Source organism: Micrasema longulum, unplaced genomic scaffold (genome assembly GCF_059751315.1).
Source record: "Micrasema longulum isolate JH-2025_06_02 unplaced genomic scaffold, ASM5975131v1 h1tg002328l, whole genome shotgun sequence".
NCBI classification, from domain to species: Eukaryota; Metazoa; Arthropoda; class Insecta; order Trichoptera; family Brachycentridae; genus Micrasema; species Micrasema longulum.
In genome coordinates, this window is record NW_028279478.1 from 1 (window position 1) to 133725 (window position 133725).

The 133725-nt window shown below is 32.5% G+C and overlaps 7 protein-coding genes and 1 long non-coding RNA gene across 10 annotated transcripts; 5 read left to right on the forward strand and 3 right to left on the reverse strand.

Moving 5' to 3' along the window:
• Positions 1-4851: 4851 nt before the first annotated feature.
• Positions 4852-9033, reverse strand: LOC148272453 (uncharacterized). Of its 2 annotated transcripts, none has more exons than XR_015824834.1 (2): positions 8797-9033; positions 4852-5305 (listed from the first exon to the last, which is right to left on the reverse strand). XR_015824834.1 is itself a non-coding variant. In XM_088240020.1 (2 exons), the coding sequence occupies exons 1-2, from the start codon at positions 6993-6995 to the stop codon at positions 4967-4969; spliced, it is 345 nt and encodes a 114-aa protein (XP_088096146.1). In that variant the 5' UTR covers positions 6996-7068; the 3' UTR covers positions 4852-4966. The 2 variants fall into 2 exon arrangements, 1 of the variants encoding a protein (XP_088096146.1); XM_088240020.1 differs by lacking the exon at positions 8797-9033 and adding an exon at positions 6990-7068.
• Positions 9034-24065: 15032 nt separating this feature from the next.
• Positions 24066-28413, forward strand: LOC148272454 (nucleolar protein 56-like). The gene is made up of 4 exons (XM_088240019.1): positions 24066-24092; positions 26773-26980; positions 28080-28190; positions 28331-28413. The coding sequence occupies exons 1-4, from the start codon at positions 24066-24068 to the stop codon at positions 28411-28413; spliced, it is 429 nt and encodes a 142-aa protein (XP_088096145.1).
• LOC148272455 (nucleolar protein 56-like) lies at positions 24106-34522 on the forward strand. Its single transcript, XM_088240022.1, has 9 exons — positions 24106-24181; positions 26773-26980; positions 28080-28249; positions 28596-28794; positions 29332-29595; positions 30652-30806; positions 31627-31797; positions 33425-33606; positions 34055-34522. Exons 4-9 carry the CDS (start codon positions 28724-28726, stop codon positions 34208-34210), a joined length of 999 nt encoding a protein of 332 aa, XP_088096148.1. The 5' UTR covers positions 24106-24181; positions 26773-26980; positions 28080-28249; positions 28596-28723; the 3' UTR covers positions 34211-34522.
• Positions 34519-66556, reverse strand: alphaCOP (coatomer subunit alpha). The gene is made up of 18 exons (XM_088240021.1): positions 66261-66556; positions 63932-64048; positions 62353-62589; positions 61392-61529; positions 58994-59157; positions 56795-57016; positions 55117-55324; positions 54195-54347; positions 52319-52533; positions 51231-51460; positions 49374-49540; positions 47786-47983; positions 46027-46208; positions 44981-45152; positions 41542-41762; positions 38208-38383; positions 37218-37433; positions 34519-35804 (listed from the first exon to the last, which is right to left on the reverse strand). Exons 1-18 carry the CDS (start codon positions 66486-66488, stop codon positions 35338-35340), a joined length of 3711 nt encoding a protein of 1236 aa, XP_088096147.1. The 5' UTR covers positions 66489-66556; the 3' UTR covers positions 34519-35337.
• A 3085-nt stretch (positions 66557-69641) lies between these two features.
• On the forward strand, positions 69642-75633 carry LOC148272457 (uncharacterized). Its single transcript, XM_088240017.1, has 3 exons — positions 69642-69827; positions 72922-73310; positions 74736-75633. Exons 1-3 carry the CDS (start codon positions 69752-69754, stop codon positions 74919-74921), a joined length of 651 nt encoding a protein of 216 aa, XP_088096143.1. The 5' UTR covers positions 69642-69751; the 3' UTR covers positions 74922-75633.
• On the forward strand, positions 69863-71555 carry GatA (glutamyl-tRNA(Gln) amidotransferase subunit A, mitochondrial). Its single transcript, XM_088240016.1, has one exon. The coding sequence runs from the start codon at positions 69984-69986 to the stop codon at positions 71502-71504; it is 1521 nt and encodes a 506-aa protein (XP_088096142.1). The 5' UTR covers positions 69863-69983; the 3' UTR covers positions 71505-71555.
• Positions 75634-79764: 4131 nt separating the features above from the next.
• On the reverse strand, positions 79765-83396 carry LOC148272459 (uncharacterized). Of its 2 annotated transcripts, none has more exons than XR_015824832.1 (2): positions 83218-83396; positions 79765-80501 (listed from the first exon to the last, which is right to left on the reverse strand). It is a non-coding gene; the product is annotated as an uncharacterized LOC148272459 (long non-coding RNA). The 2 variants fall into 2 exon arrangements; XR_015824831.1 differs by having other exon boundaries at positions 83077-83396.
• A 4529-nt stretch (positions 83397-87925) lies between these two features.
• On the forward strand, positions 87926-106067 carry LOC148272460 (serine/threonine-protein kinase pelle-like). The gene is made up of 10 exons (XM_088240018.1): positions 87926-88249; positions 96440-96629; positions 98160-98263; positions 98735-98803; positions 99559-99715; positions 100352-100501; positions 100824-100950; positions 102102-102266; positions 104634-104830; positions 105832-106067. Exons 1-10 carry the CDS (start codon positions 88025-88027, stop codon positions 106011-106013), a joined length of 1566 nt encoding a protein of 521 aa, XP_088096144.1. The 5' UTR covers positions 87926-88024; the 3' UTR covers positions 106014-106067.
• Positions 106068-133725: the final 27658 nt, after the last annotated feature.

Genomic DNA, 133725 nt, shown 5'->3' on the forward strand with positions numbered 1-133725 from the left:
TTACGACGACAGTATATGTTAGTACTTTTAATGAATTTAACTTCAAATAGATCATCTTTTTTTAATAATTCTTGAGTCTTTTTTTGTAATATGGTTAGTTTGTTTAAATTTTCTTGGTTTGATACAAACAACATGCTGTTCTTTAATCCATAGTTTATTTACTTACTGTGAATTTTATTTATTTATTGAATATATTACATAAATTACAGTTTTTGTTACATCATACAGGGTGTTCTTTAAACCCTGTCACATCCGAAACCACGATGATAAGTATGAGCAAGAAGACACATTGGCACATTAAAATATTTTTTAGAACGAATATTTTTTTAAAAAATAAAACACCAAAAAAAGCAAATGGTTGCTTACTTCTGCAGGGTGAAACGAGGAAGGGAGAGGGGGGAATCTGACACTGCGCTGCGCTCCCCTCACTTCTCCCCTGCAGAAGTAAGCAACCATTTGTTTTTTTGAACATTTTTTTTTTTTTTTTCTTTGTTCTAAATATTTTTTTAAATATGCTAATATGTCTTCTTGTACATACTGATTATCGTGGTTTCGGATGTGACAGGGTTTAAAGAACACCTGTATATAAGTTTAAGTTTTTTTTTTTGCTGTTAATTTTGTTACTTTAATGCTGTTGCTATCCCTTTTATGTCTACATTAATGATAAAATGTAAATGGTATAATATATAACCATAATATAAAGTATAATAAAATAAAATAAAATAACTTTGTTTTTATGTACCACTTATATTTTTATAATTTGACAACCAACTAGTTTCGGCAATACTTTGCCTTCTTCAGGACTAATTACAAACTAACATTACATATATAAATTTTTCACAGTGAGGGTAGAGTGGGCGTGGCTACGAGAATAGAGAAGAGAGGGGGTTTGTGTGTGGATTTAGGGAGAGGGAAAATATTTAAAATAGGACTATTACTAAGATTTATTTGATTATTTATAATATGTATATATATTTTTTATTTACAGCCTTTCTAATATCTAATATTTCAAAATAATCCAGTGCATATCCTTTTTTGTTTGTATATAAAATTTCGATATCACCTTCAAAGTTGACAAAAAATATATATAATATAAAGTCAACATCATTATTTCCATTTCGCAACTAATGTTACAAAGGGCACTGCATATTGGTACTCCAGCCGCAGCGTATCTTGATCATTTTTGTTACATAAGGGTAAGATGACTATGGTAACTGACACCTAATGGTGCATAGGAAACTGCATTGGTACACCAATCGCAGCGTATCTTAATCATTTTGACTTTGTTTGATGAAGGTAAGATGCTCAGTCTTACGCTTCAGGTACCAGTCCAGGGACTATGAAATATTCTAGTGTGTAAACACCCTTTTTAATAAATATTTAATATCAACCATGTCGGGAATCGAACCCGAGACCTCTTGAATTGCACCAAGAAGCCGACAAAACCATACATTATTTTTATTTATTTTATTTTATTTATTTGGATAACCAACAGCTATATTATATCATATTTATATAACAAAACAAATAACAAATAAGCCAATTACAGGTTTTCACAAGTAGCATCACAGTAAGTTAAAAAAGATTCTCGAACATAAAATGAATAGTAATTAAATGTAAATTTAAAAGAAAAGAAAAAAAATACTACTAGTTATTTTGAAAGCAAACGCCGCACGTTATTAAGATTATTTTCAAATAAATCTATGTTAAATGATTTATTTAGTACATTAAAATTATTAAAAGTTCGCCATAAATATGAATTTTGCCTATAATTAGATGAAACAAGAGGTATGTGAAGAAGAGGGTTATTTCTTAAAACTTTGGAAGGAACATTGATAGAAAGTTTGCAAAGTAGTTCAGGACAGTCAATTGAACCAGAGGCAATTTTAAGTAAATAAATTATATCCGCTATTTCACGACGTTTTTGCAGAGGCAGTAGATGATGTTTTTTACATATATGAATATACTGGTCAGATTTAAACTCAAGTTTCAACCGGAAACACATGAACTTTACGAATTTTTTTGAATATTTTCAATGCGTGATATCTGCACATTGTACATAGGATTCCATATTTGTGATGCATATTCTAAGTTGCTTCGCACTAATGTACAGTAAAGGATTTTAAGTGTCTTTGCCATAGTGAACGACGTAGAGCTACGCATAAGAAAGCCAAGCGCACGCGATGACTTTTTTATGATGCTGTCAACATGGGCGTCAAAAAGTAATTTACTATCATGGAAGACACCTAGATCCTTTACACATAATGAGCGTTGGAGGTTTTGACCCTTAAGCACATAGTTAGTACGTAAAAATTTTACTTTGCGACTAAATGTAATAACTGAACACTTAGAAGGATTAAGGTCCAAGCAGTTGGAGTTGCAGTAACCCTCTAGACTCTAGACGGTCGAGATCTGACTGCAGATCAAAGACGTCAGCTGGGGTCTTGAAACTTATAAACATATAACTTGCGGTATGCATTTAAATCACATTGTAATATTTATTTTCCTGGCCCGTTTTTTTTCAAATACATCACTCCCTTATCCATTTTTTTTTTTAAATGATAGCACATTTGGTTAAAATTTAAAACGGCTTTTTTTAAATCATCATCCTGTAGATTTTAAATACGTTTATGCGAGTTTTGGGAACGCGCCCCAGCTGTAGTTAATAAATCTGTACATATTATGTAGACCATTGCAGGAGACTGCTGCGAGATATTACACAGATTACTATCAAGTGTGTTGTCCAGATGTTTATTGAAATATATGTTTGTGTAATTTTTTTTTTTTTTAATTTTTGCTATTATTTAATAATGTACATGCTTCCACTTTCCATTATGTTGTATCCTAACTCAACACAGGGTTCTTGGCCTCATGGAGTTAGGGATACTTTATTTTTTGGTAATATATATGAAATACTTGAATCAGTACACCATATAAAATATTTGAGAAAAAATATTGATAAATATTTTAAATGAATGGAACACATAGAATATATAACACAAAAAATTAAAAAAACTTTCCCATATCTTTAAGTCGATACGTAACATTTTATCCCTAATTAAACTCGAACAACTGTATTTTGGTTTATGTAACATATTTATAACTTATGACATAATAGGATGGGGAGGCATTAATAAATCAATAATAAAACCTCTCGAATCTGCTCAAAAATCAATAATTAAAGTAATTTTTAAAAGGGCCTTCAGGTACCCCAGCGTCAAGTTATTTGAGATCTTAGATTTATTTTTTTAGGCAATTATGTATATATTTTTAGAATAATAATGTTTGTGAAAGCAAATTATTCTACCAAGTCCCAAAAGAACCACTTCCACACTACCAGAAGTCAAACTAGAGGATGGGTCATGGGGTTTACCACAAATTCTGAATTCGGACAAAGAAGTTTCAGGTTTCTGGGCTCCAAAATATTCAATATGTTACCCAAACTTTGCAAAACCATGACCCGGATTCAATTAAATAAATTTGTTAAAAATTGGTTACTGGTTTTAGGTCGAGAAAAATCGGAAAATTTACTCAAAAATAAATGGGATAAATAATATTGTATAACTGTATATTTGTATAATAAATTAACTAGTAGGTAGTAATGTAATTGTTTATTTTGCATAAAAATGTCGGCTTTAAAACAGGTTTTTTTATTTTATTTTATTTTAATAGTAAAATTATACATTTTTACAATTAAAAAAAAATCACCTGTTATATTTTTACAAAAACAAAAATCCCACCAAGCCACTTTTTGTAGCTTGTTGGTGAAGATTATATTCATACTAACTTAATAATATTATTTACATTTATAAAAACAATGAATAACAGATAAAACTTAACAGCCGGAAAGATTAGAATAAACATGTTTATACAAATAATAATATATAAATTAATTTTTAAAATACAAGAAAATATATGAAAAATTAAAATATTTACACCTAAGCTACTATTTATATATAAACTCTTGATCGAGTAGCCACTCTCTTATTTTGCTCTTGTTACAATGTGAGTTAAATTTAAGTTCTTTTGGTAATAAATGAAAAATTCTAGGTACTAAATATTTGAGAGTTCTATTTCCATATTTATTACATACTTTTGGTACTACCAAGCCATCATTAGACGTGAAGCGTGTATTATGGTTATGTTTGAGAGGAAACTTGAATGTATTACTATTAAATGGTTCCAAAATGATACAAAGCCACAGTAGTCCTCGAACAGGCGGAGTTTTGATTGTTTTGTACAGGAGATCTAATGATTTTATTTACTTCTTTGTTCGTAAATCTCTGCAGGTACAATTCGCTTAACTATAGAATACTGTAGACCCTGGATCATTTTAATATTAGTTTTAGTCGAATGTCCCCACGACTTTATACCATATCTTATTATTGATTCTACTAAAGAAAAATAAATAATTTTAAGAGTGATTTTAGGCAAAATAAAAGATAACTTATAAAAATTACTCACAAGAGTCCGCAATCGATTACAAAGTTTAAATATATGACGATCCCATTTAAAATTATGATCAATAAAAATACCCAAATACTTATACTCCTCCACAAATTCTATGAGTTCACAATTACATGTGTTAGAAATACCATCATGCAAGCAATTTGTGCAATGAGCAATAATATTAGGCAAAACATATTTTTGGCATGAGGAGATTTTATGTATAAGTTGTACCTAGTTAGGAAAACTAGACATGATCCAGAGAAATCTATTACCTAAATGTGCATGTAGTAGATAAAGTAATTGACCATGATGATTATTATTATCATTATTTGTATGAATAAATAAAACAACAAAATAAATATGTAAGTTATCTCTACATTGTTATATCAAAATAAAATGCAATTTTACTGGAATAAAAAATATTTTTATTATTATTGTACAGAAAACATTTTGTTTAATGTACAGGAATCAATTTTGGTCTGAAAAGGCTAAAACTATATTATGAATCTAATAATAGCTAAGTTTCTTCGAAAAACTTAGTCATTCTATACTCATGTTCCCTCCTGTCCCACTCATGCCGTTCTAATTCCCTCTTTTCCTTGCAAACCTCTCTCTCCTCCCTTTTCTTGACTATGTCTTCTTGATCTAAATAATATTTGGTTTTAACTTCCAAGTATCTCTTCTGCAGCGCGTGCATCTCCAACTTCAGCTGGTATTCAACCCTCGACTGCATTTCACAGGTTTCGGGAAACTGAAAGTCTTCGTTGAATACTTGCCGTTTGAACATCTCTTCTAGAATTGCAATCTTTCGTTTCAAGTCATCTTGGTTTTCCATTGTTGCAATAATATCTCCAACCTGAAAATTTGAGACATTCAATTAAATATTTATTTGTCTTTTTCATTCAGAGTAGGTACTAATCAGTTGTGTAGATACGTTCAGTTCTTTAGACATTACAAGAGTTGTTATTTGAAAATAGTTTTTTATATTTTGCGTTTAATTTGATTTTATTTAACCAACAATGTTTTAAATGTGTCCTAACGTTTGTAGACAGGCTGGATTTCCTCCATACGAAGTTATTAAGATCTGATTTATTTGCAACAGAGAGAGAAAACTTTTTGAGAAGGCAATATGTACATGTCTAGGCATTTACAGGGCTTATGACCTGTCATTGGCTCGTTTATGTGGCCACTTTACTTAAATTGATTTTTAATTATTTTATTTTATTTTATTTTGTTTACTTTTATTTTATTTTGACCTATTTTATTTTACTTTTATTTATTTTATTTTATATTATTTTATTACGTTTTACTTCATTTTATTTCATCTTATTTCGTTTTATTTCGTTTTATTTATTTTTATTTTGTTTCATTTAATTTTATTTCATTTTACGTCGTTTTATTTTAATCTATTTTATTCTATTTAATTATATTTAATTCTATTTTATTATTTTTTTTAAATTTAATTTTATTTTATTTTATTTTATTTTATTTCACATATACGGAGTGGCTTTTTACAGGTACACTTTTTTTTCATTATATTAACTTAAATATAGAAAACAATAATTTGCCTATAATTTTAGTTTATTGGTAAAAATGTTTTTTTTTTAGAATGGCTTTTGTTTTCTTTTAAAAAATTAAATATAAAATATATATTAGTTTCTAAAGCGTAATACTCATCATTCTCCATCTCAAATAGATCTCAGATGGATCTCAGATAGAAAAAAAAACAAAATGATATCAAGACACGCTTATCTGCGGGAATGCTTTCAACAATTTCAATACATCTTGCTAAAAAATACATAAATAGTATTTTCATTTTCGCAACGCTCACGTGTGAACTGCGGTCAAATTGTTGTATTGTCCCAGCGCAGCGTTCTGTCCTGCGCGGTCGAGGCTGTTCACGGAGCTGGGACAAGACACTATTGTCATATCTATTGTATTGACCACAACATGTAAACTAACCAGCGACAGTTTAGGGATCATGAAAAATTTGTGAAAACGCATTTTTAAATAAATGAAAAAACAATAAATGAATCATTTATAAAATAAATTTAAAAAATGTACTTGACATGGAATTGGTACATTAATCGCATCATGCTTCGATAAAAAAAAAATTGTTACTTATAAAAGTTACATGATCGGACTTACACTTCAAGTACCAGTCCAGGGAATTTAAATATTTTATTGTAAAAACACATTTTTAAATTAATATTTTATGTCGGGAATTGAACCCGAGACCTCTTACGTTGTAAAAAAACCCACTGACCATTAGACCACGAGGTCAAAATTAACGTAATAACGGTAATTATATTTTTTGTAATGTGTATATTTATATGAATATACAAAAAATAAAAAAAAAGCAAAATTTAAGAAATGTTTTGAGTTTGGTTAAATGTTTGTAGCCAGGCTGAATTTTGTTACAGCAGAGGAAAAAAATGATTAGGCAATAAAATATAGATTAAACTAATTGGTATAAAAATTTAAAAAATGTTTTCAGGCGTTGCCTAGTAGGTGAATTGGTTCAGCCTGATGAATCTTACCCACATGATAAAGGTTTTAGCTCTTTTCCTTCCCAAAAGTCAACAGACTGAAGAGTTGAGGAAATGTCGATGTTTAAACGAATGAATGTTACACGGTGTGTAAAATGGCCACATAAACATTAAACCGGGTTGTAGTCCCGTGACTAGTATCGCGGACTCACGGATCATAGGTCCGAGGTTCGCACCCCGCTCTACCACAACTTGGTTCCGATTTTCCAATGAAATATTTTAAATGAAGTATAAGAACGCAAATATTTCTTTTTTTCCTCTAAAAAAATAAAAAAACTAGCCAATGACTCGTCATCATTTCATTGTCATTATTGTTGGTACACCAATCGCAGCGTATCTTGATCATTTTTGTTGCATGAATGTAAGGTGATCAGTCTTACGCTTCAGGTACCAGTCCAGGGACTGAAATATACTGGTGTGAAAACACCCTTTTAAATTATTATTTCATATCATCCATGTCGGGAACTGAAACCGAAACCTCTTTCACGGTAGGCATTACACCACGAGGCCTACGATGACTTGTCATAAGCCCCGTAAATGCCTAGACTTTGTTGCAACAAATTTAGATCTAAATATGAACACTTTACGCTAATAAATAAACATATTACAACAGAGATAAAGAACATTATAGATAAGTCTAGGCATCTACAGGGCTTATGACCTGTCACTAGCTGATTTGAGTGGCCACTTTACACACTATGTAATTTTCACCATTTTGCCCATATTTGAACAGCTATATTCCTTCAATTCTTTCATCTGTTGATGTTTGTGAAGTTAAAGAGCTGAAACCTTTACTTATGCGGGAGATTCATCTAACTGAATTATTTCACCTACATAATAGGTAACGTCTGAAAATTTTAATTTTTTGACCTCACAAACATCAACAGATGAAAGAATTGAAGGAATATAAATGTTTAAATATGGGCAGAATGGTGAATGTTACACAGTGTGTAAAGTGACCACTTAAATACCACATTGTAAGACGAGGCTCGCACAGAGACATCCATATTTTATAGGCCCAATTTTTTTTAATTCTTATTTTACTGATAATATTTCATTGATTCCAAATTTTCAAAATTTTCCTTTTTTTAAAAAACACGCACTCTTCTGGATTCAAACTAAAGATATGAACTCTTTTTTTTTATGATATATTTTGTTGCCCTTTATTAATAAGGAATATTTTTATGTTTTTTTATATTTTTAATTTCCTTTTTTATTTACTTTAAAAAAATACCATGTAATCTTTTACAGAATATTAAATTTTCTTTTTCTTATGTTACACAAAAATATTATACCTGTCTATATATTATAGGAGCAAAAAATCATTAACATTTTCTTGTATACTCACGAACAGGCCGTGCCTTTGTGGGATTTTTGTTTCCTTTTTTACTATTAATATGTATTACATTGCTATGTAATTATCCTTTATTTTTTTAATACTCTGTTTACCTCTTATGTATATTGAAAAAAAAAATTGAAAAAAAAAAACAGCCAGTGACAGTTCATAAGCCCTGGGCGGCGAGTTCAGTTTTACTAACCGGTTTTCGTCTATACGCCTTTTTCTCTCTGTTTAAATGTACCATTAGCATTGGACAGAAAAGTTCATTTTAAGTTTGACGTTTCATTTTAGAGAAGGTGATGTAGATGCCTAGACTTCTATATTACCTTCTCTAAAATGTTCTTCATCTCTGTTGTAATACGTTAATGTTAACAGCTCCCCAGGAAGTTGAATCCAGTCCTTGTCTACGAAATTCGGACAAACTCAAAATATTGCTTATAAATCAATTTTAATATTTACCTTAACGCCTATAATTCACTTAAATACTTAGAAAAAACAAAAAATATTATATTTGTTTACTGGATATTCTTTGCTACACCCAAAAATGATTCATTTATACGTTAGTTGAGTCAAACTTCCGTGTGCAATATGATTTATTTTAATAAAAATGTTATCTCTTTATATTTGTAATCTATTTTTAAATATGCTCTGTGAAGATATCCTCAATAAGGTGGCTCAATTGGAAAAGATAAGGCGAAAAACCCATTTTCTCAGAACAGTTAAGTATGCAGATAGGTACAATCGGACCTGGTCGGGGGGTATTCTGAATCATATCTATCCCCTAGAGCAGTGGTCGGCAAACTCATTAGTAAAACGTGCCAAATATCAGCGGTACACGAATTAAAATTTATTTGGCGAGCCAAATTTATTTTCGTATAAAAAAACAACGGGCCTTATTATGTGGTAGAAGGTTTGCGTATTCACTCTCTATTTCAACTAAAAATTCTTTGAATGAGGAACTTCAGCCCTACTGGAAATTGGATAAAAAAAATGTTTTCTTACGCGGGGTAAAAATTAGAGCATTAAATTGTACTGCCAAGTTTCTTGAAAATGTACAGAAAAAATAATAATAAATATTTTGATAAAAACGCACTACTTTAAATGACGTCACTGGTTCATGTGAATCAACCTATAATCTAAGAGCTATGAAAGATTTCCGGTCTGCTTGTCGCTTCTGGACCAATGGGAAGAACTGAATGAGAATAAGCGGAAATGAACCTCTGACGTTACACGCGGAGTTATTTCAGAAATACAACACTTTGAAAAATCGTAGCGCCGATAATACGATATATAAAAATTTTAAAAAAATAATTTTGACTTAGTTTAACAGTCTATTAACAAATAAAAAAATTTAAAAAAACCACTGAACTTCCTCATTGGCGATAATTGACTTATTAGTCAATAGTGTTGACAATCTTGATTACCAGTTCCAAAATATTGACTAAATGTTAGTAAATGCTTGTTTATAACCACTTACCGAATTTTTTATGCATACCGGTTTCGAGACGTACCCGTCTCTTCGTCAGGACACCAATTAAAATAAGATGCAAACCAACATCAACATGCAAAACCCACTATTCACCTTCACCATAGTTGTTGTACAAAAATGTAAAACCAACACGACATGCATTTTAATAAGCACATGCACTGATTAGGACAAAACATGCACTGCTTAAATTAAGAAAATATTCTATGTTGTTTGAGAAATAAAAGAAAAAAGTAGAGGAGATTGTGGGAAGGGGTATGCTTAATAGGTTTAATAGGGTGACCATTACAGTGGAACATCGTATAAAGGACTATATTGAAAGTTTGTTTGATTATTGATCAAAGGAACATTATTTTTTAAAGCTTTTCTAATATGAAATTGGCGACCTCCGTGGTGTAGGTCAAGACGCTTGACTCACGCGCGGAAGGTTCCGGGTTCGATTCCCGGTGAGAACACAAAAATTTAAAATGTGATTTTTCTCAAGCCTGGTTGTTCTGTAATGTAATTCACCACTGTAATTGGGCATCCTGGCCTGTTGTGGTGCAAAAAAAAAAATAAATGAAAAAAAAAATGAAAAAATTCTTAAATAAAAAACAAGGTAGACATTTCTTAAATGAAATATGTCCATATTATTTACTTTTAACCCTTCAATTTTTGTATGTAAGACGGTAGACCGGTAGACATAGCCAGGTAGGCTGTTATTCCATAGGTAGGCTGGTATTCTGTTATTAGAGAATGTACCCCTGGATGTCCCCTGTCGGCGATTGAGATCGTACACAACATTTTATCTTCAAACCTTCAATAATATATGGTGCACTTTAATGCATTATCACGTATGTTAAGATTGTAAAATAATGTAGAAAGTGATGCTGATATTGATATCTTTAACGATACATTAAATAATTATAGGAAAACTGTAACGCAATTTATAAAATCAAATAGTCACTTATGTTAGTTAGGTAAAATAATTTGTAATAACTTGTTAGTAATAATTTATTGTAATAACTTTTATAACAACCATAGAACTCAATTAAGCTAGCCATTTAAAGAAAATCTATGATAAACTTTTTTTTCTTTATTTGTGCATGCTGGGTTCACGTGTACATATTTTGATGTAAATATATCTATTTTATTTTTTTACAATATACATAAGAAATAAAACAGAGTATTAAAAAATAAAGGATAATTATATAGCAATGAAATACATATTAACAGTAAAATAGTAAACAAAAAATTCCACAAAGGCATGGCATGTTCGTGGGTATCCAAGAAATATTTGTTAATTTTTGCTCCTATAATAAATAGACAGGCTGATGAACAATATCTAAAATAACAAATTGTGATTATTATACCAATGTCATATGTATTGTTTATTGTTTTTGAACCATAATAAATAAAATAAAATAAAAGCACAATATGCATGCATTTTTTGATCCTGACCTGTTTTAAAGCGGATGAGAAAAAAAATTGTGCCTCTTTTTTCCGCGCAGTCCCCTGGGCTTGCGAGAGCATTTGGAATAGCAGCGCTGGACTTGTATGCACTTCTTCCAGCGATGCTCCAACATGTCTATAGCCTCCTGGCAGAACATCTGTCCGACCCCTGCAAACCACCCGTCTACACAGCACATGGCCTCATTGTCGTCTAAAAAAATACTTCCACGCAAATGATCCTTGAGTTTTGGGAACAGCCAAAGGCGGATTTACCCTGAGGCCATGCCTTCATGGCCCGGGGCGGCAGGCTGCGAGGGACGGCATGCGCCCCTCGCGACCAGCTTTGGGCGTCTTTCATAATTGTTACCTACCTTTTGTCGTCGTCTTTTTGATAGCAGAAAAAGTTCACTTGCTTCCAAACAAGGCTTCAATGATTGGAAACATGAATATGAAAGACTTCTTGTACATTAATATTTAAGACTGTTTGTACATGAAAATAGTTGGGACCACACAAATAGTGTTTTGAAAATGAAAATACGAGGAAAAGCCGATGCCAGAATTGATTTCAAATTATTTGAGCAGTTAGAAGATGAAAGAAAATACTGGCGCTATGTGTTACAAGCTACGCGTGGTCTTTCGTCCCGTGGCAAGACGGATAAATTTGGATCTACAAAAAGGGGAAATTTTATTATGCTTTCAGAAGCAATTTCTAAATTTGATCCCTTTCTGGCAAAACATGTGCAAAGCTTCGGCAATCCTGGAAAAAGCGACACGTCATATTTTTTGTATTTAGCAACGTATGAATAAATAATAAAAATTATGGCAGCAACAATAATGGAACAACTAGAAAACGACAAATACTTTTCTTTCGGTATAGATTCAATTTCTGGGCTGGTATTCCAAACGCTCTCGAGACCGTATTATCGTGTATTTACCTACAAAATACACGAGAAAAACTGTTTTCCCGTGCCGTGAGAGTGGTTCAGAACAGCCCCTAAATATTACAAATGTATGTAGATTAGCTTTTTGTATTTGAAAATTTTTTGAGATATACTAGCAATATGTCTGAGCAGGATAATCGCCTACAAGCTTAGGTAAAACAAATGTCCGTACGCAACCTACAACCGTTAAACCTGAACGACTCATCGGCAGATGAATTTTGCCCAGAGGTCACAAAAATTTTCAGATTGCTGCAAAATCTATACGTATTTTTTACATTATCAAAGAAACGTACGAAATTACTGCAATCATTTTTGACTAAGCCTGAAAATGTAATTGCGAAAATTTTGTCTCATACCCTATAGTCAGTCAGGGAGTGGTTAGTGACAATGCTTGTGCCAGCCTTAAAAGAGAAAGTTATTCAAAATAAATTGGTAAAATGTAATCTGAATTATCTCCAAGATATCTATTATCTGCATATACGTTTTAATCATTGCGGGACTGTGATGTCACTTAAGTCAACACACCTAAATATAATACAATACGTAATATCATAGCGTAATATATTATATCTCTCTTTTTAAAAAAAAATAATAAAGGCTTATTTTGCTATACCTAAACAGCTTAAATGATATGATTATTTTTCTAAATTATGAAAAATAGATTATTAAACAGTATATAATATTATCTGCAACCATTTTGTTTATTTATTACTTGAAATTTGTATGTCAAAATATGTTGTCTTTTGCAAATGTCACAGCACCGTTGGCAGAGACATAAAGCACGGTCTACAAGTAGACAATCCAATATTGTTTTGTACCAGGACTCGACCATTGTCCGCGTGTAAACAGTAATTTGCAGGACAAAAAAATTGCCTCTAGACATCTCCACAGCCATCGAGATAAACGAGCGGGCTGGGGCATAAAAAACGCAGAAAACTTTGTATTGTAACGTCACACTTTTCATGCTTGGCCTAAACAGCTTTGCCAACTGCTAGAAACTAAACCAATCTGTCAAATGTCAAAATTGTGATCAAAATGTCGCTAATCGGTTCATTGATTCACAACATTATTTAACTTCCGAATTTCCTTTCCGAATGTATTGTGTAATACCGTAGTATATGAATATAATTTTATTCTAATTTCATTCCGTTCGTCGAGTAAATTTTGCATTCTCAAAAGTTTCCGGCTTATTAAAAATAGTAAGTAAAGTGCCGCAAACCAATTACATTTTCTTCAGCATTTTGCTATTGTTAAGGAGTTCTGAGTAAATAAATATGTTTTATTTATTTTCCTTTGGCTTGTATTTACAATCTGCACGATGTTTTTATTCCTACTGTTATTTTATTATAGAATAGGATACTTACCGAAAACTCGATGGAGGGGGAAGATAAAACAAATATTCCTGCAAAAGAAGAAGTGTGTAGCGACGAAGATGAAAATAATTCAAATTCAGAACCCTCTACAAGCGCGCAAACTGACGATAATTCTCAGACCACTGAAAGTATATATGGAAACAATGACTTGGTTATTATCAGAAAGCCTAAAGGTAAATTTCAGATTGAGCCTTAAATATAATCGTTTTAATAAGTAATCACTCAGAATAGTGGATGATTTGAACAGTTGAGATTACAAAAATTTACTAAGTTACTGATGTAATTGAATTCAAACCATTGATATATTAATACACATAAGACATTGAAAGCCCCACCCACTTCCCCGGATCTGTTTTAAAGGTCTTGTAGCCTCAAAATCTTTTTTTTGTTTTAAGCTTTTGAACGGTAAATTATTTTTATTTTCAAAAAATCTTTCTACACTAAAAATTATTTACATTTACTGCTTTCAATGCCCCTATCGCTGTCAGAGGAACCTAAGTATATCAGTCAATTTGTCTATCACCCTCAATCTAACTTTCCTAAGTCTGACGGTGATAGGGTATGTTAGTTCATTAGCTAGTTAGTAAACCGGAAGAAACAAGTCCGATTGCGAGAACCAGAACTGTCACCACCCCTCCACCAGCCAAATAATTCAAACCTATTAAGCCCAAAAGAAAATCAATGCTCACCAATTTGTTCTATTCAAGACGAAAACCTAGCATCAACCTGTTTAAATCCTGGCATTGTTCTAGTCAAGACTTATTAACCAACCTTATTAAAACTTGTAATATTAGAAATTTTTTTTTTTTTTTTTTTTTTTTTTTTTTTTTTTTTTTTTTTTAGAGTCTTTATTCAATAAAATATACATATTATTACATTATAATACATTATGAAGAAAACAAAGTATTAAGATATATTTTGTCCCGATAAACTATTCAATAATAGTTTGTCATCGGGTGCTCAGACATTAGTTTTAATTAATAATCAAATAAGAAGAGTACAGACATAATACTGTATACGTATAAAATAATAAACATAAAAATAGTTTAAAGATTTTTTTTATTTTTTTTAAGTAAGAAAATAGAGTAAAATAATACAATTAAAATTAAAGAATAGTAATTTACTTAAATATATTTTAAATATAAGAAAGAAAAAAAAATAATAGACACATATATAAATAGTGTGTGCTCATAAATGTAATCAAAACAAGATAAGAAAATAAATTAAATAAGGTAAAGTAAATCTAGAATTTCAATTCATATCTACAGAAAAAAAATATAAAAAAATAGTAAGAAAATTAAAAGTACATATTAAAATTAAGATCTAACATTTTACATTTGTAAATGAAATAAGAAAGTAAGAAAGTAATAAAAGAAAAGAAAAGGTTAACCCAAGAAAATAACAAAAATGTAATTAATGAGGGATAAAATTTTTTTTTTTTTCAAAAAATGTATATATGTAAAAAAAATAATAATAAGTAAAGAATATTAAAAAATGTATTACATAAATACTACATAAATAATAAATCAATATAGGAACGTTTTATCTACTAACCACTTACGTAATAGAAACTTAATTTTATTTTTACTATGACATGTTTTCATGTCAAGTGGCAACAAATTAAATACTTTTGGAACAATATAATCCAACGTACGTTGTCCATATTTATTTTTAAATTTTGGTACTACTAGGCCATCAACAGATGTAAATCTTGTTAGATAGCTGTGTTCTAATTTATTTTTATATATCGAGCTGAACATCTGTTGAATAATAATTTTGCTCCATAAAATACCCTTAACTGGTAAAACATTTAATTTATCATACATAAATGGGGTATTATTCCTCTGATTGTATACATAATTGGGTGCAATCAATTTGACAAGTGCATTTTGAACATTTTGTACATATTTAATGTTTGTTGAACAAGAATGTCCCCAAGCAGTGATCCCATATCTTATTATAGATTCTCCCAGAGACAAATATACTAATCTTAGTGTGGAGAGAGGAACTAAAAACTTTAATTTGTGTAGTTGACTAACTACAGATCTTAACCGTTTGCATGTTTTCATAACATGAATATTCCACTTAAAAAAGTTATCAATAGTTAAACCTAAATAAACATATTCATTCACAATTTTTAATTTATCGCATAAGCAAGCTCTATCAAAGGTAGAGTTATGAAGGCATTCAAAATTATGAGTTTTTACAATAGGTAACATATTTGTTTTGGCGTGTGGCGATCTAACATGCATTAATTGACTTTTTTTGGCATTTATTAAAAGACCCGCATCATGACACCAAATTTGTAAAATATTAAAGTCATCCTGCAACATTTCAGTACATTTATTAATATCCCTATGCGAAACAACTAGAGCAGTATCGTCTGCATAAACAAAGTGTTTAACACGTGAAAAAATATTTTTAATGAATGATACATATATTATATACAATATGGGTCCTAATATGGAACCCTGGGGGACACCTGCTTTGATATTTCTATTACTGCTTTGTGCACTATCGATACTTACGGACATTGTTCTATTAGTTAGGTAGTTTTTGAAGAGGTTAAGTAATGGTCCTCTTATTCCGATTATATTTAAACATTTTAATAGTTTACAATGATCTATAGTATCAAAAGCCTTAGAAAAATCAATAAATAATATTAATACATGTTTTCTATTATTTAGTTCATTATTAACATGATTTGAGTCTACTGAACACTTTATTTTATTTTTACAAATATAAAAACAAAAATTTCGTGACAATTGTTTCGCCTTGTTAGGGCATTTTCAAACGAATGCCCTAACAAGGCGAAACAATTGTCACAAAATTTTTGTTTTTATGTTTTTTTTTTATATTTGTAAAAATAAAATAAAGTGTTCAGTAGACTCAATTCAGTGTTTGATTTCTAATATTATAAGTTTAAATATGGAGTTCTACAAAATAAACACTAAATCAATCAACCTTATTAACCCCATGCAATATAAAACCCATAGACGTGCCCTGAGCCTTTAAAAATTATGACACTTAACTCATGCCCAAACGCTCAGTCATGTCCAACGCATATTTAGTCTTGCATCGTCCGCCAGCCAGGCGTGACGTTTAGAATCGAAAACAAATTGCCTGCTTGGGTCATGAAAGTGTGTAAAAACCCTTCTGATAAACATTGCAAAAATGATTATGTAAGTTTTCATTGGTAAATATTTGTTAATTCATTTTTACAAAAGCTTAAAACAATTGGTATTCAAAATATTATTTTTGGTAAACGTCAAGCTACGCCTAACGTCGCAATTGCGAAGCTCTTCTTACTTGCAAGGCTGCACTGATAGGAATATGCTAAATTATGTCAATTATTTTTAAGCCAATATTTATACATGTATGAAAACATCACTGGGTATATGGACTCAATAGTTCAATGACAAAACGTATTTGAAAAACCAATTCTTCGATTTTCATGTTAGAAAATTGAACTGTAAATTTTTTTGTGCAAAGTCACTAAAGTAAATTTTAAATGCTCACCAGTTACTGTTCCTTGTTCCATAAAAAATAATAAAACTCAATAAAATGTAATAAGCTTCACACCAAATTATAAGTACGAGGGTGGATCATTAAGTGTGTGATTTCCCGCATTGTAACTTGAAAAGCAACACTGCCCTCGTCAATTGCCATCTGTCGATAGACTGCTGCGGAATTTCGAGCAATCTGCGTCATTTAGTTTGTGTTTCCAAGCCATTGAAATTTTTGCAAAAATGAAAAAAGGTTTTAAAATAACCATCACTTGAACCATGGATAGGCTTGACAAATATTATGGGAACACTGCACCATAAATTTCAATGGTAAAGAACCGACTTACTGAATTTTTATTCTGGTCCCACAAAGATTGGCATTTGAAATTTCATTTAGTGAATTTACAAAAAAAAATATGTATGTAGTTAAATTAATTATTAGTGGTAATTTGTTGTTTTTTGCATTTTAGATGTACATTTCTGTCAGATATGCGACAAGTCGTTTAAAGGAACCGCCAATATGCGACAACATAAAAAAACCTGCAACAGAAAGAGCCTCCAAAACACCAGAAAAAAAGTCAAAGAAATGATAAACTGCGAAGCATGTTCGTACACTTGTAATCTAAAGAGCAAAATGAAAGTTCATATGAGGGTCCATTCTGGAGAGAAACCTTACGCTTGTTACCTCTGCGATTTCGCATGTTCCCACTCGGGAAATCTAAAAATCCACATTCGAACGCATACTGGCGAGAAGCCTTTTGCCTGTCCAGAGTGCAAATATACAAGCCCGCAGATCAATAGATTAAAAACGCACATGCGAACGCATACGGGGGAAAAACCATATGCCTGCAATATGTGTCCATTCGCATGCACACTAGCCACCAACCTAAAAATCCACAAAAGAACTCATACAAACGAGAAACCATTCGTATGCGAATTGTGTACTTATTCTTGCAAACATTTGAGCAACTTAAAAAAACACTTGACTATACATATTGCCAAAGAATTTTCTTGCGGAAGTTGTAAATTCCAATCTGTGAGTAGCGAATCATATATGAAACATATTGAATCGCATAAACTTAAGTCAGAAACATTAAAAACTGAATCTTGGATGTCCCTGACAACTAATTAATTGTATAACATTATCTGCAGTACGAAGCAGAGAAAGCATGTTTGTGTATTTGGATTTTAAGCAATTATTTGAACTCTCTTTACACTCACAATTTAAGCTAGCTCAGAGTTGAATTCTCACAAAAAGATAGAAAAATTATCGACGTACAAAAAGAAACGCAGGCAATTTATTTACCAATGGATTTATTTATAACAATAAACCTATTATATGTAATTTTATGGCTTGAATTTTTTTCTGCATGTGGTATTTTTTAAAACATAATAGGGATCACATACTACGAATACCGATAAAAATATGTGAAATGGATTAAGAAAAAATAATTGTAGATTCGAAATATGGATATTATGTAGAAATGTTTTCATACATAACTTTTAAAATAAAATTCTTAAAAAATGTATTTCCACAAAAATGCAACTTGTTTGGCATTGACAATTGTGATTTCAAGATTCGTTACGGTGTTCTATTTTAATTTAAACAATCAAATCGTGACATATTAGAGGCGTAGCCAATGCAATGAACCGTTTTTGTGGGAATTTTAAATTATAAAATTAAAAATGTTTTTATGCGACTAATAATAACAAAAAAAAAAATGAACATGTTTCGCAAAAACACACGGTTTCTTTTCCTCTTTGTGTTTTTTTCGGTCACTGCACACAGCACAGTCCTTGGATCCACTTTCCTCTCTCTTGGCTAAAAAGTGTTACTTTCCATCTTATTTTTCATCATCAAAAGATTACGCTACAGAGCGGCAATTTTTCAAACATTGACAGTTGAAAAATTTAATTTATTTGGTTTTACATGACAATTCGCTAGGGCGGATTAATCCGCGATAGGAGATGCAGCTTATTTTTATTTTGGGGGGGTTGCTCCCGCCAAAGGAGTTCTAAGGATTAAGGAGATTAGAGTATAATGTACATTGCGAAGATTGTAAATTTGACTCTATAAGCAGATAGAGAAGTGTAAATAGAAATAAAAATATATAATGTCTGTAATAGAAATATTTTTCAGTCTACACTCACTAAGAAGGTTACACAAATTGTTACTCGTACAAGCATTACTACTACCCATTCTAGATTACGCTGATGTTTGCATGACTAATTTAAGTCGTAAGCAAATTGATAAACTTGAACGACTTCAGAATGACCGAATTTCTGATTTTCGTAGGCAACTGAAATGGCTCAAAATTAGACAGCGGAGAGACTATCACTTCTGTTCACTGTACTTTATAATCCTAATGCACCTATGTATATACCTCTGTGAAAATTTTCAATGCTTATCAGTTCATGGTTTATCTCTTCATTCTAATTCTCAAAGCACCCTCTAAATACCCATACACAATTCCTCATTCTTTTCTAACTCATATAGTGTCCATGTGGCTCGACTGTGGAATCATCTCCCATCCACTATCAAAGATGTTTCTTTAATATCTCCATTCAAATCACATCTGAATTAACATCTCCTTTCTCTTTCTTAATCTATCCTCCTTTCCTCTTTATTCCTTTTTCCCATTGAGTAATAGTATTGAATTAAGATAATTTAAATCTGAGGGGGTGAAATCCAGTCTTTTGTCTACGAACATTTGGACAAACTCAAATATTGTAACAAATACAGTTATTTCTATTTTTGCATATCTTTAGCTTTTTATTTTATTTTTCATTGAATATGTTTTGTAACTTGAATTATATAAATAAAACTTTTATTTATTGGCCGGTTGAAAGAAATTGCCATTTGGCAATAAGCCCGTCAAAGTACAATTTACATTATCCATAAAAAGTTAAATAAATAGATGAAAAACATTGACAAACTTAAGTCAGAAATAAAATAAAAAAACAATTGTATAAGGACGTCTAATTCATTGATAATATAATTTATTCTGCGATTCTAAGCAGAGAATGCATGTTAGTATATTTGAATTTTAAGGAATTGAGTTAGAGGATCCAAGCTTAACTTACATTGCTCATCTTTTTACTATTAAAGAAAAAACATTATATCAAGGGCTTTAAACCTGAATGACTTCTCAAAGTTTTATTTAGAGAAAAGGCAAATTTCAATAAAAATCTTGTCGATTGTGGTTTTCTTTCGAAATAAATTAGACCACAAAAAAAAGCTTAACACTTTTTTTTAAATGAATACATATATCTCGTTATAGCTCTGAAAATAGAGGTGATAAATGTGTTTTGATATTCTAACATCTTTTTAGACATTTTTTAATACTTCATTATTTTTTCAAGTCCTTGGAAGAACTACAAAATATAATTTATGGGATGGGGTCATTTTAAGTGTTTTTTATTTCAGATATCATTTTATTATCTAATTATTTACTATCAAATTCATAAGTATTTAGTAATATAATAATAAAAAATACATTATTTTTAGTTAAAAACTAAATTAAAATGCCTCTATGTCATAAATTAAATTTTGTCGGTTGTGTAGGCGACTTATTTCGAGGGGGATTATGTAGTCTATAATATTTACAGGTACAAGCAGTACCGGTTTCGCTTAAGTCGTTATAATGTACCTTAGTATAATTATGATTAAATTGATAAGTACTCTGACATATTACATATTATAATTACATGTAAATAGTATATTGATATGCATTTGGAAGAGTTAGAACAGAGTTCCGTTTAAACATAGATATAGTTTTAATGTAAGTTTCGTCACACAATTTTAAAAAATATATTTTTTAGTATTTTTATAATTAACACCACCCTTTCCTGGTCACTGTCTTAATAAATGTAATTTTTATTTTAGTTTACAGCGGCTTTACTAAAATTTCATCTCAATTTTATTCTTAATCAATATTGGTTGTCATTTAAAAATATTTGTAAATATTATTATTGTAATATGGTTGCGAATAATCACAGCCTCAAATATTATTTGCTTTCAGTCTAGTTAAATGTAAAAAATAACGTAAAATAAGATCATCAAATAGAAAATAATTCCTGTATTATTATTATTATTATTCGATATAGACAGGCAACCTTTGCTGATGATTATACATTTATGTGTCTTTATAAATTGAACATTATATAATATCACAAAATAACACAATTTTTACAATTCTTTGAACAATTTCAATGATTATGTATAAGTATTTATAATATATTTGGTTTATAAATCAATAAATAAATAGCAATAATGAGTAATATTTTATTTTAATCCTGCATCCTGTGTAAGTTAAATTACCACAAAATGAAAAGTAAGCAAAATCAGTGTTCAAAAACTGGTTTTTCAAAAAAATAAAAAGGAATATAAATAATATTTGCCTTTTCAAAATTCTTCTTCTTCCTTGTTGTAACGGAGCTCTGTATCCGCATCTGCAGAATGCCCGTTTTAGAAGATACGCATCCCGTTCCGCATGTATTATTGCGGATGTTTAAGCGATGTGTACCTTTTTTTACTACATGCATGGTTTTTAGTTGTTATTTGCCCAAATTTGGATCCCATGTTCAAGCTTAAACAAGATGCTCGTCGTCGAGGCCCCAGTCTTGGACTGGATTCAATCTAAATCTACGGAAGCATTTCTTGAGCAATAGGGTTTTTGATGGTTGGAATAAGATCCCACTAGAGCTGATCTTCAATGGGTTCAAAAATGAACTAGATTTGTTTCGGAAAAGTTAAAGTGCGCCAACAGCTAACTTTCACTAAAATAGATTTAAGCATACCAGCTTTAAGCTACTCGCTTAGAATTAACATAATAATATTAATATTTTTGGTAATACTGTCGTTCGAAATGTTACAAACAGTTATATAAACATTAATTATTAAAAACATTTTAGTTTGTAAGTGAAAATTCTTAATGGAAGTTTATTGTAATTTATTATACAAATAAAAGACGAGTGATACTCAAATCCACAAATTTGGAATATCCAGTGACCGGTTTCATCGCTTTCGCGACACTTTACCCATTGTAATATATTTTTACTAATGACCTTTTACCCTTTGTTTTTCAGAAATCATAATCAACAAAAATCACAGTCACGAAGGATGGGACACTAAAATTGAAATAAAATACTTAAACTTATTAAAATAGCATTATATCAACTCATTAGTAAACCCGAAAAAATGTTGATAATTATCCTTAAGATAAAAATAATTTTATTTAATTTACTTTCATATAACTTTAAATTATCTATCCTTACCTCTGTTTTGTATAAATACATTGGAGTACTTACATATTTTTAGTTTGGTCAATACAGTGAAAGACACTAAGCAAAAATGTTACAGACTGATGCAATATAACATTCTACCTTTCATTGCATGTTACACCGTAAGTCTGAACGCATCACGCACATGAGCCACGCATTCACTACAAACCTGCGCTCATCAATTTACCCCGACCTCTCGCCACTCCACTCGCCATCATCCATGTTCATGTTTTTGGGTGTCACTTCACACAACCTCGCTCGGTGATTTCCCGCGTACACTGCGCCCCCTTTTTGTGTTTGTTTGGAAAACCGACGTTGATGGATCGCTCCGCGCGCGAATTGTAATGTTTGCGATTTGTGCACTCAAGACGTCCAGCTATTGGAATTTGTTTCAACTTGTTTTACATTGCACCATCTCTACAAAATATCAAGAACTAGAAAAATAACTTTTAATTATAGAACAAATTATACTTCATTGAAAACTCATATGGAGATTATGGAGATCATAACATTGTGACGATTCATACCTATGAACTTGCTACTACTCTCTAGAAAATAACTTAACATATAGTAATAAAATATTTTTGTATCTATTTATTTCAGTGGTTTAATAAACTTTTTACAAAATTTTAGTAAAAATTAGAAAAAAAGGGAAAAAAAAGTATTCATTACTCTAGTACCAATAAAAAATAAATAAAACATTTGTGGAAAAAAATATCATAATAATGTGTGCGATTTGTGCACTCAAGATGTCCGTCCAGCTATTGGAATTTGTTTTTACTTGTTTTACATTGCACCATCTCTACAAAATATCAAGAACTAGAAAAATAACATTTAATTTTTGTGATCTCACTGGGAATAGAAAAACAAATTTTAATAATAAATAAAAAATATGGAAAAAAAATATATTTCTGTATCATAAAAATCTAAATTCTACAAAAAATAACAGTTAAGAGGAAAAAAATTAACATTGAAAATAAAGTTTTACTATAAAATAACCTTTAAGGTCAGAACTGCACTACAGTGTCGCTGCACTACAGCGGTGCTGCGAGAGATTTTTTTTACGGAGTGCTGTAAAGTGTAGCGGTAGTGCTATTTGTTTCATCCAAAATAGTGAAAATAAAAATTTGTGTTGTCGCGATGCGCCGCACAACGCCGTTTTAGTTTAGTTTGACTTTTATTAAAAACGTGGGTTTGAAAATATAAATATATGTGTATATAAATTGTTTCAAATAAGAAAGTTAAAAAAAATAAATCAATAAAATTTAAGAACGAAATCAGTACCTACCAATTATGTAGTAATAACTAGTAAATACATGAAAGGGATCAAAAAAAATATATGGGAAACAATAAAGTTACTTATTTTCATAGGTAAATCATTATTATAATTCTTTTATCATGGTTAACCCAATGATAGTATAAATATGTACAAATTTAAATTACACAAAAAAAAAACACAAGACGGAAGATGAAATTATTTGTTGAATTCGCAATTATAAATTATTTTTCGAAAAAAATTATCAGCAGTGAGGTTTAAAATAAATCTTAAAAATCACTTTATTTAGTATTGACTCGCAAATTGCAAGCACCTGTATTATAGTTATAAAATAACATAATATGTTGATTTTTTGCCAAATAATGACAAAAATCTCTTAAGTAGGTGTCGTTGACATTTTTTAATCCCGTTGAGTTGGTGTAAACAAAATAAATGTCAGAAATAGTCATAGTAGACACGGTAAACTTATTCTATGGAAATTAAAATTTAGCACGTGCGGACGCTTCGTGTTTATTTCACATGGATACTTGAGTAATATTTTTAAAATGGTAAGATTATATATTTATTATTAACTTTTTTTAAAACTTTTATTTTCATATCTTCAATGTTTTATTTCAATTTTTATGGTTACCGTACTTTTCTTTTGCATAGAATTGAACTACTTTTAGGTTAAGCCGCATGTTTTATTTCACAGACGGATTTTATATTTTGTTTTCGATTATCAATTGTAATACTAAACATTGGTAATATGAACACTTTGCCTTAGTTCCATTATTATAAGTAAAGTTTTCAATAATACCGAAAAATAATAATAAATGCTCTTCCAGCGCGTTTTTTTCCTTCATTATTTATCCAACAAAAGAATGACACGTTGTAAAATTATCCGACTACTTAAGATTATTTTACTTGTAACCTTTTTGATTTTATCAGACGTTTAAATACACAATGAATACTATTATGTGCATCTGTATTTATCTAGTTTTTTTCCTAACGGAGCAATATTCGTATTCGGACTTTTAGTATCATCCCTGTGCCAATGATTTTCAGATTTAACCCTAGATTCACAAACTATATTTAGGGTTAAATTGTTCATAAACATATGTCTCTGATACACATCACTTTTATGGTGACCTAATTTAATAATTACGGGAGATATTAAAAAAAATCTACATTGATTAATTAGAAAGAACTTTTATTTGGAATTAAAACATAAAAAAATAATCAGAGCATTCTAGGCACAAAGTACCGCGATGTTCCATGCACATTGCACACCGCGCGCTGTGAAAGTACAAATTGCATCTCAATGGTAGCCAAAGACAAGTCTCCATTCTAAATTTTTCAAACATTCCTACTTTAGTAATTGACAACAATGGGATTGCTCTCTTTGCGCTGTTTTTACAGTAAAAAAATCTTCGTATTATCATGAACAGATCACTGAGGTCGGGAAAAAGTTTTGCCATGCCCTCCAGTCGCTGAAGACTTCAGTGTTTTTTTTTCCAACCACAGCAAAAAAAACTTTCTCAATGTATTATTTTGTCTTTGTTCTATGCCATAGTCCTTAAAATGTAACACAATTAGAATGACAGTTGTCAGAAAAAGTAACGACATAACTTTGTAGTAACGTCAAAGGAGTTATTTATATTGAAAAATCATTTGTATCCGGCGTGTTAATTAATTTTTTTAATACAATGCTTGAAACATAAATCAACATTAATATATAAAATCAGCTTGAAAACTAAAAAAAAACTAAAATAAACCCAATTATTAACGACATTCTTACAAAGTTACATCATTTTGCAAAAACGTTAGAGATGGGACAAGTTGATCAATGTAAATTGATCGAATAAAAAAATAATTTATTTGATGTTGTTCATGAAAAAAATATAAATGTCTAATTTTTTGTGAATAATTGTGTTAAACACACTATAATAGGCTTTTGTTTTTGCGTTTTTTATATCAATTTTCGGAAACAGAGTTTCATGATTGCATGAAATAACTGATAAAATTGATTTGATCAGTGATCAGTAATTTCCCATCACTAATGAAATGAGTTTGACAGCTGTCATTCTAATCAAGCTATATTTTAAGGAATATAATATTTGTTTAAAGAAGATTTGTTGGTAAAGATTCGTGCAAAATTATTTATAACACAATTATTGAACCACACATTGACTACTGTAGCAGCATATTATTTTTATCGAACCAAGAAAATTTAAACAAATTAACCATTTTTATCAAACAAAGCTTTAAGAATCATTTTGAAAAAAAAACCGATACCCAAGTGTAAATTTAATGTTAACAGAATTAAAAGTACTAACAAATAAGATTCTTTTTTTCAATAGCGTGATGTTTGTGTTTAATAAATACTATAAATTTAAAAAAACACAGTTTTGTAAAAGAAATTATCAAAGCCGACATGAACATAATCACAATACCTGAGAAAAGGTAAAAATCAGACTCCCATTCAGAAAAATACGAAGTCACAAAAATTCTATTTTATATAAAGCAGTAAATGTTTTTTTTTTTTTACAATATACATAAGAGGTAAAACAGAGTATTAAAAAATGCAGGATAATTACATAGCAATGAAATACATCTTAATAGTAAATAAAAAAATCCCACAAAGGCTTGACCTGTTCGTGGGTATACAGGAAAATGTTAATGAATTTTTGCTGCTATAATAAATAGACAGTTATAATATTTTTGTGTAACATAAGAGAAAATATTCTGTAAAAGATTATATGATTTTTTTATAGTAATTAAAAAAGGAAATAAAAAATATTAAAAAAACATTAAAATATTCCTTATTATTAAAGGGCAACAAAATATATCATAAAAAAAAAAGAGTTCATATCTTTAGTTTGAATCCAGGATAGTGCGTGTTTTTCAAAAGAAGGAAAATTTTGGGCATATAAAATATGCATTATGAAACGGGAAAAAACATATATGACCAAAAAAAAACAATTTCAAATAGAAGGTTAAGTGTTAAACGACTTATAAATTAAATATATGTACATTTTTATTATTAGAGCACACGTAAGAATAGAATATGTTTATGTGCGCCCTATTCAAGATTAAAAATAAAATAAATAAAAAATAATATCGGTATGGTTGGAATAATCGGTGTTTCTTTCTTTAGCCGGTCAAGTTGATGGTGCTCTATGAGCACGCAGCAGGCTATGCCCTGTTCAACGTGCTGGAATTCGAGGAAGTGGCAACACTCCTTCCGCAGCTGGAAGCTTCCGTGTCTTCCCTGGATCGCTTCAACTCCATCGTGAAGCTGGTCGGCTTCCAGCCCTTCAAAACGGCTGTCACAGCTCTTGAGAATATCAACAGTGTCTCGGAAGGTGAAAAATCAAAACTTTATATAAGAAATTACATAAAATGGGCTATTCTTGGTCAAATCAAAACACTATTTTCACCTAGCCTTTTCATATTTAGATAATTACAGCAAATCCCTATCATCTGATGGTGCGTGACACTGCATTGGTGCCCTATTCACCGTTAGATTAGATAAGTTTAGGAGATGGTGTCATGAAAGTGGTCGCCCGTCAGTCCTTTACTAATTACAGTTCTTCCTAGAACTGAGAAGAAATTTTGTTGTCCAACCGAAATGTGAAGTGGTTCACATAACTATTAACACTTTCCTGATACTTGGATTAACCATTAAACTAAGCCAATGTTGTGAAATAAAATGCAAAACTTACTCTAAGATCACTTTTTTATTGCTTCTGGAATAATAAAGCAAATTGAAATCAAATCAAAAACTTACTAAAACATGTCTAGCAATTTATAAGTCTCGTGGTGTAATGGTCAGCGCGTTTGCATACCATGCGAGAGGTCTCGGGTTCGATTCCCGACATGGTTGAAATATTTATTTTAAAGGTGTTTTCACACCAGAATATTTCATAGTCCCTGAACTGGTACATGAAGCGTAAGACTGATCATCTTACCTTCATGTAACAAAATTATCAAGATACGCGGCGATTGGTGTACCGATGCAGTGCCCTATGCACCATTAGGTGTGGAAAGGGAATGATGATGATGAAAATATTTGGTTTTATTGATAATGATTTGTATATTTGGCAATCCGGGTGGCTGGAGTTCCGATAAACGGATTTCTACTGTACATTTACTTGTAATTAAAAAGCAATACATAGTTTTAATATTGAATTTATCTCTTTTTTTTATTACATGAAATATTTAGCTACCTATTATATTTTAATGTTTAATTTTTTAATTCGTTAAATAGGTATTAAAGTACCTATATTGTAAGGTGCGGATAAGGGAATGAATGAACTAGAATATTTTGTTTAAATGTTTTAGCTGTTTTATTTATCTTGGGTGCATGTCACAATATATCTAATTTTGAAAATAAAATCACCAATATGATTTTTTTTCCTCTGTGCTAACCAGAATATCTTACTCTAATATTGTGGATTGCAGGTGTGGTCCCCGAGGACCTGCAACTGTTCCTTGATGGAGCACTTCCTAAGCCGAGTAAGAGAGCGAAGACCACTCTGGGAGTTTTGGACGCTAAGCTCGGAGCGGCCATCAGTGAGGTGTGTTAGGCATCCCTTGCACTCACATTGGTGCAGTACCAGAGATAGTCAGAGGTAAGCTTCTAATATTTTTTACTAAATTACTTACTTACTTCTAATTATATTCTTATCGATCATGGACAATGAACCCCACAGATTTAGCAATAGACATAGAAGCACTCACCCTCCATTCAGTATCCCGTCTCTTGAAAGATCTAGGCTTGGAGGATGAGAATTAATCTACGGGGACCAGTCACAATAGATCTACTCAGGTCACAGTGAAGTCAGAGCTTGCTTGGCTGACCCCCAACTACTAGAATAAGCTTCTAATTATTATTTTGTATTTTTTTTTGCATCGCAACAAGTCGAGAGTTGCCGAAAGACAAATCGCTGTCACAAATCATATTAACTTATCTTCCAGGTATCCGTCACCACTTCCCCAAGTTGGTCAAGGGTTTCACTAGCAAGACGGCCGCAGTAGCACAACTGGGCTTGGGCCACTCCTACTCCCGCGCCAAGGTGAAGTTTAACGTACACCGAGCCGACAACATGATCATACAATCCATCGCCCTTCTGGACCAACTGGACAAGGATATCAACACCTTTTCTATGCGGATAAGGTTTGTGACTCTTTTTAAAAACGTTTGCTGAATCACATCTTAACCTTGTTTAATAAATGTTTATCTTTCTTACATCTGCTCTTACTTCCACTATAATGTAATGTTTCAAAATTTGTTTTTCAATTTATGCACTCTGGATGCATAACTTGGAAAAACGAAATTCCATATATTTTTATTTAAAAAAAAAACATATTCTCAATGTATACATAATTCTTCCTTCTTTTAAACTCACATACTGTCCATGCACCTCTACCGTGGAATCATACCCCCCTCCATGCTGGGATTGTCAGTTTTAGACTCTTCATCTCTAACCATGTACCATAATAACTGTATGTTGTACCTTAATAATCTATTGTGCTTTTTTTTAAAACATATTTTTTTAATTACCTAATCATATAATATTTGTACATTGTAATCGGCTGTAGTGCTGTATTGTACATTTAAATAAAAATATGTAAATAATTCATTGTCATGTGTAATTTTGTGTAATATTATATCCAACTCTTACCTCACTAATAGAAATGTTACTTTCTTCAGAGAATGGTACTCTTACCACTTCCCAGAGCTGATCAAGATTGTTCCCGACAATTATCTGTACGCCAAGGCGGCTGAACACATTAAGAACAGGAAGGACCTCAACGATGAATCACTCGAGGCCCTCACCGAGATCCTCATGGATGGAGACAAGGCGCAAGCCATTATAGACGCCTCCAAGATGTCTATGGGGATGGACATCTCACCCGTTGATCTCATCAATATAGAAATGTTCGCGGGGCGGCTAGTCAAACTGAGTGAATACAGGTAATGAAAACGTGCCACCTTTTAGCATTAACTCCTTTTTGTTTGCAAACATTTAGACCTTTCCTTGCTCATTGTCATTCTTGTGATTGTCAAACCTAGTACTAAGAATCCTTTCACCACAGTAAACTAGTCACAACTAGATTAAATTGAAGTATTTATTTGACACTTTATATACATATACAATATATATACATATAAGGGCGGGTATATTGCCTTAAGGCAATTTCTTCCTACCTACCCAAACCGTTCAGTTTGAGAAAATTATAAACACATGGATATATTGAATCTTACAATTTTATACAAAAATAAACATACACTACTATAAATAGTACATAGTTTATAACCTTGAAATGCGGTGTTAATTGCACGATTATGACTATTAATATTTTGATAATGCTGGAAGACGTTGGAGTTAAGGAATTCTCAAAATAATGGTATCAATAATCTGAATTGACGTTATTAAATTTATAAAAAATACCTTAGTGGAAATAGATTGTTGTAACTAAATTGAATACAAGTAAACACAGTTTTTGCTACTATTATCTGACAAAAGCCCTCCATATAATTTACCAAACTCACAGTGAAAGTGAAAGTTAAATTCAATTGAAATCGCGACTTATAAAATTGAAACTTTATCGAGTAACTTGTTTATCAATAAAAAAAAATTGTTTGAGGAAAATCGATATGAAAATTGTAACTTTGGCTAAAATTGGTAAAATGGCAGCACTGTGCAGAACTGTCATTCAGTACTTTTTAACTATGATAAATTATGAGTCAATTCAAAACGCATAGAATGTTCTGTTTCCATTGGAATTTCCGAACAAAAAATATATAGAAACACTTTTCTGCTAAAATGCAGTGTTCTATAAAAAAATTGAGTCACTCCATCGATCACTTTCCGAGATTTGCGGCCACAAACATGGAACCTAAATTTTTATTTTCATGTATTCACGAAATTGCACCATTGTTTTATTTGATTCAAATATAGATTCAATGGCATTTATTTTTATTCTTAAAGTGTGTGGAAGCTTGTTTGACTCCAGTTTGAATTTCCAGAAAACAGATATCCGAGTACCTCCACAAGAAGATGAACGGTGTCGCCCCCAATCTCGCCTGCCTTATCGGAGACCAGGTGGGAGCTCGCCTTATCTCCAAGGCCGGTAGCCTCACCAATCTGGCCAAGTTCCCGGCCTCCACTGTTCAGATTTTGGGTATGAAGCTTTATAATTTTATAATTTCCATTCAAGAACGACTTCATTTTCAAGCACACTACTGTATACATTCATTTACCACATGTTTGTATTTTACACTATTGTTTCCCTTCAACAAAAAGATGGTTATGATAAAAATAGCCTTTCAGTTATCTGCTAGTTAAAAATTATTTATCTAAATTACTAAAATCATGAAACTAATTAAATGCTGGTTGTTTTTGGAAAACAAACTGAATGTTCTCCATATATACCAAAAAGAACCCTGAATCATAATGTGTTTTCTTTAAAATTTATTTAACAACTCGTGTGTGTGTAAATATTATATTGAAACGGGTTGTGGTCCTGTGGCTAGTGTCGCAGACTCACGGATCAGAGGTCCTAGGTTTGAAATTCACTCTACCTCAACTTAATTTCCATGTTCTAATATTGAGTTATTTACAATTCGAAAATGGCCCCCAAAATTGTAATATGAGTACTTATACCTAATTTACCAATTATAAGAATGCAAATATTTATAGTAATATAGAATATTTCATAGTCCCTGGACTGGTACCTGAAGCGTAAGACTGAGCATCTTACCTTCATCTAACAAAAAGATTAAGATACGCTGCGATTGGTGTACTAATGCAGTTCCCTATGCACCATTAGGTGTCAGTTACCATAGTAAAATATTTTACTAAAAGCATTGAAGTATATCATATAAGCGATTTTGCAGGAAAATAATGGTATTCGTAACTCTATTTGGCAGAGCAAGATTTCTTTAAATAAGTATGTAGCTGTTATGTGCCATTTATAATATGTATGTATCTTGCATTACCAGGCGCCGAGAAAGCTCTATTCCGAGCTCTGAAGACGAAAGGCAACACTCCGAAGTACGGGCTCCTGTACCATTCCTCCTTCATAGGAAGAGCTGGACTGAAGAACAAAGGGCGCATATCACGCTACCTCGCCAACAAGTGCTCTATAGCGTCCAGAATAGACTGCTTCGCTGGTGAGTTATCATTTCCTTATCTGCACCTGGGCCCCGGTTACAATGGGAAGTTAACATGTATCTATAAAGTAAAATTAAGTTTTCTGTATGAAAAGCAGAATATGCATACAATTTTTTCTTCCAAACATGTTCAATTATAGGTTACCGACGAAGATACTTTAAACGTTCACGCAAATATACTCATTTTCGTACACAAATATCGGTTTTTATTTATAGACAGTCGAAGATAACTCTATTAACTTCCCATTGTAATCGAGGCCCAGATGTGTGCTGCATTGGTACATGCATTGCAGGGTATCAGCGTTACCCTCCAGGTGCCTGTAGGAATTACAATATACCCTTTTAAATCAATATTTCGCATCAACCATGTGGAAATTGAACTTCCCATTCATAATACAGTAAAACCCCTTTTTATGTTTTTCAAGGAAGCAACTAAAAAAGTTCTAAAATTAGGAAATTAAAAATGTATGGAATAATAAACTAAAATAAAATTAATGTTCTGGACTACAGTGTAAATAAAGTAAAACTACAATTACCCGGATTAATGAGTGCCAGATGTTATCTTTAGTTATCGTTTGCCAGACGTAATTGGATTACCATTCAATCAAAACAATGTTTTAAAAGAAAATGCAAAATTGACTTTAAGATCACTTTTCTATTGCTTTTGAAATTATTCGGCGAATTGGAATTACATTAAAAATTACCTAAACATGTCCAGCAAAGTTGATAATTGCTTTGACGAAGAAACTCGTTTACGAGCAGCGGGGTCCTTGTTTTGAGATTTTATCAATAGTCTGGATATTTGGCAATCAAGAAGACTAGTTCGGATAAACGGAGTCTTACTGTAAATGTACCTATTTTTAATGATTTCATCAAAAGTATTTGAATATTTCTTTTTTTTTTCAAACTGTATTTAGGAAATTTATTTTAAAAACACGTTTATATACAGAAGTATATACGGAAATTTTACATAAAAACAAAAATTCATATTTTTGTAAAATATGTACATTGGTTTTTCCTCTAAAGTGAAAAAACTTTATTTATATAGTATCAATTTATTTATATGGTATCACTTTATTTATTGTGGGAAACTCTGTTGAAAAAGCCATAATAAAAATAAGTAAAATTGCTGAAAGCTGGAATTTTAAATGCCATTTAGATCTCGGAAAATCACTTTTTAAACTGTCTCCTTTCCACATTTTTTGTTCATAACTTTTAATATTTCTATTGCTTCATTTTTAAACATTCTGCATCGCATATATATTGTTCCTAAACATGTGTCAAATGGTCAAATGTGTGTCGTGAGTTGTAAAATGTCAATATGGCGTTTTTAATCAAATGAAAACTAATCCTGAAGGAAGATAGTTAAACAAAAGGGTCAATTACAGTGCACCTGCTTTGAATTTAGTTTAAAATAATAATTTACACTTTTTTGTTGTTTGCTTGCTTTTATTTTTCAGTTCAGTTTGGGCACACGTACCGTTTTTATGTCATAACAATTTTAGCTGGTTTGACTATGAACCAAATGAATTTGAAATTTTTTAAACATAACATAACGCCGGTTGGGGTGATGAAAAATGTTCATCGGAGAGAATTTTGCTTATTATTTTTTTCCTTGTATTTGCAGAAGTCCAATCATCGGTGTTTGGGGACAAGCTAAAACAACAAGTGGAGGATCGCCTGAAGTTCTACGAGTGCGGAGACGTTCCACGGAAGAATGTGGATGTGATGAAGGAGGCCATGGAGGAGGCGGCAGCCATGACTGTCACCAACGGGGACCAGGAAGGAGAGAAGAAGAAAAAGAAAAAGGTAAGTGCCCCTTGCTTTCTCATTTTTTTCTCACTTCATTTTCATTTCCTTTTATTGTTACTACTAGGGTTTATTTATTCATTTCTGATAATTTATTTAGCGCCCTTTTTATGAAAATCACCTCAAGGGCACTGTACAATAAGCATCCCAACACGCCTTGCAGCCAAATAGCGCATGGACGTTTAGAAATCCAGCCCCCATTTACACTTTAATTTATAAATAATTGTTTACAAATAGAATCTAGATTACATGTCCTGCAGCTACAGAGCGCATGGGTGGCTAAAAATCTAAACCCCATTAACATTTGAAGTTTAATTTCGATGCACAATGAAACCCCGAAATTAGTCTACAAAAAATTGGACAAACTCAAAATGTTGTTGGAATCGTATATGTCCAAATTTCATTTGAATTTACTAATTTGCATATTTTTTTTTTACTTTGGTTACAGAATAAGAAGAGAAAACATTCAGAGGTGGACCAAGCCGATGCAGATGTGTCTGTTCAGAATGGGAGCACTACGCTAAATGGCGATAATCTAGACGACACAGTCGGAGAACCCAAGAAGAAGAAGAAAAAGAAGAATAAAGATAAAAATGGAGAATGATAACTTACCTCACAATTCTTTAGGCTGTTAAATACATTATTTTTTTAATATTACATCAGTGACAACTTATCTTAGACTCAATTGTGCGAGTGATTCTTTGAATGGTGAAGTCTGTGATGACATGATCTTTTGTTCAAATTCTCTAAATTTTTTTTTTTTGCCGATATCACTTTTTTATAGTTTTGATTTTCCAGAAAGTATGTGCTAGGAAATGAAATATCTTTATTGTGAATAAATTGTGTAATGTTTTGGATTGTTATATTATCATACTGTTACATTATTTTAATGTAAAATAAAACATATAATTACTTAGTTTGGTTTTTATTTTCTGATATACTGCTCTTCCTGCCAGTTACTGTTCATTATGTATATTTCGCACCCAAGGAATAATAGTGGCACAACTCAAAAAACATTTTCACGGGAGACCAGTCAGTACCCACACCCGTGTGCTATCAGTAAAGTGAACATTCATTAGCAAAAACAAAGGCACAACCCAAAGTTTACTCACTAGACGCGTTACTGATCATTGTGTCATTATTTCTTAAATAGTAAAAAAACAAAAAGTACAAAATCATTATTTTTGCTTTTACATAAATATTTTAATGAGTAAATAGGAACAGTTCCGCATCCTTCATTAAAAAACGATAATTTGGGATGTGTGCCATTATTGTTGCTCAAGTGCTACTTATGTAAATATAATATTACAAAATGACTGATCAAACTCATGGTAAAATAGTGAAAAATATAAAAATTCTACAACTTTTAATTATTTTATTCAATATGTATGTATACAAGATAATAATAGATTTAAACATAAATTGCCACTCTGATAATTAATATAATAATAAACCATTGGATTGCAAATTGCATGGCATAAAATAACAAAATGCCTTTTTAAAATGCAGTCCATCTTTACCAACAAATATATAACTCAATGGAATCACAAAAAAGGCTTAGGAATTTTCTCAATGCTACAAAAATATCTTATGCATTAAATGGCGCCTGATTAATACTTAATCGATACGAAGACCACTTAGAATAACAGAAATGCTCTTAGAAAAATACTCCGCGTATTAATTTTCAATTTTCGTTCCGAGAATATTAAACTACGGTTGACATGCGTGCATTTATCTCGAATGAAATTGGATTAAGGAGATTCTAAGCCCGATGCAATCTTTGCCGATTTCGGCAACATTACAAACGGAACAAATTGTTCCCTTATATTCTGGAAGGAAGCTGGCTCCGCAGAGACTGCATTTTTCTTCCGGTTTTCCTCTATAAATTGGCTTGTAGCTAATGCCGCAGATACTGAATGGATTGTGTTCATCATACGCCAGTTTGTACTCATCAACGGGGTTCTTATCGCAGGCTTGCAGGACCTTCCTGGCTTGCTGGGCCACTTCCGGCTTGGGGCCGAGTTCCAATAGTCTTCTAGCGAACGATGCGGCCGTTTTAAAGTTCTTCAGCTTGAAGAACATGTTGAGGGCTGTTCGTAGAGTGAGAATTTGGTGGACCGGTTGAAGGCGACAGTGGGTGAAATATGCGGCTAATTCGCAGTTACGCTTCTGTTCGTCCAGAGAAGCTTTAGGTAATCCTGAAAAAAAAAAAATTATATTTGTCAAATTAGATATTTAATAAATTTATTTTCTTAATTTTAATGGTTCGCAACAATATTTTGAGTATGTATATCCGAATGGTTTGTAGACAGACTGAATTTACTCCCAAGGGAGTTATTAACATCTAAATTTGTTGCAACAGAGAGCGAAAACATTTTTGAAAAGGAATATGAAATTCTAGGCATTTATAAAGCTTATGACCTGTCATTGGTTGGTTTAAGTGGCCTAGTGTATTCATATATATCAATGAGTAACATGGCAAAACTAAGACAAATTGACACAACGAGGAACTTAAGCCCTACGGGAAATTGGATACAAAAAATGTTTTCTTGTGCGCGGTAAAAATTAGAGCATTAAATTGTGTGGCAAAGTTTCTTGAACATTTACAAAAGAAATAATAAAAACGCACTACTTTGACCATATGAACCAACCGATGATGTGAGAGCTGTGAAGGATATCCGGTTGGCTTACGAACCAATCGGAAGAAATAACAGAGAACAACCTCTGACGCGGAGTTATTTCAGAAATACAAAACTTCATAGCAAAAAAATCATAGCACTGATAATACAATATATAAAAATGAAAAAAAATGTTTTTGGCTTAGTTTAATAGTCTATTAACAAATAAAAAAAAAGACACTGAATTTCCTCATTGTTTTGTCAGCTGTCTAAGCAACAAAAAAGAAAAAAAAACCATGGCATACAGAATCCGGAAATTCGAGACGGGACGGGAAATATTGATGCGAATCAACCTTTCCCTTACTGTCCTAAATACACCCGCACGTTACAATGCTGTGTAGTCACTACACATTAAAAAAATAAGAGATTTAAAAAGGGAAAAATGGAATACTTATAGAGAATGGCTGTAATTAACCATAATTTAATTTAAAGATGATAATATTTCAAATCTAACTGCTGAAAACATGAAAAAACTATTGGGTATCGCTAACGGCTCGGGCGAAACGTGCACCCGCGCCAACTTCGTGAGAGCTACTTATACTAGTACTGCTAGTAGGCTAGTACTGGACTACGTGACTGTTTCTTCATACGCAACACTGTGAAACATTGGTATACTGTGAGTATAATTTATTCCCGATATCCGATAAAATGCTTTTTTTGTGCCTAATAAGTACTTATTATTTAATAACAAATTATTTCAGTCGATACGTAACTGTGTAATGGAGGAATACTGAAAATCTAAACCCAATATTTATAAAGATATTATAGTTATTAGACGCAATGTGTACTGGCTACACATCACCGGGGAGGGACGGTTAAGTAAACCACTTTGGTATATCCACTGTCAGCTCGGTGATGAAGCCCAACATGTGCATCGATCTTCATTATGTGTATCCCTATTTAAGTTTGTATCCGGCAGGAAAAATGTCTCACCTTTCCTAAACGTCTCCATCTGCAGGCCGAGAACATACTCTCTGCAGATCTGCAACAGCTGCTGTGCCTCGGCGACGTCCTGTTTAGTGTCCACAACCAGCAGCGGTACGGCGAGCAGCGTGGACTGTAATTTCTCCACGGCTTCTGTGAACTTCCCGGCGGTGGTCAGTTGGTAGCACTGCTGTAGTTTGGCGACCAGGTTACTCAACTTAATAGCTAAACAAAGAAATACATTTATAGACGTTATCGTTAACCCTTCTCTTACTGAGCCAAAAAAACACGCTTTTTACAGTGCTGAGTACGGTGTTGCTTACACATGCAAAAAATGAGAAATTTTAAATTTAAAAATGAAATATTCACATTCAATTATTTATAGTTGAAGTCTAAAGTAATAATATTTTTAATATAATGAGAAACTTTAGCCTTACGGGAAATTGGATACAAAAATTATTTTTTTTGTACGGCAAAGTTTCTGAAAATGTACGAAAAAAATAATGAAAAATATTTTAATAAAAATGAACTATCAACAATGTTTTGAGTTTGTCCAAATTTTCGTAGACGAGGACTGGATTCAACCCCTAGGGAGCTGTTAATATTAGCATATTACAACAGAGATGAAGAACACTTTTTATGTATTTTGTCTAGGTACATATATTAATATTTATTAAATCCAAGAGTTCGCAACAATCGAATTAGAATGAATGATTTTATATAAAAATATTAAGTTCATACTTTTAGAAGTAATGTGGTTGATGTGGCTTTGATATGTATTAATTATGTAATATTTAGTTAACACTGTAAAAATAAAATAGATTAGAATTCATTAGTGAAATTTACCCTAATAAAGAAGCTTGTTTAGCTTTAAAACCAGTCAGGAGAAAAAAAATAAAATTGTAGTTCAAAACAAAATTGAATTATATTTATTTTATTACAAAAATATAGATTTTAAAGTTATCTAGTTGTCGTAATAGAATGAAGGAAGCTACTTACAGAAACAGGGAAGGCCGTTCTTGGGCGTGGCCTCCTTCCAGTTCCGCTGGGGATAGTGGGCCAGGGGCGGCAGGCAGGGGAGGGCGGGGAAGGTGAGACCCGCCCCCGAGAATATCTGCATAAAGAGGGCCTCGTACGGAGCGAGGTTGACCACACCCACTTGCTCATTCAGTAACCTGGACGCATATGAAATACACAAAATCAATATTTGAAGCACAAACTCATCATCGCAACACTCTCCACATCATATTATATTATTATTATATTTTATTTGGGAAATCAACAGTTCTACATACATATTTTTAGTAAACAAACAGATATAGTGTATAAACTCAGAACTAACAACAGATTTCCACATAGTATACAAAGTTAGTAAAGAAAATATATTACATATCAAATAAATACATACAATTTATACATATAAAAATGTTATTTTCATGTACTCAATAATCAAAGATTTTTTTATATTTATTTTAAGAACATTAAATTACTGTAAATTGGGAGGGATAAGGACAAAAATGCTTGAAGAGAGGATAAGGAGATGAAGGGAGATGTACATATTTATATGGTGCATAAGGCACTGCATTGGTACTGTATCGTCTTAATGGTACTGGAACTTGGCAGTCTTGTTAATCGAAATGTAGAAAAACATTTCCTTTATTTCTCTCACAATTTTAAAATTCAACAGTAACAAACAGGTAAATGTCGACTGCGAAGATAAGGGGTAAGAAAGTAGAGGAAGCGAGATCCGTATGCACGGATAGAGTAATACGGCATTCTATCCTCTCGCGAGCGGCGTGAGTAACACTCTCCACTGGTCTAACTAACTGTTTGACTGTCCCTTAATTCTGCTTGATTTCAATGCGTTTTCCTTTATATAGGAGAACATTTAGTTTTATTATAAAGCAAATGACTGGCGCCAAGACGCGCCAGTTAAAATTAAAGTCGCCTAAACAAATGACATAATTCCAAAGCATGAAATAACTATAGTCCTTTAAATATAGCTTGATTAGAATGACAGTTGTCAGCGAAAGTGAGGATATATTTATATTAATTTAGAAAAATCATTCGTATCTGGAATGTTAATTTATTTTTTTAATACAATGCTTGACATATAAATCAACATCATTATATAAAATCAGCTTTAAAACTAAAAATAACTCAAATAAACCTAATTATTAACGACGTTCTTACAAGGTTACGCCATTTTGCAAAAATGTTAGAGATGAGACAAATTTATCAACGTAAATCAATCAATTAAAAAAAAATCATTTGTTGTTATTCATGAAAAAAGTATTTAATGTCTTTTTTTTTAGTAAATAATTGTCTTAAACACACTATAGTAGGTTTGTTTTTGCGTTTTTACATCAATTTTCGGAAACCGAGTCTCATATTTGCAAGAAAAAACTGATGAAATCGATTTTATCAGTACATGGTCAGTGATCAATAATTTCCCATCACTAGTGGCATTAGTTTGACAGCTATATTTTAAGGACTATAGGTGTTTCCTTTTATGAAATATTACTGCACAGCAAATCTAAATATTTAAGTGCTTTCTTATTCCTTACACAACAGTCTAAAAATAATAATTAGATAAAAGTACATCTTTACAACTTACAAATTAATTATATAATACAAAAAATATCCACGTGCATACGCGATAAGACTTTATCAGAATATTCTAGTTGGCCAAATACAAAAATTATATATGTCTAGAAATCTACACATAAAAGGTCTAAACAGGTACTGTTTCGGATTTGTGAGTACTTAATTCAAGTGTAAATCTGTCTTGTATCTGTCTGGTGTCTGTGTATTTCAAATTAGATATACAAATTAGAGCATTTAATTGTATAGCGAAGTTTCTCAAGCATGTATGAAAAACTCATGAAAATACGTTTTGATAAAAATGAACTACTTTAACTCTTGTGCGGCTGTGATGTCTCACTAGTCCACATACGATACAAGACTTGATATGAGGGCATTGGAAGCAAAGATAGCAACCTTCGAAAAAATACTTTTTTTGGTTATGATGTCATTCTGTAGTTTATCAACTTTATTTTTGTAAAAATCATGAGTTGAGTTTTGCAAATGTAGTTTAAAATCATACTTCTGATGGTTTGAAAATAGTGTTTGTAAGCAAACAGCAATATCCATCAGCCATTTTATTCGATCAATGACAGGCTTGAGATTTAAATTTTCAAAATGGCCGTGCCATACAAATATTAAGAAATTTTTATGAATTTGTGTTTCTATTAAAGCTAATTTTTTAGTATCTTAAAGTTTAAGTTCAGTGAAAATAACATTTCTAACATAAAGACTCTTTGGCATTGGTGTAGCAGTTTTTGTTCTTTTTCTCGAAAACACCAAAACGGGAGTTTGCTATCTTTGCTTCCAATGCCCTTATCTCTCTTTTTTTTTAATGATGAAGTTGTCTTTTTTGTAATCTTCATATGGACATTTTCGCACTGGATTTGGATAGTAAAATTTGTACAACTATGCTGGATTTTAGTACAAAAATATTTATCCTTGCTACGTGAAGAATAAATGTCCGTCGATACAGCAATAAATCTGTATTAGAGAGAGCACAAAGATAGAACTCATAACGAGGAAGGCAGAGATGGTGATCTGTATTAGAGAGAGCACGAAGATAGAACTCATATCAAGGAAGGCAGAGATGCTGTTCTGTAGCCAGTGTTTGCGTGAAACAGATTCAGTCGGTTATTGACAGTGATGAGGGACGCAAGCATGTAAAATGAGCGGCGTATTTATGATTTTTAATTTATTTTTCAATAACAGAGCCAAATTTATTTTTATATGAATTATTAAACAGTATGTTTCCATGTTTTTTTTCAAATGTCTAAACTTTAGAATATTCCGTCTTTTGCTTGTGGTAACACAATGTTACATAACCGCACGCAAAGGAATTATTTAGCACAGTCTTTTAAGAGTTAAAACATAATAGGTTCTGGTCAACAGCAACAGCAACCAATCAATTATGTGTTGTGATTCCTGGTTTCCGGAAGTCATGTTTAGCGTGTTTTCATGTTCTTTTTAAATTCAGCTCGACTCACCGACGACAACTCGTGATGTCACAAGTGAAGTCATTACAGAATTACAATGCTTTAAAAAAATCATAGCGATGATAATACGATACATAAAAATAAATCTTTTTTTTTTTGCTTAGTTCGATGTCTACAGACAAATAATTTTCCTGGACTAAAGTTCCTGAATGAATCTAGCTTCCACAGGATCACCCAAAACAGACGATGAATATTGATAAAGTGACTGAAGTGACAAATCTATTTAATTTGTTATTGTCCAAAAAAGTGCATACCTCGCGGCGGTTTCAAATGACCCAGCCGCCACATGGTCGGCGGGCAGCTGTGAGCTGTCGGGCCAGAGGTCCCGGGCGCTGCGACCTCTCGGGGGCGGGGAGAAGTAGCCCTCCGCCCCGCCAGCGCCCCCGGCAGCCGGCCCCGCTAGCTCCTCGGGAAGGTCCAGTTCCTCGTCCACCTCCCAGCCGGCGCCCTCCGACCCTGCCCCAGCCTCCGCACCCTGGGAAAGAGAAATAATTTAAAACTTCATAATTTCTTTACACACTCGCACCTTTTTTAATGCAATTTTGAAGTTGTGCAATTTTTCAATAATGTAATTACATCCAGTATATGTCCAAAATCCAGTGTTTCACTTATTTATTGCAAGGTGACATTGGCATGTATGGCAATGTTTTGGTATGATACGAATTTCGAACTTCGACTTTAAGTTTCTTTTCCGTTTAAAATATGTATATTTGTAATTACTTGAAAAAGAGATGTTTCACGCCCTGTAGAACAGGCATGTATTAATTATCATGCCATACTTGCATGCAATGTTAGAAGCGCTTTCAGCAGGCACGACAATGATAGTTATAAATTTATAATTGTAAAAAGCTGCTTTTAATACATCATTCTTTTTGCACCACAACAGGCCAGGAGGCTTAATGACAGTACAGAATACCCAGGCTTGAGAAAAATCACATATAATGTTTATGTTTTCACCGGGAATCGAACTCGGAACCTTCTGAGTCAAGCGCCTTAACCCCTACAACACAGAGGCCGTCCATTGAACGCTTTTTTAAAGTTATTCCCCGTTTGTGAAAATACCCTATTATCACGAGGTTAGGGTGATATACATATTAGTCTAAGTGATTTCTAAGGTTGATTTAAAATTTGTACCAGATATTCAAATAGTCAGGTAAATCATTGTAACAAATATTTTGTGTTGCAAACCAAATAAATTATGTTATTTTTAAGATAATAAACATGTGGCATTTGAAAACGCTGAGTGGTAGACTGATCTACCAGAGTATGTTATTACGATACTTTTGTAACATGAATGAATACGAAATATTAGAAAATAAATATGTATGTCAATTCTGGTGATATATTTATATACCAATTCATTCTAGGTGTTCTATAAAAGGTTAAGACCTATGATATTAGTAGGTTAAACCAGGGTATTGTCGGCACCCCCTCCCCGGTTATTGGCACTCTCTTATTCAAACTAAAAAAAAATGGATAGTAATTTTAATATTGAAAACGGAGTACTTAAAATTATCAAGTTTAATTATATTAAATACAAATACACTCAAACTTCTTTAGTATACTTATGTGCGTAGTCAACTCGAATTCGCTTCATTAGTATGGTCCCCTCAATATAATGTGTATATTAATCAAATTGGTTTCCGTTGTCCTCTTCGCTATACCAGATTAAATTCCCTTTTTTATATACCAACTTATAAAAACAATTATACCTCGAATTCATTCATTAGACGTACCTGTAGAAATTATAATGGACTCGGTATTGATGTAGACATTTTTAACTGCACGTTGCATTTATACGCAAAATTTCTTCATGGGGTCGATTATTTGGGATAGTTGCTGAATGTGCATCTTGAGTGGTTTATGCTATGTATATGTTTGTGTATGTTTTATATGTGTGTTCATCAGTGGCGAGCCGTGATTTATTTTATAGGTAATCTATTAAAAATGTTCATTAATTTGTACTACATATAAGTACTAACATAACATGTAAGTAATGTAATTATAAATGACTATTTTTTTGTAATTCTGTGAAAATCAACTCAAACAACAATTATTATTAACCACGCGATAAACGTAGTTTTATTCTACACTATTTAATACAATACTTGCACAAAAGTTTATTAACAAATACCACAATGACATTCCGCAGATATTTCCATTATGATCTGTCATTGACAGTACTGTCAAGACTTAAGCACTGGCCGATTTCTTTTAAAATGAATAATGCCTAAAACGGCCACTGCGAACGCCACCTGTCCTATGTGATACATAATATGTCAACAGTATCCCATCAAAGAAAAATAGTCCTTCGGAAATAATGTTCAAAATACTAGTTTCCAAATCGAGAATCTTCTAAAAATATTTGTAATCTGCAAGTTTGTTTTAGTACTAAAAAAGCCGACTCGGGTTAAAGACGAAAAATACAGTGTACTTTTTTGTATGGAAGAATAAGCTGAGGTAATCGGCTAGTTTCATCGCTCAGTAAGAATGGGCTGGGCGCGCTTCATAGATATTTTTTTGTAGAAAGATATAAACGGTGATTTATAATAAATGACAATTACTTTTTTTTTTTCCCATAAACATGGTTACCATAATTTATTATTATTTAAAGTCAAATATAATGGTAAGCTGTGCATAATCGCTTACTTTGACGATTCGCCCCTGGTGTTCATGTGTGCGTGGATGGCTCGGAGTGTGCATTCGGTATTTTGATTTATTTTAATGTATTGTTTATTTATTTTATATTTATTTTCATTTTTTTGTCACATTTAATGTTTTACATCTTTTGCATTAATTTATGAAAACTTAATTGGTATTTTTATGATAGAAAATTGTATTTTTTAATACTTATTATGTATGACTGTATGTTTTCTGAATAAAATAAAATAAAATAAATAAATATTCTTGAATACAGGTCACAATTAATCGTTGTTATTATATTGGTATTCCTATTTAAAACCATCTGTCAATGTGCTCTACTAAAACTTGTGAGAAATCGAGAGTTACTTAAGATTTTTTTAAGGATAGAGCTGTGTTGAACTTTAATTTTCAGCAAGGTTAGTACAAAACTTAACTATATTATGTTTACCAGTGATTGAATACATGTTTATTAAGCTAGTTTTGTATCAAATGTGATTATTTTACTCAGAAATTATCTTTTTTAATGGGTGCCAACTATCAACTATACAAAGAAAAAAATGTACAAAATCGGAGATTGGCACTGTGCCAATAGCTAACATGTTGTAGTGTCATTCGTAATAATATTTGAATTATTGACACATGCCAATCAGTATTTTACATGCATTATTGATATTTTGTTTGTTTATTACTTGCGACAAATAAAGTAAATTATTTTAGCATTTAGTACAAAAGGGATTGGCTTATATATAAAAAGAAATACTCGGAAGAATTTTTTTTTAAGACAATTTTTTAAATAGAAAGAGCGTTGATTTCTCCATCTGATTCATATTGAGCTATACTTTGTCTTTTTGTAATAATATTAAATCCATTTAATAATTATAAAAAATACCATTTCTTAATATGCTTAAAGTACCAATCATTGGTGGTTTTACCCTATATAGCTGTTTTTTTTTTTTTAAATACAACAAACAAAATAGGAAGATAGTTGTTATTTACTATATTTCCTAGATATGTAATACAATTTAAAATGTTACGGTGTCTAAAACATACCTCTGGTTTTTCATCTCCATCCAAAATATCATCATCGTCATCTCCCCAAGCGGCTCCAACTTCCCCGTGGGTACTGGCGTCAGCTCCCAGCAGGTCAGATCCCTCTGTGGCCGCCAGCGCCGACTGGACCCCAGCAGGACCCCTGGCCATCATTTGACCTTCGAAAAAGCCCCTGGAAAGAAAGAACACACGGATTTTTATTTTATTTATTCAAGAGCCCTGTGTTGAGTCGGGATACAAAGAAATAGAAAGTGAAAGCATGCGTATTATTAAAGAATATTACAAATAAAAATTATTACAGAAACATGAATTTTAATTAATAAATATTCGGACAACACGCTTAATAGTACGATATATAAATATATGGAATGTCTCACAGCAGTCTCCTACAATGGTCTCTTCCCTTAGACATAATCCAAACTTGTACACTTCTCATGAAAATGGCTTTCGTTTTGGAGAACTTAATATGTTCATCCAGGAGAATGAACATCCACACACAATCCAATTCAATTTAATTACTGTGATATAATTTTAAATTTTGTTCATTCTAATTGAATTTAAACATGTTAAATTTTATAGTTAAGATACCAGTATCGAATATGTCATAAAGTCATAACCGTTATTCCAAATTTGTTGATGACTTGTCTTTTACTTCTATAAATGGATTTCTAAATTTTTTGCACACATCAATTTTCGTGAGAGATTTCATTTTCACAGCATCCAGCCTACTTTCATTCCTTTAACAGATCTGCGTAGCAAAAAGTTTAAATTTACCTCGACACAGTAAGCAGTGGCCAGTTGGCTTGTGCTTTGTGCACTGGCAAAGGCGGACGGATGAATTTGGCTCCGAGTAAAGATACCAGTATCGAAGATGTCATAAAATCATAACCGTTATTCCAAATTTGTTGATGACTTGTCTTTTACTTCTATAAATGGATTTCTAAATTTTTTGCACACATCAATTTTCGTGAGAGATCTCATTTTCACAGCATCCAGCCTACTTTCATTCCTTTAACAGATCTGCGTAGCAAAAAGTTTAAATTTACCTCGACACAGTAAGCAGTGGCCAGTTGGCTTGTGCTTTGTGGACTGGCAAAGGCGGACGGATGAATTTGGCTCCGGGAATAACTCTGGGCAATCTGTCTTCCTCTACTTCCATAGAAGAGCGGATCTGTTGAGACTCCTCATCGTAACTGTGCGTGATGGCCGTCATGTACGCCAGAGTTTTCTAGAAAAAGAAATACAAACTTAGTATACAAGGTTTGATAAAAAAATACATAAAATATTATAAATTCTAATTTAAATGTGTAATTGTGAGAGTCTAGTTTTTAATCCTAGATTAAGAAAAAAATTTTTGACCCTTTTGGAGGCGTAGTTGGTTTATGACAAATAAATTAGTGATATGCATTTTATGTTGTATTTATTGGTTTTCATATATATATACCATATGATAAAAAAAAACAGGAAAATGCCCATGCTGAACCAATGGGATTATTTTTGTCAGATTACATGGTAAAATATTGGATTGCTGAATTTAAACGCGGCCGAACAAGCACTGCAACAATACCATCAACAGAAAGGCCAAAAGAGGTGGTTACTGAAGAAAATATCAAGAAAATCCTCGATATAGTTATGAGTGATCGCCGATAGAAGTTACGTGAGATTGTTGAAGTGGTAAACATCACATATGAAAGTGTGTTCAACATTTTGCATGAACATTTGCACATGAAAAAGCTATCGACAAGATGGGTGCCGCGTTGGCTCAGTGTCGAACAAAAACGAGTTCGAGAGACCACTTCACAGCAGTGTTTGGACATGATAAAGCGTAATCCTGTTGATTTTTGGCGACGATTAATAACTGTTGATGAAACGTGGGTGCACCACTATACACCTGAAACCAAAAATCAATCGAAACAATGGGTGGAAGCTGGTGGAAGTGCTCCGAAGAAGGCAAAGGCAGTAAATTGGCTGGCAAGGTTATGGCCACTGTATTTTGGGATGCGCTCGAAATATTGCACATCGATCATCTTAAAAAAGGATCCACAATCACAGGAAAGTATTATCGTGCATTATTGGATCAATTGAATGATGCAATCGAGGAAAAACGACCACATTTAAAGAAGAAAAAAGTGCTCTTTCTTCAAGACAACGCACCAGTTCACACAGCATTAGATACGATGCTAAAATTACGTGAAATACACTTCGAATTGGTTGATCATCCACCTTATAGTCCAGATTTAGATCCTAGTGACTTTTTCCTGTTTCCAAACTTGAACAAATGGCTCGCAGAAAAAGATTCAGCTTAAACGAAGAAGTGATTACCGAAACTAACGCGTATTTTGAGAGGTTCCCGAAATCGTATTATTCAGATGGTATTAAAAAGTTGGAATATCGTCTTACTAAGTGTGTCACAGTAAAAGGAGACTATGTTGAGAAATAAATGGTTTTTGAAAACAAAAAATGTTTTTTTTCCTACTTAGGTAGCTTTATTTTCAGTCCACCCTCTACAAAACGAGGGCAAATATGAAATCTGACATTGGCCCTTCTAGATCCAAGCTACAGACCTGTCAGCTCTTTGGCTATTTCTATACAAAAAATCACATCAATCAGTCGCTCCGTTTAGACATGAACACAAATAAACATAATTTCGCAATTGTAATATTAATATGGATTGTGTTTTTAGCTAGTAACATAATATATTTTTGACTGTCCTAAAACAGGGTTACTTACCCTAGTTAGACAGTTAAAGCAACTTTATATTACTGCAATATATTTATGTCAATATAATAAAAATAAATGTATTACCTGTCCACAATTGTTAAGGATCCTGACTCTCTCCTTGGGGTCCCCAAGCTGCAGCGCAGTCTGGAAGTGTGCGGAGTTATCTTTTCGTATCTCTGCAATCTTCATCATCTTCTTCAGCTTTTCCAGGTTTCCGGTGACCAGGTATAAGAAGGACAGCTTTTCGAAGTTCTTGGTGCGTTGGTAGCACATCTCTACTATCTGTGGGATTGAGAAAGGGCATTACATTGACAGCAATATTGTGAATGCACATGTCTGAATTTGAGTACATAAACAATGAAGTTTTAGGATCTATTTATCATTGTCATCTAATCTGCGACTGATAGTGCAAAATCACTTTGTACCAAAGGCGGTTTCTTTGTATGTGCATTCCCAAGTAAAAGTATGTGTAAATAAATACTTGAAATAAATAATATATATTACAAAGACGGAGATTCATTGCAACATTATACAGTAAAACCTCATTTTTACATTCCTCAATTTTACGTTTTCCCAGTTTTCACGACCAAATATTTAGGTCCCATTTTTTTCGATACATTTTCATTTAAATATTCAACCAATAAACGTTATTTACGTTTTTCATAACCCCGGTTTTAAATTGAAAAATTTTCTAAACTCATTCGATCCGTCAAAAGGCGCCGATCCACATGCCGCCGCATTTGCCCAAAATGGTGAATAAAATCAAGGTAAATAAAAATGTGTAAATTATTGTCTCAAACTAAATTCAAAGTAGGTGCAGTGTAATTGACCATTTCGTTTAAGTGTCTATTTTGACATTTTACTAAATTGTGACATGCAGTTGACGCATGTTTAGGAAGAATAATGTATTTACAACAATAAATTACGATGCAGAAAGTTAAAAAATTTGGCAATAGAAATATTATTTGAAGTTATAAACATAATACGAAAAAAAATAGTTATACATATAAATAAAATTTCCCAATTTTTAGGGAAAAAATCATTGTAAGCATTTTATGCAAATTAAAAATTTTATTTTCATTTTTTTTAAGTTAAGTACCTACGTAAAATTGTTTTAACATGTTTTTTTCAAAATTCAATTTGAAAAACACATTATAGTATTGATTTAAAAAAATACAAAATACTTTTAATGAAATCATAGGTAAATATTAATAATCCCTAATTATGACAGTTTTTACAATTTTTCTGCAGTATATTTAGTATAAGTCTATTACAATAATATTTTTATGTAATTATTTTTTTCCATGCATTTTTCTTTTCCTCGGTTTTACACTTTTTTGTTGCTCCCTATAAAAACATAAAACAGGGGTTTTACTGTATGTATATTTTATTCAATACTAGTAACAAAAAATCTAGCGATATGGACTCTAACAGATGACCTTCCCATCTTGTCATCTCATACATGCGCTTATTTAGTAACACGAGATTTAACCCTAAATTTGCATGATAATACCAGATCTGGTGAAACTGTGGCTAGAGCGAGAAAAACTATACTTCATAGCGGTGAATCATGAGTTGGAGGGAGAAGACAATATACATGATCCATGCAGTGCCAGCGCATGCGCAGATGTGTGGACTTGTTTACACATATCATTTGTCATAAACACAATACCTGGTGATTTCCTTGGGCAAGAGCGGCCTTGGCTAACTTCTCCCAACAGGCAGGACTGTCGATGGACTTGGCAGCTTCCAAAGCAGCCTCGATGTTGCCGCACTCCAGGGCCAAGGAGAATCTGGTCTTCTCATCCTTGACAAAGTGCAGAGCGACCTCAGGATAACCTGAAAATAAAAATATACATTCATATTTATATTACAAAAGAACATTGTAACATTTTACAGGGCTTATTACCTGGGATGGTATTCCAAATGCTCTCGCGGCCATATTATCTAATAAAATACACGAGAAAAACTGTTTTCTCGTGTCGCGAGAGTGGTTCAAAATAGCACCCTTGGCATTTTGAAGTATTTAGTTCCAAAAACTGACTCCAGGGGATCAGTTTTATGTAGAGCTGTCGTCGTAGGTTGTGTAAAATTAAAACTTAAATAATGAATGCAAGAGGTCTCGGGTCGATAACTGACATGGTTGACATAAAAATAGTTATTTGAAAATATGTTTTCCTACCAGAATATTTCATAGCTCCTGGACTGGCACCTGAAGCGTAATACTGATCATCTTAATTTAAACAAGAAATAATTTTTATTGAATTTTTTTTTATTATTTTTTTTTTCTATATGAATGGGCATAACCCGTGTTGAGGCATTCCTTTACATTATTTTTATATTATGTTCTAGTACATAATAAATAAATATAATATAATAATTATCACTGTATGGATATAAACATAAAATATAAATAGCAGACATGCAACAATAATTCCGAGTTCAAATTGACTACTGTTTTGGCGGGGTGACCATCTCAAGGCAGTTCTCTGAACCCAAATCCACAAGCCATTTTTTATTTACTTATATTTAATTTTTAATCAAGAGGTATAGTGTTATAAATTTTGGGACCAAGGTACATATGACTCCTCTGACCAAACGATGTTGCCATTTTAGGTGGCACGAATAGTTGTCTCTTTTTCGATCTTGTTTCGTTATTATATTTACTCCCGCCATTTTTATGTGAGTGAACGCGAAGTGCCCTAGCGTACAGTTGCCTGACATCCAGAACACTTACTTGTTCAAACACCTCCGTTGTGGGGTGTTCTGATAGGGACCCCGATAATTAAGATACGCTGCGATTGGTGTACCAATGCAGTGCCCTATGCACCATTTGGTGCAGAAAGGGAATGATGACGATGATAAACTTCAATATTATGAATTATGATGGCAGGTAAGTTTTTTATTTTATTTTTAAATTGTTGTTTGATTATATTGGTGTTTAATTTATTTTATTAAATAAATGGTACTGAACAAATAACAACTTTTTTATATATACCTGACGGTAGCAATTTGTTGTATAATCGATTTTTTTATGGAGTTAAAAAAAATAAATAATATATGGTAGTTTTCAAGCTATAAATAACATAATTGAAAAATAAAAAGTTCAAAAGCTCTAAATCTATGTTCAGGTATCAAAGGGTTTAACCAGCCAATGACAAGTCATAAACCCTATAAATGCTAAGACTTCCGTATTTCCTTCTTAAACCCGTTTGTCATTCCCGTTACAATACCTAACAATCATAATAAATTAATGAATAAAACAGATGAATCTTACCCACATCAACAAAGGTTTCAGTTCTTTCACTTTCAAAAGTCAATAGATGTGGATGTTTAAACGTACGCAGTATGGTGAAAGTTAAGCAGTGTAAGGTATCCACTTAAACCAGACAATGACAAATCATAAGCTCTGTGAATGCCTAGTTTTCCCCTAGTTGCAATAAATTTAAATCATAATAAACTCAATATTTAGAGAAATATAATGATTTAGACATACTCAAAATACCATTTAATAACTGAATTAACTAACCTTTTTGCTGCAAATAGGCTATGATGGACTGTCCAACAAGGTTAGCGGTGCGTACCATGTTAAGCACCACATCGTACTTGCGGCTTATAAGTGCCAGCTTAAATTTGTACTCCGTGGGGTCGATCTTCAGTACGCGCGGTCGACACTCACGGTCTAGACAGAAGGCTTGGGAGCCCTTTACTAAGGTCACGTAGACGGGAAGATTAAGTGTACGGATTATACCATGGTCCCTGAAAAGATATTGAGTTTACATAATATTATTAGACATTGTTGAAGTGTTGATATGTTGTCTTTGAAAATGTTATGCATTGTTCAAATGTTGAGGTTTTGAAATTTCATACATTGTTGAAATACTGATATGTTGAATTGGAAAATGTCATGCAATGTTGAAATTTTTGAGATACAGAGTTTGAAAATCTTATGGATAGTTGAAATTTTGCGGTTAAAAATGTTACGCATTGCTGAAAGTTGATCTTGAAAATGTTATGCATTGTTGAAATATTGAAATGTTGTGTTTGAAAACGATATGTTGATATGTTGTGTTTGAAAACGATATGTTGATATGTTGTGTTTGAAACTTTTATGCATTGTTAAATTTTGTGTATAAAAATGTTACCCATTGTTGAAAAGTTAATATATTGTGTTGAAATATGTTAAACATTATTGAAATGTTATGCTTTGTTAAAATGTCGAGCTTGAAAATGTTATGCATTGTTGAAATGTTGATATGTTATTTTGAAAAATCTTATGCATTGTTGAATTCTGAGATACAGAATTTTAAAATCTTATGGATAGTTGAAATGTTGTGGTTGAAAACAAGGTGGAATTTTTTAAATTAATGATATGAAATTTATGTTTATGTGAGCATTTTTATTTGTAGTATTCTTTAATATGCAAGCTTCCACTTTCTATTTTGTTGTATCCAAACTCAACACAGAGCTCCTGGCCTCATAGAGTTAGATATACATTGTATATTTTTTTGTGATATGTATTTTGTACTCCGACATTTTGTATAATGCTACATTAAATTGTGTAGAAAAAGACAGTGTATAAAAAAAAACAGATATATGTATATTAAACAAACTTACCCATTAGAACAAGTGTACTTGATGTGGTTACTCGTGGTGTAAATAAACACAAGTCCCGAGTCGTCCCATGCGCCCGACTTGACCCGGGTGTTCTCGTGGATGGAGCAGAGCGTCTCCAGCTTCCTATTGCAGATGGTCACCGTATTCTTGGCGAGGAGAGCGACTAGGGACATGTCGCTGGACCAAATCACATATCGGCACTTGGCTATCTTCACCTGCAAGTGAGAGAGAGCGGGATAATCGTGACTGACCAAACTGGGCATGTGCCCGAACGTTGCGCGAGATGCGAGACCGGTCAACAGAGGGCGCTGTCAAAACGAGAACAGAGAGATCACTCTCTATTCCACGCGGACAGCCTCCGAACGAATACACGCTGTTTAATCTCTAAAGCTCTTGTTCATAAATTATTCTACAATATTTTGAGTATGTCCAAATGCTTGCAGACTGGCTGGATTTTCTCCCTAGGGAGTTGTTCATATTTAAATTTGTTGCAACAGAGAGGGAAAACATTTTTGAGAAGGGAATATTGTTTTCAGGCGTTGCCTAGTAGGTGAATTGGTTCAGCCGGATGAATCTTACCCACATGATAAAGATTTCAGCTTTTTTACCTCACAAAAGTCAACAAATGGAGGAGTTGAGGAAATGTGGAAGTTCAAACATAGGCAGAATGGTGAATGTTACACAGTGTGTAAAGTGGCCAATTAAACCAGCCAATGACAAGTTATACGTCCTGTAAATGCCTAGACTCCCATATTCTCTTCACAAAAATGTTTTCCCTCTCTGTTGCAACAAATTTTAATAAATTATTCTTACAGGTGAAAAATAAATCTATAGTAAGTATATTGCGACAGAGAGGGAAAATAGTTTTGAGAAGGGAATATGGAAGTCTAGGCATTTACATGGATTATGAATACAAACTCTGTTGGCTTATGTATAAGTCACTGCACAACTCGGCTCCGGAATATCTAAGGGAACTATGCATCCCAGATGAACTAGCTGACAGGCGTCTCACGCTTAGATCAGCTACGTCTACGGAGAGAGGAAAAGTTATTATACCTCTACGCAAACAGCGCACTAAATTTGGTGAACGCGCATTTGCGGTCTCAGGCCCTATGGCATGGAATGCTCTCCCAGCAGAGGTGCGAGGCTGTGAAAGTGAAGTGATGTTTCGGAAAAAACTTAAAACCCACTTGTTCTCTAAATCATTTGAATAAATCCGTAGCACGTGACAACAAAATAAATTATTTTAATTAAATTACAAATTTAAAAGCTTCAATTAAATTAACTTAACAATAGAATCACCATGTAAAGCGCCCTTGAGGTATTTTATTACGAAAATGGCGCTATATAAGTTATCCATAATTAATTAATTAATTATGACATGTTATTGGCTGTTTTAAATGGCCATTTTCACTCTGTTTGAAATCCACCGTTCTGCCTATTTAAATATCCACATTTCATTAACTCTATTAATTAATCTCTCGACTTTAGTGAAGAAAAAGAGACAAAAAAAAAGTTAACAGATGGAAGAGTTGAGGAAACGTGGATGTTTAAACATAGGCCTTCCGTTGTTCTTCCAATGATGTAAGTCCTAGCGCTTTTAATCTACAGTAGTAGGGCATTTATTTAAGTAATTTTGAGATTTTCGTAGCATATATTTGGAATTTTCCCAGTAGCTCGATGTCTTTAGTGAAATAAGGACTCCATACTCCAATAAAAGTCTATTTGAATCGTAATTACTAATAACTGCATACTAAAGCACCAAAGCCATACTGTCGATAAAGCGCAATACAGATTCATGTTCCGATAGGTTCAGTTCTTATCTAAATTTTCGATGGAATCTCATTATTTTATAAGATGAGTAAATTTTGTATACCTGAGCCATCGTGCGTTTCTGTTGAACATCGAAAAGCGTCAAATTCTCCGGGTCTCGAAGCAGCAACATTCCGGTGCCTGCGTAGAATATTTCGTCACATACCGGAGTCTGGACCTTCTTTGTGACCTCGTTCTTCAAATTCTTAATAACGAGCTGAAAGAAAATAAAACATTATGGCTACAACATAATATAATATGAACAGTGGCAGTCACAGAATTCGCATGGGATTAGAAATTCCGTGTTCTTGTAACTAGAAGGTATAATTCCAAGAAACATGAAGGTCTTTATATTAATTGACACGGTTAGGGGTAACATTTTACTTAGTTGTTAATTGGATTTTGTGTTTACTAGTGTTTGTCAAAAGTATAGTTGATATAGACAAGCCTTTTTAAATACGCGACCTCTCTATAAGTTGAACAAAATCTGGCGACCCCCAGGACCTTAATTTTATCATACAACTTGTATGTAAGTTATTTCAACAAAGATGTATTAAATTTTCTTTCTATTGAGACCATACTATCATTAATCAAAAACTCAAGCACACAGTAGAAGCAGGCGCAGTGGGCATCAGCAGCAATGTCTACAAATCTTACAGATTTTCCTACTGACAGCATGCTTAAAATTTAATTTAATTAAAATACGACTGACGTCTTACTGTCTCTATAATCCGAGAACTGGGCATTGAACAGCGTCTTTCTTCCACTGTACAAATCCATGTTCTGAGGTACTTTGGCCACGTTACGAGACGAAACAATATGGAAAAATTAGCGGAACAAGGAGTAGAGGGAACTAGATCTTGCGGAAGAAATCCTACCAGGTGGGCAGATTTGGTGTCAGAAGTGACTGACATCCCTCTCCAGGAGGCCTCAGAAGGAGAGCAAACGACTAAGAAAAAGTATGTATGTTTATTAATAATAGCTACCTGGTTGTTCCTGTCAAGGGTGGCGAACCTATTACGCGCCACCCACAGCGCCGTTACAGCCCCTCCTCTCTTGGGTTCCTCGGGGGGTGGGGGAGGGCCGTCCGTCTCAGGGGGGACCGTGTAAAGCTCATATGTGCATTTGTCTGGCCCGCTGCCCTGCGGACGGTGGGTTAGCAACACGCAGGACTCCGCCTGATTGTATGACAGGCTGGAAATCACAAAACAGAGATACAAACACGGAAAATATGGCCAATGTCGCACAGTGCGTAAACATCATCTAAACCAATGATGGGTACGTAATCTTTTTAGCTTTCTAAATAAACCAAAACATAATAAATTGATAACAACATACCTTACATACCAAACCACAAAAATCCTTAATTGCTCAAAAGGATGCCTTACCATGGTAGATTAAAAGTACCAGGACTTACATCATTGGAAAAATAACAGAATAGAGGGGACTTGATAAAAACTTATAAGATACTCAATAATTACTATGACTGCCCCCTGCATGAGATGTATCAATTAAACCCCAACACAAATTTACGCGGTCATAACTGAAAGCTCTATAGTTCCCAATTCCACCTCAATTCCAAGAAAAACTTCCTTTCCAGTCGGGAAGTTTCAGGCTGGAATAAATTGCCAAGCCTAGTTTTTCATTCCATTTCGGTGAACCAGTTTAAAAACTGTGTGGATGCTTTTTTGAAGGAAGAAGAAGGCAGACAAATTTACTGGAGTCAATTAAAAGTCCTTAGCAATTTCAGTGGAACTGAAAAATAATTGTTCACACGTTCAAACGCCAAATAATCCCTGATCAATAAATTTAAGTCGATGTTTCATTGAATCGCTAAAACAATAAGCAATCGCAGTGAGAAACTTTTATCGAGTCGATTATTACTGACAGTAGCATCCATTGTGATTAAACTACTGGTTGTTCCCTGAATTAGAAATTACGAGGCATATCCAGAAAGTAAGAGAACTGTTTGGCTCTCGTGCTGTAAAAACTTTTTTTCCAAAAGATTGGTAGTGGGGGGTCTGCTGAACACAAAGAGCACCGGCGACCCTCGTTAATACCAAAACTTGCCTAGTGTTCGTTTCTGTGAAAAATGTTGATAAGAAATTCCGCCATGTGCAAGGTTCAAATTGAATCGGGTCACAAGCGCTCGGGAGTTCTTTGAGCGATTTGAATTGGAGGGTGAGGATTTTCTGAGTTCCGTTGTATGAAACATAGGTGGCTCATTACACCCCTGAGACAAAAAGACAGTCATCACAGTGGCGGCACACTAGTTCTCCATCTGCCAAAAAATTCAAAACCTCAATTTCGGCCAAAAAAATCATGGCATCTGATAATTTTGATTGATTTTTGCCAAGGGGAGACGATTACTGCAGTACTGTGAGACCCTACAAAAGCTCAAAAGAGCAATTTAAAACAAACGCAGGGGAATGTTGACAAAGGGAGGGATTTGGCATAGCCTTCAGATTTTTATCTTTTCACCTTCCTGAAGACTCACATAGGTAGGATAAAAAAGTTAACCGAGAACGAACATGAAGTTGCGTTATTCCAAGATTGTTCAAGAATCTTTCAAAAACCATAATTTACATTGAAGATCTTCAAATGAAAAAAAAATGAAAAAATATTGCCTTGGTACCTTATAGTAAGGAAGAAAAATTACAATACCTATATGGTGGAGTTCTACCGGCAGCCTTGATCTGCATCACTGCCGTGTCAACCTGCGTCCCGAGGTGAAGGCGTCGCAGCGTCCTCTCCTTGATGTAATACAGGACACCGTTGTGTACGGCGTGCGCGGGGCGTTCTCTCTCCAGCTTGAACAGGACCATTCCTGTATCGTGGCCGGCCGCAAAGAGGTTGAGGCTAGGGTGAGCCGTTAGCACCCAGAATCTAAAAAAGAACAATATTGTATAAAATTAAGTGCTTTCAATATCAGTTACTCTAGCTACAAAAATAATAATTACAATTGCAATTTAAAATACAAAAATCTCCATCTTGGAACATGCTGAGCCATGATAGATGGAGACTAAACTAACCAGAGAAGACTCCATATTCATGTTTAAATGCTCTAGTGTTTTATAGATTTCTTGGCAATAAACATGCATGGATGTATATGGAATAAATTTATAAATAAACAAATTGAAGTAAGTAAGCGGCTTTTACTGGTAGTCTAGTAAATCTAGTGAAGTTTTTTTCTTCATTGCGCGCTTTTAAAGGCTGAATATTATTACTAGAATACGGGAACACATGAGTTTTTACAAGCAATTTTTTAATTTTATATTTTATTAACATTTACGCTTTGGGGCAATTTAAAATAGTTACATAAGTTTATTTTTACGCTTTAACAAAGGAACTGTCAGGTCAGCGATCTAAGTTTCATTTAGTTATTTTACATAAAATAAATGTGCACGTGGCTAAAATATGTTACTGTTATGCATAAACTGTTTAGCAATTAGACTAAATGCTCCCGAAAAGCAATCTGTTCTAAAACAAACTGCAGAAAATGAACAAATGTATGAACTTCTACACACAAACTTGAATTGTTTGCTTGATGAAATTCTACACACAAACTTGAACTGGGAGGAAATCAGCCAGTCTGCAAACATTTGGACATACTCACACATTGTTGAATTAACTACCTGGTAAAAGGAGAAGTATGAAAATTGGAAAATTGTTTTCAGGCGTTGCCTAGTAGGTGATTTGGTTCAGCCGGATGAATCTCACCCACGTGATAAAGGCTTCAGCTCTTTTTTTTAATTTTATTTATTTACAATTTTAAAAAACCCGTCAGGGTTACATTAGAAATTTAATATTGTCTAGTCATTTTATGTCTCGTCTAGTCTAGTTAGTTCAGTCATCATGTGCTTTTTCAGATTGATTTTAAATTTGTCTCCAGTAAAAGTTTTCAAGTAGTAAGGTAAGTCGTTGTAGTGTTTAAGTCCATTATGTAGTATTTTTGACTGTCCTGTGTTTGTCTTTGCTTTTTCAATATGATAGTGTTGTTGTTGTCTGGTGTTATATTTGTGTATGTCACCATTTTTGACTAATATTATGTCGTCGTCTTGTATGTTTCCCAGTGTTATTTTGTGCACAATTTTTAGAGTCTCAATTTTAGTCAAGAAGTTTATGTCAAACTGGTGTGTTTTTTTGTACAGTTCAGTCGTAGAGGTCAGGTAGGGTAGGTTGTATGTAAGTTTAAGAATTTTATTTTGTTGTCTTTGTATTCTTGTTATGTCTGTCTTGTTACCAGTTCCCCAGAAGGCGATCATGTAACTCAATTTACTTTTGACATAGGCTTAGTACATCATAATTTTTTCCTTTCTTGGTATAAAATCTTTAATTTTGTAGAAGAGGCTATGTAGTGATGCTTCACAAAAGTCAACAGATGGAAGATTTGAGGAAGTGTGGATGTTCAAACATGGGAAGAATAGTGAATGTTACACAGTGTGTAAAGTGGCCACTTAAACCAGCCAATGACAGGTCATAAGCCCTGTAAATGCCTAAACTTCCATATTCCCTTCTCAAAAATGTTTTCCCTTTCTGTTGAAATAAATTTTAATTGAACTGTTTGCTTACGGGTGACTGCTTTTGCTTAATGCACTTTTTTTTCTGATGTTATTATACATTTTTTCAACCTTTTAAAAACATTTCCTCGTCACCTATCGTCCTTATGGACATAGAAGTAGAATGAGAGAACAAGCCATGGGACCACAACCTGATTCAACAATATGATAGTTTATGCTTTAGAATAATGAATAAGCTGACTTACATCAGATCCACTTTTATTAGAACCAACTGTAGTCATTAGTCGACAACTACCCATATTTTGAAACTAAAATAAAACTTAAGTTTTTCATTATTTTTTACCTGTCATTTTCCCTGCGGAAAGTATTGAGACAGAGGCGTTTAGTCATGTCCCAAACACGAATGGAACGGTCCTCAGCGTCGGAGATCATCAACTCTTGCCGAGCATGGAATAGGACGCACGACACATTGTTGTAATGTCCTCTGCATGTGTCCACCTCCCAAGCCTGTTTAAAAATTTAACAAAATATCAAAATAAATTCACTATGGTTTACAGATTAATTTATTATCAAATTGGATTTATAAATTTTTTCTCTTTTTCCTATTCATGTCTCTCACTAGGCAACCCTATATCGAAAATGACTATTTTACATATGATTTGCCAATTTCCAAAGTCATCTTGCCAATATTTCTTTGTATTGAGATATTCACTAAAAATGGGAATAGACTTTTGTATTAAAAGAAAAAAAAGGTCAATTTAAATTTAATTAAACATAGCATTTCTAAAATATGATAGATAGTTTTTTAAACATTTGAACCTTCCCTTACTGTGTCAAAGACATCCATGCGTTACGGTGTTGTGTAGTCAATACACATGTAAAAAATTAGAGATTTTAAATCGGAAAAATGGAATATACATAGGCTATTCGTCACGTTGGGGAAACAAGGTTCTATCAGACAAAATATGTTTTTTTACATTGAACTTTTATTATATTTATATTTAAACATCGGTTCTGTCTGCATTAAAATTTTAAAGAAAAACGAAATCAATCCTTAATAATTATTAAGTTTATTAAGACAAAATTAATAAAAAATAATAGCTTGATTTTAAACTTTCATGTCTCAAAAAAATTATGAATCCACATGGAACCTTGTTTCCCCAACGCGACGAATTGCTTTAATCATTAATAGTTGGAGTCAAAAGCAATAATATTTTTAACCTAACTGCTAAAATCATGAAAAAACCATTGGCCGACGTTTGCAGGTCTAACAAAGAGTCCGCCCCTAACATAGGCTCGAAAGCAACTGCGCACATATGGCGTACTGTGGCAATGATAGAGATTACTTTGCTACTGGCCTGCGTGACGTGTGAATTTGTCTTTTATACACAACATACGAAACAATGGTAAATTTTTTAATGTATTAGTGATTCATCTCCGATTTGTTCGAATTACTTTTTCTGTGACCAATAATAATTTATTATTCAATAATAAATTATTTAAATCGATACATAAACGCATAACTGAAGAATACAAAAATTTTAACCCCGTATTTATTATATTTATAAAGATATCAAAGTTATTAGATGCAATGTGTACTGGCTACACATTACCAGGAACGAAGAGTTAAAGTTATATCACAAATGAAGATGACTTTGGTAGCTGTTTTATGGACATAATCCACTTTAGAAATGTTTTACATACATCACATTCACATATAATATGTATAATAGGAGTTTCATTATCTGCAATGCAGAATTTACACCTAGAACAGGTGCCTAGATTTCCACAGTCAATCATATTATAAATATGTATCATCTTTTTTGGGTGATTCTGTGTACGTTAGATTTTTTTTATTTATTCATATTTTTTCTCTTACAAACTATAATTAATAATAAAAATAACGTGACCTCACTGGGGTTACCCATGCCGAGGACACTTAACAATATACTTTTTACATTTGAGAATAAACAAAGAAGACTAACTTAATAAACAGAGAAAAGTAACAAAATGTTCAGACAGTTTTTAACACTACGTATTTATGTACATCTATATTATTTATATTACAAAACGCGCAGTGAAATAACAAAAACCTAACATAAGCTATATTATTTATATAAGCTATATATACTTGTGGAGCAGTTGATTCAATATTGGTTTCGGCGAATGAGACAATCCATTTTACTTCTACCTAGCTTCACTATCCATTTTTTTATAGCCTTTTTAAACATTTTCTTATTAGTAATTGTTTTAATAGATAGTGGAAGTAGGTTATAAATTTTAATTGAATAATACTCAAAATCCCTTAGTCTGAAAGTGGTATTTGTTTGTATTTGTTTAAGTTGTCTTTGTGTTGAGGATCTGGTGATTATATTATTTGTATGTGATGTATTGTAGGGGTTATGTCTTTCATTCGAGTAGGAGAATTTTTTGAATCTGCATGTGCATTTCTATTGATTTGTAATATTCTAGTGATTTGTTCTGAAGTTTCAGCTACCGTTACAGGAGTCATCTTCAGGGTAAACTATGTGTTGTGTAGAAAAATTGTGTCTATGTGTGCGTCGGAACGAATTCAACTTACATGGGACCATCCAAAAAAAATTTACAATACATATTGACTACATCTAGAATTTTCAGAAAGGTTCATTCTAATGAGGTGTTTATTCAAAAGTATAGACTGTCAAGTGATAGCTCTCACTTGACAGTCTATACTTGCAGTCTAATCAGATTATAATGCCTACCTTGGAATCATTCATCCTCCACAGTTTGACCTGCCTGTCATCAGCAGCGGAAGCGATGAGGGGAATCGTGGGGTGGAAAGTCGCCCAATTCACTCCTCGGTCGTGCCCTTCTAGAACATGCTTCACAACGGCATCAGCCTGAAAGTAACATAAGGTTATAGAAATATGGACAAATGAAAGATCGTAAAAATTTTTATTATAATGAGAAAATACTATTTTTAAAAATTGATTTATTCATACAAATACATACATATTACAAAAAAAAAAGTAATAACGTATCTCGAACTCTATGAGACCAAGAAGCCCTGTGTAGAGTTAGGATACAACGTAATGGAAAGTGGAAGCATGTACATTATTAAATAGCAAAATTTAAAATTATTACATAAACATATATTTCAATGAACATTTGGACAACACGCTTAGTAGTATATAAATCTATGCAATATCTCGCAGCAGTCTTCTGCAATGGTCTCTTCCCTTGGACAAAATCTAAACTTGTACACTCTTTCTGAAAATGGCTTTCCTTTTGGAGTGAGTGACCTGACGAAGAGACAGGTACGTCTCGAAACTGGTAGACATAAAGAGTCGGTAAATGGTTAAATATACTAACATCAAATAAAACTTTTGACCACAAAGTTAATGCTTTAAACAAAAATAATGGTTTTAATACATTTAGAGTATTTTTTTACTTATTTTATTTGGGATTATGAAAGGATTTTTTAATAAAATGTATTACGGGCACTCAGAGCACGACAAAAAAAGCATTTTTGTGAGTTTTTACGTAAGTGCCTGCATTTATGTCTCATGGGATTTATATTTGATATATCAATCACTGCATACATTAGATATTAAACTATCTATCCGTATACAATTAACAGTTTAATCATCAGTAATATAGCGTCTGTTGAAATAACAAAAATTCCAATTTCCGACCATTAAGCTTAAATAATAATTTCCCAACCTGCCCAAACAGGTCCGTGGTCTGCGGATTCCTCAGGTGGTGATGCAGCCCCTGAGGGCCGGGAGCGACGTTCTTTTTCCTCAGGCCGCCCACGTCCCACACCCGCACACTCTGGTCCAGGGAGGCGGATACCACCAGGTCCTCGGTCGGATGGAACTGGGCGCACATCACGTAATGGTTGTGGCCCGTCAGCACGCAGATGCATTGCCGCGACTGCCAGTTCCAGATGCGGATTGTCTGGAAGGAGGGATTCAAAAACAAAACTCGTTTAAATAACATATAAAATGTAATATGTTATTTTTCCAACTGCCTACCCTGTTTGAAAACTCCATTCACGCGATTCAAATTAATAATTATCATTTTTATTCCAACTCCATTGGGCAGGTAGTGTAATACCAATCCACCATTACACCACTACAAAGTATAAAGTAATCAGAAAAAAGATAAAGAATAACATAATTTGTATAAAAATCAAACAGATCAAAAAATTGTAATATTTAAAATTAATTTGAAAAAATATGTAATTGAGAAATTTTGACTAAAAAATTGTATTATTATTAAAAAATTATATTAGTTCTTAAGATGTTATGAACTAACTTAATAAAGCATAAATAAAATAAACAGATATAAATATTAACATATTACAACAGAGATGAAGAACATTTCATAGAAGGTAATTCTAACTCTAACTCTGTTGTAATACATTAATGTTATCAGCTCCCCAGGGAGTTGAATCCAGTCCTTGTCTACTTGTGGACAATCTCAAAATATTGTAGATATAAATATCACAAAATAAATTAAAAACATTGAAGAGAAAATCAAAAATGATTTTAAACAAAAAAAAATCAAGTAGAATAAGGTAATCTATATTTACCACCCTGCCCATACGAACGTACGTGATACGTCAGCGATATTATCGCCCGAACGCAACAAGTCTTATTCGGTACGTCTAGGTACAAAAAAAATACCCGCAACCACAAAAACGTTTGTGATACGTCAGAGTCCTACTCGCCCTACGCATACGAATACGTTATACAGCAAGTTTAGTATTTCGAGGTCAGTCGAAGTTAACGGGTGTGTTTGTGTTTTGTTTGTATGAGGAAGGAATTGGTAAAAAGTCATAATCCACAAGCCTCTTCGTGTTTAGCAGTTCACCTTGAAAGTGTAATGGAAAAATGGCCCAACGAAAGGTGTAGGTGTTCATTTTGAACACCAACAATCGCTGGTTACCTAATTTGAATTACATTCAATCCAAAATATACTTGAAAAAATATTCAATAGCAAATTATTTTAAAGAATTATCCAATGACATCTTACGTTGAGAACCTCTGACTTTGCAAAGGATATAAAAAGGGGTAATTAATTGGTCTATTATTTTTAAATGTTGTCTGGTGGAAAAAAAAACCCGACGATTTTTTATTTACTTTTTGAATAATAGCCCAAAGGTAGGGCGATTTTTTATTTACTTTTTGAATAATAGCCCAAAGGTAGGGCGGTTAAAAATAATAAATACTACAATATATTACAGATTTACAAAATGTAATGAAATGCACTGGAGCCACTTGTGCTTGCAACATACCTGGTCATCAGAAGCGCTGAGTATCCAGGGATACTCGTGGTGGAAAACGGTAGTTCTGATGTAATCCAAATGTCCCAAGAGTGTGAAAATACATCTTCTCAGCTTGTAGTTCCACACCTGCAAAAACAGTTCCAAATTATACTCCTCAAATACAGAAAATTATAAACCCCTATCTCACATATGTAGACAGTATAATAAATTAGATAGATATATTTGGAGACTTGTTAAGCGTTTTCAAAACTAGCGATTTACAATGAGGAAGTTCAGGCTACGGGAAATTAGATATAAAAATGTTTTTTTACACGTGGTAAAAATTAGAGCATTTAATTGTAAGGCAAAGTTTCTCAAAAATATATTAAAAATTGAACGTAGCTATGCAGAAGGTAGCCAGCCTTTGAAAAGTGAAACTGAGATAGCACCTTTGTGAAAAGAGTGAATAATGAAATCTACACAACAGTTGGAATGTTTTTGACTTTAACAAATGATAAACAGTGAATACATTAGTTTTTTTTATATATCACAAACAAGACCCTTTTTATATAATTGACCAGTTTTAATGATTTTTAAAGTGCCTTTTCTAGTTCTGTGGATGTTTTCTGCAAATTGAGAAATGCCGTTTTAGTAATCGACACAATTTTCAGATGGTGACTAATACAGTTTTTTGTATGAAAGCGGTCTGGCTGTTTTTAGCAAAACATAGAATTAACCTTACTGCACCTGATAACATCAATATCTCATTTTTTCAAAATTGCGGACTGGCTGCTTCTTGAGTTTAATTTTAGCATTTTTATGTGTTGTGATAGTTCAAGTGTATTTTGACAGCTACGAGGTTCTACTTTTAAATGTCGGCACAATTCACCGACGACAACTCGTGACATCACAGCGGAGTAGTAATAACGATGATAATACAATACATAAAAAAAAAAAGAATTAGTTTAATAGTCTATTAACAAATAAAAAAATAATTAAAAACCACTTAACTTCATTATTGCCCTAGCTCATATTTTTTAATTACGTGCCTTATGCTTTCATAATTTTAATTTTATTTATTATACATACAATTAAGCCGTACGCGAAATTGGATAAAAAAAAATATTTCTTATACACTTAAAGCATTTAATTGTACAGCAAAGTTTCGGAAAAATGACAAAAAATAATAATAAAAACTAACTACTTAGAACTACATCACAAGTTCTTCTGAATCAACCTAATCAAATTCAAATCGGGGTGTGGTCCCGTGGCTAGTGTTGCAGACTCACGGATCAAAAGTCCGAGGTTCAAACACCCCTCTACCCCATTTTGATTTCCATTTTTTAATAGTGAGTTATTTACGGCCTATTTTGTCGGCCTCGTGGTGTAATGGTCAGCGCGTTTGCGTACCATGCAAGAGGTCCCGGTTCGATTCCTGTCAGGTTGATTTGAAATATTTATTTAAAAGGGTGTTTTCACATAAGAATAATTCATAGTCCCTGGACTGGTATCTGAAGCGTAAGACTGATCAACTCCTTCATGTAACAAAATAATGATCAAGATACGCTGCAATTGGTTTACCAATCCAGTGCCCTATGCGCCATTAGGTGCGGAAAGGGAATGATGTTAATGATGAGCTATTTACAACTCGTTGAATATGGCCACCATGAATTAAATATTTGGGTAAATTATAAGAAGATATTTTTTTAATAAATAAAAAACAATGATAGAGTGCTGTGATAGATAACCAGTTTCCGGAAAGCCAACTCACCAATCAGCCGAACTCACCGACTAGAACTTGTGACATGACAGGCAGAGTAATTTCAAAATTACAAAACTGGAAGTGCTGATACATAAAAATAATTTAAACAAATTTGGGCTTAGATTGATTCTAATAAATAAAACAAAAAACAAATGAACTTCCTCATCAAACTTCTAAATTACTAGGACCAAATTTATTGTGGAGGGAATACATTTTCTGGGAGGAATATGGAAGTCTAGGCATTTACAGGGCTTATGACTTGACATTGGATGGTTTAAGTGGCCACTCAAACACATAAAATAAAGTATAGTTGCATCGTAAATTGCATCATACTTTTTATTATTATATTTTAGTTTAAAAAATTAAACAATACACCATTATTGTGAAAAAAATAACTTTACAAAGCATTTTATAAATTTTTTTTTTTTTTCAATGCTACATAAGTTGCTGATGCGAAATTTTATAAGGCATTTTACACTGAATGATAACGGATAGTAACTGCAAAGTGGCTAAATGTTTAGATTATGATAGTTTGCGCAAACACAAGTATTTTTAATATCTCTTTCGTACGTTTAGTAGTGAAACAAAGCGACATACCTTTATCTTGTAATCGTCTCCGCCCGAAACGAACAGCGGCTGCTGGCTATGGAAACATATTCCCCTGACAGGCCCGTCGTGTTCATCAAACTTCTCCAAAAGTGTGCACATGCGATAATCCCACAACTGGATGACGCCATTATGTAAACTGGCCAAAATCCAAGGCCTTTTCGAATGGAAAGACAGTCCCTTTACCCGTGCAGACTTTGTCTCGAATTTAGTCAACATTTTTTAATTAATCAATGCATTAGCTGACACGAAAATATCGGCGAAATGACAGCTCACAAATAATAGACAAATCAGGAGACACGTCAAATGTTTAGGTCATAGATAAAATATGTTTTTTCTAACCAGCTAAACGGCAACCATAAACGTAAAATTCAAAATTCCTAATTTATTGCCAAAGATTGCCAAACTGTTGGTAGTGACGTTTTCCTCGTCAATATTTTTATATTTGTTATAATCAATAATATTTTTTTTTTTATGGCACCCACGCCAGAATACTAAAACGAATAAGTTGGTTAATTTAAAAGACACGAAACACACACTGTGTTATCTTAAACATGTCTTAAAAACTATATACTTTCTATTATTAAAACAATATTGTTTACCAGACGACGTTTTCATCTTTCTTTTATTCCTGCTCCCACTAACGGACGAAATACGTAGTTTTTCAATTAATTATTCAAACATTGCTTTAAATTGTTTTTTGTTTACCTCCTTTTATATTATATTAATTAAAAAATATGTTGGTTGGAAGAAATGATTGCTGTATAAAAAACGTGTTCTTAACATAGAAAAAAATGGAGAAGGTATTTTTTGTATGTATTTGGAACCAAAAATGCACTTTATGAGTTTTTTCGTTATTGATATCTTTTTCATTTTGGTCTAAGTCGTATGACTTGTTTTTGACGTTGGACTGATCCAATTATCTTTTAATATTTTCGGTGGCCTTCCTAGTAGTCTTCTGCTACAAAGTAATCAGAATTCATGATTTTTACAAGCCTCGTATTTTCCATGTGGTTCAGATGGTCCCTCTTTTATCATAAACCCTGTTTTTGTTATGTTAAAAATACGTTCAGATAGAAAATAAAGATAAATTAATAAAATGTACACCTGTAAATCGTCATGTTCGCAGAATAACGATGGATGTGCGAAAAATGTGACATTGATTTTAGTTGATCTTGAAAAAGTTTTATAAAGGCTTTATATTCCAGGTTTGAAAAATAAATTGTAAAACTAACCGAAGTATCAAAAGACACTTTGCACTTATAGTAAAAATAAAATATGCGTATGGTCAAATTAAGACTTGTGATTTTGGAATACCTCAGGGTACGGTGATACGTCCGCTTTTATTTATTCTCTATGTAAATGATATATTTTGTCAAAATTTAAATAAAAAAATAATATCATAAGCCGATGATACGGTTGTTTTAGTTGAGGGTGTTAACTGGAACCATGTAAATTTAGTAGCTAATGACGTAATAAATAAATTGAAATTATGGTTTTGCCAAAATATATTATCTTTAAATACGGAAAAGACAAAAATCATCCGATTTTTTATTAACAAAACAAATTTAGATTCACTAGTAAAAATAATTATTCACCAAATCAATTGTAACAAAACTAACTACGATCTTACATGTTCAGTACTTGATGCAACAGATAAAATTAAATATCTTGGTGTATACATAGACCAAAACTTAAAATGAAACACCGTATTAGTTAACTAGTTAAACGAATTAGAAAATGTAATTACATATTAGATTAAGGAATATATTAAAAATCAATCATTTAAAAATAGCTTTTAACTCAATCGTATAATCTTTGTTACAATATGGTATTGTAGGATGTGGTGGTGCATATGCCTATATATTAAACCCTTTTAAAATAGTAAAAAGATTAATTATTAAAGTAATTTCAAAGAAACCCTCAACATTCAATACGGAAAGTCTACATAAAATATTTAAAGCTCATACAGTAGACACTCTTTATAAAATAAATTCAGTTAAACAAATTTATAAAGAAGAAAAAATAAAAGAATTTGAGATGAAGAAGTCACTCTGATACTAACATAATATTAAAATTCCTAAATTCTATACAAGTCATAGTCAAAATAGCTTTGTCTTCAAGGGTGTAAAAAAATATAATAATCTTCCCGATGAACTAAAAACTATTAAAAATAACATATCAATAAATAAATTTAAAGTTGATCTAAAAAAAATTTTTGAACACCTGTAAAAACAACATTAAATTTTAATGAGCATGAATGTATCATTGTTTTATGTTTTTTCTTTTTAAATATCTTATGTTTTTATTTTTCTTTCTAATGTACTCGTATTTAAAGTTATATAAACTCCTATAAATAAACGACTAAAACAGTGTAAGTCACTTTCCAAGCACAAGAGTTGGTCTCTTTTTTTTGGATAGTTACAGTGATAACATTTACTAGATGTGTAAAAGAAGATGTGTTTAGAATTTTACAAAAATATGTACCCTTTATGAAATTTATTAATATTTTTTTTATTTTTTTTTATTTTACTTATTACATGAAGTGTATTTAAAAAAAAAAAAAATCCGTTAAATTGAAGAAAATCGCAGGCATCGTTGTTCTACAATCATGACGAAACATGACCGCTTTTGCGTTAAATTTGCCAATTAAATTATTATGTCAATGTTTAGGCCTCACACTCAGAGAATAAAATAAATGTAAAATTATTGTTTGACAGTGGTGTCAAAATTCCTTACTCTAGGAAGCTGTTACCCCCCCTCCCTCCTTTTTTTATAAGGATATTTATTCAAGTGCATGATAAGCAATTGATAATCAGTATCAGTTTAAATGTAGTAGAAGTAACAGCACTTGTAAACAGTACTGTGTAGTGTGTCTTCGCCATTCAATTACTAATGTAATTAAAGATATCATTTTGTAATAATGATTTTGTGTCTAATTATCCAAGACTAGTTTACAATATCCCATGCACAAAAAAGCACGAGCATTATAGTAAAGGAAAGAAAAAAACAATACCGGGAAAGTTTTGATTTCGACTTTTGTTCGTCTCTTTACTTATTTCATGTTTTAATAATTTAGGCTTTTATTTTGGAACATTCTAACAAACGATTGAATTTTATAACAGATAGTGTTTTTTGCGTTTTAAATAAACAATGCTGAATTAAAGAAATCAACTTATTACTTTGTTTTCCATTTTACAAAATACTCTTTTTTAGAAATAGCGTTTGAATATTTGAACTCAATATTAAAATTAGTTTGATGATTGGTAATAATCAATAATGTCTTGATAAAGTGCGTGAAGGTTTTAGAACCACTGTAAACATTTTTCTGAAGTTTGTTGCTGATTTCGGTTAAGTTTGTTCAACATTGTTCAGTTTGTCTATGGATTCAGTTTGATGTTGAAGTTTGAATGTTTTATATTTTTGTTGAATAAATGTTATCATTGGAGATTTTTGTTTCTGATATTTTCGCTCCTTAAAACATGGATAACAATACGGGGTTTCAAGAAATTGCAGACTTTATTCGTAAAAGAAATATAGACGAAACAAGAGCTTTGAGTAAGTTATAGTTTTGTGAAGATTCCTACATTGCCGACATTTTTGAATTTCTTTAACCCTATTTGTCTTTCTGTCAAACTCAAAATGAACTAGCTCGTATTATCGGATAGGTTTTAAATATATCGTTGTAACTTATGGCATATTTTGACAATAAACATGGATAGATTAATTTCTTTAACTATCAGACAAGTTCAAAAGCGATATAAAGATGCTACCACGAAACCTTCAGAAATAATTTTGGAATCTTTAAATAGAGCTGAGAAAATAAAGCCGCTCAACGCTTTTATTACTCTAACATCTTCTAAGGCGACGGAAACTGCTAAAAACTGTGATAAAGATGTAAAAACTAAATTAAGAAAACCGCTATTAGGCATACCGGTAGTTGTTAAGGATAATTTCTGCACGGACGGTGTGCGAACAACTTGTGCTTCTAAGATGCTGGAAAACTTCGTTCCTACATATGATGCGACTGTTGTTTCGAAATTAAAGGACGCCGGTGCGGTATTGATAGGCAAAAGTAATTTGGATCAGTTTGCCATGGGCTCAGGAACTGTAGACTCGGTGTTTGGCGCTACAAAGAATATTTGGGGTTCTGAATTTGACGGCCATCGAAAGGAAAGTGACGAATGGCGGATAGCAGGCGGAAGTTCCGGCGGGTCCGCTGTTGCGGTCGCTTCCGGAAGCTGCATGGCCGCCATCGGCTCAGATACGGGTGGTTCAACGCGTAATCCCGCCGCTTTATGCGGCCTGGTTGGCTTAAAACCTACCTACGGAACCGTATCCAGGCACGGCCTCATTCCTCTAGTCAACTCTCTCGACGTCCCGGGAATATTAGCTAGAAATGTCGACGACTGCTTAGCTCTTTACAACTGCATCGCTGGGCCAGACGATCTCGATTCCACGACAATTAAAGAAGAATTTAAACATATAGACATACCCGACAACTCTGCACAAATTAGTTTGAAAAGTATTCGAATCGGTATACCGCAGGAATATCATTGTAAAAATATGTCACCAGAAGTGCTAGACACTTGGATGATGGTGGCAGAATTGCTAGAAAACGAAGGCGCTCGAGCTAAACAAGTTACTATGCCTTATACAAATGCTTCCATAGCGGTTTACCATATCTTGAACCAGTGTGAAGTCGCGAGCAATATGGCTCGCTATGACGGGCTAGAATACGGCTTACGACCGATGGATTGTAAATCCACGAATGAACTGTATGCAACTGCGCGAGTGCGAGGATTCAACGAAGTCGTTCGCAATAGAATCTTAGCCGGAAATTACTTTCTTTTAACTAAGAACTATGAAAAATACTTTGTAAAAGCAATGAAAATTCGAAGACTGATTAGCGACGACTTCAAAAAGGTGTTCAACCCGGAATCATCTGATTCTGTTGATATTTTACTGACGCCTACGACGATTGGCGATGCCCCAACCTACGGAGAATTCATGAAGAAGAATAATCGCGATCAATGTGCATTGCATGACTATTGCACGCAACCAGCCAATATGGCGGGAGTTCCAGCATTATCAATTCCAATTAAACTTTCCAAAAATAATTTACCCCTCTCTCTTCAAATAATGGGCCCAAATTTATCAGAAAGAACCCTTTTCTTAGTCGCTAAGAAAATTGAAGGATTAGTTAATTTTCCAATGATAAAATTAAATATGTGAAAATGTTCTATTGTTTTTTAAAATTTATTGTTGAAATAAAAGAGTGATTGTTATTTTGCGCTTTTATTTTTTATTAATAATTTTGTGTCATCGATGGCAAACTAGTACCCTATTTCAAATGAAGCGTCACTCACTAATGCCCTTATTATTTTCTTTGCTCATAAAACAAAATGTTAGTTGACAAACAAAAACAATAATATTTTGTTTTTTCACGTAACAAAAGAAGATGTATGAATGTAAAGGAAGCGAGATCTGTATGCAAAGATACAGTGATGTGGCATTTTATCCTCTCTGCCTACCCTTACGGGGAAACAGCGTGATGGTTTGTTTGTTTGATATTTATTTAATTAGCGACCAGTTTCAAAGCTACACAAGCTTCCTATCTTCTTAGTTTTTTTTGGCCTTTTTCACCCCTAACTGGGGTTTTCTAGCCAGTGTCGAGTTTGATATTTGACTTATTCAAATATTTACACATGTGTTAGCATTTAATATTACATACGCTTTACATAATATGTAACTTATTACCATTACAACTTAATACCATTTATAACTACATATTGAATACAATTTTGAATATGTGTTTATTGGGTGGGGACAAGAGAGTTAAAATATGAGTAGGAAATGGGACACTGATATCGGAGAGGTCGGATAGGAACTCAGGATAACAATCATTTATGGGGCATCTAAAAAAACATGATTTAGATCTTCCTCCTCAAGCTGACATTCGCACATGGCTTCTGAACAAATGAAAACTATTACAACAATGCCCAATGTGCATTCTGCATATGTGTCTCAAATTTGTTCAGAATCACTTGGAAAACCAAGGTTTTTCTGTTACATTTGGTTTCAATTGGAAAAGGTCTCTTCCCTTGGCTTGGGAGGAGGCTACCCAATATTCTTGCCATGTGCGAAGTTGCTTATCTTTTGTCATAATGAGGAGATCACCTAATGGTAGGAAATTACTGTAAGCAGGATCCCCGGGAGAGTAATTCTTATATAATTTAAAATATGAGATTCTTTTAAAAAAAACACTTTAACAGGCTCTTCTGTAAAGTTGCCATATGTCAATTGGTAGCCTTTTCCTTTCCAGTGTCGATATGGAGGTAATAAATCAAGTCATTAGTTTATTTTATTTATTTATTCATATACATGTAGTTTATTACACATTATTTGAGACATAAGTCCCAACTCCATGGGACTTAAAGTCCTGTGGAAGTTAAGTGGTATTTTTTGTTTGTGAAGATATGAAGTAAGGAGTGAGAGGGGTTGAAATTCAACCATATGCACTTAGAATTAGACAGGAATGGACCAGAGGAAATATTGTTATTTTATTTTTTTTGTTTTTATTTGTAGCTCTTTTAATTTCAAAGTTGTCTACTTTTACTGTTTTATTTTTAATCGAGCTTTTTTGTTATAGGTAAAGAGCACAATGCGATATCTGAAAAGATGCCATTTGTTTTCGAGGGGATGTCGTCAGAAGTGAAAAAAATCCTAGACGACATGGCCATGTACCAAAAAAACATAAACGTAACGAATCTCAATAAGGAAAGTGTGTTCACAAGTAGCGCAAATCAAATGTTGGACAATTTAAAATACCAGCGACATAGTTTACACCTGACTCAATTGATAAAAAGCAGAGAGCAGCAGAACGACAGGGATAGAAAAGAATTAAATAGATTTAAGGAGGAATTACAAGAAATGAAAGAAGATATTGCAAAATTGCCAACCAGAGAAGACAATCAAAAGGAGGTTGCTGTGGTCAAAGGAAAAGTGGCAAACTATGAGAAGTTTATCAAAGATGCTAAGGTTAGTACATGATTATTTTACAAACAAAACAGCCAATAAACCATCACACCGTTCTACCGTGAAGATAGGCAGAGAGGATAGAATGACATATTACTTTGTCTTTGCATACAGACCTCGCTTCCTCTGCATTCATACATCTTCTTGGTCTTCCTCGTTTTCTGCAGTCATCAAATTTCGTATCGTAGATCTATTTTGGCTGTTCATCATTCGTTTTTCTTGTCCGAACAAATGCAGAACTCCTATCTTGATTTTGTCAATAATGCTATTTCAGCCAGCAAGGCACGGATTTCGACATGTGTGCATCTATCGTACACCTTTTCCACACATACACCCGAGATATTGCATTTTGACGGCATTCAGCCTACTTTTTTCCTCGATTTTCCAATACCATACATAAGGATCGGCACAGGATTCCATTGTGAGTGGCAAATTTCGCCTCCTGCGTCTAACATTTATTTGCCAAGGTTGATTTGAGTACTCCGTGATTTGAGTACTCCGTGATTCACCTTATTTCTCTTTATCTAAACTGCATGCCCACTATGTATATATCTTTTTATTTATTCACTAAAAATTACACTCGTTTACATATTCGATTATTTATTTAATACATTTACCTTTTTTTCTAGATTGTGATTCTATGTCATTATAATTTGATCTAATTAATTTTACTAAGTATTTTTATTGTTATTTATTGTGGCTTGACACGGGCATAGCCTAAAAAGCCTTAATAAGTTCATAAATATTTAATTTTGTAATTTTAAATGAATAAATAAATAAATATTCATGAACCTATTAAGGCTTTTGATAATAATTAACAATAAGAAATACGTAGTAAAAATTTAATTATAATAACATGTGATGCGATAGAATAACAATCCAGAAAAACAAAGTATAAATAATAAATAATCAAATTCCAAAAAAGATAACATAAATAATGATCAGATATAAATTATACAAATTTAGTTACATACATAATCAAATATACAAATTAATAGTATCATTGTAATATAAATGTATAGTTTATGTTATGTTTTTGTTCTTTTATTGTGCATTTTATAATTTAAAGAATATAGGTGTAGATAAATGAAATATTAACTTAAATACGTAGTGTTTAAAACTGTTTGAACATTTTGTTAATTATCTCTGTTTATTAAGTCTTTGTTTATTCTCAAATGTAAAAATATTTAAAAAAAAGTATACTGTAAAGTATAATCCTCGGCACGGGTAGACCCAGTGAGGTCTCATTATTTTTTTTATTGAACACTGACATATTGAAACCATTGTATAAATTCTATAATGTGTTTTGTTTTTATGAGAAAAATAAAACTCAATTATTAATTTTTCTTTATAATGGAAAAAAAAAACTAGGTTATTTTATACAGCAAATTCAGTGCCGTCTTAAAATGTTTTTTCTCTTGTTTACAGAAAAAAGAAGAAAAATTATACATCACACCGGAAATATCGCGAGATTCCTTTGAACAATTACTTAAAGAGATGGATCAATTGCTTCATGAGAGAGAGCAGTTAAAATCAATTTCTGATAATATAACATTAGCTAGGAGTTCTAAGAAAGATCTTCTGAAATTGAAGAATTCAACCAAACACATGTGATTATAAACATCGTTATATTTATACTATTGTTTATAATCACATGACAATCACATAATAATTTCGTACTAACATATGGTGGTACAAAATTATTGTACATAGAAATATTAACCATGATCTCAGATGTATCTCTTATGCTGCAGAATTCTATGTATCAAGTGAACTGAAAAAAGGCCATGTATATAACAAACACATTATCCGTCAATTATACTATAACTACATATTTCGTTTATGTAAAATCACTAAAACGACCACTTTCAGAACATGATTGTTCGTTTGTCAATGGTTAAAAATAAACTATCACTAAATATTTTAAATCTTACCAAATAACAAAGAGATTCCTATAATTCAACATCTGCTAACATATGTTCAGTTTTACGCCCAGGCTACAGTTTCTCAGAAAAGAATCAGGTTGTGGTCTCGTGGTTAGTGTTGTGGACTCACGGATCAGAGGTCCGAGGTTCAAATCTCACTCTTCTCCAACTAAATTCCCATTTTCTAATAGTGAGTTATTTACAGCTCGTTGAAAAAATTGAAACATTTGACTAAATCAGAACTAAAAAAATAGTTATATTATGGTGTGATTTCACTCCCTTATGGGCTGGAATCCAGTTTTTGTCCACAAACATTTGGACAAATATTGTAAAAATAATTTTCAAGTTAAAGTCGGTGAGGTTTTCTGTCATTTAAAAGTAGAACCTCGTACTTATTAAAACGTAGAAAAACATGGCTACCGAAGAGTCTAAAACCGGTAATCCCAGCACGGGAAAGATCCACCTCTCTCGGTAGGCTGACCAACAGACCAATCATCCTCCCCACAAGGCTTTTACATACATGAAAGTTATATAAAATAAGAGTATATAAACAGCATAAAAATTAAAAAATACAATATAAAGAAACAAAAGATAGAAAAGTGTTTAGAAGTTGGTATAAAAAAGAAGATGAGTATATAAACAACATAAATAAAAAAAACAATATAAAGAAATAAAAGATAGGAACAGTGTTAAGAAGTATAGTTGGTATAAAAATAAAAAGATGAGTGTATTAACAACATAAATTAAAAAAAAAAACAAACAATATAAAGTATTAAAGTGTAGAACTGTGTTAAAGAGGTTTAGTTGGTTTAAAAAAATATATATATAAATATTTTTTAAATAAGCTAAAGAAATGCAGTTAAAGGTTTAAAGCAGCTAGGTACATAATGTTATAAAATACAATATGAACAGAATATTAAGTTCAATTTGATATGGAACATATACATTGATATTTAAAATTTACAAGACTCACGTTAAAGACATCAATGTTGTTAGCATATTGGTTCGCGAGTACATGCAACCGCATTACTGGTGAATTCGCTCTGCAATTGGTCGATGATATACCGCAGTAGAACAGATATACTGAAAGAGATCAGTTTGTATGTTCGCAATAATTATACTAGAGCGAGATCTCACGCACTGTTCTATACACTCAGAAGCCGTACAAATGCAGTCAGAATTCACCCATTAATAGGGCTATTTGCTTGCTGAATATGGCTTCTGCGGATAATATGGATATATTTTTCTGTACTTATTGGTAGTTTAGCAGCTATCTGCTTTCTTTTCATTAACTTCTCACTTATATTTACAGTCTGAATTACATAATAGGTTAAACAGCCCGTAAAGTAATGCAGACTACAATTTGTCAAATAAATGAAATCTTCATTAAAATTGTAAAAAAGTACATTAAAAAATTGTGACATAACGCCTTCATCCACTCGTGTCTTCAATTCATACATAAATAGGTGCTTTGTATTCCTATACAATTATTATTATTATTGCCAAATCTTTTTTATTAATAAAATTTTTAATATCAATTATGGTGTTCAATTATTTATTACAGTGCAAAAAATATGGTAACAGTTCTCTACTATAAATGTTGATTTGAAAATTAGTGACATTGGGTATTTTTAATATACACAGGAAGTGCCAGTCAATGAAAAAGTATGGGTTTTTTAACTTCATAGATTTTCATTTTGCATTCTGGATGTTATGCCATGTGCAAATAGATTTTCTTGTCGACGTTTCCGACAGCATTGCAGCATCCATCATCTGGATTGATATTATGTGTATAATTTTACTATTGATTAGCACAAATTACGACTAAAATGACGTAGAAAAAAGTGCTATTGACACAGCAAATAACCTAGAAAAATGGCACTAGCACTCTAGTCTATACCTGGTCAAATCAAAATGCTGTTTATTCAACTCTTGTATAATGCCAGTACTCTTATGTGGATGCGAATCCTGGTACCTCACCAAAACACCAAACTTCTGAGTTTTGAGATTAAGTGCCTGAGGAGAATATTAGGTATAGAGTGGCAGAGAAAATATGAAATCAGAACGAAAGCGGTTGAAATGTGATGTCTTAGACGAATGTGTGAGAAATCAATGTATATCAGGGTTACGAATGATAAAATCAGGCGAGAGTGCAAATCTGAGATGGGTATAATTGATAAGATGAAAGGGTCGCTGAGATGGTTTGGTCATGTAGAACGAATGGATGACGACAGAAAACAGGTATATATGGCGAGAATGAATGGTAACATAGGACGAATGAAAACGTCGGTATGCCGATTGCCATACTGAAAATAGATAATTCTGCTCAATATAATTAACGAGTATTAGAAACTATATTTTCTAGTATTTTCGATACGATGGGAAGATTTGAAATAGGACGAAAACTGGAAAGGTCTTCTACATCCAGTTGTAATTTTTTTTAAAGTGGAGTTACATTAGCTTTCTTTATGGCTCTTGGAACAATTCTGTGCTCTATGGAGGTATTAAATAAGTCTGTTAAAAATTGAGCTAATACGTTAATGCATTTTTTCAAAAGTCATGTTGGAATCGGATCTAATATAGATTGATTGTTGGGTAATGCCACAACGACACATGTGAGGCGGTCCATCTTCTCTGTCAACCTCTATGAGGAAACGGCATGACGGTAGTAGTAGTAGGTGGTTTGATTTCATAACAAACATGGAAGTCCGAAATCGGATGCTGCAGACTTTTATAATCATCATTTTGAGGGGGCCTGACTTGGATATAATATGCTGCAGATGCCTCAGGAGATTTTCAACCCAAGTTGCCTCTTCTTCGCACCTGTGGGCTCCTGCCGTCCTGGAAAGCCGTTGATGACGATCTTTCGGCGGAACTAAGGGACGTAGGAGGAGGCAAAAGTGCTAAATCTCAGATATATCCGACACCTCTAAAAGATACGGTCTCCTGAAGGCATCTGGCAATGCCCGCATGCTCTACAATATAATTTATAAAAAGGTCCATTCCAGCAAGGTGTTTTAATTTTTGCTGTACATCAATATTATTTTTAATATATAATTAATTAATTATTAATAACAGATTTTGCTCATAAAATGAGACTATTACTTGATGACGTACCTATTTATTTATTTATTTTATGAACGCCTAGAGGGTTCTTACAATATATAGTTAAAAAGTATATAAGGTATTATAGCAAATGACATAAAATAGAATCATAATTATTTCACTTAATATGTTAATGATCTTTTAAAAAGAAAATAAAGTAAAGATGCATAGAAATGAAAAACACATTGAAAAGAGGAGAGTTGAGGGGATGGCCATTTAATGGATAGGATAGCTCATTCAATTGCAGCAGTGGTGTGGAGCAAGTCCAACAGCTCAGCATAATTTTTAGCAGTTCGGTGAATGCGTGCCAGGGGAGAATGGTGGGTGAAGTTTGTCCTGTTGTACTCACCGGCGTCCGTCTACTCCCAACTGAAGGAATGTCTCAATCGAATATAAAAAAAATGACTTTAAATGCTCTTCTTAATGCTTGGCAATCGCGATGGGAATCTTCCCCTTCAAGAAGGGTTAACTTTCTTTTTTTTCTTCAATCCGTCAGCGCTTAGAATCTTCTTGGGTTATCCCCGATCACTGGACTACGCAGTTTTTATCAGGTCATGGTAAATTTAATAAAAAAATATTTGTTTTTAATATTGTTGACTCCCCTTCATGCTGCTGCGGATATCCCAACCAATCTTCTGAACACATCCTGTGGTCTTGTCCCTTTCTCCTTCTCTATGATTACCGAATGGAGCTTCTCGCTACTATCCGCGGCCCTGTTATAGGTCCTGTCGGATATACAGATCTGGTGGCTTCCAAAAAGAATTTCAAGGCTTTTAAAAAGTTTTGTAATCATTTCGGCGAATTGATCATGTCCAATCAATTTAATCCCAGTCAGTGAAGAATTCACTTCCCTCTCTTCTCGATCCAATGAAGTACATATTATGTAATTCTGGATTACTTTCTTTCAGCACAAAGATGCTAAGGTTACCGGGCAGCTTTTTTCGTTTGACAACGAGCAAATTTTCCGTGTATGTGGGCACCGCCAAGGAGACTTATGTCCTCAGATGTGGTGTGCGGTATGTGGTGGGCAAGCTGTTGTACTCACATTGGAACATGTGTCTGGTGGTCCTTGTGGGTACACAAAAGTTTATCAGGGACAGTCATTTTGGGCAATCTATTAGGTGCATATCACTTTGTGCATTAGAGTGACGTCAGCAATTGTCCCCCTGGTGGAGAGCAATGGTAACCTCAGCTCATTTGATTTTTTTGCAGTTTTTTGACTACACAAAAAATGTTCATTGGAATATAATCAAATATAAATACCTAAGTCATAGAAAAAATCTGAATAATTCACCATAATGTCATCTATTTATGTATGCCTGGTGAAGTGCTTACATAAATTAGTATCTGTTGAATAACATATACTTCTGTTTTTATTATATAATGGAGATTTTAAAATTATTCACCACTTTAATTAAAGAGTCATAGTATTTAAGAATTGTAAATTTATTCATAATTTCATTTAAATCACAGACATAAATAATAAAGACAAAATCGGCTTGTGCAAAGCCAAAAAAATATATTAAACAAACCACAAACCCTGTAAATGAAAAGTCGCACTGATTGGATGTTACCTTAAATTAAATTTCATTTTACTACACTCACAAAATTTCTGACCGAAACCTGCCAAATACAGAAGGATAATTTTCTTCTATGCGAGGTGAATTTACAAAATAAGCAGATGTAGCATCCATATTGTTGTCAAGTAAATCAAAATCCTCATCTTTGATTGTCACACTTTCTGAACTTTGAACTACAACATTTCTGCTGTTCACATTTTTAACATGTTCACATTTAGTTGAAACATAATCAAATAATTTGACATCTCTATCAACGAGAGCATTCGGTACTGAGAATTTACTCTTGGGTCGAAATGAATTATTTTCGTGGGGATCTGTGCTGCAGTACGTAACTTTTTTATTTAATAAACTCTCGAATACATCTACAAAGCATTCAGAATTAGGACTATTTGCTTGATCTAATTCCCTTTTCAAAGCCTTGTTTAAATACGAATCCTTAGGTTTTGAAGTTAAGTTTGTTTTTTGTTCTGGGACAGCTAACAAACTTGATAGAGATTTGACACGTATTTTTACGGGCTGTTGATTATGGATCAAATCCTCATTTTTATTTGTTGCGATGGTATTATCTGTGGACATTGTTGATTCTGAAAGAAATAAAAATTAACAATCTAATCTGTATTGTTTTTATAAGTGATAATATACATGAATTTTGGGAAACAGTAATTACCTTGAAGATAGATAAAATGATAAGAGTTAAGACATGGCATGTATTAGACAGAAAAATGTATTTACTAAGTATTTACAATTTGCGCAAAGATATTTAATTTCAGTACACAGATACTGCATTTTTGTAGTAAACAGTGGTTGGCTTTTGTACTATTATATATTTATGAGGTCACGGATTCAAACTCCGAATGCATCAACTGAAATATTATTCTTTGTAGTATTTGACTTGTCTCGACGAGTGATCACATTTTCTACATTTGATGAACTTGATTGATAGCATTAATTTGTGATACATTGGCCTATGAATAACCTAATGATCTTTTATAATTTTTTCAATAGAACACCATATCACTATGTCTTAGCGTACAGATCTCGATTCCTCTACATTCATACATCTTCTCATGCACACGCACTGATTATTCTGACTTTTGACAAGTCCATTTTGACTTAGCCGTTCTTTTGCTGTCCATTCGCTCTACATGTTAAAACCAGCGCAGAGCTCCTTTCTTGATTTTGTCAATAATGCGTATCTCAGCCTTACATAATGTACGGATCTTGACATTATTTGTGTATTTACCGTACATAGTTTTACCACACGTTTGCCTGAAAGATCACATTTTGACAGCATTCAGCCTACTTTCATCCCCGTTTTTCCAAGTCCATACTTCGCTCCCATATATCAGGGACAGCACCGGGACTCCATTGTGAACTGCTAATTTTACCTAAATATCATTTGACTACTGAACTATTAGCTTAATTTCCACCTGGTGTCCAAAAATATATATCTGGGTCTAGGCGGATGAAGAATACAGTTCTGTCTGTGAAGCAGAACCAGAACCCTGGATCAATGTTTGACTCGATGGCTACTTTCAGGTAAAAATCCTAAAAAAGGAAACCGAGTGAGATTAGGTCCTGGGTTTGATTCCTGGCAGAGTCGACATAAAATTGGTTAAAACAGATGATCAACATACGCTGCATTAATTTGGCGATACAATTTAGAAACTAGGGCTTTCATTCGAGACTGAAGACTCGAAATTTCAAGTCTCGAGACAATTTCAATGTCGAGACTCTCAAAATGCTTGTATTGAAATTTCGAGCCCATCAGTACCATTCTAACGCTCTCTATGGGGTAGAGAATACATTACCAGCATGTAATTTACATACTAATAAAAAAATACAATGATGACAGCATCCTATAATGTAATATAATAATGAAAATGAAGGTAGAATTTTACAATTTCAGTTTTAGTGCAGGCAACACTAAGAATTTAAAGCAAGAAACAACTGACATTTTTTCATCAGATTGAGGCTGGATCAGTTCTAAATAAGTATGCTAAAGCTGCACACATTTTCTCTTGGCTCTGTCTGGAGCATGATGGCTGCTGGTTGCTAGCCGACTTCACCTTTAACTAGTTGTTCTGTTATATTATTTTGTTAGGCTATTGTGATCTATGTTTCTATGTTTGTATAGGGAAAAGTGTCAAAACTTAATATTTTTGGTCATCATTTTCGCTCCTGGGTGATATTCCAAACGCTCTCGCGGCCGCAGAAAACACTTTTAAACAAGTATTTTCTACGGCTGCGAGAACAGTTCAGAATAGCATCGTTAATAGTGCATAGGGTTACTACTTGAAAATAATAGTAATACAAATTTAAGTCTCGAGACTAAGAGGAGATTCGGAGACCAAGCGAAATTTCGAAACTTATCGAGACAGACAAAGCAGCTTCATGTAGCGAGCGTCTTAAGGATGCGGCAGTGGACCTGGCTTGGACAAGTGTTGAAAACCTAAGCCTAAGTTGCCTCTTCTTTAAACCTGCGAGCTCACGTCGTCCTGGAAGGCCGTCGATGACGATCTTTAGATGTTATTCAGCGGAACTAAGGGACTCTGGATCGCCGTAGGAGGAGGCGAAAGTGCTGGCTGGCATTAGGGTCTCCTGGAGGCATCTTTACTTAAAAGCGGATGTAGAAAAAAAGAAAAAAATATATCAAATATTTTTTTTGCAATATTCGTTTTTTTTTTTTTTAATCCACATAATGAAATTTGGTGCCCTTGAGGTTGATTTTCACAAAAATAGCGCTGTATAAATGATCCAAATATAATAAAACATTTAAATTTCATTGATATTTTTGTTAAAGATGTGATCAATCTTGCACTAGTCTAACTGTAAATATATTTATTTAAAAAATGTTTTTGTGTTGACCCAGCTGGAAATCGAACAGTGACCTCAAATAAGTACCTATGTTAGCGCAGAGGGCTAACCATTATTCTATACACGCTGATATGTAAATTATGACCATGGTAACGCTGCAGAATTCAGTTCCCTATGTACCATTAGGTAAATATTAATAAAAAATAAGGAAAATGTAGAGAAATCATCAACACAACTGTGTGATTTTTACGAGTAATAAAAAGTAGGTACCGAAATAATTAAATTACATAGGATTATGAATATTGGTACAAATTTATGCAGGAATTAAAATATTTATTTTACCTATAGTATTTAAGGAACTCCAGTGCCTCAGAAAAATAGTGAACCACAATGTAATAGTTGATAATAAATACACAGAATAAATAGTTCCCACTTTGACTTTAGGTTTAAACTTTTTCGAACCGCGATTTTCTCAATATTTACCTTGACACGAACTCAGTCATGGAACACGCGGAGGAGCTTTGACAGTGAATGGACCAATGAGCGTAGATGCGAAATACCAGCAGCCACTAGCAAACACAATATTTGGCAACAATGTCAGCTGTCACCAAATGTATAGCGCGGTATGACGTCATTCACAAACGTCATTTTTTATCATTCGAATTTTATTCATAGATGTATGTTCAGTTTCCATTTTTTAAAGAAATTATAGCGTTATAAAAGGGGCAAAAACACAGGTACCTAGGAAGTTAGATAAAGATTGGCGGCCTCCGTGGTGTAGTGGTCAAGACGCTAGACTCACGGACGGAAGGTTCCGGGTTCGATTCGCGGTGAGAACACATTTTTTATTAAAAATGTGATTTTTCTCAAGCCTGGGTGCTCTGTGATGTAATTCACCACTGTAATTAGGCCTCCTGGCCTGTTGTGGTGCAAAAAAATGTAAATGTAAAAAAAAATAAAAAAATGTAAAGCCAATAAGATAGGTAGTGTATTTTTCTAGTACCTGTTAAGATTGAATTGTTAGGTATTCCATAATAATTGTAATATAATTAGGTAGGTACCAAGGTATTAGTTATATAAATATATTTATAGGTATTGTTTTCTTTATTGCTAGGAGATCTTTTAAAGCAGGAATTGTTTGGCGCCAGCTGTGTCAGTTCATTTAGCGAAATCCAGGGTGCTCAAAGAGTCAAACTAACATTCAATGGCATACATAAAATAGACGCGTTGCAAGCGCGCAGTATATGGCATTTCAATTCGTGGGTAATTGCCTTCCTTGATTTCATTCTCCGATGCTGTGTTTGACGAAAAAAATATTTAAATACACTCATCAACCTACTGATACACATAATAGGTTGATAAATCGACTGCGACGTTGAAAAACAGAACAGATATACAGTCTTATTCGTAATTACAATAAAATTTGTAGAATAAGTAGATAATTAGTAATATTGTAAAATTATGTTTTCACCATTTTAAAGTACATAAATACTACACCGACAGCTAGTGTTGTTGGTAGGTATTGTTAATTTTTAGAGTTTCGCAGATATATAAACTAAGGAAATAATATGTATAAAAAATATTGCAAATTTCATAAATCAAGACGTCAATTTATTAAAAACGTTATGACGCCATTCGATTATGTTTATGTAAGAAACGTATTAAAATAAAACGCCCCATTTTTCCTGGTTATCGTAAACTTTTTTTTAGTCAATATCTTAAATATTACCGCCATATTTACAAGTGTAGGTTTCTGTTTGATCGCACTAAACGTAAAATCAAACGTCAGTTCACGTCGTCACGTGTCATACCTTTACCACAGCGATGGCCGAGATCTGATAACCGATTGTGCTAAGAACAGACTGACATTCGAATAGTTATTTATATATTTATTTATGCTTTATTAAGTTAGTTCATTACATCTTACGAACTAGAACTAAGAACTATTTCTATAATTCGATATTTTATATTTCTTTATTTCTTCGGGTTACTCGCTGCACAGCTTCAATCCCTTGTACAGTGAGTTTTGAAACTCAGTTTTTCTCCTCATTGGTAATCTTTTCTTTTTTTTATCCCTTAATTTATGTATATGACATTGTTGGTAAATTTTGATTATGCCTAAAAATTGCTACATTATATTTTATTTGTTGCTTTACTGTGAGCAAGCAAATTTCTTTGTGTATGCTTTCTAGTTAATTGGGAAAATAGAAACATTTTATAGATATTTTTAGTGATCGACTAAAAAACTGTGCCCAGCTTTCTTATTTCTGAATCGGGTGGTGGTCCCGTGGCTAGTGTCTCGGACTCACGGATCGAAGGTCCGTGGTTCGAATCCCACTCTACCCCAACTTGATTCCCATTTTCTAATAGTGAGTTATTTACAACTCGTTAAAAAGGGCCCCTCAAAATAAAATATTTGCATAAATTATAAGAACGCAAGTATTTCTTAAAAAAAATAATCTCCACCTCTTTTAAAATATCAATAACTATAAATCTTGATAAATTACCTTGAAGGTTAAATCCAATAAGTATTTGTCTACAAACACAAAGATTTTTGCGCACTTAAAATATTGTTGATATACATGGTTTTGGCAAATTCATTTATGATGGTAATTCTTTATTAATAAAGAAATAAAGTCAATCAGATTTATTAAGTATTTTCGTCATTGCAATGATGTTGATTCCTTTTAAGAAATTCCTTTCTGACCCCGTCATATTTTCAAAAGGGTTAGCAGAAGAGATTGATTCCCATGTGCCACTTAATTATGTATTCAGGTTATACGGTTTCAATAATCTGAATGAAAAAAAAACGAATTTCTGATGCCGATATTTATTGATAATGCTGTTTGACTAATACCCGTATGCAGAGACAAACCTTAAGGTGAGGAGAGTACATTCTATTGTCTTCATCTTCGGGTTATTCTCTGCATTTGAAATTAGAATGTACTTTCCTCACCTTAAGTTTTGTCTCTGCATACGGGTATAAATCTAAAAAATAGTTTTTGCCATTCAGTTGAGTTGAATAGTTGAATGACACTGAAGAATAATATTTAGAGCGTATCCACATAATGGGTGATTCAAATAATAAATTATGATTAAATAAATAGATCTTCTTCTTCTTTCTTTGAAGCTCCTACCGGAGGTTGGCAACCATCATCCTAAACTCGTCCCGATCCTGGGCCAGTCTAATATCTGTTATTTAGGAGTCTAATCACCACAGCTTCGTATGGCGCACCAAACCACTGTCTAATATTTCTGAGCCATGGTGTTCTTTTTCGTCCTATACCTCACCTGCTCTCTATTTTTCCTTTCACAATAAGTTGGAGAAGGGCAAATATCTCATTGCGAAATATGTGCCCAACGTATGAGGGCTCTTTTTCTTTTGACGGTAGTCAGTAACTCCCTCACTTTATCATGATGCTTAAAGCTGCTTCGTTGGAGATTTAAAGTCGATCAATCTATAAGATTTGAAGCATCCTTCTGCACAACCATAGTTCGATGGCCTCAACTTTGTTTATCGTTGAGAATTTGAGAGTCTTGGGCCTCAATTATGAACGCTATCTTCATCTGTATATTTCGAGACGGTGTACTTAACTTCTGTTTTATCTATATCTACCTCGGTATGTTCTATTAACTTGTCATATCGACATAATATGATCGAAACGAACCAATGAATGATCGCAAAATTAGTCCGCGTTCCTTACTTCATTAACATTTAAAAGAGTTCTCATAAATATTTTGAATAGGCTTCTGTGACACTTCAAAATGCACACTTCAAAGCGATATTAAACTCCAATAAATCTTAATTCAAGCAAAACATCGCTTGAACATGATGTTTAAAAGACTTTTGACACTTGCCAAGACAATATGCTTTATAACATCTGTATTTATCTACCAAGCAAAGGTGGCTTCTTTAACGTCTTGATACGTATACACTGAAAGATAGTAAAACAGACGGAAAAAAAAAAATATAGTGGCAACTTTCTTACTCCTAGATACTCTTATATATTGATAAGGCAGAATCTAGCGACATTATTTTTTGCATCAAGCCACTCGTTTTGGAAACTGACAGTTATGTCAGAATTTAATTCTTTTTCAAAATTAACTTATTTCTCTCTTAAATTTTGAATAGGCTTTTGAAAAAAAGTGCCAACCTAAAAACGATAAAAGATTTAAGTAAATCGTAATTGAATGAAAAATTGCGGGGTGGAACAAAATTTTTGACACTTTTAATGGGTAGGTAAACGTATTGAAGGGTTCTAGACCCGTCGGTATAAACTGATGTACTTACATCATAACTCGATGGCGGGGGGGGTTGATAGTGTATCTTAGTAGTCAGTCGGGAGATTTTTATCTTCAACTATGACGCCATACTGAAGTTATGTCATTTCAGGGCGTGTATATGTGTACCGTGACGTACGCTTCCCCTTGTTCCATATAGATGTACCTACCCAAGACTTGAAGGTGAGGGGTCGGTAGTATATCTTTGTAATCGTTAGACAGAATTTATCTTCAACTGCAGCCCAACTATTCCATACAGCACTTGAGCTTAGACTCAGATCTCAGTTGCACAAGAGTTTCGGCATTTTTTTGTTGATCTTGTAATCTGAATTCTGGTCTTTATCTCCGAATCCAGATCCTAAATACCAATTGATATAAAAGATAGCAATGAAACCTACAATGAGGAAGTTCAGGGTTTTTTTTTGAATTTTTTATTTGTTAATAGACTGTTAAACTAAGTCAAATATTTTTTTAAAAAATTTTTCTATATCGTATTGTCGGCGCTACGATTTTTCAAAGTTTTGTATTTCTGAAATAACTCCGCGTGTAACGTCAGAGGTTCATTTCCGCTTATTCTCATTTAGTTCTTCCTATTGGTCCAGAAGCGACAAGCAGACCGGAAATCTTCCATAGCTCTCAGATCATAGGATGATTCACATGAACCAGTGACGTCATTTAAAGTAGTGCGTTTTTATCAAAGTATTTTTTACTATTTTTTCTGTACATTTTCAAGAAACTTAGCTCTACAATTTAATGCTCTAATTTTTACCCCGCGTAAGAAAACATTTTTTGTATTCAATTTCCCGTAGGGCTGAAGTTCCTCATTGTAATAATCGAATAGTCAGTTATTGAAATGATCATAATCGATTATCTACTCTACTACCGTCAGCCGTCAGCTATTCACTAGTTTGTGTTTGTCAAACTTTGTTGTGGGCGGTCCGGAAGTTTTGCTCGATTCTTAATTTCGGTTTTCATATATTTCTGTTTTGGTGACATTTGGTTTTTGTATATGTGTGTCAAGTGTTCTGTGCATAAGTTTTTTTGGACGCATTCAATATTAAGAGATCGTTTCTCTGCCTGCATTAAAATGGCTCGCGAAAACAATAACAACTCAATTTACGTGTACGAAATACCTTACATGGAAAGAAAACAATTGTGTCGTATTTTGGATTTAAATGGTGATTGGAAAGATTTAGGAGGATTGCATATGGGATATCAAGTGTTTGACATACAGGTTAGTCCTAATTGCTATATACCACTATAATATGATCAAAATACCGTATGAAATTATTACTTATTTGAGTATTGACAGATTACACACGGGTTTTTCCTTATTTTCGTTTCACAACTATTTTGTTTTCTGGGTGTTTTTGGCAACTTACAAACATTAAAGTACACTTTATTTATAATGTAATCGATGTACATGGTCGAACTTGGTTATTACGAGGAAGATGGGACCGACTGAATTTTGTAATAAACATTAATCGTTATACCAGAGAAAGGTTTTTTTAAAATCCAATCGCCAGTGCACATTGTCATTAAGTAAACAAATTAATATACGTTTAGTTCATACAGATAATTAAAAATATAATAATATCAAGAAAAATTATAATGAATGCTTACAAACACACTACTGCGAAACCGTCCAATTTTGCCCTGGTTGGATATTTTGCCCAAACAGTCTAATCTATGATCAACCTTTAAAAAAACATATTTCCATTTGATTTCGGTAAATTTGGTACAATTTGGTACCAAATTTGGTACCAAATTTACCGAAATCAAATGGAAATATGTTTTTTTAAAGGTTGATCATAGATTAGACTGTTCGGGCAAAATATCCATCCAGGGCAAAATTGGATGATTTCACGGTACCTACTTTCTAAATTTAATATGCAGACAAATAAGCATTCTTATTTATCTAAACATTTTTCATGCCACATTCTATTTCACAATTAATTGCCACTTTTTCTCGAATTGAGAGACACTTCATCTTGTTAGTGAACACGTTTATAATTTAAGGGTTAGTTTATAACTGATCTGACATCAACAACAATACAATTATGTATCCTATTTTATTGTTTAAAAAAGTTATCAGAAAAAAAAGGGTTTTAAAAAAAAAATGTGTGTCATATCAGCACTAAGTTTTTGCCTTAGAATTAAGAATAGTCCAGAAACCACATACGCACATCAAACAGAAGGTGACTCAACTTCTCATAAATGAGTAGGTTTATGTTTTGACCCATTGGTTTCATTGTAGACGTCGCTCAGTACGCAACCCCTGATTCTAATTTAACCATGCCATGTTGTGTCCTTTTAAAGTGTAGAAATACTGCTAGGATCTTAATGAAACAGGATGCAATCACATTTCATGTGTAATAAGCAAATGAATGTGTATGTAACAAATGCATTAATTAAAAATTGAATTATTTTCCATCTGTCAGATTGTGGAAGAAACAAAATGGAAATTTCGTTAGTGTTGCCAGAGGTAATAATTTTTTTTACCCTACTTTGCTCATATAACAAGAGAAATAATGAAAATTGAACCTCGGATTAAACAACGCCGTGGTGGACATTTGGCCGACATTATCTTTAAAACATAAAATATTATTTAACATGATATAAAAATATCCGTTTTATATAAAATAAAATTGGTTTTATATTTTAAGTTCAAAGTTCAAAGTTCATTAATTCAATTACGCTTATTAAATGGCCCTTTACTTATTTACTCTGTTGTGTCAATCAATGTTTCCGAGTGCACAATAAAATTTTAGAAAAATTAACAAATTGTTTTTTTTACCTTACATTTGTGTTATGGTTATATTCTTCGCGATCTGGCAATATTACACAGTCTGCTGTATTCACATATGATTCTACGCTCCTTATGGACTATTCTTAATTCTATGGTTTTTGCTTATGAATCTCTTGATGTTGTGTTATTCCTTAAAAACTTAAAAAAGAACATAATTTTTCGTACTCAAAAATTTTTTTTACTGCTCATTGCTATATATCAAATGGTTCGAAATTTCTTGTAGAACATAACCCCACATTTAACTTATTTTGTGATTTTTATCAAGAAGCTGGCTTTTAGATAATGACGGCAGTATAGTCCACTTCTGGCTAATTTTAGAACCAGTAAAAATGGTTGAATTTCAACCCCCTTGATCCCTTACTCCATACCTCCCCACAAACACAAAATATTACTTGCCATAAAGATTTGATATATTACTTCCATAAATTATTATATAGGTAACCGGTCCGTAATAAATGATTATCGGTTAAAAACAATGTGTTATTAAGATTAACAAATCCAACAGGGATGGAGAACACTTTAGAGAAGTAAATATAGAAGTCTAGACATTTACAGGGCTTATGATCTGTCATTGGCCGGTTTAAGTGGCCACTTTAGTTACCACTAGTGTTATTATTTTAACAGCCAGAGACTAATATGCGTATAATGAGTTAGAATCTAGCTTAAATATATCTTCTCTTCAAGACCGTCGAAATAATTCCGACCTTCTTGTTCTATTTAAAATTCTCAACTCACCCTTTGATGCGCCTGAACTACTGAGCTCAACAAAATTAAATATCCCAACTAGAAACCTCAGACAAAACTTAATCTTTCATACCGATAACCATAGAACTAACCATGGTTTTCATTACCCCATGCCCAGAATTCTTAGGTCTACCAACAAACATATCAGCCTTGATTTCTTTGATAAAGGGTTGTCATCTTTCATACTATCACTGAATCAAATTCAATTGTAAACACCTCTCTCCCGCTTCCACTCCCACCAAGTCTATAATATACCATTGTGTCTTTCTACTTTCTTTTATAATAATCTTCTATGTATTCATATGTCCTTAAAATGACCATTGGGCATATATATAAATAAATATTAATAAATAAATTATGTAATGAATAACCACAAAGTTAGTGCTTCAAATAAAAAATTTAAATCGAACAACATAAAATAAATAAATAAATTTACTCAATGTACAATATTTATAATGTTCCAAAAGTAGGTAGAGTAGCAGTTAAATGGTCATTTACCTGAGCTAGTTCAATAAACTCATGATGATCTCAAGTTATTTCACGACGCACATGCAACTTTCTCCTTTCTAGTTTGGATACACCTTTGCAAAATTATACTTAATTGGATTGCTAAACAGCAAAAAATCAATCTTTACTCTTCCTGCTTCAAACCAAAACTTTTTATTTTTCTATTTTGTAACTAGTTGAGAATTGGTTATGTATTTGTTCGCATATTGCCAAAATGTATACAGATACAGATTAGTCTGTGCTGGACCACTTTTTGCTCTTTGAAATGGATTATGTACCTATATAAATTGCTCGCATGTATGTAAAGCAAACCATGGCTATATGGTATTGGTGATAAGTTTTTTTTATTAAATTGAAAACATATTATACAAAATTACATACAATATTCCCAAGGAGTTTAAAAAAAAAACTCATTTAGGGACATACTGATAACAATATTTATTTACAGACGTTTTTATATTTTAAACTTTAATATTATTTACAAAAGCAGAAAAATTAAAATTATGATATACTACAAATTAAAAAGGGTATGAAAATTACTTAAAAATAACAAAATAAACATAATACTAGGCATGGAAATAAATTCAAAATGATGATTACATTATGCAATCTGGGAAAAAAAATTTAAAAAGTATAAAAAGTTTAAAAATTACATATATGTATATATACAAACTGAACTAGTACAAAATAAAAAAAGTTTTTTTTTAAATTAACAAAATATGCGCACACCCAATACTGGTTAATTTTTTTTTATCAAAAACGCATTAAAATTACGTATACAAGCTAAAAAAGTATAAAAAAAACACAAATAATTTTTCAATAGTATTAAAAATTACATATACAAGCAAAAACGGTAAAATATTAAAAGTTATATGTTCAAGATGCGCAATTCTCTGGATAAACTAACATTATTTATTCAAAGTACTTCTGGAAAAAATAATTCTTCAATTCGCACGTCCTGTTTCTATATTTTGAAATTGGTACTTTAAATTTTTGTGGCAATTTATTAAATTCCTTTATTAAATTTTTACTGTTGAAAATTGAATAATTTCATGTACTCAAGATATTTAAATCATTCTTCACATATTGTAAATAAATAAACCATGGTTTTGTCGGTAAAAATATTTAAAACATTTTTGTATGTACTGGTGGATTTTTGCACGCATTGTGAAGTATCTGTGAATAAGCTCATGGTATGACATCAAACGAAATACGCGTTTTGAAAATAATCTCTGTCTCTCTCGCGCTCAGACGCGCTTATGAGCGTGACATAGACAACTATTGCTTTGTTAGTTGCTAATTATATGGTAATAAAATATACGCAGGATGCTTTTGCGTTTGTCTGAATTTCGCTGCGATTCTTAATAGTAAAAATAGAATAATCTGTATTCGATGTATATGTATTAAGCTATGGATTAAAAACTGGTTTATAAATACATATTTTCATTTAATCGAATCGTGTATAGGGCGATTATCTAGTGCATTACTTACATTTTTAGGTTTATGTAAAATACTTTGTCATTATTACTTCCGACATTTATTTTTTAATTTTAATAGTTATAATTTATCACTAATATAAGATTAAGTTTGTTAATATTTTGATTATTTTGTTGTAATTTTTCTAGTTATTAAGTTCTATCTTCCTTCGAATTTTACTGTAAGTTTCTATTTTCTGCTAAATAGGCACTATCAGGTTTTGGTGGGTTTTTCTGTTAGTGCCTATTTCAATTTATGTTGAAATTTTTATTGGTTTGGATATGTGTTTATTATTACAATTGATATTTTGATGTTATTCTTGTACTTATATTTTTCTTGTCTTTTGTTTGTATCTATATTGTTATTCCTGTCTGTTTATGTTTTTCTTATGTTTATAAATGTAACTTGTTTTTGGCCGATGTTATTAAGTTTTGGTAGTAGGCCCTAATAAAGAAAAAAAAAAAGCCCAAATTTAAAAAACGAAATTCATGACTTTTTAGACATATGTATAGATCAGAACTATTTTAAATTTAACAATGAAATCTAAATATTTATTGATAATTTTTGTCCTATCTCAAACTTTTATTACGTATGCCATATTGTGGTTTTCATTATTCATACTACGTAATATTACTCATATCCTATTTATGATTTCTAAGAAAGGATTTACATGCTGTGAGTTAGTGTATTGTTTATCCTGATTTTCTGATCAAAACACATTTGAGCAGTTTAAAAAATATTTCTTAGTAAAACATGCATACTGTCTAGACCTATCAACTCATTGATATTCTGCTCATGCGTTTTGTTTATTTATTTGTTTACGGACATTGTCCATTTATACAATTCATAAGGATAAACATTCATTTATTTATTTATTTACATACATAAGTTTATTGTACATTATTTGAGACGTAAGTCCCAACACTATGGGACTAAAAGTCCTGTGTTGAGATGGGACGACATTACAATATAAGAACAGTTAAAATCATTAAATAAGAAGAAAAAAAGCATTGATAAACATAAAGGATATCGAGACAAGATCTGGACTATCTATTTAGTGCTCGTTTAAATCGTTGTAAACTTTAAAAAATGTAATGATTATCGCCTTATAAGTCTTATGAGCTATATATTGAAATTGTTTCTTAAAATAATACATGCCGGAATAAGAAGCGGTTGCCGTCAATTGAAAAATATAACTTTACTTATGACACATTACGTATATTTATTTATTCATATTTTTTGCTTACAAACTATAATTAATAATAAAAATAATGTGACCTCACTGGGGTTTCCTGTGCCGAGGACACTTAACAATTTACTTTTTAAAAATTACATTTGAGAATAAACAAAGAAGACTAACTTAAAAAAACGAAGATAATTAACAAATATTTAGACAGTTTAAAAAACAAGGTATTTATGTACATCTATATTATTTATATCACAAAACACACAATGAAAATAACAAAAACCTAACATAAGCTATACACTTGTGGAGCAGTTGATTCAATATTGGTATGGGCGAATGAGACAATCCATTTTACTTCTACCTAGCTCCACTATCCATTTTTTTATTAAACATTTTCTCGTTACTAATTGTTTTATATAGTTAATTATAAGTTTGAAATCATTTTTAGTCTAGTATTAAGTATCTATAAGGGAAATTTTGTTGGTTGGAATCGTTTTTGGCAAACTTTAAATTCAAACAAGGGAAGCCGATACAAAAATATACAAAATTTAATCCGACCCTCTCCCTGGTATCATGCCTACACATTGTCTAAAAGAATCATATCCAATGTTATCAGACTGAGGATTGGACACTGTATTGTGAATAAACATTTGTTTAAAATCAAGATTGTGGACAGTCCTCGGTGTGAGTGCGGGCTTGACGAGGAGTGCATAGACCACGTGTTTTTTTGATGCCCCATTCGGAATGCATATCCTTTGTACACCAATCCAAACCTTCCTCTTACCTTAAATTCATCTCATGTCTTGTCAGTCTTATCCCCAGAAGTAGTTTTGAACTCGACCAAATTCATTGTTTTGAATGATATAAATTTTTTGACTGAAATATATTTGACAATGTTTGATTATGTCCAAATGCTTGCAGACTGGCTGGATTTCCTCCCTAGGGAGTTGTTCATATTTAAATTTATTTCAACAGAGAGGGAAAAAGCTTTCGAGAAGGGAATATGGAAGTCTAGGCATTTACAGGGCTTATGACCTGTCATTGGCTGGTTTAAGTGGCCACTTTACGTGATTTGGTTCAGCCGGATGAATCTCACCCACGTGATAAAGGTTTCAGCTCTTTCACTTCACAAAAGTCAACAGATGGAAGAGTTGAGGAAATGTGGATGTTCAAACATGGGCAGAATGGTGAATGTTACACAGTGTGTAAAGTGGCCACTTAAACCAGCCAATGACAGGTCATAAGCCCTGTAAATGCCTAGACTTCCATATTACCTTCTCGAAAGCTTTTTCCCTCTCTGTTGAAATAAATTTAAATATGAACAACTCCCTAGGGAGGAAATCCAGCCAGTCTGCAAGCATTTGGACATAATCAAACATTGTTGAATTACTACCTGGTAAAAGAAGAAGTATAAAAATTGGAAAATTGTTTCCAGGCGTTGCCTAGTAGGTGATTTGGTTCAGCCGGATGAATCTCACCCACGTGATAAAGGTTTCAGCTCTTTCACTTCACAAAAGTCAACAGATGGAAGAGTTGAGGAAATGTGGATGTTCAAACATGGGCAGAATGGTGAATGTTACACAGTGTGTAAAGTGGCCACTTAAACCAGCCAATGACAGGTCATAAGCCCTGTAAATGCCTAGACTTCCATATTCCCTTCTCGAAAGCTTTTTCCCTCTCTGTTGAAATATATTTGAATTAATTTTTAATTTTTTTAAACGTTTAAAGCACACCACATGGCACAAATTATCCTTGTTAGGATGGGTTGCCTTAACCAATAAAAAAATAAATAAAATGTATCTATTATATCTGTACCTCGAGGCAGACGGATGCAAATCCAGAATTTGATGAAATGACATTTCGATTTTCGTATCCAGTTTATGATTATGTCCATTGATTTTGAAGAAATGTAAGTCTTATAATAATAATTTATTAACAAAAATAACAACTACTTTATCTACTACATACACACTTCGGTAATGAATGAATGAACCAATGTATTATGATACTGAATATACAAATTAATGTTATAAATTATTATAAATCACTTACAGAAAGTAGATTCTTTAGTCTTGTGTTGAACATTTGACATTTGGATTTGCATCCGTCTGTCTCTGAGGTACAGATATTATAACTGTATTATTGTGTATATGACTGTGGATTTCAATAAAATTATCTTATTTTTCTTGCGGTGCCTTGTCAGGTCCCTCCGGCGTTGGCGATCACTACAGTGAAAGCGTCTCGGTCCTGCGCTTCTCTTATATTCCGCAGCCAGGACAACTGCTTATTGGATGTACTCGCTATAGCGATTCCTGGGAAAAGATGACCAGAGTGGTTTCCCGTTGCCTTCTCTGGTGGATTTTTCTGTCGGGGTTACCTTCCCTTAGCTGGTTGGTTCTGGTTTAGAGGCGCCAGAAACTCACATTTCATCTTCTTGTTATCTGCTGTGATCGCACCGTTACGAGTGTGATCCCATTGCCCAGGGTTCGTAAAGTGGAGGCTAACGATTAGGACTAGTCAGTAGTGTTGCCGGTGGAATGCAACTGGGTGTTTGCAGCATTTTATAGAATCACACCCTCCAGCAGGATGTGACTCACTGCGACTCTACTGACAGTTTGAACCCCCTGAATAAATTATACAGTTATTATTTTTTTTTGTGTAGATTGCTAATATTTATTCTAAGTTCTATTTTTTTCTTCCAGGAAATTGAAAATGAGAGTAGACGGTGTGGATCTTCTCCTACAGATATGTTATTGGAGCGCTGGGGACAGCAGAACCACACCGTGTTAGAGTTGTTTGTACTGCTCGCCCAAATAAAGCATCGGCCCGCTTTGGAGTGTACACGGAATCTAGTAGATCCACAGTTCCATTGTCTGATTGAGCCTTTAGATGGTAAGTTACCGTGCCATTTTCACTTTGCATCTATTTTAAATCTCAAACTAAAACTAATATTATATGAATATCCATTATATATCTTGGAGATCTCGGAGCTGTGATCACATATTATTGAAATTGTAAAACGTATCAACTTTCTCTACCTCATATCGTTGCTTAAATTCAAAAGGGCAAAAAATTAAAAACCACGAAATTTTTTTTTATTGCCAAAATGAGATTTAAATCAGTCACATTTTTTATAAGAAAAAGACTCTCATGGATTTTGCATTACAATTGACCCAAATCGTGCAACAGCCCTTTTGGTATTTTGTGTTTTGGTGACTAACTTCAGAGCTTTATGGGTAAAGTTAGGACAAAACTCCAAAATTACATAGATACAGTTTAAAAAAAAACAATCTAATGATACTAAAATGTGAGTTAAAAAAATAAGATTATAAAAAAATTGCAAAAACTCAATTAAAAAATCTTCGATTGGCTCTACTGAAAAAAGTCAAAAATCCTTAGAGAAACTACCGTTTTAGTTGCCCTTCTGGACTTTCTCCAAAAATAAAAATAATAATCATCATTGGCGGCCTCCGTGGTGTAGTGGTCAAGACGTTGACTTGCACACGGAAGGTTCCGGGTTTGATTCCCAGTGAGAATACAAAAATTAAATGTGATTTTTCTCAAGCCTGGGTGTTCTGTGATGTAATTCACCACTGTAAGTGGGCCTAGTGGCCTGTTGTGGTGCCAAAAAAAAGTGGTTTGATAAAAAACATGCATTTTATGTATATTTATTTATTTTATTTTTTTAACTTTTTGTACATAACGTTAATTGTACATTGGCGGGCTTATTGCCAAATTGCAATTTCTTCCAATCAACCAATAAAATAAAAGTTTTATTTTTATAATTAATGTTACAAAACATATTTAATAGAAAATAAAAATAGAAAAGCTAAAGAAATATAAAAATAGAAATAAATGTACTGTTGTATAAATTATCTTAAATCAATACCATTACTCAATGGGAAAAAGGAAAAAGAGGAAACAGGAAAGGAGGAGAGATTAAGGAAGAGAAAGGAGGTGTTTCTTTAGACGTGATTTAAACAGAGATACTGTAGTAACATCTTTGATGGTGGATGGGAGATGATTCCACAGTCGAGCCGCATGGACACCATATGAGTTAGAGAAGAAAGAGGAATTGTGGATGGGTATTAAGAGAGTGCTTTAATAATTAGAACAAAGAGGTAAAACATGAACTGATAAGCGTTTAAATTTTTCACGCAGGTATATAGGAGTGTTAGGACTATGAAGTACATTGAACAGAAGCGAGAGGGAGTGATAGGCCCTCCGCTGTCTAATTTTGAGCCATTTCAGTTGCCTACGATAATCAGAAATGTGTTCATATTTCCTAAGACCAAAAATGTACCTTACGCATGTATTCTGAAGTAGTTCAAGTTTATCGAGTTGCTCACAGCTTAAATCAGTCATGGAAATATCAGCGTAATCTAGATGTATATGTAATAAATTAATAAACTTTCCTTATAGTTGAAACAACGACAGAAATGGAACCCCCTGGAAGATTAGTTTCATCAGACAATAATAACAGCACATCAAACAATGTTCCACTTCACATTAAATATATAGAACAGGTGAATTAATATATTTTTTTTATTTTAATATGCGATTATTTTGTGTGAAGCTACTAATTAAAATTAATGTGTCGACCGGTTTCGGATCACAACTGTTTCGTTAAGGCGTAAAAATAAATGACACATTTTTAATGTTACTAAAGTTTAACACTAAAGCCGATTTATAATGATCCCGACGATGATGGGATGCAATGAGGAAGTTCTACCTAATATTTACAGTCTGCATTTAGTGATGGGTTAAACAACCAGTAAAGTAATGCAGACTACAATTGTCAAATAAAGAAATAATTGTATCTACATAAATAACATCAATTCTAATAATGGACGCTGTGATGCAATACGAAATATCGGAAAAGAATGTGAACGAAACACGACATAATAATAACCCAGAAAAACTCATTGTCTGTTATCCTGCTTTAAAATTCATTATAAGTTTTACTGTTTATTATAAAACTATTAATTTTCTTGCAGGGCGTAAAAATAGAATCTTCCAGCAAAATAGAAAATGGGCCTCCATATGAAAGTACCAAAACTACACATGTAAGGTCTTTTTGCTACATTTTTTCTAACAAATATAAATGTGTATGAATATGTATATTTATTTATTATTTATTTGTATATAGAGAGGGTTTTGCATGACAGTTATAAAATTAAAATCAAAGAGTTTGGTATAACAAGTTGATATGCAGTTACTTATATAATTAACAACAATAAGAATAAAGTGTTAAATGACATTATTCTTTATAGATATAAAGATGCAATACTGCACGTAAGTAGTTAGGTGCATTATTAAATGTGTTGAAAAATTTTAATAGTGCTATGGAAAAAAATTAAGTTTACATTAGGTTTTTATTTATTTATTCATATTTTTCTCTTACAAACTATAATTAATAATAAAAATAATGTGACCTCACTTGGGTGCCGAGGACACTTAACAATAGCCTTTTTCGAAATATTTTTACATTTGAGAATAAACAAAGAAGAATATTCAGACAGTTTTAAACACTACGTATTTATGTTTATAATTAATGTATGTACATCCATATTATTTATATTACAAAACGCACAATGGAAATAACAAAAACCTAACATAAGCTATACACTTGTGGCGCAGTTGATTCAATATTGGTTTGGACGAATGAGACAATCTATTTTACTTCTACCTAGCTCCACTATTAATTTTTTATAGCCTATTTAAACATTTTCTCGTTACTAATCGTTTTAATAGATAGTGTACATTATTTAAGTGTAGAATTTTACTGATTGAAATGGTGATGGTTATGTCTTTATTTTAGGAGACTCGTTCACCATCTTCCGCTGTATCGGAAGGAAGAGTGGCTGAAAGTGCCGGAGCCCTTCTTATGATTCCGTACAAGGAGTTGTTTATTGCAACCCAGGAATGGCACCCTTCAAATGTTCTCGGGAAAGGTGGTTTCGGAGTTGTTTATAAAGGTAACGCTTATTTATTTAACAATTGGTACTACTGACACTACAACAATAACCAATGAACCAAAAATTAATATTTTTATTAATATGTAAAATTTAATTTATTTATACTAACATATTGTGCACGATGTGTGCATCGCGCTTGTGTGTTTGTCAGGCATTAAATAAATAAATAATTGTAAAACAATAAATATCGATCCACCATATTTTATTTCATCATGCATTGGTGTGAAATTATTTTGAAAGGTTTTTGCCGTGGTGTGAAATCGGCCAATCATGCGATATCACGCATTAGGCTCGTGGTTTGCACGTGCCAAGTGGTCCAGTCTCCGTGAATGTACGGTAGTTAAGCACTTTCGACTCGATGTCTACTTTTAGTGAAAAAGGAAATCGAGTCAGCGTAAGCCTGTCTCATAGTGTAGTGATTGGCGAGTTCACCTGCCATGCTTGATGTCCCGGATTCAATTCCTGGGAGAGTGGACATGAAAAATTGGTTTTAACGGTGATTTGCATTGCAAAACTCAATTAGCACCTGAAGCGTAAGACTGATCACCATGTATTTAAAGAACCATTGCACTACTGGTGTGGATAGGAAAATGATAACCATACACATTTGGATTGACTTTTTTCTTTTTTTTTTAGGTGATTGGAAGCATACGGCTGTGGCTATTAAACGTTTAAAAAGTCCTACTGAAGATGGGGGTGTGTCCGCAGAGACTTTACGAGAACTGAAATATCTTAACGCCTGCAGACATGATAACGTCCTACCTCTATACGGGTACAGTGTTGGAGGTACGTCAGCTTAGTCTATGAACCTAAAAATCTTCTACTTATCATGTGCGTCATATCAAAGTAACATGACACGTGGCTGCCTAAATTTCCAATAAAATTACAAAAATTTAACATTACCCAAAGTAATCTTATACTTGTGTTATGATAATATATTGTTTGCGGTCTGGTAACATTATGCGGTCACTTTGCATATGCTCACAGGCAGGATGTCACACTTTTAGACAGTGCGATCTATGCAATCCATGATTCTACACGCCTTCTGGTATATAATAATTCTATGCATAGATTATAGGAAAAATATTAATCATGAATGCAATTCCAGGTGAATTACCGTGCCTCGTATATCAGTTGATGTCGGGAGGATCCCTAGAAGATAGACTCAAGTGTAAGAACGGACAGTTACCTCTACCCTGGAAACAGAGGCTACGAATAGCTCAAGGAGTAGCAAAGTAAAAATATTATATGTATTTTATTTATTGCATATACGAGGTGTGTTCAGAAAATATTTTTTTTTATTTTGGGGGTTTGGAGAGTCCGGGCCGTTCGTCATCTTCAACGTCTTCCAGGCCATCTTGGAAACGCTTATACCACTCGTAAACTCTTGTTTTACTCATAGCTGACTCACCATAGGCCTTTGTCAACATTTTACACACTTTATTAAATTTTTTACACAAAATTTTATACAAATTCTTTGATCCATTGATCCATGAACGAAAATCGCCAAACCTTAGCGGCTGCCACAGACAAAGTAAACAATAAATTCAGCTGAAAATTATTGCATACTTAAAGGGCATGTATACCAACATGAAAAACAAAAATGACAACAGGACTCTTCAAACCCGTGAAATTAAAAAAATCCTAGTATTTTCTGAACACACTTCGTACATACATATTTGCCCGAAAAGTAATGTCAGTGTTTTTTTTGGTGCGACTGTACATCAGAGCGCGCGTGGACCGGTTTCAATTTTCAAAGATCAATTTTTCATCAGTCTGTTTTACTATACAGGTGTTCTTTAAACCCTGTCACATCTGAAACCACGATGATCAGTATGGGCAAGAAGACATATTAGCATATCAAAAAAAATATTTAGAACAAATATTATTTTTTTTAAAAGTGACGGGAGCGCGGCACAGTACCAGGCTCCCCCCTCTCCCTCCTCGTTTCTCCCCTGCAGAAGTAAGCAACCGTTTGCTTTTTTTGATATTTTATTATTTTAAATTTTATTCCTTCTAAAAAATTATTATTATTAAAATTTAAATTATAAGTGCCAATATGTCTTCATGCTCATACTGATCATCGTGGTTTCGGATGTGACAGGGTCTTTTACTATGTTTTTTTACTATGTATTTTACTACGTTTTTACTATGTCGTTTGCTATTTTTTAAACTATGTTTTTGTTTTTACTATGTATTTTACTATGTTTTTAATATGTTTTTTACTATGGTTTTTGCTATATTTTCACTATGTTGACTAAATTTTTTTTTTTTTCTTTGTATCGATTACTGTTTTTATATTTTGACCGTCTTAGAATGGGGTAAATAACCTTAGTTAGATAGTCAAAGCAACTTATAATTTGATGTTTATTATTATTTGTTTTAGGGGTTTACAGTACCTGCACACAGTTTCTCAGACGCCCCTTATTCATGGCGACATTAAGTCGGCCAATATCCTTTTGGACACATGCGGAGAACCAAAAATTGGAGATTTTGGTTTAGCAAGGGAAGGGCCAAACACAGACGAGTTCACACACATGAAAGTCTCACGGTTAGTTAAAAAATAATATTAATGTTAAGAGTATGTATGGAGAATCTACATATATCTATATTATAATAATTGTTCTTATCAATGGAAGCCCTGGTATGTCTACAATGGTGAAACATTTATTTAAATTTAATACAACAGAGAGGGAAAACATTATTGAGAAGGGAATATGAAAGTCTAGGCATTTACAAGACTTATGACCTGTCATTGGCTGGTTTAAGTGGCCACTTTGCACACTGTGTAACATTCTCCAGTCAGTCAGGAAATCCAGCCAGTCTGCAAGCATTTGGACACACTCAAACATTGTTGAAACATTTATTTATTTAATAAACGCCCAGAGGGCTCTTAAAAATATACAGTTAAAAATACATAGAGCATTATAGAAACTAACATAAAATAAAATCATAACTATTACACTAAACATAAAATTAATTCTAAAAAAAGAAAGAACGAAAGAAGAAAGAAGAAAGAAAAGGAAATAAAGTGAAGATGAGTAGAGAAACACATTAAAAAGAGGAGAATTGAGGGGGTGGCCATTCGATGGATAGGGTAGCTGATTTGACTGCAGCAGAAGTGGTGTGGAGCAAGTCCAACAGCTCAGCATAATTATTTGCACTTCTGTGGATGCTCACCAGGGGAGGGGAGAACGGTGGGTGAAATTTGTCCTATTGTACTCGCACTGGAACATGTGTCGGAATCTGGTGGTCCTTGTGGGTACACGAAAGTTTATTGAGGACAGTAATTTTGGGCAATCTATTATGGTGCACATCACTTTGTGAATTAGAGTGAGGTCAACAATTGTCCATTTAACCATTTTTGACAAAGTTTTCAGTAAGGTTCAGGTTATCGTTACAAAAGAGTCCTCTCATTTTATTGAATGCAGCACATGCTCCCTCAATTCTGGATGTAAAATGATTTTGTTGTGATACTGCCAAGGTATTTGAACTTGTCCACTAGTTCGACTGTAGAGATGCTCCCGAATAATCAAGTCACATTTGATTTTAGCAACATAAATTTTTAAACCTTTCCAGCTACATCAATTCAGTTTAAGAGTTCTTGAAGATTTGTTATGCTTTCAGCCATTATTACAACTCCACTGATCTCCACTCCCAGACTAGAGTTTTCTAGAGCTTTTTTAAGTTTTTTTTTTTGTTGTTTTTTGTCCAATATACATAAGAGGTAAAACAGAGTATTAAAAAAATAAAGGATAATTACATAGCAATGAAATAGATATTAATAATAAAAATAGCAAACAAAAAAATCCCACAAAGGCATGGTCTGTTTGTGGGTATACAAAAAATGTTTATGATTTTTTGCTCCTATAATAAATAGACAGGCATAAATTTTTTGTGTAATAGTAGAAAGAGAAAAGAAAATATTCTGTAAAAGATTATAAGGTACTTTTTTATTTTATAGTAATTAATAAGGAAATAAAAAATATAAAAAAAACATAAAAATATTCCTTATTATTAAAGGGCAATAAAGTATATCATAGAAAAAAAGAGTTAATATTTTTAGTTTGAGTCCAGGATAGCGCATGTTTTTTAAAAGAGTACTTAATTTGAAAACACATTGAATAATATGGGGGACAGAATAGAACCTTGTCGAACCCCTCCTCGCGATTCTCCCTTGATATTCTCCATTGTGCACTGCCAGTCTAGCTTCGATTGACGTATTTTAATTAGCAATTACTGTGTTTAGTGTGCTGTTCATATCAATTTCTATTCTTCCATCTCTTGAAAACGAGCTTCCCAGATAAACAAATTCTTCTACTTGTTCAAGACATTTGTAGTTTGTGATTTTTACACGTATATATGGTATCACTTTTTTATTATAGCACCGCATAATTTCAACTGTCATTCATATCGCGGCAAAACTGTTTCACACTTTTACGATAACTGTTTAAACAATCTTCTTTCAAAATTATGTTTATAACTTCAAATAATATTTGTATTACCAAATTTTTAAACTTTCTGCATCGTAGTTAATTGATGCAAAGACTTTATCCTTCCTAAACATGCGTCAACTGCATGTCACAATTTAGTAAAATGTCAAAATTAGACACTTAAACAAAATGATCAATTACACTGAACCTACTTTGAATTTAGTTTGAGACAACAATTTACACATTTTTTTATTTACCTTGATTTTATTCACCATTTTGGGCAAACGCGGCGGCGCGCGGCCTCGGCGTCTTTTGGCAGATCGAAAGAGTTTCGAAAAATTTTCAACGTATAACCGGGGTTATAAAAAATGTTAATTGGGGGATATTTGAATGAGAATGTATGCAAAAAAATGGGACCCAAACATTTCGGCGGAAAATTACAAAATAAGTCCTTAAGTCTATATTTTATCTGTTTTTTTTTTCAGAATTCACGGAACGCGTCCATATCTTCCCGACGAATTCCTTCGTGGTCGCCGTTTGTCCGTAAAGGTAGATACCTACAGCTTCGGTGTTGTCCTGTTTGAGTTGGTCACTGGACTACCAGCCTTCGACAGACGGAAACCGAAATGCTTCTTAAAAGACAATGTAGTGGAATTCTGTCAAGAGAATATCACGAGAATGGGTTGGTTTTAATTTTAAAACTATTTATTACCAATGTTTGTATGTATTTTTTTCCACTCATTCATCAGAACTCATTCTTGAGCGTAAGACTGATCATCTTACCTTCATGTAACAAAAGTGATCAAGATATACAGCGATTGGTGTACCAATGCAGTGCCTTATGCGCCATTAGGTGCGGAAAGGGAATGATGATGATGATGATTTTTTTATTTATTTATTTTATTAGGTATACAAATAGTATGTACAAAATATTGTCGGTGTTTTGTAGTAAGTGTGAATAAGCCATTTTTAGGAAAGTCATATTGTCCATAAAAAAAAAATCATTTCTGCCACAAAATACTATATACGTATAATTTTTAGATAGAGTAAATTTTAGCGGAAACAGAAACGGAAACGAATGCGGAAGTGTAAATACTATGAAAAAAAAGTAAAATTTTTAGTGATATTAATATTCAAAATTAAGTAGTGGTAGTTATATTTTATGAAAAGTAGTTTGCCCGCATCTAACAATCTGCTCGATGTTCTTAATATATAATACCAGCTCCGCTAAATAATTGCTCACTGGCAACGCTGCTGGGAGGAGCTTATAAATATTAGTATGTGTAAAGTTCCGTTCGAATTTACGTTATAAAAGTTGCGGAAATAGAAAAGGAAACGGACGTCAAAAAACGTGCAAAGGTCTGTTGCATATCTATTGTGGAGATGCTTCTCCTGTAAAATTGGCTATTTCACCCTTTTTACTAAACACCAACGATATATTGACAAGTTTTTTGTATTATTAGTGTAGGACACCCATGCACACACAAAAAAAAATTGTTAACACTAAAAACAATGATTCATTAATAATAAAATAGATGCATATAATAATTATTATTAATTAAATATGTGATTCAATCAATATTTCTATGACTTTTGACTAAGTTTACGTTCATTGTCATGAAAAATATCAACCTCGGTAAATCTACAGGTAAATCATATTATTGAATGTGTATTTTTTTCCAGATGGCTTACAAGATGTTAGGCTTACAGAAATGGGGGACAACGATCCTGAATTATGTAAAAAGATGATTGTCATCGGACTACAGTGCGTTCAAAGCAGACCTTCCGACAGACCTCACATGGTACAAATCTGGCACGAACTGACGTCTATTGGAACAGTCGCTCCTGACATTCAACAATTTTAACAAGAACAAAACTTTAATTATCACTATTGTGGTGATAATTACTGAGCATCAAAAGAGTAGAATAAAGAAAAATTTCTTTCAGGCGTGAAAGAGACAAAAAAGGTTTTCTGTGGGCGTAACGTAACTACTGACATATGGAGTATTCAAATATTTAAAAAATATGTACTCTAAGGAAAATAAGTAAAGTTGACTTTTTACCCTCTCAGTACCAACGTCATTCCTCAGCTACACGAAGAAAAATAATCATATCTCGTTATTTTCTTAACCAATCTGCCCCATTTTTTGCATGCATCTAGGCCCAAAATTGAACTTCGAGTGTCAATAATAATAATATAACCTTAATTTATTTCAACAGAGAGAAAGATGTATTCTGTACAACACCATATAATTTTTATGTGGTAGACCACGCTTGTTCTGACGTTTGTGTTTTAATAATAATAATAATCATGGTTTATTAACAAAAAATTACAATCACTTTGTCTACTACATACATACATAGGTAATGGAATTCTCTGGATCATGTCTAGTCTGCCTAACTAGGTACAACCTGTTTTAAGGCAGACATTTTTATGCAAAAATAAACAATAAAATTACTATTTATTATACTATTTATTATTTAAGAATGTTTTTGAGTAAATTTACGATTTTTTTCTACCTAAATCCAGTAAACAATTTTTTACAAATTTATTTAATTGAATCCATTTTAATACCTGTCCAGATTTTATAACGATTGTTTTATGAATTATTTTTATAATTAAAAAAAACTTCGCAATATTAAGGTTTTTTATTATACTTTCTTATATTTTTATTCATTTTATATGTTCTTTACCATATTTTTATAAAAAAACAGTTATACAATAATTATGCATGCCTTTTGTATTCTGTACCTTTATTTTACATCCCCTGAGCCCCAATGTCATTCCTGAACACATTTTTTTTGTAAACCATGCAAGCTTAAAAATTATTTTTTTAAACTCTGGCACTGAGAGGGTTAACAAACTTTTATATCTATGTATACACAGATAATCATACCTTAATCACATAAATGAGATTACTAAAAAGGCAATGGGATGCCACGGATATTTGCTTCGAACTGTTAATGATTTTAATTCCATCCACTCATTTATTTATTAATTATATATACGGCCTAAGCAAATTACAACAGTTACACGAAGAAACATAAATGCAAGAAATTGAACAAAAAGAACATAAAACTATGTAGCAAAGACAAACAAGGGCAAAACAATAATTGCATACAATATATACATAAAAACGAAAGACCTAACACTTTGCGCTAAACCATGCCAATCCAATTTCATCCCACACTGTTTAGTCGCGAAGAGATCTACGAAAAGCCGGAAGATCTATCCCAAAGAATTCCAAGTCGTGTGATGAATTGACTAATCTACACATTCTGGACATTGGGGCATAAAAACCATAGTTGCTCTTAAAAGATTCTATAAATAGCAGATTTTGACTTTTGGTGACACGGTTAGGAACATGAAAAGAAATTGATTGCAACAGAGATGGGACATCACTTATAGCATTAAGTATTTTGAAAATGCATATAAGGTCCATCTCAGTTCTACGTCTCTCCAATGAAGACAGATTAAGAGATTGCTCTATTTCAAAATAGGAATAATTACCCCTTTGTAATCCGAGCAACCATGCCACTTTTCTTAGAAAACGGTGTTGGACAGACTCAACTTTAAACTTAATTTTCCAGCTGAACAAACTGACTATAACTTTTTTATAAATAAATTAACTTGCCATGATTGCAGATCCTTTTATATAGGAAAAACATCGCGTTCATTTAATATAAGAATCAAGGAGCATATGAGATGTCTCAATAACAATAATTTTTCTGAATTTGCTGCCCATATTATAACAAATAATCATTCTTTTAATTTTGAAAATGGAATTGAAATATTGCATTTAAATAATAAAAATAAACTAATTAATCTTTTTGAAATTTTAGAAATAAAAAAAGCGGTAAAACAGAACTTAGACATAATTAATAATCAATTAAACTTAAGTCATAGTCCCATTTTTAATATTTTTCCTATAAAATCGAACTCTACTCTGAACGCAATTACCCCCTTCCCTCCCCTTCCCCCGCCTTAAACACAATTACCCCCTCCCTCACCCTTATTGACACCCACTAATTTGTTCACTGTTTCTTTTATGTATGTTTAGTTATAAAAATACCCTGAAGAAGGTAACAGTTGGTTACCGAAACTAGTTGGTAAAAATAAAGTGAGTATCAAAAAACAAAGTATAAGTTTTATTTCTCCAAATTTAATAACTTTTTTCTTTCTAAGCGAAGAATTCTTAATTATGTAATCAATTTTTATAAATTGGAGAATATAAACTGGACGTCCCTGATTTAACAAGACTGATAAGTATCTAAGTACCAAATAGGCGTACAAGATTGCAGTCTACCTTTGTTGTGACATCCGGTAGACAGAATTATTTTGTAAATTCTCCAATCGTCAGACTACACCTGCTCGGAAAAGAGTATAGAGAAATTGATGTGTTTCATTTCCATCATTAGTTTTTAGATTAAAAACTCTTACAGAGATAAAATCAAAATAACTTACCCTATTTAAATGCTGTAAAAATCACTGCCTTTTTGTATTTAACTTACCTGTACTTAAAAAATACCTACTGTTTACTTAATTTTTTTTGTCTAAAACTGATAATTTCAAAAAAATATTTATTTATTTACCCACCTAATTTCATGTAATATATCTTTATCTTGTGTATGTCTATAAAGCATAATGTAATTCGATACTTAATTATAAAAAAAACTACTTTTTCGACCTACCTACATATTAACTTATGTAATGAAACACATAAATTATAATTTTGTACCTGTCATGCAAAAGCCCTCTGGGCGTATATAATAAATAAAATATAGGCGAAATCGCTTAAAGATGCCTCAGCTGCAACTAGACGCAATAGGGAAATATCACATACTACGAATACCAATAAAAATATGTGAAATGTATTTAGAAAAATTAATTGTATTTTCATTTTTTGAAAAAATGTTTTTATTCATATTTAAAAAAATAAAATGAATAAAAAAATACGCCTTCACGAAAACGCGCCATGATTGATCATGACACTCGTGACGTTAAGATTTGTGTTTGTCTACAATGTTTGGAATTTTTTCTTACTATTTGTAGGGGCTGTTATCGCCTCATGGTTTTCACTAAGGATTTTGACACTGTGAATTATATATTCATTGTCCATCTGGGTACTATACAGAACTTGTAACCTTTTCTCCCAGACATAATACACAAAAAATAGTTGTAAAATCATTAATATATGTAAATAAACGCGAATGAAATAATATACAACGGTCTCTTCATACAGTGTTCATAATGGAATTACAAAATGTCGAACTTTAATGTGAATCGTGACATGTAAAGAGGCCTGGCCAAAACAATGAAGTATTTTCGCGGGAATTCAAAATTATACATTTCAAAATATTTTTAATGCTGCTTATGTACAAAAAACATTTTTACTCGAAAGTATTTCATAGACCCCTTATATTTAGATATTTTCCTATTAAAAGTCTTAAAGCATAAAATTTTTCCTTTACCTCTTCCGAGAAAAACCTGGGCCCCGATTACAATGAAGTTAACAGAGTTATCTTCGACTGTCTGTAAAGAAAAACCGATATTTGTGTACGAAAATGAGTGTATCTGCATGAACATTTGAAGTATCTTCATCGGTAACCTATAATGGAACATGTTCAAAAGAAAAAATTGTATGCATATTCTGCTTTTCACACAGAAAACTTAATTTTACTTTGTAGATAAAATTGAAGATAAATTTTAACTTCCCATTGTAATTGGGGCCCTGGCCCCCAGAAAAACTTATTTTTATTTTACAAATCAGAAGGGCTGTAAAATGAAAATAAAACAAAAAAAATATTTTTTGTGATTTACAAAATTATTATATTCTTTTATGTGTTAAAAAAAAAAATAATTTTTACAAAATTTTCATATTATTTTATTTATTTATAAAATAAATAACGCTTTAACTGAATGCCATTTTGATTAATTCACACTCCAGGATTTTTGACGGAAAAAATAATTATTAAAATCTGCTAAATAAATGCTATGTGCTGCTTTTGCAGTCAAAGAATATTCTTGAGAGACGTTTAAGAGTATTTCCAGTGTAAAAAAATAATTTACAGTGTTGAAAAAAAAAATATCTAGTCCACATATGCGTACTCAGCAACGCTTAAGATTAAGCTAATAAAATTCATAAATACTTTGAAGTTCTTAATTTTCATTGATTTATAGGCATTGCAATGTTAATTTAGAATGGGGAAGTTCAGCCCTATGGGAAATTAGAGCATTAAATTGTACGGCAAAGATTCTTGAAAATGTATGAAAGAAATATTTTAATAAAAATTAATTACTTTGAACAACGTCACTTGTTCATATGAATCAACCAACGATAAGACAGTTGTGAAAGATTTCCGATCTATAGTACGTCAACGGACCAATTGGCATAACTGATCGAAGAGGTGTGGAAGAGAACTTGAGACGTCACGTGGAGTAGTTTCAGAAATACAAAACTTTAAAAAATCATAGCACTGATAATACGATACATAGATATTAAATATTTTTTTTTTTGGTTTAGATTAATAGTCTATTAATAAATAAAGAAACTGCTTCAATCGATCAAAAATATTTTTATCGATTGAAGCATACCATATGTATACTCTTTTGATTTAAAAAAAGTGTTATGAAACGAAATGCATTTAATGCTAATAGGATTTTGTATAATTTTTATGTTGATTCTTTATAAGACTTCTGATTCTATATAACCATGTTACTTAAATTGTGAATTAATAAATGTATCTTTTATAATTCTCATTTTTTTTCCATAAAATTAATAAATTTTAATGTTTGTAGACAAGGACTGGAATCATTTTATTTATTTAAAACTTTATACAATTAATATAAGATCGGGCATATTGCCTTAAGGCAATTTCTTCCTACCTAACCAAACCGTTCAGTTTGAGAAAATTTCAAGTACACGAATCCCATAATTTCATACAAAATTTTAAACAAAAATTAACTAAAATAAATTTAAAAAATTACACTATACTATGAAGAGAGGAGAGGGGATGGGAAGGAAAGAAGAAGGAGAAAGGAACAGCTTAAACATTTAGATAGTAACATTTTAATCTTCATTTAAATTGATTTATTCATTCATTCAAAATTACACTCGTTTAAATATGAATCAACTTATTAAGGCTTTTTAGGGTGTGCATAGTAAAATTAATCAAATTAAATTATAATGACATGTGATGCAATAGAATAACAATCCAGAAAAACAAAGTATAAATAATAAATATTAAAATTCCAAAGAAGACAATGTAAAAAAAAGTAATCAGAAATAAATATTAAAATACAAATTATACATATTTAGATGTATACATAATCCGTTATACAAAATAATAGTATCATTGAAATCAATTGAAAAAATAAATATATAATTTAAATGATAATTGAGATATGGTTTCTAGAAACTCGCTCAAGAAATGAGAGTTATAAATACTATGCCAAATAACAGTGAGTACTAAATTTAATAATACAAAAATACCTAGTGAAAAAACATAAAAATATCAAGATATAAAAAGCAAAAAAGTTAAGTTCTCGTTAGTTCTGACATCTTTCATATTTAAAGTTATATTTTGGTAGTTCTTTTGTAGTCAACAAGATTTTTAGCCGAAACTGAAACAGAATTTCGGCGTCTGTTCTAGTTTCGGCCGAAATCGAAACTCAGAGTAATAATGCGTGAACCTATAGAGAAGCCCTATCACTATGTTTCATAGAACGCAAGCGATGTTGGTTTGTTGGTTAGCAACAGATTGGTGGTCATTTTGTTTTGTTTGACAACATAAACATAATGGTTCGACCGATCTACGTGCGGTTTTTTGCAAAATAATGAGCCTTGCGCTGGGCATTTTTCAGTTCTTAATATCTTCAATTTAATAAGTAGAAAAAAAGTTAGAAGCGTGCGAACATGTTTTATTCATCCATCACCAGGGTTGCATTCGATGAGAATCCATTTACTAAAAAATAGGGAGGATATTATTTTTTAGTTTACAAAAAATATTGTTTTAGAATGTCTACAAACAACATTCGTTTTTTGTGGATCCCAATAGGGAAATATCGCATACTACGAATACCGACACCTTGCTAGAAAAACGCAACATGTTTGGCCTTGGCAGTTGTGACGTCAAGATTCGTGACAACGTTCTAAACAAATTTGAATGGGCAGGAACAAATATGAATCGTGACGTATTAGGGGCGTGGCCAATGGAATGACCGTTTTTGCGGGAATTGAAAATTAAAAAATATTTTTTCTGCTACTAATAGTTAGTATTTTTTTTTAACTGGACAGTATTTCATAGACCTTTATTACTTTAAAAATGTTTAAAAAAGTGATATTTCCCTATTCAGATTCTCTCCTTAAATTCCGTATAATTTCTACACATTTAAATGATATTAACTTAAATGATATTAACTGACATCTAACACCATCTAAAGAACTCTATAAACTAAACAATTAAATGTCAATGAAGTTTTTCAACTAGACTCTTTAAAATGTATTCAAAAGTTAGCCTGTGATATAATTGTAAACGAAAAACTAAAACTTGCAAAAAGTGTAATTAACATGAACATAATATAAGAATATAATAATAATATTTGGCTGATTTATATAGCGCTGTTTTTGAGAAAAGTCACTTCAAGGGCGCTTTACAATAGTATACTTAAACTTACATTCTAACTAAACTGAGATATTATATTTTCTGATTTAAAATTGAGGGTATGATAATCTAAAGAAGTCAGATTTTAGTCGGGATCTCAACTGACTGGGACTGTCGATGATTCGTAAGAATAAAGGCAATTGGTTCCAGGCAGAAGGGCCGGCAACGGCAAAAGCACGATCTCCAAATCTAGTGTTAGGGGAGCGCCAGATTTCGACAAGTTTTCCTCTTCCTGAATCAAATACTGACCTAAGAGTTTTCTTTGACATGTATTTTCCCTAATACAAAGGTCCGATAAGTATCTTGGAGCCATTTCATGAAGGGATTTGAATACTGTCCAGCAAAGCTTGTATTTTATTGTATCTGCGCTTTTTAACCAATTCAAATCTTGAAGATGTTGTGAGATGTGAAAATATTTTTTTACTCCCGCTGCTGCTGTATTGAAAACAGATTGAAGTTTATTAGGTTGATATTTTGGGAGATTTGTGTATATTCCATTACGGTAATCTAGACGCAAAACGAGATAAGCTTTTACAAGAGCTTTAGTTGCGTCTATAGGAACATTTCGCAACAATATCACATAAAACATTCCATAACAAGACAAGGACAATCGAGAGTAATAAATCAGGGACTGAAATTATACAATAAACTACCAGACAAAACTAAACAAAAGACTTAGACAAACTTGTCAAAAGGCGTAAAAAATATTATTATCAACAACCAAGAATGAATAAAAAACTATTTATTATTTTTGTAAAATGAATGTAATAATCCATAAGGGTTAATAAATAAATTTCAAATAAAAAAATGCTAATTTAGCCATAGCAATGCATTGCCGGGTTCCGTAGTTCAATAATAAATAACTATCGACTTGCTTAAAAACATGCTAAACATTTGAGCGATCACAATGAACAAAAATAAACATGCTTAAGCTATCGCAGTCAACGCGTGTGTAATCTCTAAGTCAACCCTCGTGTTGGTTTGTTTTTTGTTTTCCTCGTAAATAAACACAGTTCATTGGCAAAAAATCAGCGTTAACCATAAAAAATAATTAAAATACATGAAAATTAAATTACAATTACTATGGCGACTGCTTTTCTTGACATTTAGGTTGCCAACCGCCGGCTAAATGCAATAAATAGCATGATAAATAATAAATAGCAGTTTTAAAATATTTTCCATATTAACACCGGTGAAATTCAAATATGTGATTGCGCAGCAGGATTATACGTCGCAAAACATAAATATTTTAACATTTAATATTAGGTGTTCGCGGATGTTTCATTGTGATCGCGAACACGATAAACAACCATGGTAAGAAATTGTTATCACGTAGCTTATTAGCACGACGATAGTTATTTGTGATTGAGCTACAGCTCGTAGCTAATAAGTGAAAGTTTCTGTCACGTACATTGAAGAACTGTTACAGTTATATGTAGGGGAAGGTGTCCTCCCTCCGTGTTATTTGAAGTTTTACCTTCACTATTTTTAATGCGTACTTACAAATTTATTTTTCACAACGTCCTATCATAGATCAACTCTTTTACTAGTTGTAAGATTTCACTTTGCCATAAAAATGTGATTCATTTGTGAACTACGTTTATTTTACCTTGGTCTGACCGGTATTTAAGTGAAACTACAGGACAGGTAACTAAAATATTTTTTCCAATAATCTTTCATGCTTTTGATTTCAAGAAAACGCAGCAAGTTGGCTACAAACTACATATTTTACATTGGTCTGACCGATATCGTAACAGTAATAAGTCATAAGGTTTTCTCGCATGAGGTAATATCATACATGGTAAAAATAGTAAAGGTGATTGTTGAAATAAATAAAAATAGGACACGAAATGCCGAACGTTCTCAAAGTGGAACGAAGGTCTGTTGATGCCTGTCAATGGTCCGGCTTCTCTTGTATGAGTTTTCACCATCAGATCCTCACACTGTAGTCAGAGAAATTAGAAGGAACATATCATTTTGCAGTTAATATAAGCCTTGTACATAATAAGCAAGGCAAAAAATAGGCAACTCCTTTATTTAAAAAAAAGTACTTTGGTCCTAGGGTGTTGTACCTTGGACCTTTAAATACTATTTGAAAGAAATCAATGATTTCGAACACAAATTATCGTTAATTTTTCAGATTTACTAAACAAAAAAAGAAATATAAGTACGTGAAAGAATGAACAACTTTAAATTATATTTTACTCAATATTGTAACAAGATAAACTCAAACTGAAAGTAATATATTGTGATCGTGAGCTGTAAAAAAAATATCCCATTAAGTTGAATCCCAAAAAGTTATCCTCATTGGTTATAAAAAAGAAATTTACCAATGGAAAAAAGCCATAGTAATGTATCTTGGACCGGTCCAAGGTACATACCATTTAAAAGGACCAAGGTACAATAACCTCACTACATGCGAGAAATAACCAAAAAGCTATTTTTAGGTTAGGTTTTTACAAAAAAAACATGTGACAACAAGCTAAGATTTTTTTAATTTATGAATTTTTTTTTATTGATTTTTTTTGTTTTCTTACAATAAACATAATAATAAACAAAGTATTAAAAAAATAAAGCATAATTACATATCAACGAAATACATAATAATAGAAAAATAGTAAACAAAAATCCCACAAAGGCATGGCCTGTTTGTGGGTGGGTATACAAGAAAATGTTAATGAATTTTTGCTCCTATAATAAACAATGGACAGTTATAGTATTTTTGTATAACATAAGAAATAAAAAAAAATATTCTGTAAAAGATAATACGGTATTTTTTTTATAGTAATTAAAAAAGGAAATAAAACATATTAAAAAAAAACACAAAAATATTCCTTATTATTAAAGGGCAACAAAACAAATCATAGAAAAAAAGAGTTCATGTCTTTAGTTTGAATCCAGGATAGTGCATGTTTTTTAAAAGAAGGAAAATTTTGAAAGCTTGGAATCAATGAAATATTATCAGAAAAAAAAGAATTAACAATTTTTGGGCCTATAAAATATGCACGTCTCTGTGCGAGCCTCGTTTTACAATGTGGTATTTCTAACACACGATTCCTTCTTTGACTTGATCTATTTGAATTACTTGTAAATAATTTTTTGTTCTTAAATATATATTACTAGTCAATTATCGAAAAATAGCGATTGCGCAATAATAAAATACAGAGAGTGAGGAAAACGTAACATATATATATTAAAAAAACTGTCTTTTTTGGTCGAAAAAGGTTTTTTTCACTTCACTCAAATGCTTTCAAATTAGCAACTGTCAAACGACGTTTATAATCCGATCTAGGAGACCATCAATTATTTTTTTTAAAGCTACTAGATGGCAATAGGATACACAATGGCAATAGGACCCAGGTACAACTAGGTCCAAGGTACGACACTTTCCCCTACATATAACATAACAACAAACCAAAAAGTTTTAAAAACAAACAAATTTACTCAATAAATTTACGCTTTTTATTTCATAGCGCTTTTTATGTAACATTTATTTTAATGAATTCGCATGGATTAACAATAAAAACGTCTAATTTTGGGCGAAGTGACTTTTAAGTTGTTTAAATGAGTTTTAGTTTTAGCTGAAAATCATGTTTCGATCGGTCACTACTAATTTATTTATTTTTTTGTTGTTGTTTCTCCTTGTTCTCTTCATTTGGGAAAAAACGGACACAAACTTTTATGTTAACACCAATAGTCCTTAAAATTTAGCTTGATTAAAATTACAGCTGCCAAACCAATGTCATTATTAATAGTGATGGAAATTACTGATCACTGATTATGTACCGATCAAATCGATTATATCAGTTTTTTTATCAGCGCCCTTGAGGTGATTTTCACAAAAATGGCGCCATATAAATTATCCAAATATTATTAAATATTAAACATGTCTGTTTCCGAAAATTGATATAAAAACGCAAAACAAGCCTATTATAGTGTTTAAGACAATTGCTCACAAAAAATAAGATATTTATACTTTTTTCATGAACGACATCAAATGAATAATTTTTTAATTCGATCAATTTACATTGATCAATTTGTTCCATCTCTAACGTTTTTGAAAAATGATATAACCTTGTAAAAGCGTCGTTAACACGTTGTATTCCGGAGCCGTGTTAACACGTGATTATATAACCACGCGTTGTGTCCCGGTCCCGTGTTTTCACGTGGTTTACCAGCTGTCCAAAAAGTGCATTTTATTGACATCTGTTGGTAAACTAAGTGATTTCAACAGATAAAAATAGCGCTATAGAAAGGTAATCCAATTATAACAACAGGAGAAAACTAGGACACAACGAGTGGTTATTATAATCACGTGTTTACACTCCGGGATACAAAGCACAAAAAAAGGAGTGAGACTCTGAATATGTGCAAACATTGCAATGTGGCTCTCCATAAAGGCCAACGTTGGCAAAACTATCATACAAAAATGACTTAATGAATTGTTTAAAATAATCAACTGATTTAACCAAGTATTTTCATAATTATGACACTTTTAAGAAACCCTTCACAATGCATGAAATCACAAAATCATCACAAAAATGGGGCCGGGCACGGGGTAAATTCTATGTGGATTCGACCGGTGCTCTAAGTGTTAATAATTAGGTATATTTGAGTTTTTTTTTAGTTTTCAAGCTGATTTTATATATTTATGTGGATTTATATGTCAAGCAGGAGCGTGCCTAGGGTTTACGAGTAAGGCAAGCCCATATTTATATATTTTTATTTATTTATTTATTTATTAATTTACACGCCCTATGGGCTTTTACATATTTTAGAAATTACATTTAAGTGCAGCAGTGAAACATGAGTATGTAAATTTAGTTAAAATTAAAGATAACATAAGAAAAGCTAAAAGATACAATAATAAGTAAAAATCAGGAAATGTACCAACATAGGTATATGGTACATAGAAAAATATTTAAAAAATTTACATATGAAAACATACACGCATACATATACATACATATAAGTTTATACATTATTATAGAGATACATGAGAAAAAAAAATAGTAAATAAAGAAAAATATTAAGAAATTTTTAAATTCACATCTGGTGTAATTCCCTGACGGCCTCATAGTATAATGGTCAGCGCATTTGCCTACCATGCCAAAGGTCTCGGGTTCGATTCCCGACATGGTTGATTTGAAATGTTTATTTCAAAAGGTGTTTTTTTACTAGAATGTGTCATAGTCCCTGGACTGGTACTTGAAGCGTAAGACTGATCGTCTTACCTTCATGTAGCAAAAATGATTAAGATACACTGCGATTGCAGTGCTCTATGCACCATTAGGTGCGGAAAAGGAATGATGATGAATTCACTTGTGTGAAAACATGATGTATGCTTTCTTCACTACAGTTGTACAGTCTACAAAGCATCCAAAAGGTATATTATGACGAATAACAATATTTTATGAAAATATGCATAGGATAATCTTTCTGAGTTCGTTTAAATAAACGAAATAAAGAAAACACAATAATATTTTATATAAAGTAATTCCTCAGATATCAACCATTACCAATAAGTAACATTAATAAAATATAGCATGCGTAGAGTTGAATAATAGTCATCGGAACTCATAGATACATAAATATAATAAAGATAAATTATAATTGATATAGAATATTGGAAAAGGAAAAGGATAGTAGATAGGCAAATAAAAAAGAAACGTCGGCCATCTCCGAATTCTTTTTATATATGACGTTTGCACAAAATGAAGTAAATTATCATAAATCTTAACCAGTACGGGTCTTTAATCAATTAAGATAAAAATAACCGTTTAAAATTATCAAATTCCGTAAAAAAGAGCATAATAAACAATCGTAAAGTTTGTTCGATACGAAATACAAGAGACGCTCTCTGCCAACTTTACCCTAAAGAAGCTGGCTTCAGATTCTCATATAAAACTCAACATATACAGACAAACATTTTATGAGTTTACTGTTTGCATCACATGCGAATTGCACCGTGAAATAAGCCCCATAAGAACCCCACGTGCGTGAGCGAGATGAGAAGACATAGTGTCGTTCGCGCACACGGATTTCACACGGTTCGGATCTCGAGATGCGTACAGTACCAACGTCGAACAGATCTCTAATTCTCATTTGGCGCGAAATTTAAACAACGAAATGAATTATTTTTAAGCGTTTGGTCCAGATTTGGTAATTTTAAAATAAAATTAATAGGCAAGCCCGGCTTATGGGCTTCTATGGAAATACCGCCACTGATGTCAAGCATTGTATTTAAAAAATAAATCAACATGCCAGAAACGAATGATTTTTCGTGTGTCAATATAAATCACTCCTTAGACGTCACTACAAAGTTATGTCGTCACTATTGCTGACAACCGTCATTCTAATCAAGCTATATTTTAAGGACTATAATTCAGAATATTTTATAATTATTTTCCATTCATGTTGGCATCCCTATTTCTGAAATTAAAATATTGCAAACTTGAACAAAGCAGAGAAGAAATATTTCAATTATCGCCTACCCCAAAAGTTATTTTATACGCTTTTTAATTTAAACATTGAACAACAATACGTGGAAAATTTTCGAGAAACTTCGAATCAAAAAAGTCGAGCGGCAGTCGGTCGTGTTTTGTTTATAAATTCCAAGAACTTGAAGCCAAAAATGCAATAAACTCGAAGATCGTGATCTAAGAAGGTATTTTGGTCACGTAGATAAAGCGGTGCCTATCAGAATTCAAGTTAAAGTCTTCTTCAGCTTTGGATCAAAAGGCATTTTTTCTCTTTTATACCTTCTTGAATTTCAGTTAAGATTGAGTAAAATCCGTATTAAAAAATCGACTTTAACTCTTGTGTGGCTGTGAGTCACACTAGTCTACAGACTACACACTATACAAGACTCGATATACAGGGTGTTCTTTAAACCTTGTCACATCCGAAACAATAGCGAAGACATATTGGCATATTTCAAAAAATATTTATAACGAAGAAAATTTGTAAAAATTAAATATTAAAAATAACAAATGGTTGCTTACTTTTGCAGGTGTATCAGACTCTCCCTCCTCCCTCCTCGTTTCTCCCCTGCAGAGGTAAGCAACCATTTGTTTTTTTAAATATTTTATTTTTGTAAATTTTATTCGTTCTAAAAATGTATTTTCATGTGCCAATATGTCTTCTTCTCATACTGATCATCGTAGTTTCGGATGTGACAGGGTTTAAAGAACACTCTGCATATCTCTTATTTTTAAACGATGAAGCTTATTTTTTGTGTTCAAATTGTCATTTTCACACCAAATTGACTATGCTGGGTTTTAATACAAAAAATATTCATCTATGCTACGCGAACAATGAATGTCCGCCAATACAGCAATAAATCTGTAAAAGAGAGAGCACAAATATAGAACTTGTAACAGGAAAGACAGAGACGCTGTTTTGTGCCCAGTGTTTGTGTAAAACAGATTCGGTCGGTTATTGACGGTAATGGGGGACGCACGTATGAAACATGAGCGGCATAATTATGATTTTAAATTTATTTTACTATCATCATCATTCCCTTTCCGCACCTAATGTTGCATAGGGTACTGCATTGGTACACCAACTGCAGCGTATCTTAATCATTTTTGTTACTTGAAGGTAGGATGATCAGTCTTACGCGCCAGGTACCAGTCCAGGGACTATGAAATGTTCCAGTGTGAAAGCACCCTTTTAAATAAATATTTCATATCAACCATGTCGGAAATCGAACCCGAGACCTCTTGCATGGTAGGCAAATGCGCTGATCATTACACCACGAGGCCGACAAATGTTAAAGATAAATAACAGGGCTAAATTATGGAAAAGGAATCATTAAACAGTATGTCTCCATGTTTTTAAAAATTTCATATGTCTGAACTTTAGAAAATTCTATCTTTTGGTTGTGGTAACACGTTGTTACATCACCGCGCGCAAAGGAATTATTTACCACAGTCTTTTAAGAGTTTATCTCGAATTTCGAATTAGGTATTTAAGCAAACATTAGTCCAGATCTTACTTCTTCCACTCCTTGATTATGCAGATGTATGTTATCCAGATGCTAACTCTGAATTGCTTGATAAGTTGGAACGATTGCAAAATGTATACGTTAAATCTGTAATCTTCGCAAATTATATCACATAAACGAATATCGCACGCAACTTCAATGGCTCAGTATCAGGCGTAGAAGAAACATTCACATTTTATCACTTCTTTGCAATATTTTAAATAATCTCACTTCGACTGTTCATCTGAGAGAGCTCTTTCAACCTCTATTATAGCATGGCCTAACTCTTCGTTCGTAACCAGAGAACTCTTTCAATAAGCATTCACCGCTCTAATTTGTTTGTCTCCTCTTTCACAGTAATAGCTGCTCGATTATGGAATAATCTACGCAATAATGTAAGAGACGCACCATCTTTATTTACATTTAAATCACGGATGAAATGTCACTTCCTGAATATTTGAGTTTTTCCTTTCTCCCCTTTCCTTTCCTCTTTACCTTCTCCTCTCTTCATAATATAGTGTAGATATAATTTATTGAATTTTCATTTCTTAAAAAAATACATACATATTAATCAAAGTTATTTTTTATAATCAATATATGATATTATTATGTACATACAATATATTTTTTTTAAATTTACAAATAAAAATATTTGCGTTCTTATGATTTTCTAAAATATTTAACAAAAATATTTTGAGTTTATCCAAATTTTTGTAGACAAGAACTGGATTCAACTCCCTGGGGAGCTGTTTATATTAACATATTACAACAGATATTATTATTTAGCTCTTTCTCTCTAGGCACATTCAGCTCTTTAACTTCACAAACATCAACAGATGAAAGAATTGAAGGAATATAGATGTTCGAATATGGGCAGAATGGTGAATGTTACACAGTGTGTAAAGTGGCCACTTAAACCAGCCATTGACTGGTCATAAGCCCTGTAGATGCCTAGACTTCTATATTACCTTCTCTTAAATGTTCTTTATCTCTGTTGCAATATGTTGATCAAACATTTAATTTTGAGAGCCATTTTAAACTTGTTCTAAATAACTCACTATTAGAAAATGGGAATCAAGTTTGGGTAGAGTGGGATTCGAACCACGGACCTTTGAGCCGTGAGTCAAAGACACTAGTCACGGAACCACAACCCGATTCAATATGTTTATCTACCACTGATTTTCTCAAATAATCGTAGAACGGTTTGGGTAGGTAGGAAGAAATTGCCTTAAGGCAATATGCCCGCCATTATGCATAAGGTGCATGTAAACTGTACATGTATATAAAGTTTTCAAATTTTTTTTCAAAAATTTTTTTTGAATAAGTGTAAAAACTGCTTTCAATTTTAATTAGTATGAATGTATTATTATTTTGCGTTTTTCCTTTTAGATCCTAAGTTTGAGTTTTTTTCTCTTATTTGATCGTATATTCAAAATAATATGAATTCTTATATATAAATAACTATAACAGTGTAAGTCACTCTCCAAACACAAGAGCTAGTCTCTTTTTTTGGAGAGTTATAGTTATAAAATTTACTAGATGTATAAAAGTATATTTGTATAGATTAAAAAAAAACATGTACCATTTATGAAATATTAATAAAAAAAAAAAAAAAATATTTATTTTTAAATGACGCCATTCTTTTTAATTTATTTTGGTTCAAAAACAATAAACAATACGTTGGTATAATTATCACAAGTTGTTATTTTAGGTATGGTTCATCAATTATATGTGAACACAGCATTTATTTTATTTATTTATTGTGGATAACTTATATAGCGCCATTTTCGTAATAAAATACCTCAAGGGCGCTTTACATGGTGATTCTACTGTTAAGTTAATTTAATTGAAGCTTTAAATTTGTAATTTGATTAAAATAATTTATTTTGTTGTCACGTGCTACGGATTCATTCAAATGATTTAGAGAACAAGTGGGTTTTAAGTTTTTTCCGAAACATCACTTCACTTTCACAGCCTCGCACCTCTGCTGGGAGAGCATTCCATGCCATAGGGCCTGCGACCGCAAATGCGCGCTCACCAAACTTAGTGCGCTGTTTGCGTAGAGGCATAATAACTTTTCCTCTCGCCGTAGACGTAGCTGATCTAAGCGTGAGACGCCTGTCAGCTAGTTCATCTGGAATGCATAGTTCCCTTAGATATTCCGGAGCCGAGTTGTGCAGTGACTTATACATAAGCCAACAGAGTTTGTATTCGACCCTCTGTGGAAAACGTAGCCAGTGTAGTTCCCGAAGTAGTGGAGTGATATGACTGAACTTAGAGATTCCGAAAATAAGTCTCGCTGCGGCATTCAATACAGATTGTAGGCGAGTCATTTTGTTCATTGGTAGACCTGCATAGATACCATTACAATAATCGACTCTAGACACTACAAACGCATTTATTAATTGACGGGCGGCATCAACCGGCAAATTTTTGCGTATGCATTTAATTTGTCTCAGCTGGTAGAAGCATGAACTTATCGTTCTACTAATTTGAGCGTCAAGAGATAGGTCAGAATTGAGTAAAACTCCCAGTAGTTTAACGGTGGGTAAAACGGCACTCCCTACATTGGGTAGAGCCGTATCCTGGATCAAATTCTGTCGTCTGGCTGAAGCCACCCACAGTTGTTCACGCATGCACAAATAAAGAAGAAAAAAAAAGTTTACAATGGACATTTTTTTTGATTAGCTAGCTTAATTGAATTGATTGATTGTTTTACGTTATTACAATGAATTATTACTACGTAAAATCAGAAAATATTCATAAATTAATTCATAAATTATCAGAAATTATTTTACCTAACTAACATAAATGACGTTTTGATTTTATAAATACGTTTATTAAAATGTGAAAAGGGTACACCGTATTCCTGAAAAAGTGAATTTTTTATGCTTCACTCACCGCAAAGTAACGTGCGTCGGTTGAACGACATTCCGTTTTTTGCATTTTGAAATAGCGTTCAGATCTGCCGCTTCTACGAGCGGAACAATTGCGCACAATCAGTATTATTTTTCACAATGGTCGAATTTCTGATCACAATCGGCCATGACAGCTGATTGCTTCATTCTCCCGCGCGAATTTCGGAAAATCTCGTCAACCTCCGACATTTTTCGGCGCATTCTATTAAGCTGTCTATTTTAGGTTATGGTATATGTCGAAGTAAGTGAGGTTAGGTCAACGAAAACTCATAAATGAATGCATTTTTAAATGAAAATAAAACAACGTCGTTTTTAAAGACATCTTTCGTGTTTTATTTCCGACTAGTTTCGAAGCCACACAAGATTCCGTATCAAAAAAAGAAAAATACCAAATTTTATTCGAAAATTGTATTTTGCTGAAACGAAATTGCGTAATATTAATGAGAAATCAAAAATACTTTTAAAAATGAAAAATCAGTTAACAGATTTTGCCAGCGCAAAGATAAATAAAATATATATTTGTCCGCTTGTACATTTTTTTTTTATAAAATAAATATTTGCGTTCTTATGATTTACGCAAATATTTAATTTTGAGGGCCATTTTCAACGAGTTGTAAATAATTCACTATTAAAAAATGGGAATCAAATTGGGGTAGAGTGGGATTTGAACCACAGATCTTGGGTCCGTGAGTCTGAAACACCAGCCACAGGACCACAACCCGATACATTTCTGATTCTGATGTATCTTTATTCAATTTTGTATCTCGAATAACGATAAGAATATACTTGCTCACAACTGCAGGATAAGAGGAGATGGCCACCTGCATATTATTAACAGACGACTAGACTCTAGGGTAACGGTGTTAAATTATGATGATAGCAATATGCCCCGAATAAGCAGATTATAATGTATTTACTTTAGATAGTTGTACAAATGTGTAGGTAGATAGAGTTGTTGTAATATTTATGTTGTCTGTCCCTCAATAAAATACTTACATGATCTTATACCCAAACCTTGTAACAAATATTATAAAACTTCAAAATGTTGTAAACAATTTACCTAGTTAGGTGAAAGCCTTCGTTAGTCAAAATTAAATAAAAGTGAAACTAAACCTAGAAGCTTTATTTATATTTTTTTCTGAATCTTTAATTATTATTTTTTATTTATTATTTTATAGATTGTATTATGAATAGATAATTTGAATTCATTTCCTTACTTTATTAGCTTTCATTATGTTTATTTTGTAATTTTTTTGAGATGTCCATTCATGTCAAAAGCAGATACAACCGAAAGGCATGTATGACAAGATGTATGAATGTAGAAGAAGCTAGGAATGTATGTCAGGATAGACGTGTGTGGTGGTCCATCCTCTCTGCCTAGCTCTATAGTGCGATGGTAGTAGTAGTAGTACCACCAATAAGTACAATAACACGTTGATGATTTCATAAGAATTAAGCATAAATTGTTACTTTTTATCAATTTTTAAGTATTAGGTGTACAACTTTGCTTCACCGTTTTCCTGTAGATGGCTTTAGCGGTAAGTAGTGGTCAAAATAAATAGATATTTCACCAACAAGCTACAAAAAGTGGCTTGGTGGGATTTTAGTTTTAGTAAAAAAATATAACAAGTGAAATTTTTTTTAAATTGTAAAAATGTATAAGTATGCTATTAAATGAATAAAATAAAATAATACATCATACAAGTCACGCAATAAACTTGGGCATCTGTCGATATAACCTCATAGAAACATTAGTCCATTTGTGTCTGCATCATGAAGATATTCTCGATTGAAAATGTCAGTTTACGAGCCAAATTATTGTAATTTTCGGGAGGTTTTAATTTTCTGTTTCAATATGAAGGAATCTGTGGCTGAGGCTCATCGAATGCTCTCAAATACTTATGGTTAGGCCATTATTATTAAAGGAATGTATCGTGGGTGGTTTTAACGCTTCAAGAAATGTGATTTTCACATCGAAGACAGCCGTAGCGGTGGAAAAGAGAAGATTTTTGAAGATGCAGAATTAGAGGCATTACTTGATTAAGACTCGTGTCAAAGTGAAGAAGATTTGGCACGATCATTGAGAGTGACTCAACAAGCAATTTTAAAACGCCTCAAAACAAACATTTTTATACACTTTTAATTTGTAGCGTATCATAATTTCTATTCTGCTTTTGGAAATTATATTATAGTTTTAAAATATAAATACGTCTGTAAATAAATATTGTCTGCATGTCGCTATTTAGGGACTCATTTGAGTTTTTTACAAAAACTCCTTGGGAATATTATATGAAATTATGTCAAATATGTTTTCAATTTTAATAAAAAAATATGTCTTTGGTACAACTTAATTTGTCAACACCAGGGCTGGTATTCCAAACGCTCTCGTGGCCGTATTATCTCGTGTATTTACATACAAAATACACGAGAAAAACTGTTTTCTCGCTCCACGAGAGTGGTTCAGAATAGCACCCCGGGTTTACTATTATGGAAGTTGGAAGCTGTTCATAGATATTGCAATAATTATGGCAAAAGCACACTGCAATGCAGAATAAGTAAAATATTTAACATGTTTAAATTTATTTCAACAGAGAGGGAAAACAGTTTTGAAAAGGGAATATGGAATTGTTAAACAAACTACCTAATAAAAGAAAAAGAAGTATCAAAATTGGAAAATTGTTTTCAGGCGTTGCCTAGTAGGTGCTTTGGTTCAGCCGGATGAATCTCACCCACGTGATAAAGGTTTAAGCTCTTTTACTTCACAAAAGTCAACAGATGGAAGAGTTGAGGAAATACGGATGTTCAAACATGGGCAGAATGGTGAATGTTACACAGTGTGTAAAGTAGCTACTCAAAGGAGCCAATGACAGGTCACAAGCCCTGTAAATGTCTAGACTTCCATATTCCTTTCTCAAAAATGTTTTCCCTCTCTGTTGAAATAAATTTGAATAGGAGTAACTCCCTAGGGAGGAAATTCAGCCAGTCTGCAAGTTTGGACATACTCAAATATTATTTAACATGTTACCAAACGATATTAAAAATACTGAATTAAATACAGAAGTGAGACCGATGTTTAAATTATGGTTAATCGAAAAAAGTCGTATTAGTGATATTTAATTTTTTTTAATAATGAAATATGGTATAATGTGTGATGTTTTTCAAGTAAAATTATTATGAATGTAGGTTAAGTATGACTAATCTAAACAATTTATAAGAACCTGCTTAAGAGTTGTATGTATGCAACTCGGCAGAACTTTAATCAAGAACAATTATGTAAATATTTTTGAAAAAAAATATATAAAAAAATACATGTATATAAATGAAATTATATATTTAAATATAAAAGGACCCGCTAATTGTTTATTTCGGCACTTCCCCCCTTTTAACCAAAACTTTTCATTTCTTTATTGTTAACCCCCGACATTTCATGAAACTTTTTCCCAACTAAGGACCAACCAAGTACGATCCGTCTTGTATACCGTAATTAGATTCAATTTCCACAAAGCCTTGTTCAAATTGTAGTCCTACCAACGCTTAAGTGACAAGTTGGCTTTCAAAAGAACTTGTTAAAAAATACAAATTCCACAGTAAATCGTAGTGACATTACAATGCACAAAACGTTGCTTATTCTGGATAGTGCATTTATTTATTTATTTAAAACTTTAAATAAAAATAAAAGGTACTTCGGGGTACTTATTGCTAAATCAATATCTTCCAGCCAACCAAAAAACTGACTGGTCGAAAAAAGAGTTGGTCAAAAATGTGTACTAAAAAACGAAAATATAATTATGATGTAATAACTTATATTTACATAAAAGTTATTAATTTAAAAATACTTGGTACACCTATATTATTTATGTTATAAAATGCACAATAAAAGAACAAAAACCTATACATTTATATTACAATGATACTATTAATTTATTATTTAAATAAAACACGAGTGATACTTTAATCCACAAATTTGGAATATCCAGTGACCGGTTTCATCGCTTTCGCGACATCTTCGAGACTGGACGAGATATTTTGCACTGCATATAAAAAAGTTTGCCTTAAAACAGGTTGTATCTAGTTATAGTAGAAATATTATAGTAGGCGGTCTCTGCGGTGTAGTGGTTCAGATGCTTGACTCACACGGAAGGTTCCGGGTTCGATTCCTAGTGAGAAAATAAAAATTTAATGTCATTTTTCGCAAGCCTGGGTATTCTGTTCTGTAATTCACCAATGTAATTCGGCCTCCTGGCCCGTTGTGAAAAAAAAACTTGACCGGAGTCGCCTGGTTCCAAGAACTGCAAATGATTTATAGGCCTTTTAACTCTTTGAGGCACAGCTTTTTATTTTAATAAAAAAGAATAAATTATTATAATTTCTTCGATTATTGAGTGTATTTTTTTTGTTGAAAGCGTTCTCTCTCGATAGAGGTTGGAAGAGCTCTCTTAGATAAACAGACGAAGTATTATTTAAAATATCATGAAGAAGTGATAGAATGTGAATGTTTTTTTTATGCCCGACCACAGGGCGTGGTAACGCCCAGTCAGCCCAGGCAAACAAGCCCAAAGAGTCAGCCCAACCAGGTCAGCTAAACGAAGTCACTCAGTTCCAGCAAGTGGTCCAAGTGCAGCCAGTTCAACTCATCATCGTCATAGCTCTCGTGTTTCGTATATTTATTTTGCATGTCAAACATTGTGTCTTCTGTCCGCCTCCGACTAGGGTAGGAGCTTCAACCCTCAACTCAACATAAGGCTACAAAATTCTAGATGTTTTTGTACTTTTTTTGTTAATTATTATTAAATTGCTAACTAACTAACTAATCATCACGCCATTTCCCCAGAGGGGTAGGCAGAGAGGATAGAACGCCACACCACTCTGTCCTGGCACACTTCCTTTGCTTCCTTCACATTCATACATCTTCTCATGCACGCACGTCTATTATTCCGACTTTTCACATGACCACTTTCAAGAATTTGTTGTACTTGATCATGCCATGTCTTTCTCGGCCTTCCTCGACTTCTACAACCAGACTCATTCGCATCATAAATCTTTTTAGCCGTTCTTTCATCATTTATTCGCTCCACATGACCGAACCATCGCAAAAGACCTTTCTTTTGTCGATAATGCTTAACTCAGCCTTGCATTCTGCTCTAATTTCGACATTAGGGCACCTATCATACATTGTTTTTCCGCACATTCGCCTGAGGGATCGCATTTCAACAGCATTCAGTCTACTTTCGTCCCTTTTTTTCCAACTCCATGCTTCGCTTCCATACATTACGGTTGGTACCAGAACTCCATTATGAACTGCTAATTTAGCCTCTTGCGATAGACACTTATTTGCTACGACAGACTTTAAGGCACCATTAACTCTGTTACCGGCACTAACCCTCCTTTCAATATCCTTGTCCATATTTCCATCTCTAGTAAACATACTACCCAGATATACAAATTCTTCGACCTGTTAAATTGCGATGTAATTAAATTTGTTTATTTATTTAATTAATTATTTACACGTCCAACGGGCTTTTACATTTATTAGAAATACATTCAAGTGCAGCAGTAAAACATAAGTATGTACATTTAATTAAAATAAAAAATAACATAAGAAAAACTAAAAGATACAATAAAAAGTAAAAATTAGGAAATGTACGAACATAGGTATTTGGGAATATAGAAAAATATTTAATATATTGAAATATGAAAACATGCAAACATACATACAGATGCATATGCATATATACACACAAACATATACATATATGCATGCATACATACATACACATATATGCATATACATATACATACACATTAGGATATATATTATTGTAGAGATACATGAGAAAAAAGTAAATAAATAACAAAATTAAGAAATTTTAAATGGATTAATTTATAACCTTTTGAATACTTAACCCATAATTATATAAATACAAACGAAATATACCAACTTCACCATACTCGTTACCTAGCCGTTGTAGTCTAGGTATTGGTGAATTGTAATAATAATTGTGACTGCCAGGAGATTCAAAAAATAACTTTAGCTGTCGAGTATTTCGAGCTGGTACTTTTATGCTGATTACACCAGTTAATTCCGGGACGTCCAATACGCTATTTACTTTTAAAAATAAATTTAATAAATCATTTATAATTCTTCTTTAACAAAGAGTTGACATATTTAGTGTACATAATAAATGATCGTAATCAATATTTTCGGTGGGTATATTAAGTTTGTAATTGATGAATCTAAGGAATTTACGTTGTACTCTTTCTAATTTTAAAATATGAACATCTGTATTGAATGCCGCAGCGAGACTTATTTTCGGAATCTCTAAGTTCAGTCATATCACTCCACTACTTCGGGAACAACACTGGCTACGTTTTCCACAGAGGGTCGAATACAAACTCTGTTGGCTTATGTATAAGTCACTGCACAACTCGGCTCCGGAATATCTAAGGGAACTATGCATTCCAGATGAACTAGCTGACAGGCGTCTCACGCTTAGATCAGCTACGTCTACGGCGAGAGGAAAAGTTATTATACCTCTACGCAAACAGCGCACTAAATTTGGTGAACGCGCATTTGCGGTCGCAGGCCCTATGGCATGGAATGCTCTCCCAGCAGAAGTGCGAGGCTGTGAAAGTGAAGTGATGTTTCGGAAAAAACTTAAAACCCACTTGTTCTCTAAATCATTTGAATAAATCCGTAGCACGTGACAACAAAATAAATTATTTTAATTAAATTACAAATTTAAAAGCTTAAATTAAATTAACTTAACAATAGAATCACCATGTAAAGCGCCCTTGAGCTATTTTATTACGAAAATGGCGCTGTATAAGTTATCCATAATTAATTAATTTAATCAATTTAATTGTAAAAAGGTGACCAAATTATTGAATTGAATTCTAAATAACTTCTAACTAAGGCAGTAAATAGTACTTTGAGGGTAGTGATAGAGTAAAAATTCTTTACAGTTCGTTGCAAATATCCAAGACATTTCATTGCCTTATTAGTGATGGTATCAATGTGAGGAATAAATGACAATTTTTCGTCAAAAACTATCCCCAAATCCTTTATTTGTGTAACTCTTCCCAGATTGATATTATTGATGTTGTAATCGAATAATATGTGTTTTTCTTCTTCTTCTTCTAGTGCCTTGTCGGGTCCCCCCGACGTAGGCGATCACTACAGCGAAAGCATACGTATCTGTCCTGCGCTAATTTTACATTTCGCAGCCAGGACGATTGCTTATTGATGTACTCGCCGTAGTGATTCCTGGGAAAAGATGACCAGAGTGGTTTCCCGTTGCCTTCTCTGGTAGATTTTCTGCCGGGGTTACCTTCCCTTAGCTGGTTAGTTTTGGTTTTGAGGCGCCAAAAACTCGCCTTTCATCCTCTCGTTATCTGCTGTGATCACACCGTTATGAGTGTGATCCCATTGCCCAGGGTTTGCGACGTGGACGCTAACGAGTAGGACTAGTCAGTAGTGTTGCCGGTGGAATGCAACTGGGCGTTCGCAGCATTTTATAGAATCACATCCTCCAGCAAGATGTGACTCACTGCGACCCTACTGACAGTTCCAACCCCTTCTACTTTTTCCAATTCTTGTAAATGATATTACACAACACTTGTCGACACACAACACATTTAAATAAATAAATAAAATTATTTCAAATGTCCAGGTAGTAAAATAACCACCATTAAACTTTGAAATATTGAGAATTTTATGTTCCCATAGGTTCCGCAAAATATTACATCTTTGTTATATTTTATACAAGGTACATTCATTTATCAACCTTCATCGAACTAGCCCGTTGTCACAAGCAATGTGTCAAAAGCTACCCTTGCTTCGTGACGTCATCATATTTCGAGGGTCGCATTGTTAGAGTAAAAAAACTTTCAAAACGTTTTCTACATGCGGCATGTGGCATATTGGAGGCTAGAATTTAAAAAGAAATTATTATACCTAATGGGTGGCTACATTCCTTTGAACGTAGTTGTTACTATTGGGTGTTTTTTTTAGAGGCGGAGAACTTTAAATTGAAATGGAACAGAAAAATCTTTTAATATCCATGAAATTGGCTTCATTTGACAGATACTTTTATGGGATTTCGGACAAGCGGGCGTCGCGGCTTGCGCGTACATGGCATAATCTGGTGGTCCGATTTTCACACTCTTCGCAGTAAAGCAAGCTGTATTTCATCAATAACGCGTCGAATGTTGGCTTCCAAGTACTCAATTGTTTCCGGTTTATCAGCGTAGACATGAAAATTTACATATCCCAGAGGAAATAATTTAATGGCGCCAAATCGCACGAACGAGGTGGCCAGAACAGGTTCATTTCGTGAAATCGTTCGTCAATGTTTTTTTCAGTAAGTTTTTATCGCGGGATGTGTGGAAAGTGGCTTCGCACTATGAAAAATAATAGTCTAATTATAAAAAAAAGTCTTAAAAGCTTCAAATGAAACAAATTTCATTACGATATTTTTATTTTCTAATAATAAAATATTAAAAATAATATTAAAAAAATTAAAAATGGTGTTCATTTGATTATAACATGTATACAAACTAATGATAATAATATCGATAGGTTATTTTTATTTTTATAAAATGACAAAACCTAAAGTGATGAAGTGAACAAATTAAAAATGGTATGCGTAAAAAAATACAGCTTATGGCATTGAAATTTTTTTAAAAATTTTTAAATTTATTTATTTAAACGCCTTATAGGCTTTTACATGTTTTACGTACATATATACAAATGAAGACAGACATGTACTCGTATTTTACGACCGTAAAAAACACTTTTATCTCGCGTATTTTGTATGTATATTTCACATACGAAATGCGCAAGATAAAACCTTTTTCTATGGCTGCGAGAGCGTTTGGAATATCACCCCAGGGGTGCAATTGAACGTAGTTATGCAGAAAGCAGCCAGCCATAGAAAAGTGAAACTGAGATAATAGCACCTTTGTGAGAAGAGGAAATTATCAAATCTACACAACAGTTGGAATGTTTTTGACTTTGACAAATGATTAACAATTCAGATAAATAATTAACAAATGATTAACGTTCAGAATACTACCCCAGGGCCGCGATTATGAACGGCTATCTTCATCGGTATGTACTGAGACGGTATAAACTAATGTCGATATTTATGTACGAAAGTGTGTATATTTGTATGAAAATTTAAAGTATCTTCTTTGGTAACTGGTAATTGAACATGCTTAGAAAAAAAATGTAAACATATTTTATTTTTCATACAGAAAACTTAATTTAATTTTGTAGATAATTTTTATTTTTATTTTTTAAATTTATTTATTTTTACATTTTATCATAAATACAATTTTATGTTCACTTTGCCCAGCTAACAAGGGTAGGTACATACACAGTTCCAAGCTAGCCTATGAGGAAGTTGTGTCTTTTTTATATTTTTTAATAGAATATTAAACTAAGCCAAATTTTTATTTTTTATATATCGTTTTATCAGCGCTATGATTTTTTAAAGATTTATACTTTTGAAATAACTCCGCGTGTGACGTCAGAGGTTGTTCTATGACAGTTCTTCCGATTGGTTCGTTTACGGTGACCAAACCGGATATCCTTCAAATCATTGGATGGTTCATATAAACCAGTGATGTCATTTAAAGTAGTGCGTTTTTATTTAAATATTTATCATGATTTTTTTGTTCATTTAAAAAAAAAATACCGTACAATTAAATGCTCTAATTTTTACCACGCACAAGAAAACATTTTTGTATCCAATTTCCCGTAGGGCTGAAGTTAATCATTACATATTAATACATGATAATGGTTTGAAAGTTAATAAAAAGCACAAACTAATAAAATAAAATAAATAAAATTTACTCGTATACACATTTTGATACATATAAATACACACATATACATACACATGCGGCCTCCGTGGTGTAGTGGTCAAGACGCTTGACTCACGCACGGAAGGTTCCGGGTTCGATTCCCGGTGAGAACACAAAAATTAAAATGTGATTTTTCTCAAA

Excerpts from the sequence above, each read along its gene's own strand:
- LOC148272454 (XM_088240019.1), top strand. The coding sequence starts at position 24,066 with ATGTCAGAAATAGTCATAGTAGACACG. Across the intron at positions 26,981-28,079 it reads TATCAACAGTGTCTCGGAAG|GTGTGGTCCCCGAGGACCTG; the intron begins GTGAAAAATCAA and ends TGTGGATTGCAG. Across the intron at positions 28,191-28,330 it reads TAAGCTCGGAGCGGCCATCA|ATTTAGCAATAGACATAGAA; the intron begins GTGAGGTGTGTT and ends TGAACCCCACAG.
- LOC148272455 (XM_088240022.1), top strand. The coding sequence starts at position 28,724 with ATGATCATACAATCCATCGCCCTTCTGGACCAACTGGACAAGGATATC. Across the intron at positions 28,795-29,331 it reads ACCTTTTCTATGCGGATAAG|AGAATGGTACTCTTACCACT; the intron begins GTTTGTGACTCT and ends TACTTTCTTCAG. Across the intron at positions 29,596-30,651 it reads GTCAAACTGAGTGAATACAG|AAAACAGATATCCGAGTACC; the intron begins GTAATGAAAACG and ends TTGAATTTCCAG.
- alphaCOP (XM_088240021.1), bottom strand. The coding sequence starts at position 66,488 with ATGTTGACTAAATTCGAGACAAAGTCTGCACGGGTAAAGGGACTGTCT. Across the intron at positions 62,590-63,931 it reads TCAGCGCTTCTGATGACCAG|ACAATCCGCATCTGGAACTG; the intron begins GTATGTTGCAAG and ends CCCTCCTTCCAG. Across the intron at positions 61,530-62,352 it reads CCACGGACCTGTTTGGGCAG|GCTGATGCCGTTGTGAAGCA; the intron begins GTTGGGAAATTA and ends TGTTACTTTCAG.
- LOC148272457 (XM_088240017.1), top strand. The coding sequence starts at position 69,752 with ATGGATAACAATACGGGGTTTCAAGAAATTGCAGACTTTATTCGTAAA. Across the intron at positions 69,828-72,921 it reads AGACGAAACAAGAGCTTTGA|GTAAAGAGCACAATGCGATA; the intron begins GTAAGTTATAGT and ends TTTTTGTTATAG. Across the intron at positions 73,311-74,735 it reads AGTTTATCAAAGATGCTAAG|AAAAAAGAAGAAAAATTATA; the intron begins GTTAGTACATGA and ends TCTTGTTTACAG.
- GatA (XM_088240016.1), top strand. The coding sequence starts at position 69,984 with ATGGATAGATTAATTTCTTTAACTATCAGACAAGTTCAAAAGCGATAT.
- LOC148272460 (XM_088240018.1), top strand. The coding sequence starts at position 88,025 with ATGTGTGTCAAGTGTTCTGTGCATAAGTTTTTTTGGACGCATTCAATA. Across the intron at positions 100,951-102,101 it reads ATAGCTCAAGGAGTAGCAAA|GGGTTTACAGTACCTGCACA; the intron begins GTAAAAATATTA and ends TATTTGTTTTAG. Across the intron at positions 104,831-105,831 it reads AGAGAATATCACGAGAATGG|ATGGCTTACAAGATGTTAGG; the intron begins GTTGGTTTTAAT and ends ATTTTTTTCCAG.